This window comes from Nicotiana tabacum, chromosome 20 (genome assembly GCF_000715075.1).
Source record: "Nicotiana tabacum cultivar K326 chromosome 20, ASM71507v2, whole genome shotgun sequence".
NCBI classification, from domain to species: Eukaryota; Viridiplantae; Streptophyta; class Magnoliopsida; order Solanales; family Solanaceae; genus Nicotiana; species Nicotiana tabacum.
The window spans coordinates 22,255,153-22,399,331 of record NC_134099.1 but is presented as its reverse complement, the minus strand read 5'-3'; the positions used below and the strand labels follow the sequence as shown (position 1 = coordinate 22,399,331).

At 38.8% G+C, this 144,179-nt stretch overlaps 6 protein-coding genes across 25 annotated transcripts; 3 read left to right on the top strand and 3 right to left on the bottom strand.

The window, feature by feature from the left end:
- Nucleotides 1-21,823: 21,823 nt before the first annotated feature.
- Nucleotides 21,824-23,496, top strand: LOC107781532 (NAC domain-containing protein 1). Its single transcript, XM_016602248.2, has 3 exons — nt 21,824-22,188; nt 22,295-22,575; nt 22,686-23,496. Exons 1-3 carry the CDS (start codon nt 22,023-22,025, stop codon nt 23,112-23,114), a joined length of 876 nt encoding a protein of 291 aa, XP_016457734.1. The 5' UTR covers nt 21,824-22,022; the 3' UTR covers nt 23,115-23,496.
- A 42,529-nt stretch (nt 23,497-66,025) lies between these two features.
- Nucleotides 66,026-69,582, bottom strand: LOC142174286 (uncharacterized). The gene is made up of 4 exons (XM_075240073.1): nt 68,739-69,582; nt 68,391-68,487; nt 67,140-67,718; nt 66,026-66,683 (listed from the first exon to the last, which is right to left on the bottom strand). Exons 1-4 carry the CDS (start codon nt 69,580-69,582, stop codon nt 66,026-66,028), a joined length of 2,178 nt encoding a protein of 725 aa, XP_075096174.1.
- An 8,095-nt stretch (nt 69,583-77,677) lies between these two features.
- LOC107831039 (photosynthetic NDH subunit of lumenal location 2, chloroplastic) lies at nt 77,678-78,835 on the top strand. 2 transcript variants are annotated; one of them, XM_016658761.2, is made up of 3 exons: nt 77,678-78,199; nt 78,269-78,335; nt 78,424-78,835. In XM_016658761.2, the coding sequence occupies exons 1-3, from the start codon at nt 77,853-77,855 to the stop codon at nt 78,520-78,522; spliced, it is 513 nt and encodes a 170-aa protein (XP_016514247.1). In that variant the 5' UTR covers nt 77,678-77,852; the 3' UTR covers nt 78,523-78,835. The 2 variants fall into 2 exon arrangements, with proteins under 2 accessions (XP_016514247.1, XP_016514240.1); XM_016658754.2 differs by having other exon boundaries at nt 77,678-78,335.
- A 234-nt stretch (nt 78,836-79,069) lies between these two features.
- On the bottom strand, nt 79,070-80,318 carry LOC107831031 (casparian strip membrane protein 2-like). Its single transcript, XM_016658745.2, has 3 exons — nt 80,044-80,318; nt 79,568-79,691; nt 79,070-79,459 (listed from the first exon to the last, which is right to left on the bottom strand). The coding sequence occupies exons 1-3, from the start codon at nt 80,256-80,258 to the stop codon at nt 79,244-79,246; spliced, it is 555 nt and encodes a 184-aa protein (XP_016514231.1). The 5' UTR covers nt 80,259-80,318; the 3' UTR covers nt 79,070-79,243.
- A 6,822-nt stretch (nt 80,319-87,140) lies between these two features.
- Nucleotides 87,141-91,278, top strand: LOC107831104 (uncharacterized). 4 transcript variants are annotated; one of them, XM_016658840.2, is made up of 7 exons: nt 87,141-87,247; nt 89,059-89,214; nt 89,853-89,912; nt 90,035-90,082; nt 90,179-90,232; nt 90,682-90,745; nt 90,842-91,278. In XM_016658840.2, exons 2-7 carry the CDS (start codon nt 89,074-89,076, stop codon nt 90,916-90,918), a joined length of 444 nt encoding a protein of 147 aa, XP_016514326.1. In that variant the 5' UTR covers nt 87,141-87,247; nt 89,059-89,073; the 3' UTR covers nt 90,919-91,278. The 4 variants fall into 4 exon arrangements, with proteins under 4 accessions (XP_016514326.1, XP_016514320.1, XP_075096080.1 ...); XM_016658834.2 differs by having other exon boundaries at nt 87,143-87,247; nt 89,059-89,217; XM_075239979.1 differs by lacking the exon at nt 87,141-87,247 and adding an exon at nt 87,276-87,348 and having other exon boundaries at nt 89,059-89,217.
- A 1,336-nt stretch (nt 91,279-92,614) lies between these two features.
- On the bottom strand, nt 92,615-99,631 carry LOC107831051 (RNA-binding KH domain-containing protein RCF3-like). 16 transcript variants are annotated; one of them, XR_001658282.2, is made up of 10 exons: nt 99,447-99,631; nt 97,833-98,436; nt 95,350-95,745; nt 94,998-95,252; nt 94,579-94,836; nt 94,332-94,396; nt 94,148-94,211; nt 93,529-93,582; nt 93,181-93,227; nt 92,615-93,075 (listed from the first exon to the last, which is right to left on the bottom strand). XR_001658282.2 is itself a non-coding variant. In XM_016658777.2 (8 exons), the coding sequence occupies exons 2-7, from the start codon at nt 98,409-98,411 to the stop codon at nt 94,163-94,165; spliced, it is 1,602 nt and encodes a 533-aa protein (XP_016514263.2). In that variant the 5' UTR covers nt 98,412-98,436; nt 99,447-99,631; the 3' UTR covers nt 92,615-93,582; nt 94,148-94,162. The 16 variants fall into 16 exon arrangements, 4 of the variants coding, with proteins under 4 accessions (XP_016514263.2, XP_016514281.2, XP_016514256.2 ...); XR_001658283.2 differs by having other exon boundaries at nt 93,194-93,227; XR_012703551.1 differs by lacking the exon at nt 93,529-93,582 and adding an exon at nt 93,362-93,471 and having other exon boundaries at nt 93,181-93,257.
- Nucleotides 99,632-144,179: the final 44,548 nt, after the last annotated feature.

Here is a 144,179-nt window from a genome sequence, read left to right as displayed (position 1 = left end):
GTGGCTAGATGCAGGGGTGGTTTATCCTATTTCTGACAGTTCGTAGACCACTCCGGTGCAATGTGTGCCGAAGAAGGGTGGTATGACCATGGTGACCAATGACAACAATGAGCTCATTCCCACTAGAACGGTCACCGGGTGGAGAGTTTGTATCGAGGCTCCCTCCCCCTACTTCTGTTAAAAAGGGTGAGGAGTTTCCTTGGGCACCCGGGTTTCTACCGGAGGTTCATAAAGGATTTTTCTAAAGTGGTACATCCATTGTACAAGTTGCTAGAGTAAGATGCAAAGTTCTTGTTCGATGAGAGTTGTATGCAAGCATTCGAGCTTCTTAAGCTCAAGTTGACTTCTACCCCTATTATTACCGCACCAAATTGGAGCTTGCCTTTTGAGCTCATGTGTAATGCTAGTGACATTGCGGTTGGGTCTGTTTTGGGCCAAAGAATCAACAAGATGTTTCATCCGGTGTACTACGTAAGCAAGACCATGAATGAGGCTCAAAGAAACTATACAGACACCGAAAAAGAATTGTTGGCTATTGTGTTTGCTATGGAAAAGTTTCAACCTTACATTATGGGGGCCAAAGTTATAGTGCACACCGATCACGCCGCTCTTAGGTATTTGAAGACCAATAAGGACTCCAAGGCAATATTGATGAGATGGGTGCTACTTCTTCAAGAGTTTGATCTAGAAATTGTTGACCGAAAGGGTAGTGAGAATCAAGTGGCAGACCACTTGTACCATTTGGAAGAGGAGGGGAGGCCTTGTGACGACCTTGAGATCAATGATTCATTTCCCGACGAACAACTCCTTGCAGTGTCAATGAAGGATATGCCATGGTTTGCCGATGTCACCAATTACCTTGTGACCAGAATAATCCCGTGTGAGCTCTCTTCTAACCAAAGGAAGAAGCTCAAGCGAGATAGTTTGGATTTCTATTGGGATGAGCCATACTTGTTCAAGATTTGCACGGATGGTGTGATTCGTAGATGTGTCCCAGAGAAAGAACAATTAAGTATCCTAGAGGCTTGCCATTCTTCACTCTATGGTGGCCATCATGGCAGGGCGAGAACGACTTCTAAAGTGCTTAGTTGCGGATATTATTGGCCCACCTTGTTCAAAGATACAGGAGATTTGGTGAAGAGATGTGATGAGTGCCAAAGAGCCGGCGGAATTTCTAAAAGGGATGAGATGCCCCTCAATACAATTCTCGAAGTGGATATTTTTGATGTTTGGGGCATCGATTTCATGGGTCCTTTTGTGAGCTCTTGTGGGAATACTTACATTCTCGTGGTAGTGTACTATGTCTCAAAATGGGTTGAAGTCGTGGCTTTTCCCAACAATGAAGCCCGGAGTGTTGTGGCATTTTTGAAAAAGAGTATCTTCACAAGGTTTGGCACTCCTCGTGCTCTCATTAATGTTGGGGGGTCTCATTTTTGCAACAAGGCTTTCGACACATTGCTTTCTAAGTACGATGTCAATCATAAGGTCTCGACCCCCTATCATACTCAAGCTAGTGGCCAAGCGGAAGTCTCCAACAGAGAAATTAAGAGTATCTTGTCTAAAACTGTAAATGCTAATAGGACTGATTGGCCGAAAAAGTTGGATGACGCTCTTTGGGCTTATCGGACAGCTTACAAAACTCTGATTGGTATGTCACCGTATCAGTTGGTGTTTGGTAAAGATTGTCATCTTACGGTGGAATTAGAGCACAATGTCTTGTGGGATTTTAGGAAGTTGAACTTAGAATGGGATGTTGCGGCAAATCTGCGGGTTGAACAACTTAATGAGCTTGATGAGTTTAGATTCCATGTCTACTCCAGCTCGTCCTTGTACAAGGACAAAATGAAGTACCTTCATGACAAATATGCTCGGGGCAAGGAGTTCAAGGTTGGAGATATGGTTCTCTTGTTCAATTCCCGGTTACGTCTATTTTCGGGTAAGCTCAAGTCAAAGTGGAGTGGGCCGTTTGAAGTTGTGTTCGTGACCCCATTTGGTGCTCTTGATCTAAGGAACAAGAATGGTGAAGTATTCAGAGTCAATAGACATCGAGTCAAGCATTATCTTGGGAAATTTGATGATAGCCATGTGGTGGCACATCTCCATCTAAAGTGATGTGCTGGTAACATGCGTCGTGCCGCGACGTTAAATCAGGCACTACTTGGGAGGCAACCCATGTTATTTTCCTTTTTGTTGTTTTCTGTGTTTTCTTGGTAGCGTAGGTTTGATTTTTGAGCTAACTGATTGTGAGATGTTGTAGGGATTGAGTTGATGCAGTGCAAAATAGTTTGAAAAAAGAGTTGAACAGTCTCTGAAGATTGCCAGTGCGATCGCGGTTGCTTTTGTGCGGTCCGCACTGGTGATGGTCAAAAGTGGTGCTCTCTGAAGTTTGCCACCGCGGCCGTATTCCATTTAGTGCGGTTCGCGGTGGACCTCCGCGGCCGCAGTCTGTTTCTCACGGTCCGCGGAGGTTGCCTCCTCAAGCTTCATTTTAACAAACCCAGCGTGGTCCGCGGTCGGTTTTGTACTACCGCGCTGGTAGGTAAGGCTTGGTCCCATGATTTTCTATAAATAGATCCCACAGGTCACTATTTACCCTTTTCAAACCTTTTACACTCAGGGACATAATAGTACTGTTCATAACCTCTTTTTGACCGTGATTCTTGCTTGAGATACTAATTACATTTCATCTTCTCATCTGGTAATGTTTTACTCAGTCCTTGTGCATTCACTTGATTAATTTTGTTTTATTTTTTAGCTCATAACTTCTTTTTCTTCTCGTTAGTTTTGTCTTATTTATTTAATTGTTAGCTTAGGGTAGTTTTAAAAGCTGAGTTCGTGTGCTAGATATGCATAATGGTTGGGCAAATGAGTAGGGAAAAAGTAGGTGAACAAATTTGAACAATTGTAAAAAAACATGAAACCCTAACTTAGTGCCTGTGCAAAATACTCTCCGCGGCCCGCGGTCACCTTTGTGCGGCCTGCGGTGCCCTGATGCGGTCCGCATTACCATTTTGCGCGGACCACGGTGCCCAAGTGATTAAAATTGAACCTATGCCTAGCGCGGCCGCATTGCACTTTATGCGGTCCGCGCTGGCCTACCGCAGCCGCGGTGCTACTTTGTGCGGGCCGCGGTGGTTGGATTGAGAGAAGTGGTGTTATAGTCCTTACATCAGTGCGGACCGCAGTCGTTTTTATGCCGTTCGCGGTGCCCCAACGCGGCCACACTACTTTTTGTGCGGGTCGCGGTGGGGAGAATCAGAGAGATGTTGTTCAGGGCCTTGTCCCAATACGAAATGCGGTCGCCTTTTTGCGGTCTGCGGTGCCCCCAGTTCGGCCGCACTCCTATTTGTGCGGGTCGCGGTGCCATGTTCTGCAACTGTTTCTGCAACATTTAATCTGATGTCTGCAATTCAATTTCAAGACTTGTTTCACTGCCTGTGCTGATACTAACCATGTTAGATGTGTATGCTTGCAGATAATGGTCAAACAATGAGGTAAAGGTGCCAAACAACCCAACCGAGGTAATTCCTCCCGGGGAGGGAAGCAACGGATGATAAAACTCACTCCCCAGGCTAGACAAAACATAAAGGATATGAGGAAAGCAATCAAAGCAGCTGATAGAGCCCTTGACACCTCGGGGAGTGAGTACGAGCCCTCCGGGAGATCTCTTCAGATTTAGTCCCTTTATACATCCCATATCCGGAGAATGCCATACATAGAGACACTCCCCCATCTTCCCCCGATGTTCGAGCCTTAATCAACATTTCTTTTGGGTCGTTTGAGGGCTCAGCGGCAGGTAGTGGGGATGAATACTCTACCTCTCCTACAACATCAATATCTGGAGAGGGTGCTAGAGGTGATGAGGGAGATGGGGAGTTACCGGGGGGTGGTGTGCCTCAGGTTGGGGGTGTTGACCGGACTAGAAATCCTGTTGTTTGGGAAGATAGATTCATCAGTCAGGTGGCATTCCACAAGTTTAGGGAATGGTGGTCGGCACAAAAGTTGATTCTTGAGAGGAGCTTCATTGACAAAGACCTCCTACCCCTACACCCCAATGTACATAGACAGTTTCAAGCTCGAGTGGGTTGGGAGTTCTTTAAAGATAATTATGTGAAGGCGAATGGGCATATGGTCAAGGAGTTCTATAGCAATGTGGCCCACATCTTTAAGGTCACTAAGGTGACCAAAGTGAGAAACAAAAATGTGGTATTTACCGAGAAGGAAATAAATGAATACCTGGGGTTCAATGATGAAGATGAGTCCCTTTATAATGAAAAGTTGGCAATGGGCAAGGAGGTTCGTCTGTGGTTAGCTTCATATCTGACAATCCCGTACAGTTCCAGAGTGGTTGCAAGTAGGGGCCAAAATACTTCGGAGAACCTTTAACTTTGAGGCTAGAGGGTGGTTGACTTTTGTGTGCAGTCGGCTCGACCCCACTACCCATGATCAGACTATTTCACTCGTCCGAGCGGTTCTTGTTGCTTATATTATGGCAGGATATCCTATCAACGTAGGCAATGTGATGTACCGCGTCATTTCTACAGTGGGGGCTGAGCATGACCGGAACTATCCTTTTCCCAGCACCCTCACTAGGTATTTCCGGGACCTGGAGGTGGAGAAGAGACCTTTTGACGTCAAGGTCAAACATGTGGCTCCGTTTTCATGGTACAATTTGAATGGGTCAGACAACCCCAAGGATAAAAATTACAAGCTGCCTGCTTCTGCCCCAACCGGCCAGCCTGAAGAGCCGGTTGCGGTAGAGTCCTCCACTGAGCCTACTTCCAGAGTTGCTGACATGCCTCCTGGACCTTCCACTACTGCCGGTCCCTTACTTCAGCTGGCCCGAGGATTCCATCTTCCCGGGCCCATCCTATCACCGCCCACCAGTTGAGCCAGACAGCTTGAACAACTGGATGGCGACTGCTTCATCCAAGTTGTCCACCTTGACTTCTACTATTGTGGCTCAGTCGGCACCACAGCCAGTGCAGGCACCCCAGTCTATCGAGGATTCACTTAAGGAGATTCTTGCCAACCAACAAAAGATCCTCGATTCTCAGGCTGCCTTGGCTAAGGCGGTGGATTCACATGGCAAGGCCCCAAAGGAGCTTGCCAGGGAGCACAAGAAGCTGCTCAAAACACGGGCTTCCAAGGAGTCTGTGAAGGCGCTGAGGGAGGATATTGACAAACTGAAAGCAGACCAGCTGCCTTTAGACTTGCTATTCGAGGATCCAGCCCCAGCAGTAGCACTAGTAGCAGAGCCACAGCAGGAGCAGACACATGAGCTTCCAAAGAAGAAGAGGAAGCTCCCTAGTGTAGATGAGGCGATCATCCAGTTGGAGGACCCACCGGAGGCTTCCTCCAGTCAGCCACAGGATGTTCCTGATATTCAGCTCGTACAGGTCCAGGCCCCAGTCCCAGCAACTGAGCAGCAGGAAACCGGAAACCAATATGAGGTTCCTGTACATACAGAGGACCCGGGGACCACTCATGTTCCTATGCATACAGACGAGGCTTAGGAAGCTCCTATATCCTTTCATATTGATTTTTTGATGCTTATTTGTTTAGTTGATATTGGGGACAATGCCAGCTTTTATTGTGAGGGTGCGCCCTACTTTTTTTTAATCCGGATGATTGTATATATTAGTTGACATAGTTTATATTTTTGTTGATTTTTTATTTGGTTTGTATATAACTTTACATTTAGTTACTTTTATCGCACTTTTTATCTTCTCTTTGGTGTGTATATAAAGTTACATTTTTGTATATATATTCATCCCCCATTGTATATTCTAATCCCCTATTGTAAATATTCATTCTATTTTCTATTTTCGTACAAAGTTTTCATTTTTAGCTTAGTAGATAGGCTCGCAGCCTTTTTTGTTTCGGTTTTGGTGCTTTTAATAAGCCCTTGGTTTTCTTAATGCCAAGGTTCTTTCCAAGGGTGGAGTATTGTGCGAACTGGGTGGCTCTTCCCGATGATGGATGGTATGACAACATTCTTAAGGGCTTGAGTCCGTTTTTGATTTTTCTTTTATTTTTAGTAGTTTATAGTTAAAGGTACCTCAAGCAAAGCTTCACTTGGGCCTAACACATTTGCCTTTGATCCCATGGTCATAGACAAGTGGTTGTGTTTAGGATGGTGAAAGTAGTGACCTTGAGACTCTTGTTGACCAAACAAACATCATGTGGTCTTTCGGGACTATTGTGCGCTCAATCGTGTCTAAGGTTGTTGTGGACCCCCGACTCTATGTCTTAAGCAATCCTTGAGTGTGTGTGGTGAGAAATCGAATTGTGAGTCCAAGTCCCGGGCTAATGGTCTAGAACTTGCCCTAAATATTTGTTGAGGCAAAATTTTGAGTGAATTTGAGAAGTATTATAGGCTCTCCTTGATCCAAACAATAGTCGAACAATTCCATAGGCTTACCAATGATATAATCCCTAGCTAACCCTTTTGAGCCTTAAACCTTTTTTTCTTTTAAGAACCAATTCTACAAGCCTATGCCCGTTCTAAATTATACCCTCTCTCGACACCCAAATCGTCCCTTAAGAAATGGCAAAAGTCTAAGTTTGGGGGGGGAGAGACAAGAATGGAAACAAAGTGATAAAAGGTACAAAAGCAAAAGGAAAGGAAGGCGGTGAAAAAGAAAGAAAAGAAAAAGACAAAAAGAAAGCCCAATGTGCAAAGAATAAAATGGGATTCAAGAAAAACAAAAATGAAAAAGGTGTGGAAAAAGTAAAAAAAGAAGAAATGCTTTGAATTGCATAAGAAAGAGTGACAATGTGTGTCTCTAACCCCTTGAAAAGAAGTGAAATACTCAAAGATTCAAAGAGAATTGTGCCAGAATGAATCAAAAGAAGTGCTTAAGGGAAGATGGAACCCATATAGACTAACAACTTTTCCTACCCTGAGCCAAAAACCTTCACATTGACTCCACGAAAGCCCTATATGATCTTGAGTTGGATGACGCTCGCATTAGTGGATACTTACATGAGGGTCAAGCATATGGTACTTAGAGCCGAACTTGTGACCTTTCCTTGAGAGAGACGAGTGAATCTCCATTAACCTTGGTTTGCGTGCTTCTACTCTAAAAGGTGAGGTTTGCTTAGGGAGAGTTGAAGATGTGTGAGTTTGAGTTCCATAGCGACCAAAGTAATTGAGAGAGTTATTTGATGTAATGATTCAATTCTTGATGCTCTTGCGTCACACTTGATCCATAGTTTTTCAAAGTTTAAATTTTGTTAATGATCCATTCGTATTGAGGGCAATTGTTAGTCCCAATTGATGCTTGTTGAAGTTACTTTAGGACAACTGGAATTACTTGAATTTTCCTTTAAGGGGTGGGTCTTATTTTGTTTGCTTGAGGACAAGCAAAGGTTTAAGTTTGGGGGAGTTGATAAGTTAGGATTTTACCATGTTTTATGCCCCCACCTGCCAATGCTTTGATCATATATTGTTACAAAATAGTCCTAAAAGGCTCACAAGTTGCGCTTGATTGCAGGTTTGATCGACAAAGTGACGAAACGTCAAAGATCGGCTCAAAAAGGAGTGAAACCTGCTCAAGTATCAAGGACCAAGAAATTTAAGAAAAGAAGGCCTAGTGCGGACCGCGCAAAGTGGAATGCGGCCGCACTAGGTGGTTCAGAGAGTTGGTGAATCAGGCTAGAAGAAGCGCGGCCGCGGTACACATCTCGCGGTCCGCGATGAAGGCTCCGCGGCCGCACTACTCTTTTGTGCGGTCTGTGGTCATGGGATTCAAAGAGATGAAAGTTTGCAAAGTCAGAGCCATGCGGTCCACGGTCGTGATTGCGCGAACCACGCCATCTCCCTCCACGGCCGCGGTCCATTCTACGCGGTCCGCGGAGTCCAAGTTCAGAGAAGCAAGTCAAAGTCAAAGAGCCCAGTACGGCCGCGATCCATTTAGTGCGGCCCGCACTGACCTCGCAGGGGTATTTTTGTCCAATTTTTCCAGCCTAGTATAAATAGAATATTTTACCATTTTTTAGGAAGGCGGAGAGATCAGACAAGGGATGCGCTCGTGAGAACGAATTTTTTAGCCATTTTTGGCACTTTTACTTTACATTTACAATAGATTCTTGTATTTTAATTTTGGCAATTAATTAATATGCTTAGTTCTTCATCAATTTCTGTATTTTATTCTTCAAGCATGAGTAGCTAAACTCATTAGCTAGGGTTGTGGCTCAACCCTAGTGTGGGTAATTGATGGGTGTTGCCATCTAATGTTATATTGACTATGGGTGTTTGCTATTTGGGTTGATTTTATGTTTTAATCTAGAATTGGTGGTTGCAAACACTGATTCAAGCTTTGTGAGTTTAACTCTTCTTGAGAAAGAGAGTCTATGACCCCAAAATTGACCCAACAAGGAATTGAGATGGACTCATGAGAAATGATAGTCCCAATTAACGGGTTAAACCTCGAGAGAGTAATTACCCTACTTGAACCCTAGATGCTTGGTCTAATTTGCCTACCCATTTGGTCTCGAGAGAGTTAATTGGGCAAAGTCACTTTCTCTACCGAGAGGTGTGAGAGTGGATAAAATTGTGCAACGGTTATAGCATAAGCCACAATTATGTCAATCGAACCTTAGTAACATCTACCCATCAATTAGCCACCTAGGTAGTGTCACGACCCTAGGGCCCTTCTTCCCATTAGATACAACTTAGCAATATTCTCGTAGCATAACTTAGTCTTAATCAATAGTTTTATAAAAATAGTTATAATTCGAAAACCCAAAAATGTTTGAAGTGACATTAGGAGTACAAAAACATCTCTAGGCTAGATAGAAAATCCAACTCCACTACTAGCTCCCTGAGGAAATCGATCTCTGAGTCTTGGGTTCTCTCTTTCCTTGTAGGAACTATTCTAGTGAGTCCTTCTATGGTGAACAAAAAGATGAACCCTACAGCAAATAACATGGGTGTTTTGTATTGTATCGAACCCCCCCACATGGTAGCGATCCAACTAAAGATTTTGATTCCAGTGGGGATAGCTATGATCATGGTAGCTGCGGTGAAGTAGGCATGGGTATCAACGTCTAAGATCACAGTAAACATATGATGAGCCCAAACAAGAAATCCAAGAACACCTATATTGATCATGGCATAAACCATGCCTAGATACCCGAAAATCGGTTTTCCCAAAAAAGTAGAAACGATATGACTTATGATATCGGATCCAGGCAGAATGGGAATATACACCTCTGGATGACCGAAGAACCAAAAGAGATACTGGTATAATATGGGGTCTACCCCTCTAGCGGGATAAAAAAAGGTTGTATTAAAGTTTTGATCGGTTAATAACATGGTAATTGCCCCTGCCAGTACCGGAAGTGATAATAAAAGTGGGAATACTGTCACTAGAACGGACCACACAAATAGAGGTGATCTATGAATAGTCATTCCAGGTCCACGCATGTTGAAGATAGTTGTTATAAAATTAATAGAACCTAAAATGGATGAAACACCAGATAGATGAAGACTAGAAATTGCTAAATCAACTGCTCCTCCAGAATGGCTGGTAATACCACTTAAGGGCGGATAGACCGTCCACCCAGTGCCGCTACCCACTTCTACTAAGGCTGAGCTTAATAGGAGCAAGAGACTTGGAGGCAACAACCAGAATGAAATATTATTTAATCGTGGAAATGCCATGTCAGGCGCACCTATCAGAATCGGAACAGACCAATTACCAGATCCACCTATCATCGCCGGCATAACCATAAAAAAGATCATTAAAAAAGCATGAGCCGTTATTAAAACATTATAAAGTTGATGATTCCCACCAAGAATTTGATCGTCGGGTCATGCTAATTCCATACGAATCAGTACTGAGAATCATGTGCCCATCACTCCATCAATGGCACCAAAGATGAAATAAAGAGTACCTATATCCTTGTGGTTAGTGGAGAACAGCCATCAGATCGGATTTGTCATAAAATTGAGATTATTTCATTTTCTTCCTTATCAGAGAGGGGCCCGTAGGGCTTATTTATTGAAAAAGGGGGAGTGAGGGGGGAAGGAAGAATGGAAAGCCCTCACTTTATTGATGGGACATTTTGATCCCTTTTTCCTCTCATCCTCCCCTGGTTCTGGTTCAAGAAAGGGTCAGTGCAAGGATCTTATTTCGAAGCAATCTCTGGAGTTTTCCCTTATCCGAACGAGTCTTGCAAGAAAATAAGATTTCATATTGAGCTACAAATATATGCTATTGGGATGGGATGGCTCTTACTATCTCTCCCCCCTAAGAACCGCACGTGCGAGTTCCCCTGCATACGGCTCAAGTGGCGAAGGCCCTTTCCTTTGCGCTTGGTAAGCGCTTCGCTGTAGCCAAGCTTACTGCTAGCCTATCGGCTAGAGCCAAGATTCGACCGTCACTGCTCGTCGCTTCTGGCCGCCTTATTCCATCACCCGATATCCAAGTCAGCACTGGCAAAGATCTCTTGATTCCTCGCAGCCGGGCCGGCTTGGAAGCAAGCTACCTCTTGCCTATCTCACCTCCTTCCTTCAGTTGGGTGAGCCTTTGCTTTTTGGATCGTCTTCTGCCCAATGCGGTACCCCCATTTTTTAGTTCCTATTGGGTTTACCTTATTCACAGGTCGACCCCATGGTAGCAAGAAAAGGCGATCTTGTGCTATACTCCGGTGATCTCTTTCCTACCGAGACATGCAAACTCCCATGGTGTCCTAAATCACATTCCGTGAATCAAAAGGGGAAGCCTACTCATCTATCATCTCCTCTCGTAGATCGGTGCGGTTTTACGAAGCGTCTAAGCACAGTTCACTCGCGTTGATCAATCAAGAGGGTTGCGCCACTCCTTAATAAGGTTATCTGTTGTATCACTTCTTGCATTTTGTCCCACGCTTCATACCTCCTCTTTCTTCTTAAGGTAAGATAAAGGGCCAAACATGGTGGGGTAGGAGCATCCAGTCGGCAATCTTTTTGGCTTGACCAAGAAGTCTTATGTCCTCCGAGTTGCACGACGTTTTAACCGAAAGAACTTATTGTGCAATTCATGTCTTTCTGTTTTTATGACCAGAAATTCTTTCTTTATTTTCATATAAAATTATTCTTTGGACTTTTTATCAATATGAGGTGATTGTAATACAGTATATAAGACTCGTGATTCAGTCAATCCAATCTTCCGTGTGTAAGGCGGAAGGTTTTCAAAAAATGGGTGATCAAAAGATCGAATTACTATGCCTATCTTGGTGGTCATTACTTTTGGTGGTCTTTCTTTTTGGTCCTCTTCTTGTTCTATTGATCAGAAGCATCCAGCAGCACCACGCCGGTTTAGAATTTGATTCTAAGGGATAAGGCCCTCCCCCTTTTCTTTTCCTCCTGGCCGTATGTGGGCCACACTTCAGAAAGGCCAAAAAGGGGGTCTCTGACTTCCAAGCCAGAACCAACCTAAGATAGGGTTGGCTCTGACGAGTGCCATCTCTTTTGATCTGGCTCAAATACCTATTTATGGTATTCTCAGAAAGCGCAGCCTCCCTAGTAGGGTAGTTAAAAATGAGGCCGTGGATTTCTGACTTCCAAGCCAGAACCATATGGGGGGAAACCCATCCCTCACCAATGCTGCTTCTATCTTTTTTTCCAACAGCATTTGTCTCTCCAAAATACCCAAAAAGAGCGGGAGGTTCCTGGCCCCGTTCCTACCAATGAAATAGAGCGATAATCATTGTTGAAGCTCTATCCTCCTTTGGATATCAGGAAGGAGAGGTTGCGCTAATTCCATAACGAGGACCTCACATGGAATGGGTGCAACCTCGGGCTCGGGAAGGCATAGTTCTGGTTCTCTCGGAGGATAGAAATCAAGAGCGCTAGATGAGAAACCCCTTCCCACATCGCAAGCGGCTAGAAGCAGTCAAGATACTCATTTGTTGAATAAAAACTTGCCATAATCAGAAGGAAGAGAGCAGATCCCAACCCCAAAAGGTTCCTTTGGAAAAGCTCTTTCTCCCTCCTAATTATGGTAGTCGTGGTTGATTCGAGGATCTTACGCGGTGGAGCGAACTCTTCTATCATGTTGCATTTTCTCTGGCGGACCCCCTCGGTCCATTGTACTGGAACGATTCGAGAAGAACGATTAGGCTCATATTCTATCCTTTCTACAATGCCTATAGACGAAGTGCTTCATTTCAGATCAATTCTTCGCTGCAATGGCTTCGATCCACCCCCTCGGTGAAAAACCGTAATACGCCCTGAGGAATTCCTACCTGCAGACTTCCCTATACTCAAAGTGAATTGTCTAAGTGCTCTCCTTTGTCTCATTGTTTATCTCGTAATCATTCTATTCCGCCCCTAATGCTAGCTCCTACTCCTCCTCCTTCTCCTTTAGGATAGGATCCTCCTTGGTCCTTTTTGCATAACACTCTCGGCCGCCCAAGAGGACTGGCTATCTTTCTCTTTATACGCAATATCTTGAAAGGCAAAGAAAAATATCTACCTTGGCAACGTCATTGACTGATAGTTTATCTTCCGAACCGGTTAAATACCTATAACAAAAAAAGTCCAAAGCCCGCTGAAGCACTGGAAAAATGTTGAACACGATTTCTAATGCTTTTCAAAAACCATTTGCTTGCAACGCCTTGAGTGGACAGATAATTAAGGCCACTAGATCCTTCATACTCTTACTAAATTACACTTAAGACTCAACCAATCTTGAAAGTTCTGTGGACAACTGGCATACCTTGAATCTAGCCTGCAATCCTTTCGCACTTCTCTTATCAAATTTCTAGTTAGAGAGAGAGCTAACCGCTGCCAAAATGCGGCAGTTTTTCTTATATACGATAGCACCCCCTGCCCTCCTTGTTCAAGTAGTTCAAGAGTGAAAGGGCGTAGTGAAAGAAGGGAAAGATATCTTTCAAAGATATTCTACCCATAAAGGCAGTTCTCTTATATGGAAATACTAGATTGGCGAGACAAGAGAGAAAGGTTAGAAAGTAGTAAGGTGTCTTTGGGGCTTGCCTTATAGGTAGTGACTATGCCACTTACATATTGAATATATCTTACTCTCAATGGAGTCATTTCGATATGACCTAGGAACTTACAGAATACCGAACTTGGATAATCGGTAGAAGAATGATTGGCTAGATCATTTGCTTCACTGCAGAAGAACCCCTTTCTATGCTACGTTCCCAATAAAAGTTGTCATCCTTCTATCGCCTGTTAGCCACACCAGACCAAGAAAAGGCAAACTAATCAACCAAGACTCAGTCACGACCTTTGTAACCTCACGTCCACTTTCTTCCTAGAGCTTGCAGCCATTATCTTCGCTTTTCAGATATGGTGACATTTCTTGTATGGGGGGAAGTGCCAGATCTTTACGGATCATAAGAGCTTGAGGTACTTGATGACATAGAAGGAGCTGAACCTTCTCCGGGATGTCACACTTCTATTCCGGGGACGAGTATGTGTTCCTTAGGACAGTGACCTGTGCCATGATATCTTGGAGGAGGCGCATAGCTCACTTTTTTTCCTGCACCCAGGGAGCACGAAGATGTACAGGATGATCCGCCCACACTATTGGTGGAAAGGTATGAAGAGGGATGTCGCTGAGTATGTGGCTAAATGCTTAGTGTGCCAGCTGGTTAAGGCTGAGCACCAGAGACCAGCAGGACCCTTACAGCCAGTTCAGATACCACAGTGGAAGTGGGACGAGATAGCCATGGACTTTGTCTCTGGATTGCCGAAGACTGCGAGGCAACATGACGCCATTTGGGTGATTATTGATCGGCTGACCAAGTCAGCTCACTTCCTGCCGATCAGTATGACTTACTCTACGGGCAAGCTAGCCCAGATATATATTGATGAGATAGTGCGCCTACACGGGATACCATCATCCATAGTATCAGACAGAGATCCACGGTTCACTTCAGCCTTGTGGCAGAGCCTACAGAAGGCTTTGGGTAGCAGAGTGAGTCTTAGCACAGCCTTCCATCCTCAGACCGATGGCCAGTCTAAGAGGACCATCCAGACATTGGAGGCTATGCGGAGGTAATCCCTTGATTTTCGAGGTTGTTGGGACAGACATCTACCCTTGGTTACGTTCGCCTATAACAAGAGTTCTCAGGCGAGTATAGGTATGCCACCTTTTGAGGAACTCTATGGATGCAAGTGCAGGACTCCCCTATGCTGGGATGAAGTAGGGGAGAGACAGATTCTTGGGCCAGAGATTGTACAAGATACCTCTTCCTTCGGTCTGGTTAGTACATGGTTCTGTCGTTTACCTTGTGCCTATCTATTCCTTTAAGCTTATATCTTATACCATTGCAATCAGACTCATTGGATATGTTCCTCTTCTCTTCTACTATCGAGTGTCGTACTAGTGAGGAGGTGAGCTCTAAGCGTATACACATAGATAGATCTGGGTAAGCGACCATCAGCGGTATGGGTAGCAGCTACTATCAGTACGCCAGTCTAAGGCTGTTCGTAGAGGTAGGTCGTAGAGATCTATGAAGGGCTATCTTTAGCATAAATAGCATGGTTAATTATAGAATAGCGTGATGGCCGTAAGAAGATCATAAATAAGGTAAATAGTCTGGAGTGGATGTCTAGATCAGGGTGTCGGCATCACACATATAGCATGTGTGCCGTGAGTGAGAGGGTGGTCGTAGATCAGCCCTCAGCTCTTCTTTCGAAATTATCGAACATGATGACTTATCGGTTTGAGGCTTCTTTTCTTTTCAAGCTAAGTAGAAATTTCATAAGAGAAGAAAAGTTCACAGAAGGTTCTTCAATAGTATGCCCGGTTCACGAGGTTCTACCACTGCAGGGCCTAGTTGCCATTCTCCCACCACTCAAGTCGTCCAAGGGACAGGACCCCCGCACTGTAAAAAGTTTCCTTTTTATACAACTCAAGATATCTTTCTTCTGTGCATATCTCGGTTTTAATAACTTCTGGGTTTATACCAAATCGACCGTAGAGAGAGTTCATTAGTGTCTTGTAGATATATACCATAGCTGCATCATCCTTTATCTTTGCTTCTTGTCTTCTAGCGAAGATGTCTGATACAAAGCCTTCGAAAGGGCTCTTCTTTTTCTCATACAAGTAGCCCCTTAGCGGGAAAATTCTATAACCCAAGTTTCGGGCATAAAAAATTTCTTCGCTAAAATAAACGCCTACGAATTTACCTGTTGGGAAGGTTAAAGCATTATGTCTATCCTTATAGGGTAAGAAGGATTTCTCTATTGTAGAGAGGACACACTACAAAAGCCTTAATAAAGCCAACGAAGTTATCCAATTCTGTCTTTTCTAAATTATTATGCCAGACGTCCCGGCCTGGGAGCCCCGTTCTCCTGGCATCGAAAAAGTTTTCATTATAAATGGATATAAGGAGTTCACATCGTAATAGTCTAAATTTAAACCATAGGGCTTATAGACATCGGCATGTCCTCCATAATAACCACGCCAAATGAAGTGTTCTTGGTTTCGAGTTGGTATATGGATGGGCCAACTCTTTGGGTCGTAATAGTGCATACGAAAGATTGATAGAGCTAGCGATGACAACGTTATAGTATCAACAATGTCTATTTTGTACAGATTCCAATAAATCTCTTGTGCCTTCAGCATAACGCCACCTAAGAGACGAATATCTTGTTTCAAATAAGCCATCGATTGTTGACCTATCTCCGGAAGATACTCAAGTCGTAATTTCTCATAGGGAATGGTGCCTTTAGAACCTAATTTCGGGCAAAAATCCTGGGCCAAGTTATTTAGCACAGCGGGAAGGAGAAGGTAGGAATCCCTTATACGGAACAATAATTTCTTTTTTTCATTTCCACGATAGACTTTTAACTCGTACATTTTATGCTTTCTCATCACCGTTTGGAAAGAGTACTTGCCGATCTGAGAAGTAAAAGCTCTCGTTACTATAATGCCATCATATCGTGAAATGTTATGGAAATAGACCATTCGAATTTCTTTTTCATCTGATACCACAGTCGTTAATCGCTCTATAAAGTCGAGCATCATACGTTCACTATGTTTTTTGAAATTTGATATTGAGAAATCATTATCTTTACTGAAATATGTTTCAATGTAATATTCAGACTTGGAAGCAAGATCTTCACCCGGCTTATCCACTAAGAACCCCACTACGCAAGGAACATAAACATCATCGTGGAGAGCAGCCTCTATATCGGCAATAATAAATGGGCTCCTTTTTATTTTTTTTAATTGCTTTCAGTGTGGGTATATGATCGGGACGACGACTCTTCTTACCCATAGCTACCACTTCTACAGGTTCATCATTTATTGTCCCGCCATCCGTTAATTCATCACAAAGTTGCTTAAAAATTTCCTCTAGGCTAAAAGGGTGGATTGCACGGTGTTCAACCCTTTCAAAAAGATAGATTCGAACCCCTACTCGGTCTAGTTGCCCCTCTTCGTATTTTATTTCTCAGCCTTTTCACAGACGTGTTTAAAAATTTCATTATATACACGAAGCGGGGGTACTTCTGCATTATTGGCCTTTACTAAAATTGCATTTCATGCTGTAAAGTCGGCTCGTTCGTTATTTGTATGTATCATACCATAATGGATAGTGAATTTAATAGAATAAAATCCATTATTGTATGCATATTTCATTAACAGTATCATTACCGCTAATGAGATAACTTTAATTTCGACACATTTAAGGTAAGGTTTTTTAAAGTGGAATTCTGCTATTCTTATTGACTCAAATGGGCTATGATATTTTTCCTCAGCGATCAACTTGTAGAGAAATCCAGACTGGAACTATTGATGATTCTACGTTAGCTCTAAAGTAAGAAGACCACTTAAAAACCCTCATCGGATAAGAAAAGATATACCAGATAGAGCGCAACCAAGTCCATTTTTGAATGAGAAGGCTAAATCATCACCTTATTTGAGGAAGTAGCCATGGAAGATTGGGTCTGTATGGCTTCCTGGGGTCGAAAGATCTTCCTTCAGCCTTGAAAGTATGCTGCTGCTTTAGCGCGAATGAAACCATTTCTCAAAATAAAAAGGAATCCTCCTCTTGAGGTTGGTAACCTAGCCCAAAACCATGCTCATGGGAAAAAAGTATGGGGAAATTAAAAGAGACCTTGATGTCTTCGCCCTAAGCGCATGCCAGGAAACTCATTCCTCTCATGATTTCCATGACACGAATCTTACTCTAGGGATCGAAATAAAAGGTAAAATACTCCTTACTCGTAATTAAACCCACTAATCATCATATCTTTTTTACCATGTTCGATTTGCAGAATGGGGATATTCAAATCCGGTCCTTCTGACATATCTGCATCCCCATGTATAGTAAGAGCCTTTCCAACGAGGAACTTCACTATCATATAGTTGACTCGAATCGAATGCCCTCTTAGCAATAGCATCTGTAATCGCAGCTATTGAGTCTGCTGTGGGAATAAGCGCCGCAGAATAGGCAGCTATTGACTCCCTCTTAACAGCTTGCTTATGTTACAGCTATTGTGTCACTGTCCTTCTCTACTTTCTCTGCCGATACCGAAAAGGGTAACTAACCTCTTGACTAAGGGCTTGTTTTGTTTATAGAGTGAAAAAAGGAACTTGTCAACTAGACTTAGCGGAATGTCCAGGGGCAAACTGGTCGTTAAAATAGAGTCGGCGTCGGTAGCAGTTCTTGTTTAGCTGGATCAGGTCACCAATCGGTGACATAGTTTAGGAATGAATATCCGTAACTCCCATTCCAGTACATAAACTGACAAAATGGAATAAACAATCAAGACCTAACTCAAGGCTAACCCCTCCACACTCAGGGTCAGGAACGGGAAAAGGAGAATGAGTAGGACAGGCTCGAGGTCAATTCTTTCTTTTAGAAGAGATCCCACCCCTTCTTTAGCGCTTGTTCGTTCTATAAGACTTCCTTCTCGTTCTCGGTGAAGGAATCGGAGCTACTATAGAATCAGCATCTTACTCTTTAATGGCAAGCTCAGCAACGAGAAGTTTTTCTTTGCTGGAAAGCAGTCCTTCACGGATATGGGAGCTTACTACGTTGTTGTTGGTTTAGTAAGCTAAGCATTTCCATCCTTTATGATTATGAAAAAGGAATGGATAGAGAGGAAGACTCCAGGGTTTGTTTCTCTTGGTGTCAACATAGGAATGGGAGCAGTTTGAATGGATGCCTTTTTCCCTTGTTGAATCAGCCAAGTCAGTATCCTTTCTTTTATGCGGGATTGCCTGTTGATGCAAGGAATAAGGCCTGGCTTGATGCCAAGAAGAAGCTGGTGGAGGAATAACGACAGCTAAATCATCTGCTGCACAGTAGTACGTATTAGGCAAATGGGATTTTTCTTTCCTAGGCTGAGGAGCGTAGTCAGAGGTCTTTGGTGCCTGAATGCTTGGCTTAGAGCTTGAACTAGGGGCAATCCAGCAACCATTTCAACTGGATACCATCAAGAGGGCAAGAGAGGAGGAGCCGATGAAATTGTTTCGGAGTTCTTCCCCGATGACGTCTAAGCTCTCAAGGACTCGGATTAGTCAACAGGAATGAAATCTAAGAAACCTGGTAGCTCGAGCGAGGAGCAGAGCCTAGCCCTATAGTTATAGGCTATATAATATTCTATTTCCTCTGCTTTGAATAGTTAGAATCAAACTCATTGCTCATTCATTAAGAGCTCTTGTCGGTAAAGAAGATCTAGATCGAGAGAGAGAATTGGCTTCTCGAGAATCCGCTGGAGTCAGATCAGTAGGGGAGTTCACACCGGGACTTTCTTAATAGAGAAAGAACCCATACCCTGAACCGGGGAAAGGCGATAACGACCCAGGAAATGATGAAGTACGTGAATCGACCCCCTCTTCGAGTCCAGACCTTTTAGCATAAAATAAAGAATAAGGGACTGACTTCTTTCTTGACAAGGATCCTGAATAAATCGCACATACTCCAAGGACTTCACGGAATTAAGAGGCACACAGGTGGGATACCAAGAGAAATGCGGGTAAGCGACGAGGAAAATTGCCTCAACAAAACAAATTTTTATTTTCAGAAAGATCCCCACGCTGAGGGATGAACCTCGCCAAATTTATACTTCGTTATGGGCCTAAGCGTCAACTGTGATTAATATTAAATTGGGTAGATGTTGAAATTTAGTGGCTTGAATTATCCAAAAAGAGGCTAAATAGTGAGGTTGCTAGATAAGAACCACAAGCAACTCACCTACATTTTTCTCTAGTTCTTATCTTATCTAACCTCTTTTGACAAGACACCTGTCGACTTTCTAAAGTTGGAACTCCTTGCTATTTTTGGCAATTGATCATTTACATAAACTACTTTTTTTATTCCCTACCTCTCATATTAATAGTCATGATTACTAGAAATAGGTATCTCAAATTATTTATCATTTTAGAAGTTCAAAACAAAATTAATTATTTTTTTTCTTTTTTACCCTTACTAATAATTGTTCTTAAAAATAGAGATAACACATAAATAGAATAAATATTCAATGAAAAAAAATTATATCTTAGACATAAATAAAGGTAGAATAATCTAATCCCTTTTTTAATTAATATTTCTTAAAAAAAACACAAACACGACACATAATATGAGACATAATATGAGACAGAGGGAATAATAATTATTCTATTTAGAATTAAGATTAGCATCGTCTACTTAAGTTGAGAAGTCATGATAGATGTACTTGCTTTAGTAGGAAAAAGCAATGTACTCTGCTCACGTTATCCACTTTTATTTTGGTGCTTATGTAAAATAATTGGTTCTAGTTTGTAATTTGTATTATTATTAAAGTTACAAATCACTTTTTATGAAGGGTTTCTTTGTAGATGTTTTTTGAATGATGTAATAGTAGTGTAAAAACTTCATTACACTATCAGAATATATAAGTTAAACTCTTTCGGAACTACAATTTACTGTTTTTATATTTTTAAGAATATTATAGTACTACTATATATTTCAGTGTAATGTAGTTTCTTGAGTTCAAATCGGGTGACATTCTGCTAATTGTTCAGCCTATTGAATATTTCCTCTTTTCCCTATTACCGCGAATAATACAAAGGAATATATTATTACATTGATAAGAAGAAGAAGAAAAAAAAAGATGGATATGATTTCGCTTTTTTAATTTTGTATTCGCGATATTGGGTTCGCAACCCCTTATTAATTCTCTTATTGACTTTGTAATGGATATTTTGGATAGGAACTATGCAGTGGGTATTTAATTTGATGAAAGATTAATTACAAAAATGATGTGTCCTGTAATGTCTGTACCAAAATAATAATAATGCTTGAAGTTATATTTTAATTCAATGTATGTGGTTTTCTTATCCATTTATCCAAAACAGCTCGGGAAAAGCTATTCTTTTGGAGTTGTTTTCCATAGAAAGGTAATACTAGTAGGTATAAAATTGTTTGTATTAAGAAATTTAAAAGTATCTCCTTTAGAAACACATTGACTTATGTGTTTAAAGAAGTCATAGATATAATAAACCCACAAAAATACACTAATATAATACGATCAGAGACGGATTCGAAATTTAAACCCTATGTATTCAACTTTTACGGTTCGTAAAATTGAACTTATTGTATCTTTAAACTTCATAAGTTCATATCCACTATTTATTGTAAAGTTAGTGAATTTTGTAATATTAAATTATTTTTCGCATCGAAAATATTGAATTCAGATGAATGTAATACTGCAGTCTAGAATGCTACATTTACCCCTGAATACAATATCTATGTACGCCAATGAACTCCTTTTTTTTTTTTTTTTTTTGCTTTTAAAAATGTTTTAGGAAATTCAAAGAAACTTGGAGTAATTATAACAACCACATTATAAATCACGTGGGAGAATTGTTTTCTCATTTTTCACATTCTCTATGATACAATGAATCTTTCTATCGACAAGAGCACATAAGTTTGTTCCTATGATTATGGAACAGAAAAAAGAACTGGATTATTGAAAAGTCTCTTTTCTATTTTCAAGAAAGGAACTATAGAAGTAAATAGTGGACCTCTTTACGTTGGCCATGCAACTTGAAGAAGAACCATTCTCTGTATCACTATTAAGCTTTGGAAACTGGTCAAATATATAAATAGTGGAAAAACTCAACAAAAAAAAATCTAAACTCATATTTTAAAAGTAAAATAAATGCAATATTAAAAATTTACATTTCTAATCCGTGAAATTTAAATAAAAAATTGGCCCTTGTGCTATTTACCTTTTAATATTGGATCTACATATGTGGGGTTTCATCCCTATCTAGAAAAAGCTATTTGTAAAAAGAAAATAAAATATCAGAACTCAATAACATGACCAAAAAGGTCCAAAATTCGTTTGCCCAATTGTCCTCATACTCCTCAAACTCCAATCTTATTGGCCTAGGACCATAACTTTTGACTAGAAAAATGTGTAAGAATAATAGTTTGTTAAAGTTCCACAAACAAGAAAATAGAGATAAGAACTAAGGATATTCCTCTCCCCAATGCCCTTATACCACTTGGCACCCTTTTACCGGAAAAATATATTATGTAGTTAGGTAAAAAAAATTACATATATATAAATACATATTTTGGTTAGGTAAAAAAAATACATTCTTTTACTTATTTATTTATTTATATTTTAACTTTTCTAAATAAAAATTTTGACTCTGCCACTACTCCATGCCCTTCTCCAATCCCATATGTTATCCAATGAAGGAAGAAAGAAAAAATAGTGATTTTGCCTAATATATTACATCTTGCAAGCATGGCTTGTGCTATTCATACGAGGTATGCAAGTCAAAAACAACCAATCAAAAAAGGACAAAATTTAAAAACCTCCAACAATTATAAATTGGGCAGCCTTCTCCTTGCAAACATTTCAAACTCTCTCACTTCTCATTTTCCTCCTATAGAATCAAAAATTTCCCTCTCCTCCCTCTTCTTTTAATTTCCTCCACCAACCCCTCTTTTTCCCACCTAGGAACAATTATTTTTATTCCATATAAAACCATATAATTAAATACTTGCCACTTCTTTCATTTCTTTACTTGAAAAAGATTTTTTTAAATATGGTTGGGAAAATTAGCTCGGATCTTCCTCCTGGATTTAGGTTTCATCCTACTGATGAAGAATTAATCATGTATTATCTTCGATATCAAGCTACCTCGAGGCCATGTCCCGTTTCAATTATCCCCGAAGTTGATCTATACAAATTCGATCCCTGGGAATTGCCTGGTTAGTATGCAATATATACTCGAAAAATTGTTTAAAATTCGAAGAATATAATACACTTTTGAATGTTTCTTGAAATATTATGATGATTATGTTTTATGAAATGTAGAGAAAGCTGAATTTGGAGAAAATGAATGGTATTTCTTCACCCCTCGTGATAGGAAATATCCAAATGGTGTTAGGCCAAATAGAGCAGCTGTTTCAGGTTATTGGAAGGCTACAGGAACTGATAAAGCTATTTATAGTGCATCTAAATATGTTGGTGTAAAAAAAGCTCTTGTTTTTTATAAAGGAAAACCTCCAAAAGGTGTCAAGACTGATTGGATTATGCATGAATATCGTTTAAATGAATCAAGATCTCAACCTAACAAGCAAAGTGGCTCTATGAGGGTAAGACCTTTCAGTTCCAAATTAGTCGGGGTCAGTTATACGAATCGTTTGTATATATCCATTCGACGAATTACACTAATGTTTTTTTTTCCTTCTTGGATATTTTTCAGTTAGATGATTGGGTACTTTGTAGAATTTATAAGAAGAAAAATATGGGAAAAAGTATGGAGATGATGAAAGCTGAAGAAGAAGAATCAGAGGCTCAAATTGAGATTACCAATAATGATATTGAAGTTGTTGGTGCTACTACTAGTGGACCACAAACAAACAAATTGCCAAGGAATTGTTCATTGTCACATCTACTAGAATTGGATTATTTTGGGTCAATTCCACAATTGCTAGGTGACAATTCATACCATACAAGTTTTGATATTGACCAAAGTTACACGATGAATAGTGTTAATACAAATGTGGTTCATCAAATGGAGAAATCTCAGCTAGGGGAAGTGTCACACCAACATAATAGCCAAAATAATAATTATAATATCTTCTTCAACCAGCAGCCAGTTTTTGTAAATCCAGCTTTTCAATTTCAGTGACAAAAAGTTCCACAGAACTGTCGTATGGGGTACTATGAGGCCCACGACTTTCTCGATCACCTCGTTCTTCAACCATAAGTTAGTATGTGGCTAAAGTCTTTCCGATGGTAACATATATTACGCTGTAGAATGCTATTGGATGAAGCTGACAGCATGGAAATTTTCAACAATTGTAAAATATTATAGTGGAAAGTGACATTATGTGATTGGTATTATCAGCAAGAAATCTCTAGTACAGAAAAAAAGAAGGGGTGGGGGCAACAAACTGTTGTATTTGTAGAATTTAGTTTAGTTTCTCACCTTGTGTTTGGCAAAACTAATTTCCTTGTGAAATTGTAATGAATATTTTTCTGCAGTACTCTACATTTCGATTTTTTTATTATTTAACGATGACATGTCAAATTGATTTTGGATGAAGCTTGACTCTACTCTCGTAAACCTCTTTCTTCAACTTAATTTTCTTTATTTTTGCCTTCTAATTGGTAGGAAAAGGAAAGTTTTCATTGAATATTAATTTTAAAAAGTCAATTATCCTTAGATAATAACCGCGTGGAAAATTGATCAATCAAACTAGTAGATAAGCTTTCGGATAGACATGGTTAAAAGTTATGAATAAAAATAGAGGCACTTTAATAATTAAATCACAACTATTTTACTAGTTTTTTTTTTTCTTTCGTTGGGGGTAGTTGGAACTTGGAACACGTGGCTAAAATGGCTATTCCCTTATTTAAATAGTTAATATGAGAGCAGGAAAGATCTGATATATAGACAATAGTAACCTCATGATCAGTAGGATTATGAAATTAAATTGAGATTTCAAAATAAACATTACTATAGTGATTGTTGCAAGGATGATGAAAAAGATAAAATTATTAAAAGGGAGTATTATTTTTGTTTTCCGTCAGGCGTCCGATACCTTCTTGAGCTCGACTTATCCAGCTTCACATGGAGAAGTCTCACTTTTACTGTAAAATATTCTCTATCAAAAGAGACTCCATTATCAAGATATCTTTAATTAAGGATGGAAGGATACTTATCACGTCATCGCAACCTTTGCTAGTTAATAGACTTAGTACCCCTAGATGACCCCATGATTTTTTTTTCTTTTAAAAAAGAAAAAGATGACCCCAGATAATAAACTGATAATGAGTTGTTAATTCACTTGATGAAACTAAGGTTGATATAGAAATGATATGATTCTCTTGCTATGTGGAGTTCATATAAACTAAGTGGCAGATTTGTGTCTTTATGTCAATGTCCTCGATTTGAGATGTTCGTTGTGGAACATTGATTACTTTTGACGCTCAATTTTTTAACACTCTCTTATTAGGAACATATATATAATTAATCAGTCAAAATTATTGACGCCATATATACATTGATATCATAAAAATAATTTACACAATTAGTGTAATTTAACTTAATATGGCATGTTAACAGTCATTATTTTTATCAAACTATTATATATATATTTATCTGTAATAACTTTATAAGTGACACTATCAATTTATAAAACTAAATTAACTCATATAATAATTGACACTAAAATATCTTCGACATGGACGTGATTCAAGTTAAGATGATGCAAGAAAAATAAACAAAAGAACAAAGGAATAAGAAGAGCATAAACTAAAGGAAAAAGGCGATGGAAACCTTGGACAATTGACAAAGAAATGGAGGTTGTGGTGGTCTAGTGGCCCAAGGGGATTAGCTTGGTGCATGCATGGGATTTCTAAGTATTAAAATATCCCCATTTGTTCGATGCTGACATTTTTGGACTATCTTGTTAACTTAATTCTATTCAATCTTTATTGTTTCTTATTCGGTATTCGGTATTTATTTTGAAGCTCCACAAATTCAGATTCATACCGCTTTTGATGTAAAACGCTCTCTGTCAGAGATGATTCAACACTCAGAATTCGAATATGAAACTTCTAATTAAAAGTGAAAGGAGTACTTACAACTCTAATACAAGTCGACGAGCCTTGATGGTACTTAATTGCTATTCAATTTTGTTTTGCTTTTTCTTACTTTTTTAACGGCTAATGTTTGGCCGAAATTTCTCCTAGAAATGACGAAGTCTTTTTATAAAGAATTCTTGGATAAGATCGAACTTTTAGTTCAATGAATAATGTACGTGCATTTATCGTTCATTTCTAAATTTTTGTCTGAGCTGACGAAGCTCAAGATGGAGGCAAAGAGCACGTACAAGGTAAAATATATTCCATCCGGTCCAAAATAAGCGATTTTTTTGTTATTTTCACACATATTAAAAAAATACCTTTTAACATTAATTATCAATAAAATTGACCATATTAACCTTTACTATTCCTTTACATAAACACTCCTAATACATACTCCAACATTATTTACTCCAAGAGCAATGTAGGAAAAAAATAATTAATTCATTCTTGAAATATGAAAAAATCACTTATTTTGGACCACAAATAAAAGGCCAAAAAATCACTTATTTTGGACCGGAAGGAGTAAGCTAGTATTTTTACTAATGAGTTATTATTCAATTCTAGAATTACTAAGATACAATGTATTCGATCATGTTTTCTTCGTGAGCAAAAGTGAAAATAATATACGTATACACAATGTCTACGGTAAATCATTGAATATAACATATTTATTTTACCAACACTTTAGTCAGTTAATTAATTAATCAACGTGTATTTTTTGTTAGTAATCTATATTTGTAAAACAATTCTGGAGAAAATAAAATAACATAAATAGAAATGTAAATGAAATAACAAAAACCAATTCGAGTCCACTGAACAGAGTGTTTCCTTAAGGAATTTAATCTCCTCCTAGTACCAAGGTTATGGATTATTTCCTCCAAGGATATAACGAATTACACACTGGTGTAGGGGTACTTCAAACCTCAATGTTTCAGCGAACACAAAGTTCGGTAGCAAATCACACTTACTGTTGCTTTCTTTAAAGTTAAAATATGCAGAAGAAAGGAGAAGAACTCAGAAAATTCGTATGAAAATTCTGAGCAGAATAGTCTAGTATTTATAGCCAAAACTGGGCTGAAATCTGAAGAGGAGCAACTCTTCAGAATGGTTGTTTATGCAAAACGGCGACAGCATAAATGCCATAACATAAATGGCTATTTACTCAACAATAAAGAGGGAAAATTGAGTTTAATTTTCAGTTACACAACTGAAAAACAAATTGAATTTAATATTAATATTCCCCACTTGTGGGATTTTACTGGGTTGTTATTGTTGTTAATATTAATATTCTGTTATTAAAATAAATATTTAATAACATTTCTGTTAGTATTTTACTATTAACAAATAAATTTGGTCCAAAAAATTAATCAATAAGCCGAAGCCGAGCGAGCAACGACGACGACGGTGTGAAGCTTGCCTTCTTCTCAACTCTTTAAGAGCTAGAAGAAGAGCAATTGTTTATTTACCCATAAAAAATCTCTTTCTCTTCTAATATGGGACAATGTCTCTTTACCAAAGGGGAAAACTTAAATTTTCATTTCCCTCCTTTTTCCATTCACCTTATTTAACCATATCATATACTTAAAATCCCAACATTTCTTACCTCCAGAGGGAATTTCTTTAATGTCAATAAAATAAGGGGAGATCAAACTTCAAATTGTGCATGCCACTGATCCAATACTAGCCAACTCAACATTACAGCTTGTTTGTATAGTTGTTACCTGTGAACGATACTGAGTTGAAACAAAAATCAGAAAACTGTTAGAAGAATAAAGAAATATATAAAATAGTAAAGAATCAGAAATATTCCGAGTCCACAATTTTCTTGTGCGTCCTTAAGGAATTTTAACCCCCTCACACTTTGCCAAGGTAATGGATTAAATCCTCCCAGGATAAAACGGAATAAACCTTCGTGCAACAGTGGCAATACAAACTGTAGGATACCAACGAACTCAAAGAACGGAGCAAAATCACACTTACGAATTTAAGAGAGAGAGACTGCGAATTAGGATGCAGTATATTCAGAAAGATAGAAGTTCTAGAGTGTTTTTCGTATATAGAAGATGCAGCCTTGCCTCAGAACCGAAGCTGAGCGAGCGACGACGACGCGAGGGTTCATTCTCTTCAACTCCTTTTAAGAGCTTTAAGAAGTGAATCTATATATAAGCACATAAATGTGATTGTCCCTCACCAATGAGGGACAAAGTGCAAGACAAAAGTTCAGTTCTTCAAATTTTCATTTTCCCTCCATTTTATTTCCCTCCATTTCCAATTCACACTTCTTCTATTTTAAAGCCCAATGGCTTAAAGTCCAACATTACCTATATTGTATTGGATCATATTGCTACTTTAAATATAATATTTGTTAATCAGATGGTTCGGGCACATTCAGAGGAGGAGCATTGATGCACCGGTGAGGAGGTGTGAGCGACTGGCTGTAGTGGGCACGCGGAGAGGTAGAGGAAGACCTAAGAAGTATTAGGGAGAGGTGATCAGACAGGACATGGCGCGACTTAGGATTACTGAGGACATGGCCCTTGATAGGGAATTATGGAGGTCGAGCATTAAGGTTGTAGGTTAGGGGAGAGTGAATATTTCTACAGCACAATAGAGGGAGACTATCCAGTTAGGAGTTAGACTAGGAATGTCATTGGTCGTCTATTGATGCAGGGCTTTCCCTTCTAGTTGTACTATACCAGCCATCTATTTCGTATTTCGTATTTTGTATCCTGGATTTCATATTTCATATCTCTTATATATTGTTGTTGTTATTTTTATTATGCATTTTTATGGCACTAATATATCATCTCCTATTGCTTTTTTGAGCCGATGGTCTCCTGGAAACAGTCTCTCTACCCTTCGGGGTAGGGGTAAGGTCTGCGTACATATTACCCTCCCCAGACCCCACTTGTGGGATTATACTGGGTCGTTGTTGTTGTTGTTGTTGTTTTGATTGTTACTTAAATTTTATTATATTGTATTGTTAAATCCAATATTAGGTAACGATGAAAAGTACCACTTTATGTAATGACCTATTTGATTTGGCCACGTTGTTATCTTACTTTTTCTCTCATCTTGCCCTTCCTTATTATTACATAATCCTATTTTATAATAGAATATAGTTTAATACATTATAAATCGATATGTATATAACAGCCATCCATACAAGCTGTTACTGCAACTGATCTGACTACAATAATCTTTTCAGTCGCACGTGTGCCAAATATTACAGATAACTATATAAATTCAAGATATTACAGAGAGTTCATATTGTAGGTTAAAGTTAGGTGTAGATACCAAGAACGTGCCATATAATTCAAATCATAGCATTCAAATACTGTTGACTAGTTTTGTATAAAGTTCACAAGTAATTAACTCACGTCTCGACTAAAAATCATGTTTAGTGATGATAAGACTAGCACAATAACATTCACTTCGGCATGCTAGTTATACAAAAAGGGAAAGAAAACTCCCTTTTGACCTTTCCATTTTCTGATAACCTGGTGGATGAACACAACAACATGCGAATATTGCTTTTAACTCGAGAGTGTAGTGGCAATTTTAGGACGAATTTTGCAATTGAAATTTATTTATTATTTTGATTTTAACTCGAATATATACGTGTGTGTTGGAAAATATATATTATTGGGTCGGGTCTACCCATAAGGGGTGCAAGATGATCCATGAGCCCATTAATTGGTCCTCCTCCTAAACTCTACTTATAACGTATAAATACACTATTAATTATGCGTCTAGAGAAAAGAGATCTTTTTTCTAGTGTTTCTTATGGGAAACAAACGACGGCTAGGGTTAGATTCTTTGTATCTTAGAGGGTAGTAGGCTGTGAACAAAGAAAATTCATTCATAATTCCCGACGACCAGTGATAAAAGTCGTGATTGTTGCAGACTCGCTTCCGCATAAAAGAAACCTATAAGTCTCCTAATTTAGTATTTACGGATAAATACTTCAGTGTGTAAAAGAATTAAAATATATGCATCGCATTTATTCTAAATTTAATAATTATATATTTAGAATTAATTGACTCTAAATTTTAGATTCGCACATAAGTCATAACTAGCGCCGTTCAAGCAGTGAATTAAGATCAGCTGCATGATTGGCTGGTCAAATACTAATAATTTATATCTCATTCAACAATATTTTCAATGCCGTTCACGACATGCTAAAATTGCTCATCCAGCTAACGTTGAACACATTTTCACAAGACAAACTAATTTAGTAATTACCCTAAAGTCTTTGTTCCTTTTTCTTTCGTCCTTTTTTTATTGATTATTTTCTCATCACCATCCATTCATTTCTCATCTATCATTTTTTTATAAGTCCTATGATACTATGAATAGCCCCACTATTTGGCTGTAAAGGTGTGCTATGAAGCTATTAGTCTAAATCATTAGTCCAACTATGTGGGAGAAGACTTGAAATTTGTTTGGTTGTCGTTCGTGCACTACTAAAGATCTATTCTTCGGCCTAAATTCTTTTTTCTTTCTGCATGAAAAAGATTGATCTTGCTTTAGGTTGAGTAAAGTATACCAACCCACATGGAGGTTTGGCTTGGAGATGGCATTTTCAATGAGAGGCACCCTGTATTTATCTTAAAACATCATCAAATATATATATATATATATATATATATATATATAAATTATTAATTTAGAACTCAGTACCTTAAAACGATTAGAATCCTAAATCCATAAGCTTGAAATCCTAGTTCTGCCTTTGTTTTAACGTGGATTGGGAGCATTGGAAGAAACAAAGAGCTAACTTTGAGCTTACTTCCAAGAATCTAAGACATTTTAGCACTGATCGAAGTGCTCAGGCTGTCTTAGACTCAGTCTTTTAGTTTGAAGTGTGAGAAAATCTAATCCATATAAAATTTTGTAATACTTATAGTTTTCGAGATAAAAGCTACCCTGCATAACTAATACTATTACTATAATATATGTATAATTACTTAATAATTTAAATATTTGATTTTTGGTAGTATTAAACTATGCATAAGCTTATGGTGGAGTGGAGGTTAATACCGAAAACCAAATGTTGTATCACTAACTTTGGTAAAATGTACTTAGATTTATGTAAATTTATACGATACATAGAATGTAGAATTAGTAATACATGGATAAGAGTATTTAAAGCTAAAAATTAAATTTATGCCCCAATATTAGGCAATCCACGCATCATGCATCATCATATCAATCCATGTATTGCATAGTAATTCGTACATTATTAGTTACTGCATAAAAATTCATGCATTATTGTCTACCGCATGATTAAAGATTAAAAGATTCACGCATTCATTAAAGACTAAAAGATTCACGCATTATAATCCTTGTATAACACTGAAAGTGCATAATTTTTTTATATAGCTAACGTTCAACGATGGATAAATTCTCGCAATAAACTTGATAGAGTGACCAAAAAATAAAAGTAGGATGATGTCATCGGTTAAACTATAATGATAATATAAAATTATCTTCAAACCGCGTATATAACAAAGGAACTCCGAATGTATTTGGTATGACGGAATTTTCAATTTTTCCTTGTTTGCTTGGGTTAAATGTTTTGAAAAATATTTCTCTAATGAATCCAATTTCAGAAACTGACTCCTTCCTAAGAGGAGGGAAAAACTCTCTTTCAACTCTCCTCACCCCACCCCCACTCCTAAAATCTATTGTCGACGCCTCAGCCCCTACCACCCCACCCGTCATCCCTACCTTGCCAAACCCCGACCACTCCCAACCATCCCCTACCTCCGATCTTGGCCAACTCCTGCCCAACCCCCAACTGCAGCCAGGCACCCCCCCCCCCGGTTCCCCTTCACCCTCGACCCACCACCCTCTCATTCCTTCTTCGGCCCTAGACCTTGCCTTTCCCCCGCCTTCGGCCCATCGTGCCCCGTCCTTGGACCACTGACTTCAACCTCCGACCTCGAACCCCGAACCTCGACCAGGTCCCTCGACTCTCCGGCACATGACCCTCGACCCCTTATCTTGGACCTCGACTGCGGACTCTTGACCCTAGATCCAGAACCATGACCGTGGGTCCCGGCCCCGAACATTGACCCCGACTACAGATCTTGATCCCCCCCCCTCCCCCGAGCCATCCCACCCACTATGTCCTCCAAAGTGTTTGCCTAAATTATAGTATATAAATGCTCTTGGGAGATTATATTCTGTTTACTAACCAAACACAAGAAAATAAATAAAATATTATTGATTTTTCAAGAAAATATTTTTTCTTTCGTACCAAATACACCCTTAATCATGGTTAGTGATGATAAGTCTATCACACTATAACATTCACCCGTGCGTGCCAATTATACAAAAGGGGAAAGGAAACTCCCCTTTGACCATTCCATTTTTTGATAACCTGGTGACTAAGGAACACAACAACATAGGAATTACTGCTTATTACTTTTGTTAATTTGCCTCGGTGTTGCCTGGATGTTCATCCAAGTGTGGAGAAAAAAGGACGAAGAATAAAAAAGGACCAAAAACTGGCCTCTCATTTGATCAGCTGTCAAACAGTTTGTGAATTATGACCAGATGCATACATATATATCAAATATGCAGTCAACAAGTGTCTTCTTCCCAATGCCGTTCACGACATGTATATATATACTCATATTGCTCTTCCAACTATCATTGCCCACGTTATCACAAGATAAACTAATTTACTACTCAATTTGTTACATTTTAAGTGATCTTGTTAGATTGGATACGAAATTTAAGAAATAAATTACATAAAAAAATTAAAATTTATAGTTAAAAAAGTCATAACAATTATTTATAAGATTTTTCAACTTCATGGGTTTAAATATCTTTTATGTGACTAAAATCTTTTCATTAAAGATATATAAAATGAAAAATTTTAAAAATTTAAGTTAAATTATTTCTAATTTTGAAAGCAGTCATTCATTTTCAATCGAGAAGAAAATAGCAGCACATAAACTGACAAAAGGAATTATCCCAAGGTTTTTCTCTTTTCTTTTTTATGGTTTTGATAAGTTTCTCATCATTATCCATTCAATTCTCATCTCTGTCATTTTCTATAAGTCCTATGAATAGCCCCCACTAAATGGATGTAAAGGTGTAACTATAAAGCAATTAGTCTAATCATTAGTGCAAGTATGTGGAAGAAGACATATGATATTTTTGGGTGAAGTATTCCAAATATTCCTGATTGGAGGTTTGGCCTGGAGATAGCATCTTTAATGTGGATGGTGAGCTTTAGAGGAAACAAAGAAAGATAGCTAGCTTTGAGTTTACAATTCCAAGAATATAAGATATTTTAGATTAAAGTTATGTATTATTTTATACGTAATAGAATACGAATATGGGATAAGTGTATGTTACGGAAGTCAAATGTATATAGTGTGAATGAGTCATAATTAGTATATCAAAAATTATGACAGTCACCAAATAATAAATAAGACAATAAAACAACAATAAAAGGAACATCAGAATTTACGAGGTTCGGCCAATTTTGCCTACTTCCTCGGACACAACCAATATTTTATTCCACTCCAAAAATACAAGCGAAATAATACTAAAGAGAGAAGATACAAATGCCTTAAGAAAATGAGAAGGCAAATGAGAAGTGTGTTTAAATCCTAAATATTTGGCCTCCTTTTATATGAAAAACCAAATATGTCACCCACCGATGTGGGACTTTTGACATTTTCAACAAATCTCCACCTTGGCAAAATTCCACATCTTCAATTTTCTCTCCATAACAAATTTTGGTTGTTTCTTCATCTTCAATCTTCAGTGTTCAACAATGTTGATCAAATCCAAACAATGTTGAAACTTGACTGCAATCACCATTTTTGTTAGCATATCAGCAGGATTCTCCGTAATATAAATGTTCTTCACCGTGACTGCACCTTCTTCTATGATTTCTCGCACGAAATAATACCAAACATCAATGTGCTTCGTCATTGCATGATAAACTTGGTTCTTCACTAATTGAATAACACTTTGACTATCACAAAAAATTATGATACTTTTTTGTCCAATACCAAGGTCTTTTAGCAACCCCTGAAGCCAAATTGCCTCCTTCACAGCCTCTGTAATAGCCATGTACTCTGCCTCTGTTGTAGACAAAGCAACTGTTGACTGCAAAATAGACTTCCAACTAACTGGTGCCTTTGCAAAAGTAAACACATAACCAGTAATTTATCTTCGTTTGTCCAGATCACCCGCAAAATCTGAGTCACAATATCCAACTACAGATTGATTGCCTTCCTGCGCAAAAACTAACCCAACATCTACAGTATTATGAATATACCGTAGAATTCACTTCACAGCTTGCCAATGCTCCTTTCCTGGATTATGCATATATCTGCTAATAACTCCAACAGCTTGTGAAATGTCAGGTCTCGTACAGACCATTGCATATATCAAGTTACCAACAACATTTGCGTATGGTACCCTTGACATATACTCTTGTTCAGCTTCATCTTTTGGCAACATAGTAGTACTTAGCTTAAAATGGGGAGCAAGTGGAGTACTAACTGGCTTAGTATTTTCATCTATGCCAAAACGTTGTAGTACTCTCTTTAAATATTCCTTTTGAGATAAATAGAGTTTCTTTGAACGCCTATATCTTATTATCTCCATGCCAAGAATTTTCTTTGCCTCACCCAGATCCTTCATCTTGAACTCCTTCTTCAGTTGAATCTTCAACTTATCAATTTCTTCCGAATTCTTGGAAGTTATCTACATATCATCAACATATAGGAGAAGATGTACAAAGGAACCATCTTCAAGCTTGCGCAAATACACATAATGATCGTATTTGCTTCTCTTGTACCCTTGCCGCAACATAAACTTGTCAAATCGCTTGTACCATTGTCTAGAAGATTGTTTCAATCCGTACAATGATTTTTCAAGTTTGCATACCATATTTTCTTTTCCAACAACTTTGAATCCTTCTGGCTGAGTCATGTAGATTTCCTCCTCCAAGTTTCCATGTAAAAACGCAGTTTTTACATCCATCTGAACTAGTTCCAAATTCAACTGTACTACCAAAGCCAACATAATTCTAATAGAGGAATGTTTTACAACTGGAGAAAACACTTCATTGTAATCAATTCCCTCCTTTTGAGCATATCCTTTGGCCACCAATCTTGCTTTGTAGCGAACATCTACTTGGTTAGGAAATCGTTCCTTCTTTGCGTAAACCCATTTGCACCCAATTGCTTTCTTGTCCTTCGGGAGATTGGCCAATCTCCATGTATGATTTTGATGAATGGACTGTATTTCATCATTCATGGCAATCTTCCACTTGTCTTCTTCTGAACTTTGGACTGCATTTTTATAAGTGGTCGGAACAAAATCAGCTACAATTGAGGCCGCACAAACCACCGTCTCTATGAGATGAACAAGTTTCTTTATTGTCCTTTTAGGTTTACTTGTTGCAATTGACTCAAGTTGCTGATGAGGTTCTTGAGTTGGAACCTCCCTCTCAACTGGCTCTTCTTCCAGAGGATGATCTTCATTTATTTCCTCCTCTTCTTCTTGTGTAGGAAAAATAAATTTTCCCTCAAACTCCACCTGCTTAGAAGCACCCTCATCTTGTTTGGTATCTTTATTTGTTACCTTATTTATCATAGCAGATTCATCAAAGGTAATATCCCTGCTGAATATTACTTTCTTTGTCATAGGACACCATAAGCGATATCCTTTGACTCCAGAAGTAATCTAATAATGTCAAACTATGTCTAATACAAAGACACACACGGACGTAGCAAATATAATCTGAGTAATTCTGCCCAGAGTCGAACAACAGAGAATTAACCTATCAATTACTTTTGACGGATTTACTAAATTCACAGAATCAATTTTCCCCAAACTTTGTAATTCACAATTGATAATATTTCTAACAACTAAAGTCTGAAAATAATTAACAGCTGAAAATTAACTATGCTTGATGTGTAAACAGTTGGAATAAGGTCTAAGGTAATGGTTTCCCCCGTTGGTGATTTTCTTGGTTGTACGTTTCTTATAGCGATGCCTTAGTTGTCTCTATCAATCAAGAACTCTCCAGCTATCATAAATCTCTGTCAAGCAATTATAATAATTTGCTATACGCACTCTCTCAAGCTACGCTAGCTAGATTCACATTACCGTTCTTTTAGATTGCACCCGAGATATCGTTATCTCTAATCCAATCTCTAAACCCTCGGTTATGACTCTCGTCTATACTCCGGGAGTGATGTTGTTCAAACAACTACCTAAATATGCACTCTCTCTCAAGAAGATACATAATAAATAGGAACGGATAATTGAGGGCCCTTTCAACTAACCACAATCAAAACGTATATGAACAAATAGAGATTAACAACCAATTCAAACTATATTAATATAACAACCAAGTCATCCCCAACGGGTTTCACCAAAACCTTAGATTAAAGTATTTAGCTACTCATGACAACGTAAGAATAAACTACGAAAATATTCATAATGGAAAATTGCAAGAAAAATAGAAGAGAATAAGAACTATGATGTTTTGGGTGATCTCTCACACTTGTTCTTCTTGCAAAAGTAATCTCAAAATAAGCCTCTCTTTCTTGGGCGAGTTTTCTACATCTTATAAGGGCTTTACAAAAGCTTTTCTGAATTGATACTTTATCCCCTTAAATTTCTGGACTGTGAATATGCCGCCGCGGCCGCGGCGTAGACCGCGGTGGAAACCGCGGTGAGTATGCTGGGCATTTTTGTTTCCCTGTTCCTTCTCTTTTTGCTCTTTTGTATTTGGGTACATCTCCAGTGGGTGTTTTCTTCATGTTATTGCCTCTAAACACTTTTTGTTGCTTCCTCACATCTTATATTCCCTGCGAAACCAAATATTATTAATTGAAGCATTTTATTGGCAACTTACATTATAAAACAACAACAAAGCATGGGCAATTATGGTGTAAATAACAACTATATAGCCTATTATTAACACCCCACTCTTAAATTATTGCTAGTCCTCGAGCAATTCACCACACTCCATAAAAATTCATTCCCTATGTTTTTCCTTCAACGACTCACGCCATGAACATTTCACAAGAGTTACACCTAGTAGTGAACAGTTTTTACCTCAAGAATCAAGTTTTTCGTACCATGTAACATTTAACTTACTCAAACCACTCTACACAATAGTCAAGATGCACCTTTCCTTTGTGAATTATATCACACCTCCTTTTTCCTACACCCCCGGAGAGGTATAAATAAAGGGAGTTTTTCTAATTAAAGGACAATTGAAACGGGATTTATCTATTTAAAAATTTAGAGTCGCCACTTGGGAATATTTTATGGTGTCCTAAGTCACCGGTTCAAATCCCGAATTGAGAAAAAGATTGACTCAGTTTTACAGTCCGCGAACAAAGAAATCCGGGTAAGGAATTCTGTTAACCCGGGAGAAGGTGTTAGGCATTCCCGAGTTCCGTGGTTCTAGCACGGTCGCTCAATTGTTGTAATTTGCCTATTATCTGATTTTTTATACATGTTTTAACCTATGGTTCAATTTTAACTTTTTAGCCGCTTTTATTTAATTTTTAAAAAAATTCAACGTCACATAAAAAAAACGTTTTGAACCGCGTCACATAAATGCGCACCCGCAGTCCGCAACACATTTTATATAACGTTGTTAGGATTTGGATTTAGGTCACATAAATGCGCACCCGAATTTAGGAAGGTTGATTGTTGAAATAACGCGTCTAAAGAAACTATGTGTTTTTAACTTTACGAGGGCCATGAGAATTCTCTAAACGGCGCGCCTCAATTTCCAAAGAATTAAGATTCATCAAGTGATGGCCATAGGTTATATGATTCAAATATGTGAATGGCACGCCTCAAAATTATTCAACTAAAAGAATTAGGGAGATGCGTAATGAAAACTAATTTGAAATTAAATATCCCAGCCACACCCCGAAAACAGTACCCTTGTTTTAATTATGTGCCTAAAGCTTGATCACCATATTCATAAATTGTTTGTTCTTTCCTGTGCTTGAGACCAATTGTATGTGTTTAAAAACTTGCAAAACGGTTTACGTATAAAGTTAGGGAGAAACTTTAGTTAATATGAATACCGTTTGTTTTATGAAATAATCATCACTCCACCTAATGCAAACTCAACTTTGTATATCCTCTCTTAAAATGCCGAAATCAGTACTCATAAAATCTGTTCGTACTATGTACACATTTGGCATTTGCCTATTTATCAACATCACAATTTTAATCATATACAATGCACCGAAATTTTTACACAATTAAGCAATCATTACTTCAATACAGACGAGCTCATCACATGAACCAAAACCGCCTTCCACATAACTTCTACACATTTATTTCTAATCCAAGTCCTAACCATTTTGTTAATTTGTTTATGACGATTTGGTTTTAGACGAATAAAATCAGGCCAATTGTTGTCCAAACTTGTGAAAACTATTTACAACTACCAAATCTATACCTTGTAATAATGTTGATATCACTTTGTTATAAGAGACGGGCTAATTGCACTCCTAAACTAAAATAGGCAATTTATTATCAAGAAGGAAAAATAGTCTACAAATTGATTTGATAGGCAAATTCATACTACATCTACCGTGAATACACAATTGAACCTCTCTGAATATCCCAATACTTTAAACATAATGGACCTTACCAATTTACCTCTAACTTATGGTTATCACAATAGCTGTTCTCATACAAGATTACATACAAACAAAAACACTTATCTTAGCTGGAATTAAAGATGCTTGACGAAGTATCCTACTGTAGTTCCTTGATAGTCTCATACTACCATACACTTAGCTAACATGGCTTAAACACAAAAAAACTTAGTTAATGGTCAACATTCTATCAAGTTTCCTTTCTCGGCAGTTCAAAACCAGCTATAACCACAAGAGTTTCAGAGGCAAGTAAAATTACTATAGGGCTATACTGACTTCAAAGAGGCATACGACATGTCAATTAACTAAAAAAACAAAAAACTGAAACTAAACTAATAGATTTGAATGTGCAGAAGACTCATTTGGAACTCCAGCTTTCATTTCATTTCAATACAAAAACCTTGTGTGAGATAGTCTAAAAACATGTACCTGGAAGTAAAGATGAAACAGATGGGTGAGGATTTCAGCAGTAACAGCAGTAAAGTAGAATTCAGCAGCAACAAGTGACCCAATTTCAAACTCAAAAATGATATACAGCAGCCCAGAAATCAGTTTTGATCGAACAGCAAACCAGATTCAATAACCTTTCGATGAAATTGACTCACAATCAAGGAGACATTGAATAAAATGCACAATCTATCCAGACTTTTTCAACGAGAAACAGATTCAGGCCCTTTATCACACTTGATGAACCACAGATGCCTTAACAAGTTGAAATTTAAAAATCGGAATCAATGGAACCACAGATCCCAGCTGCCTCTCTGTGTATATGAATTTAGTCTCTCTCCTTTCTCTGTCCCCCATTATATACCTCATCAACCAGCCCTTTCCAGCTTCTCTTTTCTTTAAAAATGTATTCTTTAAGCTTCTGAAAATGTCTCCCATGTTCTCTTACTTTCCAGCTCTAAAAGGATATCAAGCTGACCACTGTCAGTTTCCTTTTTTATTTTTAATTCACTCCACTAACCTAGTGCTTTTAATTAATTCATTAATACAATTTCTACCCTACCACTACTTCCTAAGTTAGGTAAACAATCTCCTTTTATTGAATAATTCCCAGAGTAACCCTTTAAGTTCATAATTATTCAATTAGAATCTCTGAAAGCTATAAACATTTACATAATAGGTTTAGCATTGAAACAAGTCAGAAATAACCCCTCATATGAACAATCTGAACTGACATTAGCAAGAAACGACCATTGAAGAGCCTATTTGAGATTCGACCTTTTGACACTTTTAACATAATCATCTTAACAGGGCATCAAAACATCACGAGGATATTAATTTGCTGCCTATTAGAATTGTATAAACCCAAATTGAAAATTGAGAACCTACTGATTCAATGGCAAACTTATGAACTTAAATAACTAAAACAGAAGCTGGATACAAACCTAAAACTAGGCAGAGTGGAGAGACCAAAATCAGGGCACAATCCTCCTTTTTATTTTAGGAATTAAAATAAAAGTTAAAATGGACAGAAATGGCTGAACAAACAAATTAACATAATAGGAAGAACCTATTATAATTTCAATTCAAAGTCAGACCATTAAAATACACAAAGTAGAAAAGAAGAAAAGATAGAAATGAAATAGACATTGAAAATAAAAGAAATGCTACAGGGAAACTCACCGACTAAACTCAAAATTAAAACCTTATAACTTGATTCATACAAAACTGATACCAATCGCTTTTTTTCTATCGAGAAAGAGCGAATGGCGTCAATTTTGTAACGAATCAGCCTTCCCGAGTCGATGCATGCCACCAGTTTTGACAGTATCGAGTTGTGAGTTTTTAGAGCTTAAATTTGGATCTAATATTCGAGGAGTTCTAGAAAGATTCGAAGGAAACCATTATGGGATTTGTAAAGAGGGGGTCAAGGTGGTCATATGGTGTTAGTTTGGGGTTGATAGGGTAAACTAGGGTTCGGGTCCGATCTTCGATATGAAATTCGAGGGATTTGGCTAAGATTCGAAGGAAATGGTTTGGGGATTTGAGATGATGAGGTGAAGGAGAATAAAGGGTGTTAATTTGGGGTTGTTTGGGCCACCGGAACCGCCGTGAGGCGATTTCCAGTGGGCGAAAGAGGGCGGCGTACGGTGGTGCCTGTTCTTGGTCTCTGAAGAGACGAGCGAGGGTGTTTGGTATATTAAAATGGGGAATTAACCGGGGCCATTGGATTAGAGGGGATCGACGATCCAGATTGATCAAGGGGAAAAACGGGGTCGTTTGGTGGCTAAGTGGGTGATCCGGGTATGGGAATGGGTCGGGTTATGGAAAAGGTTTGGGACCGTTCGATCATGCTGATTCAACGGCCCAGATTAGAGCATGTCCGAACGACGTTGTTTTGGTTGAGGCTGGAGACGGACCGGGTTGGGGGAGACGGGTCTGGGCTGGTTTGGGGTGTATTTGATTTGGGCTTTGGTGGTTAAATTGAGTTTGGCCCAATTTGATTTCCTTTTCTCTTATTAATTCTTTTTCTTCCTAAATTGTCTTCAAAATTAAAACCAAAAATCCTAACTCAAATTATAAAACCAAAATTGACTTAAAATACTAATCCACTTTAAATAATATTTATCACAAGTAATTAAATACTAAAAAATAAAATAATCACACAATTTGACATTAAACACTTTAAAAATGCAAAATACGTTATTTTTTGATTCTTTCATTTTTGTAAAAATAAGTAATTTACTACTCAACTAAAAAATTATAAAATTAAATCTTAAATGCAAATGCAATCTATTTTTTTGTATTTTTCATTTATTTAAACATACAAACATGCACGAACTCATGCAAATAATGACAGAAAATACTATAAAAATCCACAAAATTGCAAACAACGGAAAAAATTATTTTATTTTGGATTTTTTGGGAGTGATTCTCATAGGGCAAAAATCACGTGCTCACAGCTGCCCCTCTTTGCCCAAAAACACAAAGAGTTATTGTGCAAAGATAAAGTGAGCGGATACGAGCGATGTTTTGCCCGTTTGAATACTCTGTGGGAAGCATTTTTGAAAGATTTGACCGAACCTCTGCTTCAAAGGTTTCCTACATATCCTTGGCTATAAAGGAATCAGGCCAATGTAGTTCGGGAAGTTTCGGTAGCTGGGACTACCATGAGCTGTGGTTTCACTGTTACTGCTGCTGCTGCTGATACTACTTGCTGACCTCCTTATTACACCATGACAAAAATGAAGAAGCTAGACTAAGCTATAATTTATGCTTTACAATGATTTATTTTCAAACTTGGTCTTGTGACTGTTGTTGCCTTGTTGATTTGTATTTCCCTCAGTTGTTCCTTTGCTGCTGACTCGAATTGTATTCTTGAGATGCTTTCCCTCTCCTTCAGGTGGGTACCTGATTGTTGAACCTTTAAACGTCTTTCTTTGACCATTGTTGCCTATCCTCTATTCTATAGGTGGGCTCCTGATTACTCGAACCTGAATTGCTTGTTCCCTTCGTTCTCCATGTGGACGCTTGATTGCTGAATCTTCCATTGCCTTTCCTTGTTCTCCAGGTGGACGCCTGATTGCTGAATCTTGAATTGCTTCTTCCCTTCGTTTTTCAGGCGAGTTCCTGATTACTTGAAATTTGAATGGTATTCCCTTGTTCTCTAGGTGGGCTCCTGATTGCTGCGCTTGAAAGTATTCCCTGCTCTCCAGGCGGGCTCCTGACTTCAAAATAGACAAACCAAGAATTTGAAAGCTAAAACTTAAATTATACTCCCTTGTTCTACAGGCGGGCTCCTGACTGTTGTGCTTGAATGTGTTCCCGTGCTTTTCAGGCGGGCTCCTGATTGCTAAACTTGAAATTTATTCCCATGCTCTCCAGGCGGGCTCCTGACTTCAAAATAGACAAAACAAAGAAAATTTTCTGCCCAAATTTGGGTATCTGGGCACATATGTAAGTGTAAAACGAACCACATTACCAAATATCAATAAGCATTTGAAAACTAGGTTTCGTTATCCGGGGGGTCCTGACAACTCTTGATAATTTTAAATCTAAGATATATCTTTTAAAGGTGTGACTTCTGCTAAGTATCGTTATTTAATGAAAACTCTCAAAGCTAGGTCCCATTGTTCAGGAGGGTCCTGGAAATTCCTAATTGAATCCTATCTAAAACATGCAAACTTTGAAATTAACTTATGTTCCTTTGGGGTACACTTATGCTAGGTCTTGTTTTTCACGATTGTTTCGATTTTTATTTTATTTTATTTTCATTTTTTTTAAACTAGGTCCCATTTTCCAGGAGGGTCCTAAGAATTTCCGACTAAATTGGGAAAATGTGGAAAAAGATGGCGTTTCTGCTTGGGGAAACGTTGAGGAAATAGAAAATCATAATCATTAATCTGGGAAAGAAGAGAATTCAGAATCTTTGTTCTCATGGGGTAATGTCCAAAGTGTATCTCAAACATACAAACTTCAAAGTTCCACTTATAATCTTCTAGGGTGCATTCATGCCAACTTCTGCTACTCATGATTATTTTGAATTTTAAACTAAGTCCTATTTTTCAGGAGGGTCCTGAGAATTTCCGCAATCAAATCTGCCTAGTACTTACTCTCTCTACGGATGATTTCCCGAAACAAATGCCATTTTTTCCCCTGTTTCAAATCAAAGAAAATTTCGTCAGTTTAAAAACGTGGTGGTTCATCGTGGAATTCTTGCTGGAGGCAGTTTTCTCTTTGCCATTCTTTGCTTCATCCAACCGCCTTGAATTGATCGAAAAGATTGTTTTGACCTTCTGACTGATCCTTAACTACAAGATCCCCAACTGCTATTCTCCCCTCCTGACCTTTCTGCTTGAAGCCGTACATCTCCTACGACATTACTGAATCGTTCCACAGTTTTAACTTTTGCTTACACCATAGGTCCTATTTTTCGTCTTTGGCATGTTCTAGCTGCATTTTGCTTTGTGCAATTCCGAAACTGGTAGTAAGCTTTGAAATTCCTTCTTACAAGGCTAAATTTGGAAGAGCTTTAGAGAAGTAAAATTAACAGCAATGAAATGCAAGGATTTTCAGAATAAAGAAAAGAATCCAAATTTGGATGACTGTTGGAGATAGGAAAAGTGACTTATTTGAGCGGAATCACCGGCACCAATGATCATGGTATGCATTTGGATTAATCAGCCCAGTCTATTCAACCAATCTCCTTTCCAATTGTTTTACTTTGTTCTCCAAGATTTCCACAACCCAATTTTACTTTCCGCCAACTTAGGGACCTTGTTCGACTTGCAGTGCCCTGAAGGGTTTTCACCGACAAACCTCTCTCATTTGTTTTCTCTCAGCTTTCGTCGCCTCATGGTGCCCACAAAGGTTTTCACCAATAAAAATCTCTCATTTTTATTTTCTCTCAGCTTTCGTCGCCTCATGGTGCCAATGAGGGTTTTTACCAATAAGACTCTCTCATTTTTTTGATTTTTCTTACTTAAACTGGAGTGTTGCCCCTGATATGAATTCTCTATACATTGCTCGACTTGGCATCTCTCGAAGACTGATCGGAAGGTCTTTCTTTGGACCGTAATGTGGGCTTTTGGATGAGGTTAGAAAAAAAAAGGGTATCAAAGGCTCAAAACAATTTTGACACGTGTTTAAAATTACAACTCTTGGAATCACATTTCTTATTACAAGTACAACTTCTGCTCCAGTTTCTTGCTTGGGTATCTTTTGATATTTTATTTGATGAGACCGAACAGTGAGGCTGCCTACGTATCCTTAAAAGGAATCAGGTCGAACGTAGTTCATGCATGAATTTCCTTGTTGTTATACTTTTTACTTCTTTTCTTTTCTCTTTTTCTTTTCTTTCTTTTTCTCTCTTTTTCGTTATTGATTCCAAAAGAGGGGTATGAAAGAAATAAATAAGGCTCAAAAGGGGGAACAAAGGGTGAAGTGTTTAGATAGCAGAACAAATTGCCTTCGTCATTCCAATCTTCGAAATAATGCCAAATACAAACAATCAACAGTTATAACAAAGAAATCATACATAATATCTTTTTACTGCATCAGAATTGATAGCCATGTCTATGCATTTTCCTTCGATATCTGTTAAACATAAAGCACCATTGGATAACACTCTGGTCACAATGAATGGCCAGTGCCAATTTGGGGCGAACTTGCCTTTTGCTTCAGCCTGGTGTGGAAGAATACGTTTTAACACCTGTTGGCCCACTTCAAACTTCCGGGGACGTACCTTTTTATTGTATGCTCTTGCCATTCTCTTTTGATATAGCTGGTCATGACACACTGCTGCCAATCTTTTTTCATCAATCAAGTTCAACTGCTCCAGACGGGTTTTGACCCACTCATTATCATCAATTTCAGCCTCAGCGACAATCCGAAGGGACGGGATTTCAACTTCCGCAGGTATCACTGCTTCAGTTCCATATACCAACAAATAAAGAGTTGCCCCTACTGAAGTACGGACAGTAGTGCGATAACCCACGGTAATTTTTCATGCCATTGCTTGGAACTTTCTACCATTTTCCGAAGTATCTTCTTTATGTTTTTGTTGGCTGCCTCAACTGCTCCATTCGCCTTGGGACGATATGGGGTAGAATTGCAGTGTGTAATCTTAAACTGTTGGCATACCTCTTCCATCAATTTACTGTTAAGATTAGCACCATTATTCGTGATGATCACCTTTGGGATTCCGAATCGACAGATGATATTTGAGTGAACAAAATCGACCACTACTTTCTTGGTCACTGATTTGAAAGTTTTGGCCTCAACCAACTTGGTGAAATAATCAATGGCTACCAGAATAAATCTATGCTCGTTGGATGCTGCTGGCTCAATTGGTCCAATGATGTCCATGCCCCAAGCAACGAAGTGCCATGGTGCCTACATCGTGTGCAATTCCGATGGTGGAGAATGAATCAAATCTCCATGTATCTGTCATTGATGACATTTGCGCACAAAACTGATACAATCTCGCTCCATGGTGAGCCAATAATAACCTGCTCGGAGAATTTTCTTTGCTAGCACATATCCACTCATATGTGGTCCACAGACTCCAGAATGTACTTCGGACATGACAGTCGTAGCTTGTCTAGCATCTATGTATCTTAACAATCCAAGGTCTGGTATTCTTTTATACAAAACTCCTCCACTTAAGAAGAATCCACTTGCCAACTATCGAATTGTTCTTTTCTAATCCCCCATGGCTTGCACTGGATATATCCCCATTCTGATATACTCCTTGATATCATGAAACCACGGTTCTCCATCAAGCTCTTCTTCAATCATGTTGCAGTAAGCATGCTGATCTCGTACTTGAATGTGCAAAGGATCGACATAGGCTTTGTCCGGATGGTGCAACATTGACGCTAGGGTAGCTAAAGCATCGACGACCTCATTATGAACTCTAGTAATATGCCTAAACTCTACTGATCAAAACCGTTGACAAAGATCATGCAAACATTGTCGGTATGGTATGAGCTTCAAATCTCGTGTCTCCCATTCTCCTTGAATTTGGTGTACCAGAAGATCCGAGTCTCCCAAGACCAAGACTTCCTGGACATCCATGTCAGCAGCTAGCCTTAAACCCAAAATGCATGCTTCGTACTCAGCCATATTGTTGGTACAATAGAAACGAAGTTGAGCTGTAACAGGATAGTGATGCCCTATTTCAGAAATAAGCACGGCTCCTATCCCCACTCCTTTCATGTTAGCAGCCCCATCGAAGAAAGGTTTCCAGCCTGGTTTTTCAATTTGCTCTAGTTCATCGATATGCATCACCTCTTCATCGGGAAAGTAAGTTTTCAATGGCTCGTACTCATCATCAACCGGATTCTCGGCCAAATGATCGGCCAATGCTTGGGCTTTCATCGTAGTCCGAGTCACATAGATTATGTCAAACTCTGTGAGCAAAATCTACCACTTCGCAAGTCTTCCTGTCGGCATTGGCTTTTGAAAGATATACTTCAATGGATCCAAGCGTGAAATGAGGTAAGTAGTGTAGGATAACAAATAATGTTTCAATTTCTGTGCCACCCAAGTTAGGGCGCAACATGTCCTTTCCAGGTGAGTGTACTTAACCTCATAAGTTATGAACTTCTTGCTAAGATAGTAGATGGCCTGTTCTTTCCTGCCGGTGACGTCATGCTGCCCCAGTACACAGCCAAATGAATTTTCCAGGACAGTCAAGTAAAGAATCAAAAGTCTCCCTAGTTCTGGTGGTACCAGCACAGGCAGGTTAGACAAGTATCCCTTTATCTCATTGAATGCTTCTTGACACACATTAGTCCACTTGATCCCAGCGTCCTTCTTCAGCAACTTGAAAATAGGCTTACAAGTTGTCGAGAGCTGAGCAATAAATCTGCTGATATAGTTCAACCTTCCTAACAGACTCATCACTTCAGTCTTGTTCCTCGGAGGGGGCAATTCTTGTATGGATTTGATCTTTGATGGGTCCAACTAGATGCCTCGCCGGCTGACTATGAATCCCAACAGTTTTCCGGATGGAACACCAAATGCACACTTGGCGGGGTTCATCTTGAGGTTGTACCTGCGAAGCCTCTGGAAGAATTTCCTCAAATCCCCGACATGGTCGGCCTGATGCTTTGATTTTATGATCATATCATCTACATATACCTTAATCTCCTTGTGTATCATATCATGAAACACAATAGTCATTGCCCTCATATAAGTTGCCCCAGCATTCTTCAAACCAAATGGCATTACCCGGTAGCAATAAGTTCCCCATGGCGTGATGAATGCCATCTTTTCTACATCTTCTTCATCCATCAGAATCTGATGATACTCGGCATAGCAATCCACAAAAGATCAAATCTCACGCTTGGCATAATTATCGATCAAAATATGGATATTGGGTAGTGGGAAGTTATCCTTTGGACTTGCTTTGTTGAGATTGCGGTAATCGACGCATACTCTGATCTTGCCATCCTTCTTCGATACAGGCACGACATTAGCCAACCAAACAGGATATCGAGTGACCCGAATAACCTTTGCATCCAACTGCTTGGTAACTTCTTCTTTAATCTTCACACTCATATCAGTTTTGAATTTCCTCCACTTTTGCTTGACGGAGGGAATGCTGGATCACTGGGCAATCTGTAGACCACTAAATCAGTGCTTAAACCCGGCATGTCGTCATATGACCACGCAAAAACATCTTTGTACTCGACGAGTATTTTGATTAACTCCTCCCGGATTTTTGGCTCTAGGTGGACACTTATTTTAGTCTCTCGGACATTGCCCGTGTCCCCTAAATTGACGGCTTCTGTGTCATTTAGGTTGGGTTTGGGTTTTTCTTCGAAGTGAATTAACTCCTTACTAATCTCTTCGAAGGATTCATCCTCATCATTGTATTCTGATTCGTAATCCCAATCTACTTCTTGAACTAATATTTCGAAATCAGATTGATTTTTAAGACTAGGTTAAGGATTCCTTATGCATACCATGTCATTAGAACCAGCGTAAAAAGAACTGTATAGAAAAGAAAAGAAAACAAAAAGGAAAACATCCGGAATGATGAAGAAAGGGAAATTGTATTTTATTGAATGATAAAAGATAACAAGGTTTGCACACTCAAACAGATTGAAAAATGAAATCCGGATTACAACCCTGGAATAATCCGTGCAAACTTAAAGGAAAATCAAAGGAAACTACCAAGACTCCTTCCGAGTAGGGAGAGGAGTAGCCTTCCAATTATTAAGCTTTGTTGTTGGCCCGACAAATTGCACTTCCGCATTGCTAGAACCTTCTCCAATTTCCACCATGTTCACACTGTCGAACAACTTCTTAAATCTTTCAATCAACTCCTTGTTAGGATTAATCACAGAACTGGGAATTGTTGTCACTGGGCGGCTCCTTGTACCGAACTTGACAAATGATCTGGAAAGACGTAGGACCGGCTTTGGAAGGACCCATGTCCTCTGTTTCAATTTCCTGGCTCTTTTTATGTCTGCGGCTGTGGGCTTGAATCCCAGACCAAATGTTCCCAAGTTTTCAGGAAGAGGCACGGGCTGTATGATGCCTTGCAGATCTGACCCCAAACCCTTTCCTGGTACAAAACCATTCTTCAGCATTTCATACGCTACCATGATTGATGCGGCAGTTATTTTCGGATTTGGGATACACTTCCCTTCTAGAACTTTCTCGACTGACATTGCGTCAAAAACTTGGTAGACCCATGGTCCCTTGTCATCTTCCACTTCAATGAATGGCATAATGGTGTTGTTGTGAGCGCACAAATTATCTTCGCCGTGCACAACTATTTCCTGTCTATCCCATTCAAACTTGACCATCTGATGTGTTAATGGTACTGCTTTAGCGGCATGAATCCACGGTCGCCCTAATAGCAAATTGTAGGAAACAGCTATATCCAGTACTTGGAATTCCATTGTGAATTCTACTGGACCTATGGTCAGTTCCAACACTATGTCCCCAACTGAGTCTTTGCCTCCGCCGTCAAATCCCCGCACATAGATACTGTTCTTATGGATCCTCTCCTCTTCTACTTTCAGCTTGCTTAGAGTGGAGAGAGGATAGATGTTCGCACTTGAACCATTGTCAACCAATACCCGGGTAACCACGGAATCCTCGCATTTCACTATAAGGTAAAGGGCTTTGTTATGCTCAGTACCTTTTACGGGCAATTCATCATCGGAAAAAGTGACTCTGTTTACTTCAAAAATCTTGCTGGCTATCTTTTCCAGATGGTTCACCGAGATCTTGTCGGGAACATGGGCCTCATTCAGGATTTTCATCAATGATCGGTGATGCTTATCTGAATGGATTAGCAATGAGAGCAATGAGATCTGAGCTGGCGTTTTCCTCAACTGCTCTACAACAGAATAGTCATGCACTTTCATTTTCCTCAAAAATTCCTCTGCCTCTTCTTTAGTTACAGCTTTCTTCACCGGCGTTGGATCATCTTTAGCTCTTCTTAACTCCTCTGGAGTAAAACACCTTCCTGAGCGAGTCAAACCTTGTGCTTCACAAACTTCTTCTTTGATTTCTTTCCCTTTGTAAATCACGGTCACCCGTTCATAATTCCAAGGAACAGCTTTGATGTTGATCACTGGAAGCTGAGTTACTGGTTTTATAATAACAGGCTCTGTGTGAGCCCCTTTCACGACCACAACAGGTTTACTTGCAACCCCTGGTACTACCACTTTAGCTTTCTCGGGTTTCACTGCAACAATGCTTGACGACCCTTTCTCGGCTACCACATCTGGCTTATTGTCTACCCCTTTCAACTGGACCATTGATTTCCCACTAGTTACCTTTTCCTTTGAGCTGGTTTCACTGTAACGGATCATCATTACCGTCTGTGAGGGATTCTTGGGATCCCCTCCTTTGTGTATTAACTCAATCATATGGGTCTCATGGTGAGCAGACAGTGAATTCTGATTGATATTTGGTGCTTCTAGGGCCTGAACCTCGATCCGATGAGTATCAATAAGCTCTTGCACAGGTGTTTTCAGTTTCCAACACTTCTCCGTATCATGCCCCAGGGCTCCTGAACAGTACTCACAACTCACCGAGTGGTCAAGATTTCTAGGAGGAGGATTTGGCATTTTAGGCTCAATTGGATTCAGCATGCCCAACTGCCTCAACCTGTGGAAAAGACTGGTATATGATTCCCCCAGTGGAGTGAAAGTCTTTTGCTTCTGTAACCTCTCATTCTTGAAGGCTTAGTTTGGTCGGAAACCCATTCCGGGGGGATTTCTGTAGGCTCTTAGGGGTGGATATGTGTTTTGTGGAGTTGGGTATGGATTTCGTGGAGCCGGCGCATGCCATTGTGCGTGTGCCGGAGTTTGGGTATAGGTTTGTGCATGATGGACGGAAAAAGAGGGATCTGGCGGTAGGTAGTAATGTTGTGGAGGGCTATATAGAGTGTGGGGGTAATTTTGGTGGTAGGGTCGTGGTTGGCTATAGTAGGGTGACGGGCCTCTAGATTCGAACCAGGCTCCGGACTCAACAGTTGTGACATCTTCTTTCTTCTTCTTCCCAAGTACACCCCCAGTGCCGCTTTGAATGGCTTGAGTGGTTGCCTTGATCGCTGAATAACTCATGATTTTGTTGGACTTAATCCCCTCCTCGACCATGCCTCCCATTTTTACAACCCTACTAAAAGACTTGCCAATTGCGGACACCAAATGACCAAAGTAAGTTGGCTCCAAAGCCTGCAAAAAGTAATCAACCATCTCGCTCTCTTTCATTGGGGGATCTACCCTTGCTGCTTGCTCCCTCTAACGGAAACCATATTCTCTAAAGCTTTCACTGTGCTTCTTCTCTAGTTTAGTCAAAGATAGTCGGTCTGGAATAATCTCAAGATTATACTGAAAGTGACAAGCGAATGCTTGTGCCAAATCATCCAATGTGTACCATCTTCCGTGATCTTGGTGGGTGTACTACTCCAATGCTGCTCCGCTCAAACTCTGACTGAAGTAAGCCATTAGTAATTCATCTTTTCCTCCGGCTCCCCTCATCTTAATGCAAAAACCTCTCAAATGAGCCACCGGATTACCGTGTTCGTTGTACAAGTCGAATTTGGGCATTTTGAACCCTGTCGGTAGGTGTACATTTGGGAATAAACACAGGTCTTTGTAAGCCACACTTACCTGACCTCCTAGCCCTCTCATATCCCTGAAGGATTGTTCTATGCTTTTCATTTTTCTGAACATCTCCTCATGTTCGGGATTTTTGGCTGGTCTCTCAGCTTCTCTCAGGAGATCAGAACGTGGATCGTAGGGGTAGGTTTTGGGAGCTTTGAAGGTGGGCTCCGGGGGATAATACTGGTTGTCCTGAGCTTGGAACACAGGTTCACTCGGGGATCTATGGAGTGCAGCTGGTGGAGATGCCACAAAGACAGGGGTGACTAAAGGAGGAGGGTATGGAATTGATTTTGGTGGTGGAACTTGTGGCATATGAGAAGTAGTGCCATGGTAGTGTTGATAAATGGAAAAACCTGGATCGGCGGCGGGATGATCCTGAGACTGAGCTAATGGTGGGGTAAAAGTCGGGTTGGCTGGGTAAGACAGTGGTGATTGCCCTTTGGACCAGGCCTAGTACATTTCGGCTATCTGTTTCTTAAGTTTGAGCATCTCCTCTTTCATTTTATTGACGTCCAACTCCTTTATCTCAACACTAGTGTCGACATCCGGGATAGACATGATTTCTGGTATTGGTCCCTTTGATCTAGTTTGGTAATGATAATGTGCTAGTATCCTCTAAATAAACTAACTGCTTGAATTCTCTGAAAAACAACAAACTTGTTAGTTTTTAGAGTTTAACACATATGCAATTACACGTTGGGATGCAATGCACCAAGGCAATTAACCATTTTCTATCATGCATTAGTTCAGTTGCATGCGTCATTCCGGCCTCTCATAATTGTGCCCCTTCTTTTAAGCTTCCATTATTCCATCCTCCTTTATTTATTTTTCACTTCCCCTTTTCCTTTTTAGTGGTGGTCGAATCCTATAGAGATTGCCTACGTATCATGTCCCCGCATGAATCAGACCGTGCGTAGTTCTATCAGATAAGTGTGAAAGTAAATAAAACATTTTTGGGATTTTCAGCTTTTATAAAACAGATGCTTTGATCACAAAGACTTAATACTAACAAATTTCAAAAGACTAACAGACTCTGATGCAAAAGACAAAATACAGACTCCGAAATTAAGCTATCATACTTTAATGAAATACAGACTAACAGAAAGAAAATATAAACCCAACATGACTTACGGACTCCGACGGAAAAGGAAATACCGACTCAAATGGAAAATCATGAGTATATCAATGCTCCTGGTGCCCGCGGGACATCATTCGGTCTCGTCGCGGGCCTATGTGCAAAATCCCTTTGAAGTCGGTCCAAGTTGTTCATTATTTGTTTAACAAAGGTCATCACCGCTGCAAAGAATGTAGTGAGTCATATCCTCACAAATGTGGCACTTCATAATGATGTAGTCTACGATGTTTCTAGTTCTCTCTCTTATGACGCCCTTTTCTTGTAACAAACGCCCAATCTGCCGGGCCCTGGCCTCCAAAGCTTGGTTGGCTGCATAATTTTGTTCCTGAAGTTGTTGCAAATCTATTTCTAACTGCGCCAATGTCGTATAACAGCGTTCCCTTTCAACCTTGAAGTCTTTTGCCTGCTTGATCATTTTGTTTTCCGTGGCGATGACCCTTTTCTTCAACCCCGCAACCTCATCGTCGTACCTTTCTCTTAATTACTTAACCAGGCATACCCGTTCATCTGCATTTTTAGCCAATTGTTTTTGAGCCCTGGCCAGTTCACTTTCTGCTTTGTTCAAATAGAAACTATAGTTACTCACTTTCTGCCTTAGGTTAGCTACGAGCTTTTCATCTCTGTTACTTTGGACTGGATTTTCTGCTGCTACTTTCAGTTTCTGAATTTGAGCTCGAAGGGCCTCATTTTCTTTGGCTAGCCTTTTCCTTTAACCCTCATCCGCCGTTGCTTGTAAGCCACTCTCGAATTGAAGGTCTTTGACTTGCTTCTCCAGCTTTCCTATTGTGGCCATGTACTCGTGTTCTTTAGCCAACCAAGCCCACGGTTCTTGCGATGCCTCGACGAATTCCTGAATGTGCGATTTTTTGGCCGGTCTTTCTGATTCGGCCCTTGTAATATTCTTCTTTCTATACCAGGCAAGGTAGGTGGGTGAGACATCGCCTTTAGATAGGTTCCGCACTCGGGTGCTTGCCGTCAAATACTGGCACTCATTCCAAATAGAACGAACTGTTTCTTCGTAAAATTGGCCGTCAGAGCTAATCTCAACTGTTTGGATACTGAGATCTTCATCTGGATGCATCACCTGACACCTTCCTAATTGTCTCATCACTCGGTAGGGAGCGTAAGGCTGAATACCTCGAAGACCCATTAGGAGGAAGTAAGGACCTGTGGCGGGTATATACACAATGTCTTCAATAGGAAGCCAACCTAGTGTCCATTCTATTTGTCCCGTAGTGATGGCGCGAAGGCGGGCTATCCATTCTCCGAACCCCTCCGGTAACTTGAACCCTGAAACCCTTGTGTTGAATTCTTCAATGCAGTTTTTCTCTGCGGATCCATAACTCATATACTGAGGGTGGTGGCACAAGTGCTCGATCATCTACATTTGTAATAGCAAATTGCATCCCTCGAAGAAGTCTGCCCCAGCTTTACAAGATGTGAGAGCTCGGTATATCTCAGACACTATCATAAGGGCGAGAGTGCTCTTGGCGTTGGTAACCAGGACCTTGATGACTCCAGCCACCCGCAAATCGATATTCCCGTCTTTTTGGGGAAATACCACAAGGCCTAAGAATGCTACCATGAAAGAGAAACGCCTATGCTCGTCCCATTTTGTTCGGTTCCCTTTTACTGCAAACCCCGCTTTCCGGATCATTGAACCCTCCTACATGCCCGTATTTCTGGTATATAAAACGTAGAGTGGAAAAAAACCCTTCCAACTCGGAATATGGGATTCCCTTGCTTATCTTTAGAAAATCCATGAATTTGTGAGAGTTAACGGCCCTTGGAGCAATCAGATACTTATGCCTCAAACCTGTAGTACTTTTCATATAACCTGCTATCTCTTCCAAGGTTGGGGTGAGTCCGGAACGTAACCAAAACCTTTATGATGTCTCCTCTAGGTCTGATCTTTAATAACCCGGTGAGACCCCCCAAATGCAGATTGACCTTATCTTGCTCTGACCTGCCCAGATCTTCCCACCACATGTGCAACTCCAAAGGGATCTTGTTCATAACTGCTATCGGCAAACTTGGACTCGTGCTCATTCTGGACATTTATTAGGGTGATTAAGAAAAAATCAAGAATCATTTGACTCGAAGACAAAATTGACACACTTTTTCTTTTCCCTTTTTTCCAAAAAATAAAATCCGGTTTTGCAAATACGGCCTTTCAGCACCTCGAAGACGAAGATGTTAAGGATGTGTTGGCTAACCGGTGAAAACCTTGAAAAATGACCACAGGCAGCTGTTTTTTGCAAAAACAACCTTCCGGTGCCCTTTTAGGGACATTCGGCTATTTCTGACAAGAATGGAATCACCCTAACTATTTTCAAATAAAAGTAAAATTTCTGTTCTTTTGGATTATTTTTGCAAAAAGGAAGTTGGACCCGATGGAGGTTGCCTACATATCTCACACCCTGTGAGAATCAAACTGGCGTAGTTCGGGCAAGTTTGACAACACAAAAACCAATTTCTTTTTGTTTTTTTTCTTAAAACAATAAAATTCTCTTTTTTCTTTTTTTTTTCTTTTTTTGTTTCAAAATTTCGGCAAAATTTCGGTATATATAGGTTTTCAAAACAGGTAATTACCTCCCTTATCCCTCACACTGCTATTTCTTTTCCAAACTCTTTTCTTTTATTCAAAAGTCGGTCAACATGCAAATCTGAAGCAAATAAATGCACAAGTAGCAAGTAGGATGCATCAGGATGGTCTTTTCATTTTTTGTACACCTGTCCTAGACAGACCCAACCCCTGTGTTGAGTCTCCAAAGTCAAAATGCACATGATGCAAACAAACGTTCCTATTAGGGATCCGGCATGAGGTATTGTTATACTAGGTTTATTTGTTCTAGACCTGGCTTACCCGAACGGACAACTCGAGCCGAGGGAGGGCTGCGTACCGGTAACCAAAAGATCATCCGGCTTTGCAACTTGTCCGAACCTCGTTCTATTTGGGATTTGACACTAACAGAAAGAAGTCACGACCAGCGTGCACTCCTCAGGAGGGAGAAGAGAGGGGTTTCGTAGCAGTTTATATATACAGTTCAGATAATATCAAAGCGGTAAAAAGCAACAATTAGCACATCAGGCCCAAACATGTAATAAAATCAGATAATAAATAAAGCTAAATAATAACAATTATTCTAAGCTCGAATTCTGAACCCTGAACCAGAGATTCTGGGTTCGGTCCCCAGCAGAGTCGCCAGAGCTATCACGCCTCCTTTTTCCTACACCCCCGGAGAAGTATAAATAAAGGGAGTTTTTCCAATTAAAGGACAATCGAAACGGAATTTATTTATTTAAAAATTCAGATTCGCCACTTGGGAATATTTTATGGTGTCCCAAGTCACCGGTTCAAATCCCGAATCGAGGAAAAGATTGACTCAGTTTTACAGTCCGCGAACAAAGAAATTCAGGTAAGGAATTCTATTAACCCGGGAGAAGGTGTTAGGCATTCCCGAGTTCCGTGGTTCTAGCACGGTCGCTCAACTGTTGTAATTTGCCACTTGGGAATAAATAAATAGGTTTTATTTATTTAAAAATTCAGATTAGCCACTTTGGAATATTTTATGGTGTCCCAAGTCACCGATTCAAATCCCGAATCGAGGAAAAGATTGACTCAGTTTTACAGTCCGCGAACAAAGAAATTCAGGTAAGGAATTCTGTTAACCCGGGAGAAGGTGTTAGGCATTCCCGAGTTCCGTGGTTCTAGCACGGTCGCTCAACTGTTGTAATTTGCCTATTATCTGATTTTTTTATACATGTTTTAACCTATGGTTCAATTTTAACTTTTTAACCGCTTTTATTTAATTTTAAAAAAAATCAACGTCACATAAAAAAGTGTTTTGAACCGCGTCACATAAATGCGCACCCGCAGTCCGCAACACATTTTATATAACGTTATTAGGATTTGGATTTAGGTCACATAAATGCGCACCCAAATTTAGGAAGGTAGATTGTTGAAATAACGCGCCTAAAGCAACTACGTGTTTTTAACTTTATGAGGGCCATGGGAATTCGCTAAACGGCGCGCCTCAAATTTCCAAAGAATTAAGATTCATCAAGTGATGGCCATAGGTTATATGATTCAAATGTGTGAATGGCACGCCTCAAAATTATTCAACTAAAGGAATTAGGGAGATGCATAATGAAAACTAATTTGAAATTAAATATCCCAACCACACCCCGAAAACAGTACCCTTATTTTAATTATGTGCCTAAATCTTGATCACCATATTCATAAATTGTTTGTTCTTTTCCTGTACTTGAGACCAATTGTATGTGTTTAAAAACTTGCAAAATGGTTTACGTATAAAGTTACAGAGAAACTTTAGTTAATATGAATACCATTTGTTTTATGAAATAACCATCACTCCACCTAATGCAAACTCAACTTTGTATATCCTCTCTTAAAATGCCGAAATCAGTACTCATAAAATCTGTTCGTACTATGTACACGTTTGGCATTTGCCTATTTATCAGCATCACAATTTTAATCATATACAATGCACCGAAATTTTTACACAATTAAGCAATCATTACTTCAATACAGACGAGCTCATCACATGAACCAAAACCTCCTTCCACATAACTTCTACACATTTATTTCTAATCCAAGTCCTAACCATTTTGTTAATTTGTTTATGACGATTTGGTTTTAGACGAATAAAATCAGGCCAATTGTTGTCCAAACTTGTGAAAACTATTTACAACTACCAAATCTATACCTTGTAATAATGTTGACATCGCTTTGTTATAAGAGATGGGCTAATTGCACTCCTAAACTAAAATAGGCAATTTATTATCAAGAAGGAGAAATAGTCTACAAATTGATTTGATAGGCAAATTCACACTACATCTACTGTGAATACACAATTGAACCTCTCCGAATATCCCAATACCTTAAACATAATGGACCTTACCAATTTACCTCTAACTTATGGTTATCACAATAGTTGTTCTCATACAAGATTACATACAAACAAAAATACTTATCTCAGCTGGAATTAAAGATGCTTGACGAAGTATCCTATTGTAGTTCCTTGATAGTCCCATACTACCATACACTTAGCTAGCATGGCTTAAACACAAAAAAAACTTACTTAATGGTCAACATTCTATCAAGTTTCCTTTCTCAGCAGTTCAAAACCAGCTATAACCACAAAAGTTTCAGAGGCAAGTAAAATTACTATAGGGTTATACTGACTTCAAAGAGGCAAGCTGACTAATAGCTCCCATATTAAGCATACGACATGTCAATTAATTAAAAAAACAAAAAACTGAAACTAAACTAATAGATTTGAATGTGCAGAAGACTCATTTGGAACTCCAGCTTTCATTTCATTTCAATACCAAAACCTTGTGTGAGATAGTCTAAAAACATGTACCTGGAAGTAAAGATGAAACATATGGGTGAGGATTTCAGCAGTAACAGCAGTAAAGTAGAATTCAGCAGTAACAAGTGACCCAATTTCAAATTCAAAAAATGATATACAGCAGCCCAGAAATTAGTTTTGATCGAACAGCAAACCAGATTCAATAATCTTTCGATGAAATTGACTCAAAATCAAGGAGACAGTGAATAAAATGCAGAATCTGCCCAGACTTTTTCAACGAGAAACATATTCATGCCCTTTATCACACTTGATGAACCATAGATGCCTTAACAAGTTGAAATTTTAAAATCGGAATCAATGGAACCACAGATCCCAGCTACCTCTCTGTGTATATGAATTTTTAGTCCCCTTTCTCTGAGGTTTTTCCCCCATTATATACCTCATCAACCAGCCCTTTCCAGCTTCTCTTTTCTTTAAAAATATATTCTTTCAGCTTCTGAAAATGTCTCCCATGTTCTCTTACTTTCTAGCTCTAAAAGGATATCAAGCTGACCACTGTCAGTTTCCTTTTTTATTTTTAATTCACTCCACTAACCTAGTGCTTTTAATTAATTTATTAATGCAATTTCTACCCTACCACTACTTCCTAAGTTAGGTAAACAATCTCCTTTTATTGAATAATTCCCAGACTAACCCTTTAAGTTCATAATTATTCAATTAGAATCTCTGAAAGCTATAAACATTTACAGAATGGCTAGGCAACAAAACCAAAAGGCATCAGTTTCTGAAACCTAAATAGGTTTAGCATTGAAACAGAGTCAGAAATAACCCCTCATATGAACAATCTGAACTGACATTAGCAAGAAACAACCATTGAAGAGCCTATTTGAGATTCGACCTTTTGACACTTTTAACACAATCATCTTAATAGGGCATCAAAACATCACGAGGATATTAATATGCCGCCTATTAGAATAGTATAAACCCAAATTGAAAATTGAGAACCTGCTGATTCAATGGCAAACTTACGAACTTAAATAACTATAACAGAAGCTAGATACAAACCTAAAAGTAGACAGAGTGGAGAGACCAAAATCAGGGCACAATCCTCCTTTTTATTTTAGGAATTAAAATAAAAGTTAAAATGGACAGAAATGACTGAACAAACAAATTAACCTAATAGGAAGAACTTATTATAATTTCAATTCAAAGTCAGACCATTAAAATACACAAAGTAGAAAAGAAGAAGAGATAGAGATGAAATAGACATTGACAACAACAACAACAATAACAACCCAGTATAATCTCACTTAGTAGGGTCTGGGGAGGGTAGTGTGTACGCAGACCTTATCCCTACCCTAGGGTAGAGAGACTGTTTCCAAATAGACCCCCGACATCCTTCCCTCTAAGAACTTCCCACCTTGCTCTTGGGGAGACTCGAACTCACAACCTCTCAGTTGGAAGTGGGGGTTGCTTACCATCAGAGCAACCCCTCTTGTCTAAATAAAAGACATTGAAAATAAAAGAAATGCTACAGGGAAACTCACCGACTAAACTCGAAATTAAAACCTTATAACTTGATTCATACAAAACTGATACCAATCGCTTTTTTCTGTCGAGAAAGAGCGAATGGCATCAATTTTGTAACGAATCAGCCTTCTCGAGTCGATGCATGCCACCAGTTTTGACAGTATCGAGTTGTGAGTTTTTAGAGCTTAAATTTGGATCTAATATTCGAGGAGTTCTAGAAAGATTCGAAGGAAACCATTCTGGGATTTGTAAAGAGGGGGTCAATGTGGTCATATGGTATTAGTTTGGGGTTGATTGGGTAAACTAGGGTTCTGGTCCGATCTTTGATCTGAAATTCGAGGGATTTAGCTATGATTAGAAGGCAATGGTTTGGGGATTTAAGATGATGAGGTGAAGGAGAATCAAGGGTGTTAATTTGGGGTTGTTTGGGCCACCGGAACCGTCGTGAGACAATTTCCGGTGGGCGGAAGAGGGCGGCGTGCAGTGGTGCCTGTTCTTGGTCTCTGAAGAGACGAGTGGGGGGTGTTTGGTATATTAAAATGGGGAATTAACCGGGGCCGTTGGATTAAAGGGGATCGACGATCCAGATTGATCAAGGGGAAAAACGGGGTCGTTTGGTAGCTAAGTGGGTGATCCGAGTATGGGAATGGGTCGGGTTGTGGGAAAGGTTTGGGACCGTTCGATCAGGCTGATTCAATGGTCCAGATTAGAGCATGTCCAAACGACGTCGTTTTGACTGAGGCTGGAGACGGACCGGGTTGGGGTAGACGGGTCTGGGCTAGTTTGGGGTGTATTTGATTTGGGCTTTGGTGGTTAAATTGAGTTTGGCCCAATTTGATTTCCTTTTCTCTTATTAATTTTTTTTCTTCCTAAATTGTCTTCAAAATTAAAACCAAAAATCCTAACTCAAATTATAAAACCAAAATTGACTTAAAATACTAATCCACTTTAAATAATATTTATCACAAGTAATTAAATACTAAAAAAATAGAATAATCACACAATTTGACATTAAACACTTTAAAAATGCCAAATACGTTATTTTTTTATTCTTTCATTTTTGTAAAAATAAGTAATTTACTACTCAACTAAAAAATTATAAAATTAAATCCTAAATGCAAATACAATCTATTTTTTGTATTTTTCATTTATTTAAACATACAAACATGCACGAACTCATGCAAATAATGACAGAAAATACTATAAAAATCCACAAAATTGCAAACAACGGAAAAAATTATTTTAATTTGGATTTTTTGGGAGTGATTCTCATAAGGCAAAAATCACGTGCTCACAAATCACATGCCCTAACATCACACAAGAGAGTAGTTCCATATATATAATGATAGTGATAACAATTAGGAACTCAAATAGACAGAATTCGCTCACTCTCCAAAAAGAACATTCACATGCCACAAAGATGCACCATAGGCTTGCCCCTAGTGTAGTACTCGACTAATCGAGCCCCACTCAGTCTAAGATTAATAGGACTTTATTTGGTTGCAATGTAGGCTAAGGGACGGGTAGGATACATTTGGATATAGTGACTAACCTCCCTAAGCACTTTTAATACAATTACGTTGAATTTAAAAATCATCATTTTGTAATCCAACACTCCACCACATTTATTTAAACATCCCCATACATTAGGTGCAATTTGCACAAGCTACCACTTATTAATCATTACAAAATATATGAACTTTTTTTTTTCGTGGTGCTTTTCTTTTTACGCTTCACATTCTGCACCTTTTCTCTATTTCCATGGTTCCACTTCAAAAACCAAACCACCACCCCACACTTTTGTTTTTACATAATCTCAACACCAATTTAGTGCTTAGTGAGAGGGAGGAAAATTGATTCAAACAGCAGGCTATTCAAACAAGTGGTTAAGGTTCACATCGTGGTTGACAAAGAAACAGGCTTATAGGCTCAACGGGGTTAACTAAGATGTAATGCATTCAGGTGGGTTCACTTTATATGTCTGGCTCAACAAAGAAATGCCTATATCATTTCTAAAACCGAATGAAGCTACTATTTCGCTTTGCAAACACACAGGGCAAGTTCTAGGCATCAAATGTATAGCATGGAATACAATGATACTCACACCCACATGGCACATGACTCACTCCGGATTAGTTTATCAAAACATTCTCTTTTGAGTGTTCAAGTTAGGTACTAACATACAATTTTTAAGGCACTTAAACAAGATTCAACCCTTGAAGCTAAGCGCTACACTATAGCGTCTATCGTGTTCGGGTGTAAGAACGCTAAGGTTTTTTTTCCTTCAATTTTAAGCTCGTCACTCATTAATCCTAACCTAAAACAAAAAAATCTACCTATACCCGGTTCAAGCTAAACCTTTGAAAAAGAACCGTGGCCCAAAGAAAAATCAAGGGGGAGTTACTACACTACCTAAGAAATAAAAAAAATCTTTTTGGTGTTTTTTATAGACTAGCTTCCCTCAAGAAAATTGTCTAAAGAATCCGTCATTAGGAAGAGTCTTTATATTTCAAATTTTTTTTTCTTCCTCGACTTAGTCCCTCAAGAACCCCGCCGAAAGCGATCCATCGTCGGGCCAAGTCACTTCTATTTTCACTTCCTAAAAAAACTGCTACTCTATTTCTAAAGTCACTAACACAAAACAAAACCAAGAATAACAAATAGATAATATTCACAAGTACAACATACAACAAAGTCCCCCACCCCACACTTAAAATTAAGACATGTCCCCATGGCTTGACAATATAAAAAGCAGTGAGGTAAAGAAACTTCCCTGAAGGGTCACTCTTGATCTGAAACTGTGTCTGGGTTCACGTTGCAGGCGCGACCCAGCGCTCTCAACCAACCCATGAATTTCTTTTCCGACTTCACCTATCGGTCAGCCACAGCATCCATGCGGTACCTCAAGTCAGTGATGGAGGTCCACAGTCCAGTCATTTCCCGCTCCAAAGCATCTATCTGAGTGCTCCGGCGTGGCTGTGACGATCCTGCCTCGTCCCCTATAGGAGGGGTTGTGATCTCAGTAGCTTCAGCAGCATCAGAATCATCCTCAGACTCAGACTCATCAGACGAGTCATCATTGCGTCGTACTGGCTTTGGTCCCTCTTGCCCAATTTTTCTTGCCTGGAAAAGGGTTTTTATAGGTAATTTCCCATCAACTCGAGAGTTCTCGGGAACATTAGCAAGGCGGAATATACGGGTGACAAGCGAAGGGAAGTAGTGGCATTTGCTTAGTTCGGGCGATCGGATGAACATTTCTTCAGAGAGGACTCGGGCGACATCAAACCCTTGGTGAGTCATGAAGCAGTAGATCATAGCGGCCCGTGGCCCATTTACATCGGTGGTATTGCTGGATGGTAGCAACCGAGTGGTGATGACAGTGAGCCAACATTTAGCCTCCCAAGTAAGAGACTTGGAATGCAAAGTCGTCGGTTGTGCTACCCATTTGGGCTGTTTGCCAGGTATACAGATGACCTCTAGAATTCTATCCCAGTCAACCATCGGGTGACTAGCCATGATGTAATGATCATCACTCGTGAATGCAGGGAGGCGATACACCCTACGGATGACCTCTATAGCATCATTAACCGGGGTGTTGCGCACAGTCACAACCTTGTCCTCGTGTTCTGGTAGGTTTGCATAGAACTCCCTTACTAGCTGAATATTGGCTTCCTCGGGAGCCTCAAAGAAGATGTCCAGTTGACACCTCCGTAGCTCATCAAACATATTGGGGCATTCCTTCACCAAAGCCTTCTTGTCGATATGGACCTCATGGAGTAACTTCTTGGCAAGTTTCTGATTGTACCGTGCCTCTGCTTCTGCAGAAATGAACCGAGTGCTATCAAACCGTGGTGCACTGGTTTGGCCCCTAGCTCGTGAGGAGACTCCTGGGCCACTAGCAGAATGCCCGGTGTGTTACACCCTATGTTTTTGTATGTTAGAGTATCCGTAAGTCAATTGATGTAAGCTCAGAAATGAGTAAAACTTTGAAAGTACGTAAAGTAAGTTAATCCTTTTATAATGGAGGTTACAAATCTTTATGATCATGAATAACGAGTACCAAAAGGGTTGGAAAGCTTAGGCGCTAAATGAATTAAAGAAAATAAGTTTCGTCGAATGTCGACAAGTTTGGAATGTTATAACCTATACTTTTGGGGTTATAAAAGGGTGATTAACATGATGATGAGGTTATGTTATGAGTTAGTTTAGTCGTATGATATTCGTGTGATATGTTTTTAAGTCAAGCAAGTTGTTGAAAAAAAGTTGGAAAAGGTCATCACAAGTTACATTCAAGAATGAGTTGAAACTTAGGTTAATTGTAGCTGAGCTTTTCTCACAACATACTTTGAATCAAGGGATGATCTACATATGAAATTGAAGATCTATGAATCTAGTTTTCAACTCATTAAATCGTTTATCAATACAATCTCGGAGTATAGAGATATTCGCATTTTTGCGAGACCGCGCAGCTAGTAGGTGACAAGTAGGTGCATCACCTACTTGCCAAAAAGAGAGGCCTCAACTAAGTCGGTCAAGAGGGGACTTTTAAGGTATTATAAACGCAGTTATTTCACCTATATTTCAGACCAAGAAAACCTAATTGAACCCCTGCAACTCCTCCCCAAAAATCTCACACAAACCCTAGGGTATTTCGGGTGTTACGACGCGATTCTAGTGCTGAAAAGTCCGGACAGCTTGCTAGTTTCTCTTTCTCCTTCTTGTAGCCATGTTGAGGAACTTATTTTTGATGAAAAAGGACAAGGTTTCGTGGGTTATACTTAGTACAAGGTAAGTTTATGCTTCTCCTTCCATTATCTATGCGTTTGCGAGTTGTAACTCAATCATAAAGAATAGACCTAGCTAGTATCGAAAGAGTGGTATGTTGTTTGTTCTTGTGTAATGGTTGGATGGTTGTAAACTTATTTCTAAGTTGAATTCATGGCTGGTTTATTGGATAAGAGGTATAATGATGTACTTTTGGTTGTATTTCCCAATTTGAAAGAAAAGACAAGTCGAAACGTGTTTAAGTAAACTGAAAAATTATTTTTGAGTTGATGAACTTGTGGGAATATTTTTGGGCTGTTTCGTGTTGGTATTGGGTTGTCTCTTTTACTAATATTTTTATGGAGTTGAGAGGAGGAAGGTTGTGGAGAAACACCACATAATGACAAGGTTGTTTGTTGGTCGTTCGTCGTAACATTTTCGGGTTGGTTGACACTATTATGGTTGTCGTGTTGTGTATGAAGTGATAGGGGTATGTTGGGCTGTTTGTGATTGTTTTGACTAGTGTGAAGTCATATATATAGGGGAGGTTCTGTCCATTTCATTGTAAAATAGGTTGTGGTCGATACATAATAGTTACGACGCTTAAACGATAACGAGAGTGTCATTTCTCTTATTGTAGACTAAGGAGCCGTGAAATTGCATAGCTTGAGGTTGGGAAGAATATACAAGGTATGTTAAGGCACTTACTTCTTTCTATTGGCATGATCTAAAGTGACATGAACATAAACGGTATGCTAATTCATAACGGATCTACTCCTAGAAACTAAGGTTGTCCATGTTGTTCTTTCCTTATAAAGTTATTCTGAACAAGTGTGTATGATCCTTAAATCCCACTAAGGTTCATATTGATGGTAGGGATGTCCATAATGTTCATCGAAGGTGCAATGACCTTACATCACTTCGAAAGGGTTAGAACGTGATTCCATGAGTCGAGCATGCATTATATATATGTATCTATTTTACTCTACCGAGCCGCGCTATAGTCGGCCGGGTATGGAACCTATTGTACAACCACTGATCAGTTGGGTTTACCGAGCTCCACGTGGCCGGGTACGATTCTACCGAGCCTTATGATGGCTGGGTACGTTTTTACCGAGTCCTCTTTGAGGCCGGGTACGATATGATGATGATGATGATGCCCACAGAGGCGAATGTTTTTAAAAAGTTCATGTATATATATGTATTATGCATTTCATGTCAGTAGCCCCCAGAGGCACTTAGATGTTACAGGTTGTATCTCATCTATCTATCTTTACATTACTATTCTTGTTTATGCTTTCCTGCCTTACATACTCGGTACTTTATTCGTACTGACATCCCTTTTGCTTGGGGATGCTGCGTGTCATGCCCGCAGGTCCCGATTGATAGGTTGACAGTCCTCCTAGTAGGCTATTAGCTCAGCGAAGGTGTTGGTGCACTCCACTTGCTCCGGAGTTGCCTAGTTGGTCAGTATGCTTTGGATATATATTGATTGGTATGGCGGGGCCCTGTCCCGATCTTTATGATTTTATGTACTCTTAGAGGCTTGTAGACAGATGTCAGGCGTAGGGATACTTGTATGGCCTTGTCGGCCTATGTTTTGAGTTTACATCGGCCTATGTTTTGAGTTTACAAATGGTCATGTTGGCCTTATAGGCCCGTATGTCACATATATAAGTTTGTATATCATTTTGGGTCTTCATATGTTGAGTATTCCCTTATGTTTTATTCTTGTTATCTCATGATCGGTTTTCTGTCTCATTTACTCATGATAGTATGATAAGAAAGATATGTTACGTTGGTACTCGGTTGAGTAAAGCACCGGGTGCCCGTCGCGGCCCTCTGATTCGGGTCGTGACACGGTGTTTCGTCTATTACGGGTTGAACTCATAACACCTGTCAAAATAGAGAAACACGTATTAGGATGAGCCTAAAATGTGTGACTATGGGTGATTACTCAGACTTCACCACAACCATGTCACAACATCTCCTTATATCACCATTGAGGCAATTTCTCAAACACATTGTGGGCAAGGCATTTTCTTCATGTTCATGGCCCCAAGGGAATCAAGAAAACTTCCCAATTTAGCTATCTACTACACCCACACATTCCACACTTTTTGTTAACCATCACCTACCAACAACACCATTCCAAACATTCAAAACACAGCCCCTTCACTAGACATATGCTAAAAACGAAATTACACTAAAAAGAACAAGAAGAACTAAACAAAATAAAATCCTATCACTAACACTACATTAGAACAACATTAACTAGCATAATGCAACAAAAACAAAGAAAAAATAGAAAGAAAAGAGAAGGGGGTCGGAATCATACCTTAGGGGAAAACGATGGGAGTGATTGTGAAGGAGGAAGAAGAAGAAGAAGAGAGTATGAAAGGGAGGGTTAGGGTTTAGAGAGAGAGAGGGATTAGGGGACTTTATGGGGGAAAGTTACGTTTGATTTAGAGGAAGGGGGGCGGGGGTGTGTTTTTATTTTCAATTTGAAGGGAAGAAGAAGAAAAAATATTGAAGAAAATGAAAAGAAAAAAAATATATATACCGTCTGGTACCCGACCGCGGTTGTGTCCGCGGTGCGCGCCGCGGTTTGGGACAGAGTCTCCCGCGGTTGACACCGCGGTCTGAGCCACGGTCGCAGAGGAAATGCAATGCTTCAGTGATTTTCGCGGTCAGCACCGCGGTCGATGCCGCGGCCGCGGTGACTTTACATCGCCAGGCAGTGTCTCCTGCGGTCGCGGCTGGAAACTTTTTTTTTTATAAACACAAAGTTACATACTACACTTACAACACATTCGTGGGTTGCCTCCCACGCAGCGCCTGATTTAACGTCGCGACACGACGCAAATGGTTGAGCCTTCACTCCTCATTCGTGTACTGGGGTTCTTTAAAATTGATCACCACTGTATTCCATTTTCTTCAACTGTTCCAAGGTAATGTTTCAACTTTTGCCCATTTACTGAGAACTTGTTTGTCCCATCTTCTGACTCAATCTCAACAGCTCCACTTGCGAACATTTGCACCACTCTAAATGGTCCTGACCATCGGGACTTTAACTTACCCGGAAACAATCTCAGCCTTGAATTATACAATAATACCTTGTCACCGGGTTTGAAATTTCTGTCCATAATGTGCTTATCATGCATCTTCTTCATTCTTTCCTTGTAGAGCCTCATGCTTTCAAAGGCTTGATATCTAAATTCTTCCAGCTCATGCAACTCTGTTAGTCGATTTTGTCCAACTGCTTCGGGATCCATGTTCAATGGTTTCAGTGCCCACCAAGCTCGATGTTCTAGCTCCACAAGCAGGTGACAAGCCTTCCCAAATACCAACTTGTACGGTGACATACCTATTGGTGTTTTGAACGCAGTCCTATAGGCCCATAGTGCGTCATCAAGCTTCTTTGCCCAATCAGTTCGTGTGGCATTCACCGTCTTGGTTAGTACACTTTTTAGCTCTCTGTTGGACACTTCAACCTGCCCACTGGTTTGCGGATGGTAAGGGGTAGATACCTTGAGGCGTACATCATACTTTGCAAGCAATTTCTCGAAGGCTCTGTTACAAAAGTGAGTGCCTCCATCACTGATGATTGCTCTTGGTATCCCAAATCGGGTGAATATATTCTTTTTCACAAAACCTATCACCACTCTTGCATTATTAGTGGGCAACGCTGCAGCTTCCACCCATTTAGACACGTAATCCACAGTAACAAGTATGTATTTATTGCCAAATGAGCTGACGAAGGGGCCCATGAAGTCAATCCCCCAAACATCAAACACCTCTACCTCTTGAATCGGGTTCATGGGCATCTCATGGCGACGGGAAATGTTCCCGGTTCGCTGACATTCATCGCAGCCCTTCACCCATATGTGTGCATATCTAAACACTGTTGGCCAAAAGAACCCGGCCTCTAGCACTTTTGCAGCTGTCCTGGCTCCTCTAAAATGTCATCCATATGCTGATGCGTGACAAGCCTGCAAAATAGAAGATTGTTCTATCTCGGGGACACACCTCCCGATCATATTATCAACACAGATTCTAAACAAATAAGGCTCGTCCCAATAATACATGCGGCAATCACGATAAAACATTTTCTTTTGGACAGATGAAAGGTCATAGGGAACAATACCGCAGGCCAGGTAGTTTGCAAAATCTGTATACCATGGTGCATCCTCAAGAGTGGCTGCGAGCAGCTGCTCGTCTGGAAAGGTTTCCAGGATCTCTTCGACCTCGACTGATTTTTCAGATCCTTCAAGTCGTGATAGATGATCAACGACTTGCTTTTCTATGCCCTTACGGTCACGAATTTCGAGGTCGAATTCTTGCAACAGTAGCACCCAATGAATCAGGTGCGGCTTAGACTCCTTTTTCTCAATTAGGTACTTGAGTGTTGTATGGTCAGTGTATACAATTACCTTGGAACCAATCAGATATGATCGGAACTTGTCAAACGCAAACACCACCGCCAATATCTCCTTCTTCGTCACTGTGCAATTGAGCTGTGCACCGCTTAGCGTTCTACTTGCATAGTAAATCGAGTGCATCATCTTATCTTTTCTCTGCCTCAAGACTGCTCCTATAGCATAGTCGCTGGCATCACACATGAGCTCAAATGGTTGCTCCCAGTTGGGTGCAACAATGATGGGTGCAGTGATCAATCTCTTCTTCAGTTCCTCAAATGCCAACCTGCAATCATTAGAAAACACAAAGGCCTGATCCTTTTCAAGGAGTTTGCATAATAGGTTAGCAATTTTGGAAAAATCTTTTATGAAACGCCGATAGAACCCAGCGTGTCCAAGAAAACTTCTCACCGCCTTGACTGAAGTGGGCGTTGGTAACTTCTCAATCACGTCAACCTTAGCATGGTCGACCTAAATTCCTTTACTGGACACTCGATGCCCCAGGACTATACCTTCTTGTACCATAAAATGGCACTTCTCCCAGTTTAACACTAGGTTTGTCTCCACACATCTTTTAAGCACTCTCCTTAAGTTGTGAAGACAGTCTTCAAATGAATCTCCCACCACGGAGAAATCATCCATAAAGACCTCCATAATATCCTCCACCATGTCTGTGAAGATGGCTAACATGCACCGTTGAAAAGTCACGGGTGCATTGCAAAGCCCAAAAGGAATTCTCCGAAAGGAAAAGATGCCATACGGACAGGTGAAGGACGTTTTCTCTCTATCTTCGGGGGCTATTGATATCTGATTGTACCCCGAATATCCATCCAAGAAACAGAAGTGCGATCGCCCAGCCAACCTGTCTAACATTTGGTCAATGAAAGGTAAGGGGAAATGGTCCTTCTGGTTGGCTGTGTTCAATTTCCTGTAATCCATGCAGATACGCCACCCTGTGACTGTACGAGTTGAGATCAAATCATTGTTCTCATTTTTACAACAGTCATTCTCCCCTTTTTCGGCACACATTGGACAGGGCTGACCCAATTACTATCAGAGATGGGCAAGATGATTCCTGCATCTAACCATTTGATTACTTCTTTATTTACAACCTCTTTCATGTTTGGGTTCAGCCTTCGTTGGTGTTCCCTGGAAGGTCTGTGCCCCTCTTCCAGGAGAATCTTATGCATACAGAAGGCTGGGTTGATACCCTTTATGTCTGCCATGGTCCAGCCAATGGCAGTCTTGTTTTCCTGCAGTACCTGTACAAGCCGTTCTACCTGCACATCTAATAAACCGGATGATATGATAACAGTCAAGGTCGAATCAGGGCCTAAGAACACATACCTGAGGTGATCTGGGAGTGGCTTCAGTTCCAACTTGGGTGGTTCCTCTATTGATGGCTTTGCTGAAGGAGTGGCCCTTTTTTCTAGCTCAAGGGACTCGAACTGAGGTTCCCTTGACCAAAATCCTCGGCCTTCCAGTGCCATGACCCATTCAGCTAACCCTTCACCATCCATTTCTTCTAAATTCGTCAGACATGCCTCCAATGGATCTTTTACAGTTAGGGTCATATCATCTTCTTGCAGGATTACATCCACTGCTTCCACTAGAGAGCAATTAGCATATTCACTGGGTCTCCTCATAGATTGTTGAACATTGAATATGACTTCTTCATCGTTCAATCTCATTTTTAATTCCCCAGTTTCACAGTCGATCAGTTCTCTCCCCGTGGCTAAAAATGGTCTCCCTAAAATAAGGGGTATCTCCTCATCCACCTGACAATCCAAGATAACAAAGTCTGCAGGGAACACTAATTTCCCCACTTGTACCAACACATCATCAAGAATACCAGTGGGCCTCTTCACTGTGCGGTCAGCCAGCTGTAGCAGCATCGAAGTTGGCCTAGCTCTACCAATGCCCAGTTTGGTGTACACAGCCAGCGGCATCAGATTTATGCTGGCTCCCAAATCGCACAACGCCTTTGCAAAGGCATAACTTTCAATTGTACATGGAATAGTGAAGCTACCTAGGTCCGACATCTTTTGAGCCATCGGTTTTGCCACCACTGCGCTGCAGGTTTGTGTCAAACTTACAATGTATAGATCCTAAAAATCAAACTTTCGTGACATTAGATCTTTCATCATCTTAGCATAACCGGACATCTCCCTCAAGGTATCCATCAAAGGAATATTCAACTGAATTTGACGCAGCATCTCCATGAACTTTTTATATTGGTCTGCCTTCTTTTGTTTAACCAGTCTCTGAGGGAAGGCTGCAGGTATCACCCTTTGTGCATTGCTTGCTAGCTTCTCTCTGCTAGAATTTTCTAGCACAAGAGGTGCCACCTGTTCTGCAACTTGCTCATTCATATTTTCTTTGCCTTTTTCCTACTGACTCTACTCAACCACCAATTCAGTAAGTTCTGTTGGTTCCTCTACCTCTAATTGAACTGGAGTGGCTGGTGTAGTGTCCTTGCTGGCTTGTGCAATTTTCTGCTCTCTGTCTAAATCTCTCCCATTCCGGAGACTTACTGCCATCAGCTGATTCGGATTTTGGTCCTTGGGGTTTATGTTTGTGCTGCGGGCAAAGTTCCCTGAGGACGGTTGTTCAAAGCCATGGACAGCTGACCCAGCTACGTTTCAATATTCTTTATGGTTGAATCATGCACTGCCAATTTTTCCTGCACTTTATTATTTGTCCCAATGAGTTGCTGAAGCATACCCCTGATTTCTACCATGTTGTTATCTTGCTGCTGGGGGGGTGGTTGGTATGTCAATTGTTGTTGATTTTGCTGTGGATAGCCCTGTGGTTTCTGATATGGTACTGGCACCAATTGGTTTTGAGGGTGCATACCACAGGCTGTTGCATATTAGGCATGTACTGCTGATTTTGCTGCGGTCTCCACTGCTGTGCTCCTTGCCTCTGACCCCCATAGTTGTTGACATAATTCATATCTTCCCTTGCCCCTTGATTTCACCTTCTCCGCTCCATGAACACACATAAGACTGATTAATACAAGGTGTACACAGTCCCCCATTTGTTGTATCAACAATGTGCACCTGTTTTGTACCCATCTCATCAATCTTCTTTGTCAATATGCTCATCTGGGTCATGAGTGTGGCCATGTTCTCTGCATGCGAATTATTTGGGTCAAGAGGAACTGAATGCACTATGGGTGCCAGTGTTGTACCTCTAGTCATCCACCCCGAATTTTGTGACATCTTATCGAGAAGGATTTTGCACTCAGTGAATGTTTTACTTAAAAATGCACCTCCAACTGACGCATCCACATTTGCTTTCAAATTGTCAGCTAGCCCCATGTAGAATCTCTGGCCGAGCATCTGATCTGGAATGCCATGGTGAGGACACTTCACTAACATCCCTTTAAATCTTTCTCAAGTTTCTTGCAAGGACTCAGAGGGCTGCTGCCTAAACTGCAATATGTGATCAATCTGTTTTGGAGTCTTGTTAGGCGGATAGAACTTGTTCAGGAACTGCTTGACTAATTCCTCCCAGGTGGTAATAGAGTTGATAGGGAGCGAATTTAGCCAAGTCTGAGCTTCCCCGGTTACCGAGAATGGAAACAGTAGCAGCTTGATAGCTTCCGGAGTCGCATTTGGCTGCCTTTGGGTCATACAAATTGACAGAAAAATTTTCAAGTGTTGTTGCGGGTCTTCAATGTGTGACCCGGAGAACAGTCCTTTATTCTGCAGTAGATACAGCATGTTGTTGGTGATTTGGAATGTCTCCGCTTGAATTGCGGGCATAGCTATGGCAGTGGCCAGATTATCAGTTGTGGGTTGTGCCCAGTCATAAAGTGCAGCTTCGGGCACAAGAGGTGCCACCCCTCTGACATTTAAGTCAGTTGGCTCATTCCTAACGTTTCCATTGACGTAATCTACGTCACCCATGTCAAATTTGAGTTGGTGTGATTGTTGAGATTGTTGAAGTCTTTTGTTGGCACGGTTCAATGCCCTGAATGTTTTCTCGGGGTCTGAGAGTCCTTCTATCAGTTCTCCAGTCCTCGAAGAACTTCTAGGCATACACCTGCTTTCCACAAGAATTCAAACGTTAGAATTTCAATGAAACGATTGGGTATAGAGAAAACTGACTACACTTAGAATTTTTGTACTTCTCTCAATTGTAATTGATAACACCATTAATTCCCCGGCAACAGTGCCAAAATTAAATAACGCCAAACTATGCATTATACAAAGACACACACGGATGTAGCAAATATAATCTGAGTAATTCTGCCCAGAGTCGAACCACAGAGAATTAACCTATCAATTACTTTTGACGGATTTACTAAATTCACAGAATCAATTTTCCCCAAACTTTGTAATTCACAATTGATGATATTTCTAACAACTAAAGTTTGAAAATAATTAACAGCTGAAAATTAACTATGCTTGATGTGTAAATAGTTGGAATAAGGTCTAAGGTAATGGTTTCCCCCGTTGGTAATTTCCTTGGTTGTACATTTCTTATAGTGATGCCTTAGTTGTCTCTATCAATCAAGAACTCTCCGCTCTCAAGCAATTATGATAATTTACTAGACGCACTCTCTCAAGCTACGCTAGCTAGATTCACATTACCGTTCTTTTAGATTGCACCCGAGGTATCGTTATCTCTAATCCAATCTCTAAACCCTAGGTTATGACTCTCGTCTATACTCCGGGAGTGATGTTATTCAAACAACTACCTAAATATGCACTCTCTCTCAAGAAGATACATAATAAATAGGAACGGATAATTGATGGCCCTTTCAACTAACCACAATCAAAACTTAGAGAAGAAATAGAGATTAACAACCAATTCAAACTATATTAATATAACAACCAAGTCATCCCCAACGGGTTTCACCACAACCTTAGATTAAAGTATTTAGCTACCCATGACAACGTAAGAATAAACTACGAAAATATTCATAATGGAAAATTGCAAGAAAAATAGAAGAGAATAAGAACTATGATGTTTTGGGTGATCTCTCACACTTGTTCTTCTTGCAAAAGTAATCTCAAAATAAGCCTCTCTTTCTTGGGCGAGTTTCCTACATCTTATAAGGGTTTTACAAAAGCTTTCCCGAATTGACACTTTGGCCCCTTAAATTTCTGGACTGTGAATATGCCGTCGTGGCCGCAGCGCTGACCGCGGAGAACACTGGCTCTAACCGAGGCGCGGACCGCGGTGGCAACCGCGGTGAGTATGCTGGGCCTTTTTGTCTCCGTGTTCCTTCTCTTTTTGCTCTTTTGTGTTTGGGTACTTCTCCGGTGGGTGTTTTCTTCACGTTATTGCCTCTAAACACTTCATGTTGCTTTCTCACATCTTATATTCCCTGCGAAACCAAATAGCATTAATTGAAGCATTTTATTGGCAACTTACATTATAAAACAACAACAAAGCATGGGCAATTATGGTGTAAATAACAACTATATATCCTATTATCATAATCCCCACACTTAAATTAGCCTTCTTTGCCCTTGGATCCAATTTTGACTCTGTCACATGATAATATGTTGTTGAGCCAAATACGTGCAAAGAGTCATAATCTACAACAGGCTTTCCATACCATTTTTCAAATGGTGTCTTGCCATCAATAGCAGCAGATGGTATGCGATTATTGAGGTGTCATGCATATGTAAATGCCTCAGCCCAAAATTCTTTGTCCAAGCCAGCATTGGACAACATACACCGTACCTTCTCCAGCAAGGTCCAGTACGTTCTACCACTTCATTATGTTGTGGTGTATGTTTGATAGTGAAGTGTCAGACGATGCCATCATTTTCACAGACCTTATTAAAATGATCATTTTTGTATTCACCTCCATTATCTGTGCGAATACACTTGATCCTCCTACCTGTTTGATTCTCCACCATCGTCTTTCATTTGAGAAAAATTCCCAACACTTCATCTTTGCTCTTCATTGTATACACCCACGCTCTTCGGGAAAAATCATCAACAAAGGTTACAAAATAGTGCTTCCCACCCAATGAAGGTGTTTTGGAAGGACCCCAAACATCAGAGTGTACATAATCCAAAATGCTTTGAGTATTATGGATCGATGTACCAAATTGAACCCTTGTCTGTTTCCCTTTGACACAATGCTCGAAAAACTCCAAGTTGCAAACCTTTACTCCTTTTAACAATCCTTGATCTGATAGAGTTTTCCGGAATTTTCCTCCAGCATGTCCCAAGCGCATGTGCCATAGCCTGGTTGATTCTGCCTTTTTTCGTCACTGGATGTCACTGTCGCTGTCCCAATAACTGTACTACCGTGATAACGGTACATGTTATTGTTTTTCCGATTGGCCTTCATTACCATTAGTGCACCAGAGCATACTCTCATCACTCCATTTTCTGCAATGATTTTGAACCCTTTTGATTCTAGGGCTCCCACAGAGATGAGATTCTTCTTCAAATCCGGTACATATCGAACATTTGTTAATATTATGATCATTCCATCATGGTTCCTTAATCATATTGAACCAATTCCATATGAGCTAAGAGGGATGTTATCCGCTGTGTGGATGACTCCATATTCTCCTTCTTGAAAATCCACGAACAAGTCCCTGTTGGGACACATATGATAGCTACAAATCGAGTCCATCAACCACATGTCTGATGATGTTGATGGCTCTGTTGTAACTAATGAGAAGTCTGAATCATCACAATCAGCTATATTTGAATCCATAATGGCCTTTCCATTGTTATGTTTGGTCTTATTCTTCAACTTTGGATAGTCTTTCTTCCAGTGCCCTTTTTCTCGACAAAAGGCACATTCATTTTTGTTGGGTCTAGATCTTGACTTGGATCTTCCCTTCTTTGTCCTGGTTTGATTTTGAGGGCGACCCCTCACAACCAGTACTTCTCCTTCTCCGTCCTTTTGTTTTTCTCCCTTTCTTTGTTCATAGCTGTACAAAGCCGAACAAACTTCTCTGAGAGAAATTTCGTCATTCCCATGGAGTAGAGTAGTTTCAAGGTGCTCGTACTCATTAGGAAGTGACCCCAACAACATCAAGGCCAAGTCACCATCATCAAAAGTTGCATCCATATTTTGCAAATCTGTGACCAACTTATTGAAACTGGTAATATGTTCATTCATTGTGGTACCAGAAAATAGGTGAAGGGAAACAGTCTTTTCTTCATGTATAATTTATTTTGACTGTTTTTCTTCAAAAATTATCCTCCAGTGCTTTCCATAATTTACTTGCAGAAGTTTCCTTTGTGTATGGATATTTTTGCTCTCTAGCAAGGTAGGATCGAATGGTACCGCAAGCAACACGGTTGATAATTCTCCAAACTTCTTCTCCAATAACATCAGGTCTTTTTTCTTCAATGTCTTGCTAGCTCTTGTTGAAAAAGGACATCTAGAACCTCGCCTTGCCACATCCCAAAATGTCCTAACCCGTCAAAAATTTCTACCGCAAATTTCCCATTTGACACAATTCTTGTCATAAGCGAAGATGCCAATAATGACGTATTGTTGATACTTGATGTAGATTCTTCTTGTTTATTATCTCTCATCTTTGACACAAATATTATTTAATAGCTGACGACACAAATCAAGATTATTTCCTTTCTGGTGTGGAAGATCATACTAAGCTGCAACCACAGAGCATACTCAGACAGAACCTTGACTCAGTTACCAAGATAAATCTTTTTTGATTTGGAAGATCAGACTATGCTGCAACCACAGAGCATACTTAGACAGTACCTTGGCTCTGATATCAATTGTTGCGGAAGCCAAATGTATATAGTGTGAATGAGTCACAACTACTATACCAAAAATTATGACAGCCACCAAATAATAAATAAGACAATAAAGCAGCAATAAAAGGAACACCAGAATTTACAATGTTCAGCCAATTTTGCCTACTTCCTCGGACACAACTAATATTTTATTCCACTCCAAAAATACTAGCGAAATAATACTAAAGAGAGAAGATACAAATGCCTTAAGAAAATGAGAAGGCAAATAAGAGGTGTGTTTAAATCCTAAACATTAGGCCTCCTTTTATATGGAAAAAATCCCAACCAAATATGTCACCCACCGATGTGGGACTTTTGACATTTTCAACAAATCTCCACCTTGGCAAAATTCTACATCTTCAATTTTCTCTTCATAACAAATTTTGGTTGTGTCTTCATCTTCAATCTTCAGTGTTCAACAATGTTGATCAAATCCAAACAATGTTGAAACTTGACCGCAGTCACCACTTTTGTCAGCATATCAGCAGGATTCTCCGTAGTATGAATTTTCTTCACCGTGACTCCACCTTCTTCTATGATTTCTCGCACGAAATGATACCGAACATCAATATGCTTCGTCCTTGCATGATAAACTTGGTTCTTCGCTAATTGAATAGCACTTTGACTATCACAAAAAATTGTGATACTTTTTTGTTCAAATACCAAGCTCTTTTTTAGCAACTCCTGAAGTCAAATTGCCTCCTTCACAGCCTCTCTAATAGTCATGTACTCTACCTACATCAACAGTGTAAATGTATTAAGAATACGTATAAGAGTATCTAAAGCTAAAAATGACACAGATTAGTCAATCCCTACATCAACCTGTATATAATGATTATTCATCACAAAGCAATTCTTGCATTATTATTCATCGCATAACATTTCTCGCATTATGATTCACCTCATAAAGTTTCTTGCTTAAAATCCTCGCATATTAGATTGTAAACCAAAATACCTCTAACAATATTCTAAGTCAAGCATACATATTTCCTTAAGGGAGCTTTACGCAAGTAGCCGGCTAGATTCACTGTTTAATTTTTCTAATAAATATACGTAGATTATACATAGAATTGTTACAAATCTATACTATATTAAAAGCACGAAGTCCCTTAGCGAAATGTCGTTCGCCTTTTTTATCCTTTAATAATAAATTTTATATTAGACAAAATCGTAATTTGGTTATTTTCCTAATATTTAGAACTTTAAAACTAACTAAAATTTTAAATATTAAGTCTTTCCTTCTTTGAATTATGTTAGAATTGTCCTAATATTAATGAATTTAAAGTAGATATAGAATCATTACATTTCTTTTCCTTATGTATCAACACGGCAACTTCCATGAAAATATGTTCATATTCATTCTTCTTATTAGGGAACTTATAATTCTAACTAGATGTTTCCATATATTGTTACTATTAAAAGTAAGAGATTTTCTACCTAATTAAATATTACTCTAATTATTAAATGTGTTTAAATATTACACAAATTGATAACAGAATAATATATGGTTTGAGTAGGAGAAAACTTTGAAATAATTTGCATCTTTTAGGAACTTATATTTTTTTAGCGTGTTTCCCATCTTAATGAGTATTTTTTTGTAAGAAACTTACATGTCTTTTAAAAAATTATGTCTGAGTAATAAAATAAATTGTGTCTGAAATTATTGAATATTGATCCCATATAGCTAACTCAATAAAAGAAAAAAGTTTGTTCATGAAAGTCCTCAGTCATTATTCAATATATACATCTTAAATTATATTCTGATCTATAATTTTATCAGTTCAATTTCACAAGTTATCATACTTTCTTTTTATTTTCAGTGAAAACACATAGCCCTGGAAGATTTAAAAAAAATTAATTTTTTTTTCAAAAACTATTCTCAAATTCATTTGAGAAGACATAAACACGATATAGACTAAATATATATTTTGATTTAATATACAACTACTTTTTGTATGCAATTATTAAAAGACATTGCTCTATTGAATATACTATGTTAATATTTATAATTTTTACGAACTTATATTTTTTCTTTGATAAAGTTTAATAACTCAAACACATTATTTAATAATATTTATATAATTTTAAAAATTGTATTCTTATTGATATAGGTACAAGCGTAAAACGCGTACCCTAAAACTAGTATATATATACCAACTATTTTTAGTTTAAGTGGTTAGGTGGACAGCTATTTATGTTAATTCTTCTCAAGAAGTATACATGTTTGTAGGCCATTAGCTACTAGGCTACAAAATGAGGCTAGTGTTCTTGGTTGGTTTCAAAGTAAACAGGCCAGCCCAGAATTAACAATTCCATTCCAAAATGGGTCGATTATTAACTACTACTAGACTTCACAACTCTTGAGAATTTGACCCAACACAAGTCTGTTGGAGGAAAAGAACATTCTTCAAAAACAAATAAAGAGGATAAAGAAACGCCAAGTCACCAAAAGCTAAGGTCCATTTTGGATTCAGAGGAAGCAATTATTATCCAACCAAAAATACTTACCCAAAACTCAGCTATGGACATTACATTTCAAAGCAACACTCTTTAACTTGGTAACACAAACATGAGCACCTTTACAAATCCTGCAACTTTGTTACATCCAAAAATCACCATAACCAAAAATCATCACACAAAATACAACACATTACCCAAAATCCAAGCAAATTTATCAGCTGATGAAGAAAAATTCTCGTGCAGGCGAAAACTTGTCACGACAATTCTAGCCACTTCATTGACACTAGGCCTACAATCAACCCCATTAGCATTGGCTGAAAATTGGGGCGTTCGATCATTTTTAAGGGAACATTTTTTCGAGCCCGGATTATCCCCTGAAGATGCAGTGGCACGAATTCGTCAAACAGCAGATGGACTACATAGCATTAAGGAAATGTTGGAAACCATGTCATGGAGGTATGTCTTGTTTTACATTCGTCTTAAATCAGCTTATCTTAAGCAGGATATGAAGAATGCCTTATCCAGGGTGCCTGAAAGCCGAAAAGAGGCTTTTGTTAAAACTGCCAATGAGTTGACTGATAACATGGCTGAGGTACTGTCCTATTTCCTTATCATAGAAAAATTTCAAGATTTTTAAGTCTGGTATGAGTATTTATATGTATTTTCCTCTCTTTTTTCAGTTTGACTACTATATTCGAACTCCAAAGGTATACGAATCTCGTGTATTCTATGAGAAGACACTGAAATCAATTGATGAATTGGTGGCATTACTTGCATAATATCAAGAGTTTGCACATCAAAGGTGAGTGAATGGTACGAAAATCGCGTTGGTTTAGCAAATGTAACGAGTCTGCTTCAGTAAGTGGTGAAGAAATATCGAAATTATCTACAATAGCAGTTGAAATAGTCTCATTTCATGTTCATTATTTTGTTCAAAAAGAAAAATGAAAAGGTTCTTATTGGCTTTCTTCAATTAGCAAATTGAAGCCTATGAGTATATAATTTTGATGGCCATTTCTGAAACCATCTATATTGTAAATAACAGTTTCTGCTTATTGAAATGTGGATTGTTCTTAAGATTTTGAAGATGAATACTCATGTTAACATAGGCGAATCCAGGATTTAAATTTTGTGGGTTCAACTTTTAAGATTTCTTTAACATTGAATCCACTATCTTTTTAAAGTTCGAGTTTATATCTACTATTTTTGTAATTTTAATAAATTTTTACCCCACGTCGAAAGTTATGAGTTCAGTTGAACCCGTTGCTAACACACTTCCTCCGCCCCTGCTCCTGTATATTTCCAAGTATTACAAAACATAACAGAAAACAGGAAATCTTTTCATTTTTGAATATTCATGTGGATAAATGGCAATCTAGATACAAGTTTCATGTTGTGAAAAATACAATGAAAAGCAACTAATGAAAATTCAAAACACAATACACACAAACAGAAACACAAAGGCTAGCAATTGCAAGTGTAGCCAGTTTTTTTAACAATTTAGCGCCTGGATAACGCGATAGCTGACAAAATAATAAGGAGAACCAGCAACGCCATTGCACCAAAAGATCCAATGAGCGATCCAGCAGAACGCTGGCAGAAATCTGTATACTGTTGACATATAGAAAACCAGTTAGTTGAAGTATTCCCATTATGTGCTAAATACACAATCGCGGCTGCTGCTGATGCTCCAGATGTGATAAAAACCAGCATTATCTTCAAAAATTTCAAAGTACAAAACATATCAGCACAATTTCATAGGCTTGCAATAAATGTAAATATGAAGTAACTATATATTTATATAGTAAAAATTAAATACATTACCGCGTCTAAAAAGATGAGCAAAACTCTGCTCTTTCCTGCTCTTCTTCTAATAATGTGAAAGATAGAAACAGAAATAGAAAGAGCAAGATATCCACAAGCTATAGCATTCACAGTAACAAAAAACCTTTACCACAAAACAAAAATAATGAGTTAGTTAACATTTCAATACAATCTAACAACAACAACAATAACAACCACCCAGTATAATCCCACCAGTAGGGTCAGGGGTGGGTAGTGTATAGTGTGTACGCATACCTTACCCCTACCTTGGGGTAGAGAGGCTGTTTCTGATAGACCTTTGGCATCCCTCCCTCCAAGAACTCCCCACCTTGCTCTTGGGGTGACTCGAACTCACAACCTCTTAGTTGGAAGTGGAGGGTGCTCACCAGAGCAACCCACTCTTGTCAAATACAATCTAACAACAAAGATTAATTTTTTTTTTTTTTTTTTGAAGTAATATGTTGGGATTTGCTTACTTAAACGCGTCGATATCATCATATTGAGCCTCAAAATTTACAATCTGTGTACTAAAGGAAAGTGCTTGATCTGCAGTACCCATTGCAACAGCACTTCCTAAGGTTCCAACAAGTGCAGCAATACGTAAAATGAGATCAAATACTGAGATTCCTCTGTTAACTCCATGAACTTTGGCTTTTGATGCTTCTCCAGCTTCAATTGATGTTGCCTTCATTTTTAATTTCAATTTTAACTCAAATCAAATTTACTGTTGTGATTTGTATGTTAAGCCTGTTGTGACATAAGTGTAACCGTGTATTTATACTAATTTGGGAACCAAAACATGCAGCAAATTTACCATTAAGAACTACTTAGAGTGGATGTTAGGTAATGGTGACATATAATTAATTGTTCATTTGCTTATCTAATCAATCAAATTTAAGGTACAAGTATATGGTTAAGATTTGCATTTGACTTTTTATTACCTGCTCTACTTTCTCCATAACTTGTACTTTAAATTTATTAATGCAGAAACTGCTACATTCTTTCTCCAATTTTTTTTTTTCCAAAAAATTTTGCAAGCCCACTTATGATCATTTGTGTCACGCACACTAAGTCATATGTAGGAATGACAAATGGTGCGGGGCGGTTGCGGCGCAAACCCGCGAAGATTTCAACCCGCCCCGCAAAGCAAAATTTGTTGTTTTTAACCGCCCCGCACCCGCACCCCTCCATTACCCTCCCTAGTCATATGATAATTTACTAATAATAATCTATGGTCCTAATTAACCATAATGATTTATTTTTTTTTGGCCAATGCTCGTAGATTATTAGGTTGTTAAGGCCAATGCTTTAGGTAGAGGAAAGGTGAGTTCTCCATAGCTTTGAGTTTATTCCAAGTGGTTTTTTGGATTAGGCATAAAGTTGTACTTGAACATAAGAATACTAGAAATGTGAGAATCAAGTACGATGTATATTCTTTATAATACGAGAAAGTTTAGTGATTGATAATCCTAGGCTTACTATTTAATTAACGATGAGAAAGAAAGCAAAGAAAGAGTTCATGGAGTAGGTTAAATCTAACTAATTTCTAGTTGTTAATCTTTTGTTTTCATTTCTTTTTCTTAGGCTGCCTTTGATTCGTTGGCATTATGATTTATGCACTCGTACACAAATTTATTTCGCTACTATGTTACACAGATTCCTTTATCGGCACATATCAGAATTCAGATACAAGTATATATTTGCAAGTATTCTGTACGAGTACGTCAAGTTCTTTTGCTAAATCATAGTGTGTATTTTGAAGGATTCACAACATGCTCTTATCACGCCCATCTAATAATACAAGTATGTCAAGGTAAATGAAGGATCCACGTAGGGGTGGTAAACAGGCGAGTCCGATCGGACATGGGTGGGTCAATGACGGATAATATAAAAAGAGATAAATTATTTTCGGCCCGCCTCATATTTAATACAGAGAAAAAACGGGTTAGCCGGCGGATAATATGGATAAACATATTATTCATGGCTTCTTGAATATGATCACTTTTGGGAGAATTCCTAGTCTCCCAAACTTGAGTAACTCCCAATTAGGGCAAGTGCACAGATAGCCATTCTCAAGGATGCTATTTAGAGAATGCCAGTATTTATTTTTGTCCTGAAATTTTAAATTAAAAATCGTAACTTCAGGACAATTCATGACATTTTTGTCTTGAAAAATTGAATTGAAAAAGTGAAATTCAGGAAGCACTTGCTAATTCTTAAATAATGGCCCTTTAGCACAGTGGCTACCTGGTGTCATTTCTAACTCCCAATTTGATGTTGTACAAATGTAAAAGTTAAACTTATTAGTTATCCATTGGTTATCCATTTTCTAAGTAGATAATATGGTTATTATCCATATTTAACCCGTTTTTAAAAAGATAATTATCCAACCAATTTTGTAATGGATATAGATGAATAACCAATTTTATAATGGATAATATGAGTGAATAACTGTTTTCTTTTAACCATTTTACCACCCCTAGATCCACGTAACATAACTTAACTCTACCATGCTCTCTAATATATGCAATATCGTGGATGGATTGAGAGGGTAAAGAAAAAGAAAAACTCTCTGCACCCAAAGGCTTATACTAGTAAGGAAATTTTAATTGGTAATACTTTCACCCAAATAGATTTACAAATAAGCTGAAAACTGTGCATATAATATTTTAGTTTATTCCGCATCAACCAGAGTAGCCAATTGGACCAAGCCCGGTTCAGTTATTCCACCAAAAGTGTATATAATTAGTTTCACTTCGAATATCCCAAAGCAAATTAGGTTCAACATATTCTCTTGCCTGCAACACCTTTCTCCAAGTGTGAGATTGCCGGGCCTTGAATTCGAGTGTAGAATCTTTTGGTAAGGAGTACATTTACCTCTTTAGTCGGCCAATAAAATTCAGATACTGAAATCTTTAAAAAATATACTGATCTACACCCAATTTCAAGATGAAAAGGATATACATTTGCCCCTTGCTAGAATTTTCATTAAACCTAATTATTAGCAAGAGGTCTAGAACGCTTTGAATGTGATCAAGAATGATGCAATGAGCAAGAAAATGAAAGGTAGCAACCAAATATACAAATAAAGAAAGGAGATCTTATGACATATGAAATTATATATTTATGAAGCCACACATGATTAGAAACATGTGATATGAGTCAAGATAATAAGACTCCTTACCTACCAAGTACGTACATGTTTGTGAGCTAGTCATGGTCGGGGCATTTCATTTATATTCACTTTTTGGGTCACGTTTTAACTTGTGTCCGCTTTGCCAAAAAAAATTGCAAACGTATTCACTTTTTTGCGTAATTTCAGCATACGGGGCTGAAGTAACAAAGGCAATCACGCAAAACTTCAGCATTCTAGTAGACGAGCCTGAAGTAGCAAGTTTGCTGAACCAAATGTGCTGAAGTTTTTGTTTGTAATTGTTAAACTTAAGCATAGTAGCTGATATTTTGTTCTCTATTTGCTGAAGTTTTTGTTTGTAATTGCACTAAATAAGCTGAAGTTTTTTTGTCATGAATTCATTAGTTTTGTCAATTAAGCTTTTTCACAAACTTCAGCAGAAGATGCTGAAGTTATTTAGTTCATTTATAAAAATTTTAGCACTAAATAAGCTAAAGTTTTTTTTGTCCTGGATCATCTTTTTCAAAAACTTCAGCAGAAGATGCTGAAGTTATTTAGTTCATTTATAAAAATTTCAGCACTAAATAAGCTGAAGTCTTTTTGTCCTGGATAAGTTTTTTCAAAAACTTTAGCAGAAGATGCTGAAGTTATTTAGTTCATTTGTAAAAACTTCAGCACTAAAAGTTGAAGTTTTTTTTGTCCAGCATTCATTAATTTTGTCATAAAGCCTTTTCAAAAACTTCAGCAGAAGATGCTGAAGTTATTTAGTTCATTTGTAAAAACTTCAGCACTATATAAGCTGAAATTTTTGAAAAGGCTTTCTAACATACTAGATAAATAATCAGATTGCCAACAGTATCTAAATCATAAATTTTGGAAACAATAAGCGTGAAAAGAACAGAATTATCATTGTCTACTAACTTACGTACGTGGAAATATTTACAAATTATTGTTTACTAACTCACGTAATTATTTATAATTTATTTTTAAATAATCTGATAAACATATTTATGGCAATCATCCCATGAACTGAAGTTTCATAGCAGCACCAACAACAACAGAAGGAAGAAGGAGGAGAAGGAGGGGGAGGAGGAGGAGGGGCTGAAGTTGTTTAAAAAGTGAGTACAAGTAAAAAAAAAAAAATGGGTATAGGTTAAATGAGGGCGACCAAATAGGGCATCCCGTGCAATTTTTACGTCATGGTCAAGGGCGGATTTAGGTAAAAATAGCACGGGCTAGCCAGTTTTCGGATTGGTCATTGAAAAATAGTCAGCGTTTGCAAAGTCATTAGAAAATAGCCACTATTTTGCTACAACACGGAAAGCTCCAGCATAATATACTAGAGATTGGTGCACCTGTGTATGAACTTCCAGTATAATATACTGGAGATTGGAGCACTTGTGTATGAACTTCCAGCATATTATGTTGGACCAGTATATTATGCCGGAAGTCCAGTATATGATACTCGAACTCCAGTATATCATACTGGAAGTCAAGTAAATTATACTAGAACTCTAGTATATTATGCTGAAATTTTTTTTTCGAATTTTAAACAGTGTTTTCGTTCAGATTTATCTTTACATGAAAAATGGCTAAATTTCGATTACTTTAAAACTGTGGCTATTTTTCAATTACCACTTATAAATCTGGCTATTTTTTAATTTCAGCCGGATTTAAGGGCAGAAGTGTTGGGTTTTTTAAGCTTGGTTTAGCTTAAAAGATGGTGAATGGAAAATGGAGGAAAAATGAAATATTTGAGTTTCCCTCCTTGACAAAGGGATATTGTCCCATATTGGAGGACGAAAAGACTTTTGATAGGTATATATACAATTGCTCTTCTTCTAGCTCTTAAAAAGTTAAGAAGAAGACAAGTCTCGCACCGTCGTCCTCGTCGCTCATCTTCGGCTTCGGTCAAATCGATTGATTGATTAATTTTTCAGACCAAATTTATTTGTTAATATTAAGATTAACGTAATATTATTTTAATCCAAATTAGCCATTTTTGTAACGGTAAATTAATTTTCCCCCGCGTTTTGATTTCCTGTTTTGTTTTACGTAAGTAGCCATTTATGTGATAGTCGTTCTTACGCAAACAGTCACAACAGTCACTCTGAAGAGTTGCACCTCTTCATTTAAACCCAACCTGCTGGCTATAAATAGCAGACCATTCCCTCAGATTTTCCTTACGAAATTTCTGAATTCTCATCTTCCTTTCTGCATTGTTTTCTTACAAAACAAACAACGTAAGTGTGATTTGCTGCCGCCATTTGTGTTCGTTGAAACACTGGGGTTTGAAGTACCGCTATACCAATGTATAATCCATTCTATCCTGGGGTGAAATAATCCACAACCTTAGATACTAGGAGGGGATTAAGTTTCTTAAGGAAACATAGTGAATTCAGCGGGCTCGGATTAAATTCTGTTTCTTCTACATTTTCGTTTATATGTTATTTTTCTTCTCCGGAATTATTTTGCGAATACAGTATACTAACAAGAAGGGGTTCACCCGAACCTCCTCCGCCGAAAAATTACATTGTGAAGATTAGACAAAACCTATTTTTTACCTTTATATATTATATTTTGAATCCCCTTGATATAGCCCAAAAGCATAGCTTAATGGGTACGTGGGTTCAAAACCTTTATAAGGTCGATGGTTCAATTCTTAGTAGCAACAATCTTTTTTAACTTTTTTTATTTTTTGAATGTCGTTAGCGAAAATCCTGTCTCCACCACGTCATGGTCACTATTACAGAGTCAGTTGGTTTATGTTTCTCGTGTAAAAACAAACTACTTGTATCAAATAAATTATCCTTTTAAAACATTAAACTCTATCAGAGATAGAGATGGACACTGAATCATCTTATTTTCAGAAATTATTAGAAAGTACTTCGTGTTTTCAAGGTCTATGTTTGTATATTACTCAATATTTTTCCGTTTAATTTTGATATAAAACAATATTTTACTAATTATTCAAACATAATTAATGTTGTGATCAAGGATACAAAAGGATAATCTTGTCTGAATGGTTTTTAAAGTCTCGGAGTTTGTAGGAACATTTTGATGAATCATTGGATATCAAGGATGAGTTAGTGCCAAAATTTCGTAACAAATAATAACAATTACGTCCCCCTGCCTAAAGATTGTAAGAAACAAAATGAATACTCCAATATTTTAATTTCAAAATACGTTGTAGAACATCTTAAAAGATAAAAAGCATTGTGATCTCTTCATGTACAAGGTAAGTTTTGTCTATCCAGGAAAACTTGTGAACAATTTGTACCAAACTTATGACTTACACAACATAACTTGTGAAAGTTTAATTTTACATTCTTCACCCGCTTGTGAAAGTTATGATCCGTGATGCTATTTTTTATAATTTTTTTACAGTTAAAATAGCACGGGCTAGCCAGTTTTCGGACTGGTCATTCAAAAATAGTCAACGTTTGTAAAGTCATTGAAAAATAGCCATTATTTTGGTGCAATACGGAAAGTTCCAGCATAATATATTGGAGATCGGTATACCTGTGTATGAACTTCCAGCATATTATGTTGGAACTCCAACACGCGGAAAGTTCCAGTATAATACTAGAGATTGGAGCATCGGTGCTCCAATCTCCAGTATATTATGCTGGACCGGTATATTATACTACAGTTCCAGTATAAATATTTTGGAACTCATGTATATTATATTGAAGTATTTTTTCGGATTTTGAACAGTATTTTCGTTCAGATTTATCATTACATGAAAAGTGGATAAATTTCGATTACTTTTGAAACTATGACTATTTTTGAATGACCACTTGTAAATTTGGCTATTTTTGAATTTCTCCAAAATGGGAATAAAATTTAAACAACAGCCTTAATGATCCTATTCATGCAAATCCTCCCATTTTGCGGGCGTAGTGCACCAGTAGCCACTTTTAAAACAGTAGTTTTGGATATATCCATAATTTACAATATAATTATAATTAAAGATTAGCCAATTCACCAAAACTTCGGGACTAAGTATTCTGAATTTTTGTATCTTGAATTTTTGAGCTGCTAATTTGGAATTCAGGACTTAGTGTCCTAAATTCTTGAGCTGCTAATGTACAATTCAGGATTAAGTGTCCTGAATTTTTGAGCTGCTAATTTAAAATTTAGGACATAAAGATTCGAATTTTTGGACACAATTTTTGAACTTCAGGACACGATATCCTGAAATTTGGACTTTGAGGTTTAAATCCCAGGACGCCGGTCTTGAAGTTTGAGAGAATTGGCTAATCTTTAAATATATTATAAATTGTGAATATATTTTAAACAACATGCTTAAAAGTGGTGTCATTTCTACCATTTTAGCGGATCTCAATAATTGGGCTATGAGCAGCAATTTGGGCTCCAAGAAACAACCCGAGCCCAAAACAGATGTCAATAGAAGAAGGCCATATTCTCCTGTGGAATGAGGACGCAACCTTTTTTCCATATTCCAGTTTATTTGCTGTCTTCTTTCTGTTCCATATTTCTGGTAAAACTCATCGGTTTCCACCCACCTTCACTTCAGATTCCAGGTACGTTTCTTTTACTTCTTCTCCTTATTCTCTTTATTCTTTTCCCATATCAAGAAACTGATTTTCTCGGTTCCATGCTTTCTATTTTATTTTCTTTAAAGGTGGCAATATTCAATATGTATTGCTTATTGGGTTTCTATCGAGATTGAATTTTTCTTTTTTGTGTATTTTAATCTCATGATTAAGTTATCATTTGATAATCTGCTTTTCTGTCATGGGTTAAATTGGGATTTTAGTAATGACTCAAATTTGACTATGAAAAATTGAAATGATTGATTTGGTGCTTAAATTGATGTGGATTACTGAATCTATGCATTACATTTCATGTTTCTTGAACTGGCAATTTATAACATAGTTTTCCCCTTCTTTTGCTTCTCTTGCATGTTTATTAGCTTGGCTCCTTGATATAGTATAATCTGTGTAAATTGATATCTTGAAAAAAGAAAAAAACTGATAAATAAGCTTGAAATCGTGAAATTTATAATCAATTCAGCTGTGTAAAACTGTTGTTTTTGTATGGTATCTGGCCAACGTATCAAACTAGAAACTGACATGTAGACTAATAGGAATATCTAAATTATTTCCGTCTTAATTTGTTTTTCTTCCTTTTTCTCTGAAAGAACTCTTTCTTTTCTTGGTCATGAGCAGTGATTCAACTCTTCAGTTTATTGTGTATTGATTAAGTCGATTGGATATCCATTGATGTTGGATTTAAGTATGTACACTGGTGGCCCCTAGGGCTTTGGTGTAGCGGTAAGAGCGCAACGCGTGATGTGTGGGTTAGGCACGTCAAGGGCCTTGCAGACATAAGTGTGGTATGTAAGTGGAGAAGGGTAGGGGGAGGGGGGAGGGTCCATTATCCATTGTAATTTGATCTGGGTGCCACTAGCCCTCGATCTTTTCTAAATTATCCCCTGAAAAAAGAAGAAGTTTGTAGACTCAAGCACCCAAGAGTGCGACTTAGTGGTCAATGAAGTGAGTTGAGAACATGAGCTCTCAGGTTTAAATCCCAACGGAGGCAAAAAAACGTTAGGTGATTTCTTTCCATTTGTCCAAACTTTGGTGGACAAAATTTACCTTTGGTGGTGGGAGGTAGTAGGTATCCGGCGGAATTAGACGAGGTGCGCACAAGCTGGCACGGACACCACGTGCCACCACAGTTAAAAAAACAAAAAGTTTGTAGAATGAAATTGGTTTATGTAATCTATGATCCTTTAAGCATTTATGTAGAGCTACCACAGTATGTGGTATCTTGGAAGAACACGCAACATGGGTGTGTTAGCCATAAATTCGATTAAAGATCAAAAGCGTTTATACGGAGCTTTATGTTATCCAGGGTAGTGGATTGGTATGTACAACTGTTGGTTTTGCATTTGTTACCTCGGACTACATATGCTTTTAGATTCTTTTGTTCTTGATCCTTTAAGAGCATTTATATTGAGCTTTATGTTATCCTGGCACTATGTTGTCGACTTTTGGTTTTGCATTTGTTACCTAAGATTTCATATACAATGATTCTTGATTTATTGATTTTACATTCATTTATTTGTTAATGCTTACCTCTGTTTACTGTCATTTTCTGATTTGTGGAACAATCGAAACTTTTTGCATTCAGTTTAGATTTATTTAAGAGAATACCTTGAATTTCAAAATTTAACTGGAAGATGCCCAATATTTTGGCTTTGCTTGTCATGGAATCCATTAAAATGCTTCAAGCAAAGAGTTCTCGATCCAGAAGAGCAGCGAGCAGCTGTGTCTGCTTGACTTAGCTATGGCCTATGGGTGATAATAAACCAGTTATATTTTTGCAGAGACAAGTGTGCAATATGTCAAACCCAAGCGCAGATGAAAGTGTGAAGGAACCAAACGTTATTAATGATCATCCTAAAGGTGAAGAAAATGATGACCTTGCAGAAGATCCAAAGGGTTCAGAAGTAGAAGAAAGCCAAGTTCCATCTCAAGAGGAGGTGGTACATATTGGCATTTGCGGTTTCTACACTTAATTGGTTCCATTTGCTCAAAGCTTTTACAATACTAATCAATACTGAAGCTTATGTTAAAGCGACAGCGATTAGGGAATACAAGTTTGCACCAAAAGTTTTTTGTTAAAAAAAATCTCTGTCTACTTTGTTCTTTCATTTGCAGCTCAGAGCTTTTATAATACTAGTCAATCATGAAGCATACATTAAAATGATAGGGATAAAGTATATTTTTGCACCGAAAGTTTTTCTAGACTGATCCCTATTTATTTCCAGTATTTGGAGCTCAAACCATTTAAAATGCCAGCCACTGATGCAGCATATTTTAAAGTGATATAGGATGGAGGAATACATTTTTGCATCCGAATATCTTTTGGAACAATCCCCATATATTATGTTTCTTTTTCCAGTGCCATAAAACCGTGTGAATGAAATTGTGTTCATAAGACTAGTATCCATCTATAAGCCTATAAGGGTATTTGAGGAAGATTCTGTAGGTCATGAACGGTTTAGGAAAGTGACTTCGAAATTTGATTAACTGCAAAAATGTTGAAACATTTACAGTACTTCCGTCAACTTTTCCTTAAGATTCGGGGCATAAATCCTTTCCTTGTTAATATATCCAGGAGGAACTGAAGAAAAAGTATGGTGGCTTGGTGAAAAAGAAACCTCCATTGATATCTAAGGTGATTATTTTAAGTTTTAGTTCAACTTTTGGTATCTCAAATTCTTTCTTCTTTGTATTTTAAGTTTTTCTTCAATATTTGTCCTAATTGAATTCTCTATCAACCTGTTTTACATTTTCAAGGACCATGAACGTGCTTTCTTCGATTCTGCTGACTGGGCATTAGGAAAGGTACACAGCTCTAGCCTAACTTTTGGCTATTCAATCTTTAGCTAAAGCTCAATGCTGAAGTTTGATCGTCTTATACCATGTTCTTTTCGTTTGCAGCAAGGAGGACAGAAGCCCAAAACGCCTGCTGAGGCACTTCGCCCAAAATTGGAGGTGCGTTACCCTGTTACTCTGGAAATACATTCCCAATTTCATTGTTGGTTTGAATACACACTTGGTTTTTTTTCTGCCTTTGTCATTTTTTAGAGTTTAGATTCGTTAGATTACAACTTAGACTGGAATTAAACAAACCAATGGTCAACTCACTCCAAAACTTTTGTATCTAGCCTTGAGAAACGATGTGTTGACGAGCATTTGATTTCCTGACTATTTGTTTCAGTAGGAGAAGTTGTATCTTCTTTATATATTCGAACTAAATCCTGAAGTAGACATAGATAAGGAAGTTAAATCCAACCACAAGATGGCTACAGAAACTTGTCTTATAGATAGCAACAGAAAAAAATGACAAATACAAACACACCCTGCTCCAAGTTGCTGCATGCTCAATTTGTATTCGACTAATCACAAAAAGATTGCATTACTTATGTATTCTTTGATAACAGCCTACGCCACACCAGCAACTTCGTACTCGGCTCTCAGCTTCTTCTCTGACAGATGCCGGTGAAAGTATGTACATAAAATCCATTTCCTGTATTGCATTCTTACTGGAACTAAACTCGAGTCCTTTGTCTCTTTCCTTCTCCGTTTAAAATCTGGCTGCAGATGGTAGCAACAACGGCTCTGACCAGCTAGATGACCAGAGCGGAACATCAGCAGCCGATGGTGAGAATAATTCTTAGAATCAGAAGCACCAAAGCCGAGACATTTGGAGCAGCCTCATCATAGATTCCTGCTGAACTAACTGAAAGTGGTGTTGTAAATCTGGCTAGATACTTAATAGAGGTAAAAAAGAAGGAAAGAAAGAATAAATGCTCTCATGGCAAAATTTTGTACTGAGTTTTAGAGTTGTGGTCCTATACTAAGCTGATTTGCTTGCATAAAATTCAGAAAACTACGTGCAAGTTCTTTTCACAAGAATGATCATTTCTCATCTGCCTATGCTATTCTCAAAATGGTGATGTATTATACTTTTTGGTGGCAAAACTCTAGATCATCATGGTAATGAATGTTGAGACCATACATATTTTTTTTTGGCAGTATTAATGTTTCACTTTTCAGTACATTATACTGCACTTCATACTTACGACAAAGCCAGGAATTTCCCAAGGTGTTCAAACTTGAAAGAAGTAAAATAAAAAATCTCCGACAAAAAGTATTTAATATATGTTATATACCTCTAAAACCTAATATTTTACCTATATATACGTAATATAATTTTTCAATCTTTTTAGACATGTAGCTTCGCCCCGGTTTACGATCTCGTGCCTACTGCTACATATTTTGCCAACATCTTTTAACCCAAAAGAGTGTATGTTCCTGTGACCCTAGAACTTGTTGCTAGTGACAGAAGGTTCTATCAGCTTAAAAAAGGTAACATAATCTGAAACACCTGATTTTTTATTTGCTTGCCTCAAAGCTCAAACAAATGGCTGAAACTCAAGACAATTGTGTCTCCAAACGATCAAGGCACAATTGATCGCAATATGGTTATTACTTTCTAGAAGCCTTAGCTGCTTGTAAATGCGCCAAAGAAAATTCACATTTCTTTGAAAACTAGACAGAAACTTTTTGCAGCTCTCTTCTTTTTTCTTTTTTGTTATGGCGAGCTGTCTCATCAATTTGAGTAGTCATTAGTTCCAGATATGGGTGGCAAACGGACGGGTCGGATCGGATATGGGACGGGACTAAACCGAATAATGCAAAAAAACGGATAATTTATCCAACCCATATTTAACACGGATAAAAAATGGATTAACCGGCGGATAATATGGTTATCCATATTATCCATGGCTTCTTGAATATGATCACTTTTGGAAGAATCTCTAGTCTCCAAAACTTGAGAAACCCCCAATTTAAAGTTTCAAAATGCAAAAGTTAAACTTATTAGTTATCCATTGGTTATCCAGTTTCTAAGTGGATAATATAGTTCTTATCCATATTTGACCCATTTTTAAAATGTTCATTATACAACTCATTTTTAATGGATAATATGGGTGGATAATTGTTTTCTTTTATCCATTTGCCACCACCAGAGACAGAACAATCAATTGCTGCATGCTTGTGTGCTAGCAGACTTTTCACCAATTTGAGATAGGGTGAAACATCACATCTTTGTGGCAAAAATGCACACACTGCTCTACCAAGCAGATCGTCCCAGATAGAATTTTAACACCACATGCAAACAACAAACTAATAATAATTTTCTTATTGGGGCATGAATTCCAGAAAACATAAGAAATAAGGTCCGCTTTGAAATTACAGGGTAGAGTTCTAAATTAGCACCGGGAAGCAAAAAGAAGGCAACAAATAAATCCATATCATACAACAAACCCCGTTTTTCGCCACACACAATCCATGCTCCCAGAGAATAAATAATAGCTAATGAAAGAATACACTTTAGACATGAAATCCCAGTTATTCTAATAGCTGTAAAGCCACCACAACCCAGATATGAGCTTCATATAAAGCCCTAAAAAGGCAAAAAGAAATAGTTGGTAATACATGCGATATGGTTCCATATCATAACTTACACTGGTCTAATCAAAATGTCCTGTTCTTTCATCAAAAGAAATATCCCTTTGTTGTAATGGGCTAAGACGCCTCTCTTGCTAGTATAAGGTGGCGTTAACTGGCTAAGCACGATACCACCGGCTTCTTTTCTCCTCAAATATTTGACATTTGTATGTGTATGTTTTCTACCAAAAATCTTAAAATCTGTCTCACGTTGAATTCTTGCTCTCTCTAGTTTCCAGATCAATGAAAAAATTAGCAATTGCAAGAGAGAAAATTACTTACCTTATAGGAATTTAGCATGAGAACTAAATTATCTATCGATCCTGCAGAATAAATTACACAAAATAATCAGACATGAAATTGTGATGAACATCATCATTTCCTTCAGGCCAAAGGAGCAAAAATATTAACAAGATAAAGACACACACACTTATCACATACATGTCTGAAAGCATATTCACGCCTACTCACCAACCTGAAAAGGAATAAAAAGTACCTTTTTACCCTGGAGAAGCAAGATAAGAAAATTAACACAGCTTCGATAGAAATCTGCCTTCTCAGAACATATTATAACATGCAAAGTTGAACATGAATTTTGAGCATAATTACCTATAGATTGATCTCTTAAAAGCTCTTAGATACGTGTAAGCAACTAATAAGGGCTTCATTCACAAGGATTGAACCCAACAGTGGGAATCATGCCAAACTACGCGAGATTACTACAAGCAAAAGCAGACAAGGGATTCATAAGTATGAGATGACTGATTACATTTTACCTCCTGAAATGCGGAAACCTGACTTTCTTGAACTTTGGTTCAATAATTGAAAAGCTGTCAAGAAAACATGAAAAATTTGATGCAAGAGAAAATGATAGAATGTTCAATCCTGTAGCAAAACTGGTCAATAGTAAAAAAAAAAATGATACCACCACTTCACAAAAGTTTTACAAAACACAAAACAAACAAAAAAATAAAGGAGAACTATCATGACTTAGTCTGCTACACAGATCCACTAAAGCAGAGGTATTATTGGATACAAGGCCTTCAATGGCCAAGAAGCATCGTTTCATACAATATCTGTGCTGGTAACACCTAAGAACAGAAATACTAAGGAACGGATGGCCATAAGTTACTCTATCTTGTTCGTCTGGTCTTCTGTTCTTAGGCTGGATGCATCATCAAAAGGGGCAATAGGCTGGAATCAGGCATCGAAGATTGTAGCTGTTTAAATGGCAAGTGGGAAAAGGCAAAGTAAAGAAAGAGTATTAGTGACAGCACAGGCTTCAGGCTAGTTGACGTTAGCAATAGGAAGATGTGCTTGAGGTTATAGTGAAGTACAGATAGAGAATCCAATTGACTATGAATGAGACAGAAAAAAAAGGAGAAAATTATGTACCTCCATGTGCTCAACCTAGTATCCATAAGATTTACCATAGGCAGAAGAGTTATGGTTGGAAACCCTGGTAAAACTAAAAAAAGTAAATAACAAAAGCTTTTTATAGAAAGTGAAAGATGCTGTAACAACTATAGGCAGGAAAGATATCTTGGATGCCAAAGCATGTAATCAAAGAATGCTTTACCCTGCACTACTAGATCGCCCAGAGGAATAAACGCCATATGGTGCATAACCACCTCCACCACCAACCTGAAAAGATGAATTTAGATCTACTAATCCAACATATTTTGCTATACAAAGATAACACCAAATAGATAGAAATACAGAAAATCATCAATGAAAATAAGAACAGAACAAGATAATCTGACGTGTATCTGTAAAAATGAGATAAAGCCAAACTAACTTCTTAAAGATGAACACTGAGGATTTACCTGTGAACCGCCATAACTATCACTTGGAGACGAATCATTATAATCATGTCCACCAGAATATGATGAATAACCATGCCGACGTGATTTATTATCACGGTTTGCATATCTTGAACCATCTGACATGCTTGGAGACAAGGGGAGGTAAGAAACGGGAGGAGAAAATGCAGCAAAACTTCCCTCCATCTCAAATATATTGGCCCTCAACCGCATAAGTACTTGTAATAACGCATTGCCAGCAACATTAACATCTCCAGTTATCTGGAGGAGAAAAAATAACATGACATAACAATTTCTGCATCACAAGCACACCCTAACCAAACATCACCCCCGACCTAGGAACTCTTTTGAGGTAAACAAAGCAAGGGTTTTTTTAAAAATTACCAAAAAGAAGGAAAAAAAAAAAAGAAAAACCCATTTACCTGCACCATCTCGTCATCTTCAGATGCCACTTTAGGAAGATTTTCCTTTGAAAGAATGCGGATGCTCGCCCTTGTGGTATTTCGCATCTCATTGACAATGGAACCACCTTTACCAATTAGGCATCCAACTCGTGAGCTAGGTACAAGCAGGCGAGTCGTCAGAATAGCATCACCAGAATCTTTTTCAGTTTTCTCACTACTTCTTGGTTGCAAGCGCATTGTTGCGTCAATGGTTGGGGATTGATCTTCATATGCCTGAGATCACAATTGGATAAGCAACAAACGCTGCTGACAGGCATGCTCAGTCCTAGCCATCAAATAATTAATTTAATAACTACAAACTGTGGCTCACCTCCTTAGCTGATACAAATATAATGCAATCATCTCCTTCAGCTGCAGCACTATCGACTTTAATAGATGCACCTGATTCCTGTCTTAGCTGTTTGATAATGCTTCCACCTTTGCCAATTACAGCTCCTATATTTTCAGTTGGACAAACCAAACGAACTGCAAACTCTTTTACAGAAGCAGATCGACTTCTACCATCACTTTTGTAACTCCCATAAGGACCCATCAATGATGTCATGCCCATGACTTGGGGACCCGCATGAGGATTAACAAGTCCAGCACCAGACCTATATATGCTGGGCGACGACAGCAATTGATGTTGGGACCGTGATGGATTATCACGGAGACGCGCTGCTACTTGATAAAGTGCTTTTTTAACAACTGCACCTTCTCCAGTTATCTGAAAATAAAAGAAGTATCTCTTAACACATCATTTACGTATTTGTATAACCAGAAATAAGCATCAGATTAAGTTTGACAGCATATTCTGACATTTGCAAATAAATACTTGAATACAGCAGTTGCTCATTCAACAATCGGTTCTAAGTTGATTTCTGTCATTATTCCTCTTAGTGTTTTTACTTTTTAGTACCATTGATATATGGATGCCCCACAATTACAAAAATGGACATAGCTAGCAGACAATAAAACAGCTATTAAACAACCAAACTAATCATGTTTAAGGTTCTGCTCTTCCCCTGCTATACTTCTTACCAACCAACTACCCTCAATCCCAAACTAGACAATTGATACACGAATCCTTTATAACCATTCCACTCTATGGACTCATTTTACTCGATTATAATTCCATAAACTTCCCATTTGTAACTCAACAGCGGAACCCTGTTTAGTTCTTTTTTGAGAATGATCTTTTAAGGCAAATTAGGAGTTTTCTAAAGCTCACACTAAACACTAACATGCAATCCGTAAGCAGACTAAAAAGGACTCTTCGCAGACAGTAGACTCTTTCTTCTTCTTTTTTTTTCTTTTTTAATAAGGCAGCAGACATAATACAAATATAACAGCATGACATCTTAACTAGTTGTATCACCTATATGGATTCTTTGCTACATTATGTTTTCTTCTTAGCTAAATCTGCATTAAGTCTAAAAGTTTCAAATCATTTAAAACAACTTACACCTCTGTGATTTAGGTCTATGTCACTCCCTTTAAGAACCTTCAATCATCAAAAATGAAAGTGATGCACCTATAGATCGATGCATCTACGTGAGACATGAACAAACTATCCTGGATGAAACTCTCATTTTATCCTCTATATGTGCTACTTGTGTTCCCTATCAAAAATAGAAAACTAAGTCCCGAACAATCTAAAATGTGGTGGACGTTCCACCACATATAAACCCAATTTAGGTTTAATAGCAAATTCCAACAAAGGACGACCATACTTGATCTCTCTATCTCTTTCAATGTAGATGCCATAAGGCGGACCTTGGAAAGTTTTAGAACAAGTAAGAGGACTCCAGGACTGGTATGATCCCTTATTTGATTAGAAAGCGCAGAACTCTCAGCCCACTATAAAAAGAAAAAGCTAGGCCTCAGTAATCCTCTATGTTTGCCATTTAAACCTAATGTTATTTTATTTTATTTTAAGAAATGGTGAGAAATGAACCTATGTTATTTGAACCCTCCGTCGGTCGTAGAAAAATTAAGAAGACTGTTGTCCCCAACCTATCTGAAATACCGTGGATGTTCCACATAAGGGCATCTCCATCCTTAAGCACTAATTTTTACACCAAAATGGCATAAACCCCAAAATGCTGGAAATTAAACTCCAACCCATTACACTATTTTTTACACCAAAAAAGAATATCCTTTTTATACATTATTTTTTACACCAAATTTGGTGTGTGAATAGTGTTACACCAAATTTGGATATTCTTTTTTGGTGTAAAAAATAGCGTAATAGGTTGGAGTTCATTTCCACCATTTTTGGTGTAAAAAATAGTGCTTAAGGTTGGAGATGCCCTAACCAAACATAAATCTAAAGAGCTCAAAATAAATTAAAAACTGAGGAAATCCAGAATCTTTGTGGGGGAGAGTGGGAATAGCATGTGTATAAGCCGGTTGACAAGCTTGACCAGGCAACCAGCTAGCAGACAAACATTCTCTTCATCTTTTTTTCACGTATAAGCAGTCCTCTTCATTGCTACAGACCACGGCTGGAAAATCAAAACCTTGTTTCTAGCTACTATTATATATTGTGAATCCATTTTTATTAATACATAAATAAGCAATTATCCATCCATTGAGTATTATCTCGCCATAGATCAGAACACCTGATATTCTTATAGATAACCAAATCAATTATGATTAAGGAAAGTGCTCACATTCAAAATGCCGATGAAATTACTTCAAGTAAAGTAAAACCATACATGCCCTAAATATTTCAGTTCTCTGCAGTACATGCACAACGTAAATGCTTATAGTGATCTTAGAAAAATTAATAGATGAGACAGAACTTTGTACCTGGATAAGTTCATCGGAGCTTAAGGCACAAGGTGGCAAGTGCTCACTGCTTAAGACCCGAATTTGTGCGCCTGTTTCACTGCGCATATTCTGGATTACTTGTCCACCTTTCCCTATCACACAACCTATTTGATCTGATGGGACAAGCATTCTTATTGTAATCTGCTGAGGATCATCTAGGTCTTCTTCCATACGCAGTTCTTCAGCAAAGACTCGGTCATGCACCTTCAATAGAGCATCTTGAGCAGGTGAAATCAGGTCACCAGTATCTTCATAGACATTAGTTTCTTCACTCAAGCTATAAATAGTTACCACACGCTCCTCACATCCAGGTATAGTCTCACTAATCCTAATCTTTGAATTAGTTTCAGTCCTCAATTGTTTTGCAATGTCCCCACCAACTCCAATGATACTTCCAATTTTTCCTGTGGGGCACAAATAACGGAATACAGTATCCTCTGGTCCAATGGAATTTGATTCTTTTTCATCAGTTGGATTCCTTCTCTTACTTCCGTCATTCCTAGTATAGTCAGATTCCGATTGCATTCTCTTCCCAAAGTTATTCCTCTGGCCTGCCATGTCAAGATGAGCTGAATATGTCACCCTACAAACCAAATACTCTATATCAACTGGGATCAATCTAACAATCCTTATGAAACTAATGGAAACAAACTAACAACTCATGAATTGTTACCATATCGAACTTCATAAGGTGGAACATACAGAAAGCATAACATGGAAATGAAAGCGCAATTCAAAGAGATGCAGGTTGATGTCATATGCAAATGTCAATTTCCCAATGAACCTATATTGCTTTACTCAATGACCTAAGGACCAAATAAAAGCTTTTACCAACCGACTAAGCAAGTTACAAAACAAACTCAGAGAAAATTTCCAGGTTTTATCAACCTTACAAACATAAATGCAATAAGCAATTTTCACTCACTCAAGACTTCTAGTTTTCTGTAAACTTACAGATGCAAAACCACCCCCACCCCCAAAAAAGTAACTTGCAATTGACGAAGCAACAAGTTGCAAACTCACATACAAGATTCATGCTTGAAATCGAAGACCCTCTTACAGCAATAAAATATCTAGCACTATATAATTTCCAATTATGGCAATCAACTTTAACAAAAAATCCATACACAATCAATTTTCAGTCACAGCATGATTTTTCTCTTCTTTACACGTACCCTTTAAGAAACCACAAATAAACTCACATAAAGAATTCATGATTGAAATTGAATACTGAGTTTTTTTGTTTTGTTTTTTTTTTTTTTTTGGGGGGGGGGGGGGGGCGGGGGCGGGAATCTCTAGCACTCCATAATTTCCTTCGAAGAAACCAACTTTACAAGAAAACCCAAACCCAGAAGCAATTTCCACTCGCCCAAAAATCTCTTCTCTTCATTAAAATTATCAATAAACCAACAAAAAAAAAGTACTCCTATTTAAGAAAATTAATACATTCAACGATTAAAAAGGGCAAAAACATGAAATCAGCTTTTTATCAAAATACACTAGGTGCAAGATTCAAGAACTGGATAAAATAACTGATCTTGTTAATGGATAAAAAAACACAAAGAAGTAATGAAAATGGAGCAAGTAAATTACAGTGTTTTGGGGGAAAATGAAGTCTTTCTGGTGTTGCTTTAGACTTCACGAGCAGGATAACATAAGTATAACACCAGTAGAGGCACTTCGTTGTGATCTATAAAGAACCAAAAAACTGCAGAAAATATCAGAACAAATATTGCCAAATGGAGGACGTTTTTAGGGTTTGCATGTAAGAACTGTCAATTACTGAAATATCCAACCGAGCATATATAGTCCGGCCTTATAAAAGACCTATAACCTTGTTAAAATAACGTAACTAACCCTAACGAGGCCTATCCTATGACTTTTGTGTAGGGGTAATTAAGTAAAGATAAGAGAATATAAATCAAACGAGTTAAACGATATTAATCAATTTGGAATTCAAAAACAAATATTAGAAGATTAAGATTCTAAACAAGAAAATTTTAAATTACACCAGAGGAACGGTAATCAATACATCATGATTTGTTACTTAATATTGTTGGAATACTTTGTGGTTTGCTACGCAAGATGCTAGAACTAATTTAATTTCAATATAAATAACAGAATGTATTTGAAACTTAGGGTTTTAGATGTTAATTACATGTTACCTTATATCCATTTCTATAATTACAAGCCCCATGGAAACATTTAATGTGTTTCTATTTTTACACTTAAGATATAAAATATATTTTTTCACATATTAATTAATTTGGTACTGTTCAAAAAATATATATTTTTATAAAATGAAAAATCTACCCTAATTTTTCGATATGATTATAGATTTATATAAAAACCTATAATTTTATTAAAAGAAACCTAATAATCAATTCAGTATGATCTAGTTGATTTTTAAAGATCTGTTGACACTCTTACTTCTATGTGTATTGTCCTTGTGCAATAATAATATTAATCTTTTTATATTCTTTTAATTTTATCAAATATCTCAAAAAATATGACCTAATATATAATACCTTAGAGAAGACAATGGAGAAGAAAAAATAAGAGATAATTACTAACAAATGCATATATAGAGATTTTATATATGTATTTGTGCTAGTGAATATGTTAACTTGAATGTGTGGGTTTTACATTTGAGATGATATATATGTATAACATAATGATGATTAAAAGTGTTAAATGACAGATTATATATAAAGAGTATAGATTATCTCAACATGCATGCAAATCTAGTTAAGGTTGTAATCGCAATACAAATTAATTAAAGTAGATTAGTAATTGGGGATTTGTAAGGGCAAGTGGCTTTGTCTACTTTCTAATGAGTAGATTATTAAAGTAGAAATGAGTATAAATGTTATTATTGAATTTCTAATTTTAGAGAATCTTCTTTTTGTCTTAAATGATGAGTTATTAATATTTGGATGAAATTAGTTCAATTGAGCAGAATTAATATAAAAATTTCATCAAATTAACTTCAGTTCAGTTATATTAATGCATTGAAACTTCATAATAATACATCACTAATATTTCTTATAGAATTTGCAATTATGTTATGATTTTCAGTACAATATTTAGTTCATAATAATACATCACTAATCTTTCTTACAGGATATGTTTTTAGTACAATATTTAGTTCAAAAGTAAATGGACACAATAATGTTGTAAATCAAGTAGCTAGTTTGGAATCATCATTATCAGTTTGATGAATTATGTTATTTTAGGGTTACACCGTAACACAAAAAGAAAGTGAATTGTGTTTCATCCGATTTTTACAAATTAAAGAACTAAGTTATTTGATATACCCAAAAGACACAAACAACTAGTAAATATTGAACACAAAGGACACAACGATTTTTACATGAAAACCCTCATTGTTGAAGGGAGTAAAAATCATGACCTACCCTGATAGAATTTGCCTTTAAACTTCACTAATTTCAAAGAGCGATTTTAGATTACAACTCGATAACTCACGAGACTAACTCTAGCACCCTAACCCTAAATTCAACTCAATCATAGTGACCCATTTCTAAATTAACTCTAGCATGGAAATGGAATAAAAATTTACAATATTTTTGTGTTAACCTATGATTATACTTCTCAAAAGCAAATAGGTTATAATTCGAGAACAATAGGCTCAACCTAACAACTAAAAAACTAGGCAGTTTCGGAAATAGGTTCTTTACTTGAGGAGTTAAAATCCTTTGAAAGCACCTTCTTTCAGTGATTGTTGTTGCCAAGAGTAAATACTTCACTTGTGTGAATACTATTGGTTGTATACGGCTGCAAGAAGTCTCTTTATTTAGGTATAAGGGTGGCCGAAATTTTTCTCCAATTAATGCTCCAAAACCTAGAATAACTTGGTTAACGAAATCTTCTGTTAATTTAATTTACTCTTTATTTTTACCTCCTCAACCTTTTTTTTTTTCCATGCAAATTATTCCTTATTTGTTGAAACCCTTTTATCACATGAATTGCTCCAGCTAAGATCTTTTTTTATATACATGAACTAATTTTTTTCTCGAATACAACCTGCACGCATATTCTATCTTCTCACACTTGATCAGCATTCAATGTTATTCATCAAGAACCTGATTTTTCTGGCACCTGCATATCATATATGCGCACCAATTTAGTAATATAGTATCTTGTCCATAAAATCAATTTCTTTCAATATAGTTGATCATAGTTTGTCAATCATTAAAACACAACCATAATAGAATATGCTCAACTCAATAAATTTTTTCCTTTTTATGATGACAAATTCATATGCATCTCATCTAACATTACTCAATTTATTTGTTGTCTTCAGCCTAATAACTAGCTTTACTATCAACAATCTTCTTCAAATTATTCATGGTTGCACATATATAAGGGACTAGATTTCCATTCAATGCAACTCTATAGATGACTAAGCATATGGCATTTTAATTCCAGCAAAAAAGATAAACTTTCAACATTATCCCTTTTTGGCATCATCGAAAATGTAAAGCATCAGTTAAAAATGAGAATTAAGCAATATCAAACTCATGGCCACTTGGGCTATATTAACATGTACATATTAAAATCTCAAGCGTTTAATCTAGGAATTAGACAGGGACACCCACGAGGACGAAGTACTAGATTCTTTGCTGGAAGAAGACTTTTCACTATGAGCCCTAAGAGCCTATCAAAATGTGCAGTAGCAATAACCTGCTCTTTTTTCATCTCTTCTTTCAGCTGCCTATTTTCCTCTTTCAAGGAAGCACCTTCAGCACACAGTTTCTCCATCCCTTATTTGGTAGCAACCAATTCTGCCAATAAATTTGTGACTATGTTTTTACTTTTTATACTCAATGGTATCTAAATGTAGTCATAATCTCTCAAGGTCTCTTCATCAAGCATGTGCTCCTTTGTCCACTTCTTTGGTTCTTACTAATGGACCTTAAAATATTCAACCACCCTAGTCAACAAGAAACTCATATGGCAAAGCATGTGTGCCTCGTACTTGATTAGTTGTCATATATTTGATAATTATAGAGGAAAAGTTAAGGATACTATTTTGGTCAAACACTTTCATTATTGTAAAATATAGGTAAGTAGCCTCATTCTTATTTTAGAGCGAGATAGCACACACTTATTTACAAATTCGAATAGGAGCTTGTGAATCGATTTTATTTTATTTTTACCTAGCTTCCTTGGTTTCAACTTCCCATTTCCCTATATATTCTTCGAGGTCAAATATACATCATCCTCTTCCTCCCCTAATTTGAGCTATTCTCGTTGAACATATGTATCAAACTCATTCACGTGCACCCTCAAGAATTCTTCTACGAACGCAGCATTAAGAACCAAGTCCATTCCTCTCACCTTAGTAATCATTGTACCTTCCTTAAGCAATTTAAAATTCTTATAGAAATGCAATATTGCTTTGCCATATATCATAGGGAGTGGGCATAGAAACAAGTGCGTCCACTTTTGGCACTCAAGCTTCTCCAACAGTTCTTTCATTCTTAATATCTCAGAAGTAGCAAGGTCTATCACCCTTCAATATCACCAGGCCACTGAACCAGCGCACTTTGCCTACAACAATAATATTTTTCTTAGTTTTCTTCTGATGTTTGGAGTTGATTCTTTTGACCTGTGAGTCCACTTCTTCTTTTTTACAAGTCCTCTTTTTTGGTGTGGTTGAAGATAATCCGTCCTTTTTTTCCCTTTTCTTTGAAGAGTAATCTCTTCATCTTCCTCTTCTTCCTCACTGACCAAGTTAACTTATTCTACCTCAGACCTATTCCTCAACTACAACTCGTGTCGTTCCTTTCTCTTTTTCTTATTCTCCTCTAAAGTTTTCTCAAAGTAGTCATATAAGCAACGACAACTCTAACATCACTACTCGATTTTTCCCTATTTTCTCCTTCTCCTTCTCACCTTTCATCGTCCCCCCTCCCCCCGCCAATCAGATTCCTCCACTATTTGACTTGTATGTTCATATTTTTCACTTTATTTATTAAAGTAAATGACTAGTCCGTTAATAATTTTTGTGTTTCTTGAGTGAGGTTTTGGTTTGACTCAATTGAGTTGGTGAGGCAAAAAGGGGCGTTGACTGTTTGAGTGATTTCAGACTCCAAGAAATTAGATGTGGGAAAATTTATGAGGCCGACATTATTAAGATTTTTAGATTTCTTAGAGAGAATTGGGGTTTGGAGTTGTTTGCTTTTGTTTCTAATTCGGAGATTCGTAGAGAGATAGGAGATTATGGAAGGTAATTAAGAGTAGGAATTTAAATAAGTGACAGTTTGAGTCCTAATCAGTCAAGGCAATAACTTCTAATCCAATTCAAAGTGGGAAATAATAACGCCCAATGTTCAAATTTTTGTCACGATCCAGAACTTAGCCTGCTGTGATGGTACCTAATTTGGTACTATGCAAACCGACACTTCAAAATATTTCTAACACTTTTAAATGAAAAATAAGCTTAAATAGTTTAAATAATCAAAGTTCTCATAAATTGGATAGAAAACCAAAACTCAACGGAAGTCCCCAAAATCAGGGTGTCACTGAGTATATGAGCATCTATGCAACACAAGTATGAAAATATTATCTATGAAAAAATGGAACTAAATACATAAAGTTGAAAGTTAGGGAAAGGGAGTCAAGGTGTGTGAACGTCGGGCAACTACCTTGAAATATAGTAGTGATCAAGCTGCGCAAAGAATCAACACCCACCGTGTCTAAAAATACCTGGATCTACACACGAAGTTTAGGGTGTAGCGTGAGTACTACCAACTCAGTAAGTAACAAGACTAAATAATGGACTGAAAGTAGTGACGAGCTTCACAGGTACAGTTCAAATACAGAAATTACATATAGGAAGATTGGCATGCTTTCAAGTTCGACAATTAAGGCCAAAACAGTTAATTCATATCAAGTCCAATTGAAATAGGATATAATATCTCTCAAAAATTACATGACAGTGATGTATGCCAGTCGAAGTACAATAGTAATGAAATCAAGTGCATAATCTCAGAGCAACAGTTACTGAGTCCTCCCATTCACTCCAACCTCACATTCACTCATTTCTCCTAGTCGTTCAGCACTCGCGCTCAATACTCGATACTCGCACTCAGTAGGTACCTTCGCTCACTGGGGGTTGTACAGACTCTGAAGGGGCTCCTTCAGCACAAGCGTTATAATAAGCCAATCATGGCATAAATAAGTAAAACATGTTGCGACGTGCAGCCTGATCTCATAAATATCCTCACAATTAGGCCCTTGGCCTCACTCAGTCATCACTCTCCCCAGTCTCTCGGGCTCTCAATAATCATGATATTCAGCCAAAATAGCAATGATATAATGTATCAATAAAGAATAATAGAGACTGAGATATAATATACAAGTAAAACTGTGATTGAGTACAAAACAACAATTTAGTTGATAATTCAACATGTAACACGACCTCTATGGGTCCATACAGTACCAAAACATAGCCTAAAAATTATTTCTAACATGATTTGCAGCTCAATTTCGATATCACATGGAGAATATACGGATAACAATAAATTATTCAACTATACAATTTCATCGAATTGACCAAGTCACAATTCCTACGGTGCACGCCCATACGCCCGTCACCTAGCATGTGCATCACCTCAACACCAATCACATGACACGTAGTATGTGGCTCTATACCCTCATAACCAAATTTAGAACTGTTACTTACCTCAAGCCGTGCAAATCTCTACTCCAACACACCTTTGACTTGCGAAACGGCCTCTGAATGCCTCGAATCTAGTCACAAACAATTCGATACAATCAACACGAGCGAAAGGAATCAATTCCATAAGAAAATACTAAGCTCTTAATCAAAAGTCATATCACCTCAAAAGTTCGCCCACGACTCATAATCGGGTAAAAGTCACAAAATCCGAACACTCATTTGACCTCGAGTCCACCCATACCAAAATTACTCAAATCCGATACCAAAATCTCGATCAAAACCTCAAAATTCGACCTAAGAACTTTCCCCCATTTTTCCAATTTTCCACCCTAAATCACTAATTTAATGATGAAATCAAAGACATAATCATGAAAATTAACCAAAACTAGGTATGAATCACTTATCCCAATCACCCACTTGAAAATCTCTCCAAGAATCGCCTTCCACCGAGCTCTCAAAATCAATTTTGTGTTATGAAATCAAACCCTCATTTTTGAAATTTAACATTGCTGCCCAGTTATCCTTCATCACGAACGCGATCGTCTTCCCGTGTTCGCGTAGCAAAAAATAGTTTGCCTCTCTAACTTACCTTATGAGAATGCGGAGACCTCCACGTGAACGCCAACCCTTGCTTCTTCCAACGCGATCGCGTTCCTCTTCACGCGATCGCGGAAGAACAAATGCATGACCCCAGCTCCTGCCTCCTATACCCTACGCGAACGCGACCTTAGCCAGGCGTTCGCGAATCACAGCATCCCACAACTACGCGATCACAACCTCCTTCTCGCGAACGCGTAGAACAAAGTCCTCCACTGCTAGCTAAGCCTACGTGATCGCGGACCTTCCCACACGATCGCGTATAAGGAAACTAGATCAAAGACACCAGAAAACTTCAGCCTATCCCCAAGTCCAAAAATTGATCGTTAACCATCTAAAACTCACCCAAGGCCCCCGAGACCTCAACCAAATATACCATCAAGTCCTAAAACATCATACAAACTTAGTCGAACCCTCAAATCATATCAAACAATGCTAAAACCACAAATTGCGCATAGATTCAAGCCTAATAAACATTTGGACTTCTAACTTCTATATTAGATCCCAAAACCTATCAAATCACGTCTCATTGACCTCAAATTTTGCACACAAATCATAAATGACACTACAGACCTACTCCAACTCCCGGAACCCCAATCTGAGCTCGGTAACCACAAAGTCCACTCTCAGTCAAACTTCTAAATTTTCAATTTTTGCCATTTTAAGCCTAGTTCCACTACGGACCTCCAAATCACAATCCGAACACTCCTAAGTCCAAAACCACCAACGGAGCTCACGGAACCATCAAAACTCCATTCCTGAGGTGTTTACACACAAGTCAACATCTGATCAACCTTTTCTACTTAAACTTTCAACCTTGAGACTAAATGTCTAAACTCATCCTGAAACCTCTCCGAACTTGAACCAACTACCCCGGCAAGTTACATAACAACCGTAAAGCATAAAAGAAGCAATAAATGGGGCCGAGGATACAACTCTCAAAACGACCGGCCGGGTTGTTATAATTTTAAATGAGGTAATTCTAATCGGCTTTAATTGGGCAGTAGAGACGTGTCTAGAATAGTTTTAGGAACCTGATCTATTTAATTATGCATGAAAAAAAATCATGATTATGGGATATGATCAAGTCACTCGGAACCTGATTTTCATGATGCGAAAATTTAACAGTTTGTTATAAAGGAGGTAATGCCACGACCCAAAATCCGACTAGCCGTGATGGCACCTAACCTCACCCGTTAGGATAACAATAATCCAATTTAATTAATATGTAACTGACTCTAATACACTCACCAAGGATTGGTAGTACAAATCATGAGCTTCTAAGATTAGAGTTTACAAAGCTGGTATGAAATAAATGCATCATGTGTTTGAAATATACATAAACAGATTAAAAATTCCAAAGCTACCCAAAACAAAAGGCATCTAAGTCTGGATTGCAGGTACATCTTTAATGCTTGCTGCCGCCATGCACAACAACATCGGTATCTGAGATCTGCACGCAATGTGCATAAGTGTAGTGCGAGTACAACCGACCATATATACTCAATGAGTAACAAATCTAACCTTAGATTAAAAGTAGTGACGAGCTGGAACATGGTCGGGTCCAACGCCAGTAGCCAACAACAATTCATAACAATATAGAGCATATAAATAAGGAAGTAACTTAGAGATAAAATGCTCAGCTTTTTCACAATTTTTCGAAAATAGTTTCGCTTTTCAAGAATATCAGTGAAAACCCAAATCTCTTACCGAAGTTGTCAAAAAATATGAACAGATTGGGCGAGAAAGTTAGATGATGCACTTTGGGCGTATCAAACCGCTTTCAAAACTCCAATTGGCATGTCACCATACAATTTGGTATTTGGGAAGGCGTGTCATTTACTAGTAGAGTTGGAGCATAAAGCTTGGTGGGCGTTAAGACGGTTGAATCTTGATAGTAAAGCTGCAGGAACAAGTAGAGTGACAGAGTTGTACGAGCTTGGCGAGTTCAGATATCATGCTTTTGAGAGCACAAGATTATATAAGGAGAGAATGAAGATGATACATGATAGGAATATTATTGAACGGAATTTTAAACTTGGAGATACAGTATTGCTATACAATTCACGTTTGAGGTTATTTCCGGGTAAATTGAAATCACGATGGTCAGGGCCTTTTCGTGTGGTTGCAATTCACCCCACAGGTGCCGTAAAGATTGCTGCAGAAAATGACTCTCGCACATTCAGAGTCAATGGGCACATGTTGAAACATTATGTGGGCATGGATAAGGCAAAAGGGTATCAGACCCATTGAGCGTATGCCTGAATACGAGAAGTATGCCTGAATACGAGATCGGCCCTCTGTTTCTGTTTACGCTAATCTACACCTTGAGCGTATGCCTGAATCGAGAAATATCAATTTCTAGCTGAAGTGAGACCGACATACAATCATTAAGCAAGTGAGGCTCTAATTCCATCACGAACCGGTGAACTCGATCCTCCATCTTAGATACAATAGTGGGAGAATACCTGGCCAACAAATCAAACTGAAGACTGTACTCCCGAACACTCAGGTTACCCTGTTGAAGGGTCAAGAACCTATCAACTCTGGCTCGCCTAAGCTCTGGTGGCAGATAATGACGAAGAAAAGCTTCTGTAAACTCTTGCCATACTGCTGGAGGGGCATCCTCACCTCTAGATAATTCCCAAGATTCGTACCAAGTAACTGTAATATCTCGGAGTCTATAGGAAGCTAGATCAACTGACTCAGTCGTAGTGGCCTTCATTACCCTTAACGTCCTCTGCACACTATCAATAAATACTTAAGGGTCCTCGTTTGGATGTGCTCTAGTGAATACTGGAGGGTCTAAATTAATGAAGTCACGAACCATCGCACTGACGGACCTATCTGAATAACCAATACCTATTTCCTGATGCCGAGCCTGTGCGGCTACTAATCGGGTCAATAACTGAATAACATTTCTCATCTCCTGACCTGGTGTATCTGGCTGAGGTGCTGAATGTACAGGGGCAGGCGCTGGAGCTGGTGCCCCTCAGAGCTCTTCTGGAAAAGGGTGGAGTATGTGAAGTCTGAGATGGAACCTCACCATGAGACTCTCCCCCATCCCTGGTAACTCGTGGCACTCGACTAGTAGACTCACCAGCCACGGACTTTCCTTTCTGGGTGGTCATACTCTTTGGAGGTGTCACACCTCCTTTTTTACTACACCCCGAGAGGGTGTATAAGGGAAGTTTGACCAATTAAAGTGACAATTGAAACGGGATTATTTATTTATTAAATTCAGAGTCACCAGTTGGGAGATTTGTGGTGTCCCAAGTCACCGGTTTAAATCCCGAATCGAGAAAATTTGACTCTGTATTACATTCCACGAACACAAAAATCCGGGTAAGGAGTTCTGTTAACCCGGGAGAAGGTGTTAGCCATTCCCGAGTTCCGTGGTTCTAGCACGGTCGCTTAACTGTTACAATTGGCATATTATCTGATTTTAGTACATGTTTTAGCCTATGGTTCGATTTTAACTTTATAGCCGCTTCTATTCATTTTTAGGAAGTTTGCAACGTCATTTAAAATATGTCTTGAACCACGTCACATAAATGCACCCATAGTCCGCAACACATTATATAACATTGTTGAGATTTGGATTTGGGTCACATAAATGCGCACCCGAGTTTAGGAAGGTAAATTATTAAACTAACGTGCCTAAAGCAACTACGCGGTATTAACTTTGTGAGGGCCATGGAAATTTGCTAAATGGCACACCTCAAATTCTAAGATTAAGTTGAAAATTAATACGAAGGCCACGCAGTCATCATTCTTGTTCAACATGGCGTGCCTCAAATTGTTCTTCTTCAAAGGTCTCTAAACTAACTAATGTTTCTCTAAATAGCTTACAAGAGATTTGTTAACTTATTTAAAACAAATGGGTCTAGTTCAGCCCCCCAAAATAAACTGACGGTCCAATTGACAATAGGTTGCCCAGTCCGGGCCCCAACATGAGCCCAACAACTTGCAGAACCTCAAAAGCTGCTGATGATATTGATGGACTTGAGATGAAATCCAAATGACTGGTGCTGGGACTCAAGATCGAGTCCCTGCAAAGGCAGGAAACATCAATGTAGATAATAATTATTGATACAATGAAGCATGTGTGGACGTCCAGTTGGCCTTCCGATTCAATAACTACTAGTATAGCCATTTTGAAAACCCAAGATTAAGCAAAAATTAAGTAATCACATTCAACTTAGATTTTTAAGCCATCTTCAAAACATACAATTTCATGTTGTTTGAGGCAGAAGGAAATAATAAGCAAAGAAATTGTTGGGCCTGAGGCACAAGCCCAAGCATCAACAATCAATCCCTTTCTCTGTAAGAACAAAGTTCATACTCTAAAATCTTTCAGAATTAAAGTGTCAAGCTAAAAAAATAGATGTCATAGCCATAACATCCCTCTAGTTTTTAAATGAAACTTGTATTAGACTAACATATTCAACTACTAATGAGACTTTGAATTTTCTAACTAACCCTTGAATTTCTTAAAAAAGAAATCTGTTTTTAGATTTTTTCGCCACATTTCTTTTTTAATTCTGTAGGATCGAGGTGGCTGCAAATATTTCAGATGGCATGATGATGAAATGTTCGACCAAGCTAAGTGTCATGACCCAAAATTCTAACCCGGTCGTGATTGCGCCTCTCGTGAGGACAAGGCCAGCCAATCAACAAAACAGTACATCTCTTTATAATTACTTAGCAGGAATAAGTCTAAATCATGGGCAATATAATCTTAAATGCGAAATAAACGTGATAGAACAAGGAAAACCCTCCCAACTCAGCCCGAAATCGGGGTGTCACAAGTCATGAGCTATTACAGAGTTTACTAATATTTTACAAAGTCTAGAATTATCATAAATAACAAAGATAAGGGAGAAAATGGGGCTGCGGACGTCAACAGCTACATAAGCGGTTTTGGAAAGAAAAGATTGATTGAAGAAAACATTACTTTTAAGAATACATCACATCGTATAAATAAAGAAAAAGGTCCTAGGTTTAAATACAATATGGATCACCTTGGTACAATACCCAGCAATCATTCTCACACGAGATATTAGCGCACCGGTCATCATATCCATATTCTACCCTTCCCACCCCGTCAAGGTATTAAACGCGATTAGTCTCGTTTACTTATTGCATGTTAATACCCGTCCCGACCTATCAGTCCCGGGGTATTAGGACTTCTAATCCTAAAAGGGAGGGGGGGAGAAAAGGGATAGAGGCATATATGGAGTTTCAAAAGGATAAAAAGACTAGGGCGTCAATCAAAACAAGTAGCAAGTAATGGGGAATAAACAAACATACAAAGGCTTCACATAACCCCTTTGAATCACATAGCAACTAGTTTAGCATGACTTGCACGTACTGATTTGGTCTTTAAAAAATTAAACAGCGGACAGATTGGTTCAACACGTAGATTTGGATAAAAAGTCTACATTAGGCAGCCCGGATCCAATTGTCAACAGTTGAGGTATTTTAAACAAGTTACCGATTAAGCACCTAATGCAGAAGAGTTTAAGACAGAAGCTTGAAAATTGTAGGAATTCAGAGATGACTTGAAAAATCAGCAGAATTGTTTAAGTAGAAGTACGGTGAAATTGTAAAGTAGAGTTTTCAGAAGTAAGAATGCTTTTAAAAGAAGAGTGAGTTTGAAACCTGTTTTGAAAGAGAGCTTCATGAGACGAATAAAAATTCAGGCAGAGAGTTGAAAATGTTTTAAAAAAAAAGAAAATGCAAGTTTAGGAAAATTGCAGACAGGTTTGGACGAGCTTTGTTTGAAATCGCTGAAGCCAATGGCCTGGTTATCACTTACGCAGATTTAGGCGAGTCTGAAACCCGATAGGCCGGATATCTATACCTTGACTCGTTAAAGAGTTGGTAAATAGATGAATGTTTAATTACCCTATAGTTTGCCTAACGCATATGCATTTCCTATAGGCATGGTTTCTATATGCAATTGATTACATGAATGTTAGAATCCTATAGGCAGGATCTCTAGTGATTTGCAATATGATTAAACGTTAAACCCTATAGGCATGGTATCTAGGTGACTGAATTAGGAACATTAAACAAACCTATAAGCAGGATTTCTAGTAAAATTTAAAGAAAAAAAGACCTATAGGCATGATCTCTACCCTTTGATTTATGCAGGCAACATAAACCCCTCCCACACCCTTTACTAATATTTTCCCCGAGTTTTCTTTTACAAAACTGGAAGGAAAAGACTAAAAATAAATACATCAAAACTACAGACAGATCCGAGGAAGCCCAATGCAACCTTAATGTCCAACACATGTGTTTCACCAAATCCAGATTCCAGTTCCAAGGCCTTCTCCTTACTCAAAATGTTTTCAAAGTTCCAAGGAGTCTTAAGAACTACAGGCAATGCTTAACACTTTGAGTAATTATAATAGCAACAGAGTAGTGCAATGTGGAAATGCCAGCCCTCAGGCATCCAAGTTCAGAGGGAGCTCAAGGGTCCCAAAGCATGGCTTACCAAAGGGGGGCAGAACTTAAGGAACTAGGAGTAAGTGTAAAGTGAGGGGAGTTGAGGGAATCAGAGCAAAGGGTGGTCATACCCAGCCATGAGTATAGGCTGGCACATCCCTGACCCTTTACTTGATCCAAACAAATAAAGAGCAGACTTTTTAAAGCCAGACTTGAGCCTGGATGGTGATTAGGACACTACCAGACTCTAGTCAAGGCTCAGCACATAAAGGGGGAAGAAGGGAATGAGACTGATTTGAGTAAGGTTCAAGAGAACCTGGTCCCAGGTCATGGATAGCAATGGGATGCTACCCTAACCTAGAACGGTACTCACACATAAGGGGTCAAAGGGAAAGGGTTCACATGGAAAGCATGTATAGAAAAACATCAAGGAAGGACAAGGAAGCATAACAGAACTTAAAGGTGCAGAAACATGAAGAAAGAACATAACAAACTAAAGTATAGCTACAGAATGCAGGAAAGCACAATACAATATATAGTGAGGGATATGTGAAAGGGAGAAGTAAACACATAGTTTTGGAGAATGTTATTTAACTTATGGAGACATACCAGTTGCAACTTTCAAACAGCAGAACAAACAAAGCAAGAAAATAGCCAGAGAGTCCACTCAAGCCTCAACAAACACTTGAGAAAAGCAAGCAAGATTCTATAGTCTAGCCTTGGCTTTCAGCCGACTAGACACAACAGTAGTACTAATAGTGGTAAAGAGAAGAGAGCTTTTAGTGTGTGTGTGTTTTTGAACTCTATTGTTCGTGTGTTTAAAGAAAAATAGCAGGGTATTTATAGTTCAAAAACCAGGCAAGTAAGCAAGGCAAAGAATAATTCAGTATCAATTAGAATCAATCAGGAGAAGGGGATTCCTTTAATTAAGGAGTCCAAATTTGAACGGTAAAAGGGCAGAGTTTTATTTAAGGAAAGAAAATCAAGTAACACATTGGGCAATGAAGGGTAAATACATAAGGGAAGTTTAAAAATACACGGTTAGGTAAATAAGGTAAGAAGTAAATCAACTAGTACATAGTAAATCAAGGAATCAAGGATTCGAAATCAATAATGAACCAAGTCAGAAAAAGGTCCAAATTAGACAAAGAAAGAATCAAACAAGCTCACATAATGGTAGTCTGAAATCAATCCCCAAAATTAGGGTTATTTTGAGAGGGAAAGGTCTGACTATAAAAAGTGCATAGCTTTAAACATGTGAGGCTAGAATTAAACAAACAGAGTGGTCATGCAATCAAGAGTAGAAGAACATAGCTAGAAGAGAGTGTCAGATAGCATGAGAGAAATCAGAAGGTCTTGCAAAGCTTAGCAAGAATCAGAGAACATGAGACGAACTTAGAAATTAGGGTTTTTGAAATCAAACTAGTTTAGACACATGAAGCAAAACAATCGCACACAAGTGTTTTGAAAACCCCCAAAATCTAGGGTTTCCTCCATAGATTAAATGTAAAGATGAAAGCGTAGAAAATCAGGCAAAGTAAACACAGAAAATTCAAGGAACATAAACATTTCATGGAATCATAATGAAAGAAAACACAGTAAAGGAAATCACTAGCAAACCCTAGGAGGAAATACAGTAAAAGAAAAATACATAGAAAACATAGTGAAAATGCTTAGGAGTTACAGCAAAGCAAAATACAGTAAGAAATTACAGTAGAACAAGTAAAAATCAAGGAAACCCTAGGTTCGAGAAGACGAACAGTTTTGAAAGCAAAAACTTGAAATGATGTAAGAAATACTTTAAAAACCTCAGAATTAGTACGAATCTAAAGTAGATCTAGAGAGAAACAAGAAAACCTCGAAATGGCATAGGGTTTCAGAGATACCCTAGAAAATGAGAAAGGCCTGGAAAAGGGGATGGTCCGAGTCGAGATGGACTCATAAGGCTAAGACACGCTAGAGATGAGCCGGAGATGGCCGGAGAAGGTGATGGGAGCTCATCGGAGAGGCGAGGAGGTGGAAGGTTCCATAGAGAGTGAGAGATAGAGAGATAGAGACGAGTGGGTGAATGAGAGGGGATTGGGGGGGTCGTTAGGTTAAAAAAGGAAAGGGCAAACGGGGGCCGTTGATTAAAACAATCAACGGCCACGATTTTAAAATGGGATCCGAGCAGGTTCATTTAATTGGGTCTGGGTCGGGTAGAAATAAAATTGGGTTGGGAATTGGGGCTTAGAATTAGGCTGCAATTGAAATCAAAAAGAGGCTAAAATTGAAATAGCCATTTTTCCCTTTTGAATTTATAAAAATAGTAAAAGATGTTAAAAATCAAATTAAAAATACTGGGTTGATAAAGAATATGTAGGTATTAATTTAAAAATATTAGGATTGATTTTGTAATAAAAATTGCTATTAAATCTAGAAGTAGGCTATAATTGCAATTTCATGCAATTTTAGTTTAAAAATACCAAATGGACTTGTAAAATTATGAAAAAATCATGTAAATTATATTTTGACGTAAATGTGAGAGTGAAATAAATTATTTACCAAAATGGCAAGTTTTGGGAATAATTAATGGATTTTATAGTGCACAATAGGCCATAAATTGGTCTTAAAAATTATTAAAAATGCCAAAATCTTTTGGGGTGCTCATATATGCACACATATGCTATTTTGAAAATATATAGGGAAAAATTGGGTATCAACAACTGCCTCTCTTTATCCGAAGAGGATGAAAGAGTTGTCGGGTAAAGACAAGATGGCCAATTTTGACCGGATCGGTGATTGAAAAGAGTTTTGACCGAGCCCTGGATTTTGAGCTGCCTACATATCTCTGGTTTTACATAAATTAGGCCATATGTAGTTCAGGAACCATTGACAGAGTATGTCGATGGAGATTCGAAAAGATGGATGAAATGATTAGATTTGAAAAGGTGTTTGGAGTCGAATAGGCTACGGAGGACCGGAGCGGGATCGCTCCTACTGAGACGGCCGTTTGCTAGCCGGTGTACCTGCAAATGAGCAAAGCGGCGTATATTGTGCATAATTAAAACATGATGCAAGTTCCCGTTGGACCATGAATGTTGTCTTCGGACGGTTAGGATGTCGTCCTCGGACTATGATGTCCTGGGCCATGAAGAACATAAAAGTAAAGATTCACAGGCCATGAAATGGTGTTCTCGGGCTATGTAGATGGTGCCTCCGAACTATGACGCCTTTGAATAAGTTGGCGATTTTTCAGCCCATGAGAAGGTGGCAATCTTTCAGCCGAATAAATGCAAAGAGTGGCGATCTTTCAGCCAAAGCGAGAATTTAAATGCAGGTGGCGATATTTCAGCCGAAGTGAGAGATTGAATGCAGGTGGCGATATTTCAGCTGTTCGAAAAAATAAAGTGGCGATATTTCAGCCAAAGCGCGATGGAGACAATGCTTAGTCTCGGAAGGCAGATAGGTAGCCTTATGCAGGATGGAGGTAGAGCTTAACCTCGGAAGGCAGAAGATAGCCTTATGTACTGCAGGAAATGCAAATGGAGATAGAGCTTAGTCTCGGAAGGCAGATAAGTAGCCTTATGCAGGTGATGATGGAGGTAGAGCTTAACCTCGGAAGGCAAAAAAGTAGCCTTATGCAAAATGCAGATGGAGACAGAGCTTAGTCTCGAAAGGCAGAATAGTAGCCTTATGCAATGCAAAGATATGCAGATGGAGGTAGAGCTTAACCTCGGAGGGCAGATAAGGTAGCCTTATGCAAAATGCAGATGAAGACAGAGCTTAGTCTCGAAAGGAAGAATAGTAGCCTTATGCAGGATGGAGGTAGAGCTTAACCTCGAAAGGCAGATAAGTAGCCTTATGCAAGAATGCAGATGCAGACAGAGCTTAGTCTCGAAAGGCAGATAAGTAGCCTTATGCAGTGCAGGAATGTAAAGGAGCAAATAGTAGTAATTTTCTTAGCTGATAGGCGGTTGCGATATCATGACTGCTGGGGAATGTTGGGTGTAGATAGTAGACCTTTGTGAGTTGGGTGATTGTTTCGAGGGTTTCGACTTTGAAGAGTGAATGTGTTTTGCCTTACGATCTGAGTTCCTGCATCCAAAGAAAAATCGTGAGTTCTGTAGAGGGGGAAGGCTAGTTCGTATCCCTTGGCTCCTGACGTTACGTATCATTGGGGTAGCATTGCTAAACGATGGTGATGCAAATGATGTTTATGCATGATTCAGTAAATGTAATGTAAGTATATATATTTTGAAAAAAATGATTTTATTTTGGATGAACCAACAACTGCAACGTGGTTCAAGATACGGCAACCTTGCTCGATTCCAGAATTTTGAGGGTCCTCCTCAAAATTCTGCCCCAGTTCACTGGGCTGGCGTTGCTGACGGCTGTGCTGAATAACTGAAAGTAGATTGATTCCAGAATTTTGAGGGTCCTCCTCAAAATTCTGCCCCAGTTTACTGGGTTGATGTTTTATGCGAAAGCCGACAAACTGACTTCGGAATTTTGAGGATCCTCCTCAAAATTCTGCCCCAGTTCCAATAGCGAGGAAAATGGAATTTTTTATTAAAATGTGACCGAACCCATAGGGCTGCCTACGTATCCCCTCTTAAACGGGAATCAAGTCAGGCGTAGTTCAAATTACATCATAAAGAAAAGCATACGATCAAATGTAGTATCTCTTTACTACGTTTGAGTTGATCGGCTTCGGCCAGACTTCTCCATCCATTTCTGCAAGAATAAGGGCTCATCCGGTTAGAACTCGGTGAACCATGTATGGACCCTGCCAATTGGGAGAGAATTTCCCTTTGGCTTCGTCTTGATGTGGAAATATTTTCTTCAACACCAGCTGTCCTGGTGTAAACTTCCTTGGTTTAACTCTCTTGTTGAAGGCTCTGGACACTCTGTTATGGTATAACTGACCGTGACAGACTGCATTCATCCTCTTTCCATCTATGAGGGCTAACTGCTCGTAGCGACCTTTTACCCATTCTGCGTCATTTAACTCGGCTTCTTGTATGATACTTAATGATGGAATTTCTACCTCAGCGGGAATGACTGCCTCTGTACCATAAACCAACATGTAGGGAGTTGCCCCGGTTGATTACGGACTGTGGTACGATAACCCAATAAGGCGAATGATAACTTCTCATGCCATTGTTTGTGCCTCTCGATCATCTTCCTTAGTATCTTCTTGATGTTTTTGTTGGCCACTTCTACGTCTCCATTCATCTGCGGTCTATAAGCCGTAGAGTTCTTGTGTCTGATCTTGAAAGTCTCACACATTGTTTTCATTAGGTCGCTGTTAAGATTGGAACCATTGTCGGTAATGATTGACTCTGGAATTCCGAACCGACAAACAATACGGTCACGGACGAAATCTCCTACCACCTTCTTGGTAACTGCTTTGTATGATGCTGCTTCAACCCATTTAGTAAAATAATCAATTGCTACCAAGATGAACCTGTGCCCGTTTGACGCGGTAGGCTCGATTGGACCGATAACATCCATTTCCCAAGCGGCGAACGACCATGGTGAGCTTGTTGCATTAAGTTTGTTTGGAGGCACTTTTATCATATCTGCATGTATCTGACAGCGATGGCACTTTCGGACATACTGGATGCAGTCTGTTTCCATAGTCATCCAGAAATATCCTGCTCGGAGTATCTTCTTTGCTAAAACAAAACCATTCATGTGCGGTCCGCAGGTCCCTGAATGTACTTCCTCCAATAACTTGGTTGCTTCCCTTGCATCGACACACCTTAGTAAACCCAAACCAGGAGTCCTCCTGTACAGGATTCCTCCTCTGTGAAAGAAATTATTGGATAGTCTCCGAAGCGTGCGTTTCTGGGTAGCATTGGCAAGCTCTGGATATTCTCCTGTGGTCAAATACTCTTTGATGTCGTGGAACCATGGTTTCCCGTCGGCTTCTTCCTCAACATGAGCACAATAAGCTGGTTGGTCATGAATATTGACCTGGATGGGGTCAATGAAATTTGTATCTAGATGCTGAATCATAGATGACAAAGTGGCAAGTGCATCAGCGAACTCATTCTGTACCCTGGGAACATGCTGGAATTCTGTCTTTCTGAACCTCTTTCTCAATTCCTGTATGTGATGCAGATAAGGGAGTATCTTGGGATTCTTGGTTGCCCATTCTTCTCGAACCTGATGTATGAGTAGGTCCGAGTCTCCGATAACTAGTAACTCTTGAATGTTCATATCAATGGCCAGTTTAATCCCTAGAATGCAGGCTTCATATTCGGCCATGTTGTTGGTGCATGGGAACCTGAGCTTGGTGGATATCGGGTAATGCTGACCGGTTTATGATACCAGGACTGCTCCTATGCCAACTCCTTTGAAATTTGCAGCTCCGTCGAAAAACAACCTCCAACCATCATAGGATTTTGCAATATCTTCTCCTATGAAAGATACCTCTTCATCGGGAAAATACGTTTTTAGGGGCTCGTATTCTCCGTCTATGGGATTCTCAGCGAGATGGTCCGCCAAGGCTTGCCCTTTAATTGCTTTTTGGGTCACGTAAACAATGTCGAATTCACTTGGCAGGATCTGCCACTTGGCGAGCTTGCCAGTGGGTATGGGCTTCTGGAAGATATACTTTAGAGGGTCCATTCTGGATATGAGATAAGTAGTGTAAGCACATAAGTAATGCCTCAACTTCTGCGCAACCCAAGTCAGAGCACAACAAGTGCGTTCTAAAAGAGAATACCGGGCCTCGTACGGTGTGAACTTATTACTGAGATAGTAGATGGCTTGCTCCTTTCTCCTTGTTTCATCATGTTGCCCCAAAACACAACCAAATGCTCCATCCAACACTACGAGATAGAGCAATAGGGGTCTTCCTGGCTCAGGTGGAACCAAGACCGGTGGCGTTGATAGGTATTCCTTGATTCTGTCAAAAGCTTTCTGACAGTCATCAGTCCATTTGGTAGCAGCATCCTTCTTCAACATTTTGAAGATAGGTTCATAAATGAACGTGGATTGAGCTATGAACCGGCTGATATAGTTGAGTCTTCTTAGGAAACTCATCACATCCTTCTTGTTCTTTGGCGGCGGCAATTCTTGGATAGCTTTGACCTTTGATGGATCCAATTCTATTCCTCGACAACTCACGATAAAACCCAATAATTTTCCAGTAGGAACCCCGAATGCACACTTGGCGGGATTCAGTTTCAAATTGTACCTTCTTAACCTGTTGAAGAACTTTCGCAAGTCTTCCATATGATCTGCAGCTTTCCTGAATTTGATGATGACGTCATCCACACACACCTCGATCTCTTTGTGTATCATGTCATGAAAGATGGTAGTCATGGCTCTCATGTAGGTAGCACCAGCATTTTTCAATCCAAACGGCATCATTCTATAGAAGTACATCCCTCATGGCGTGATAAACGCCGTTTTCTCTGCATCTTCTTCATCCATCCATATCTGATGGTACCCAGCGAAACAATCAATGAATGACTGCAGCTCATGCTTGGCGCAGTTGTCGATCAAGATGTGTATATTCGGCAAAGGAAAGTCGTCTTTAGGACTGGCCCGGTTGAGATCCCGGTAGTCAACACAGACTCTAACCTTCCCATCCTTCTTTGGTACCAGCACGATATTAGCTAACCATGTCGGATATTCTACCACCCTGAGAACCCTGGCTTTGACTTGCTTAGTAACTTCTTCTTTAATCTTCAAACTCATGTCTGGCTTGAACTTCCTGAGCTTCTGCTTTACCGGCGGACATGTAGGATCTGTTGGCAACTTGTGAGCTACAATGGATGTGCTGAGACCAGTCATATCATCATATGACCAGGCGAAGATGTCTTCATACTCTTTTAAGAACTCTGTGTATTCTTTCTTTTCTGACGGCGACAAGTGCACTCTAATACGTGTTTCCTTGACATTCTCAGTATCACCCAAATTAATGACCTTGGTCTCATCTATATTAGACTTAGGCCTATTCTCAAAGTTTTCGACCTCTCTGACAACCTCTTCTAGTATATCATCCTCTTCTGAATCTATATCCGTTTGTTGCATTGCCTCGTTGCAAGTCACAGTTATTGGTTCATCATCAAGATATGTAAGAGTAATGCTGTGTAAAATAAAGTAAATGATAGAGAAAAGTAATAAGAGTGCAATATATAATGAATTTGAAATGCTTTGATTGAAATTCATAATCGTTCGAGACATCAGAGCTCTTTTGGAAAGTAAAGACAATGCAGAAAGGAAAAGCAATTAAGAAAATAAAGATGCGATGCATGATGCTCGTTCAGCCTTGCTACCCCGAAGATGTCCGGACACTGGTGGTCCTGACCGACCAATTGGTGAGGCGTTCCCCTCGGTTCACGGCTTGAATGGAAGGGCCTTCCTCCCCTTCCTCCTCGAAGATAACACAACAATCCATATCATCTTCCAGAAACAGGTTCTTTATTGCTACTAGTGCCTCGTCTTCCTCTGATCCGTACAAAGTGTCGGCTGGCTGAAAAGTCTGCTCCAACTGAGGTATAGGGTGCTCCAGCGGATAGTATGGTCCGCGCCATGGAGGTGACCAGTGGTTGAACTCCTCCCAAGTGTACTCATACCCTAGGCCAAAAGTGGTACCGTGCTTCTTCAGCTTGATAGGTTTGGTGATACCCTGCAGGTTCTTGCCAAGTCCTTTTCCGGGTTCATACCCGCTCCAATTCAGGATGCTTTCGATCTTGTTATCCCACCACTTGTCTTTGTCTACAGCATTGACCCGCTCGATGTGGTGGTACGTTTCTCCTCCTATCCTTCTTCTGCCTCCGATCATCGGAATGGTTTGGCGACTGTATATAGGGTTGCTACCGTCGCCATGAATGATTACTTCCTGATGATTCCATTCAAATTTTATAGCTTGATGCAAAGTTGATGCTACAGCCCCAACGGCGTGGATCCAGGGTCATCCCAGCAACAAATTGTAGGATGCTGGTACGCCAATGACTTGGAACTCAACATCAAACCAGGCGGGTCCCATCTGTAGGCATAGGCTAATTTCTCCATTGGTGGACCTCTGAGATCCATCAAAAGCTTTGACACTGATAGCCCCGTCTTTGACCTCGTGCAATCCCTTACCCAATGTCCTGAGAGTTATCAATGGACAAATGTTGAGGTTGGATCCCCCGTCGACTAAAATCTTGGTGATAAAGTGATCCTCGCATTGCGCAGTGATGTGCAATGCTTTGTTGTGACCAAGCCCTTCTGGTGGTAATTCGTCCTCGTGGAAGGTGATCTTGTGGCTTTCCAGTACCTGCCCCACCATGTTTGCCATTTCGCCTCCTGTTATGTTGCTGGGAACATAAGCTTCACTCAGTATTTTCATTAAGGCATTTTTATGTGCCTCAGAGTTTTGCAGAAGAGCCAGAATAGAAATTTGTGCTGGCGTTTTGTTCAGTTGCTCGACGACAGAGTACTCTTTGTCTTGTACCTTCCTCCAAAGGTCATCGGGTCCGGTTTCAACAACTCGCCCGGAGGCTTGCTTGCTAGACTCAGCCAAGTGCTTCGGGGTGTATACCCTGCCTGTCCTAGTCATGCCCTGTGCGGCAATTGCTTCCCCGGTATATGTCTTTCCTTTCCTTCTAGCCTCAGCGGTGTAATTCCAAGGTATAGCATTTGTCTTGAACGGGGTCACGTCTGTCATGGAGACCGGAATAGGCACCTTGGGAGGTAACACAGTAACTTCGACAGGTGTAGGCGCCTTTAGAATTCCGAACTCAACCTCAATCAGTTTTGGCGCCTTTGCGGAAGGTGCTTCAAACTCGAGCGGTATGGACACATTTACCACATCGCCCTTAGAGGGCTGAATCTGAACAACAATGGGATTGAGAGTAACTGATGGCTTCTTAGGTTCGTCTCCTTCAACTATCAAACTGATTGACCCCTTGGGGTCCCAATCATCTTCAATCTCGATCATATGGATGCCTCCACCCTTGTGGTCAGGCAGGGGGTTGTTGAGGACATTAGGAGCGGGCTCCTTTGCTATAATGATCTTGTTGTCAATCAGGTTCTGAATCTTGTCTTTCAACGAGCGACACTCGTCGATGGTATGACCCTTCATCCCGGAATGGTATGCGCAAGTCTTGTTTGGGTTGATCCATTGGGAAGGATTTTCTAGAGTTACGGCTGGAATAGGGGTAACGTAACCGGCTACTTTGAGTTTTTCATATAATTGGTCAATTGGCTCGGCTATGGCGGTATATTGTCTGGGAGGTTTACGGTCGAAGTTTAGTCTAGGTCGGGGAAAGTTTTGGCGGGTAGGAGGTGATGGGTAGTGAGAAGGTTGGGAGTTGTATGCTTGGTATACGAGTGTGGGTTGAGAATATCTGGGTGAAGTGGATTGATTCGTAGGTGGTGGAGGTGATTGGTAAGCAGGTGGTGGAATTTGGTAAGTGGGTGATGGTGCTTGGTAGTTTAGGGTAGGTTGATATGTGAGTGAAGCTGAGGGATAGGTTTGGTACTTCATAGGGGAATTGTTCCTTTGCGCAACCATTACGGAATTTACATCCTTTTTCTTCGACGAGCCACCAGACCATACCATTTTTGATGCCTTCTTCAATCCTTTCTCCTAACTTGATGATGTCGGAGAACTTTTGGCCCTCTATCAGTATGAGCCTCTCGTAGTATTGCGGATCCTGAGCACGGATGGAAAACCTGTTCATTTGTTCTTCCTCCAAGGCCGGTCTGACCTTAGTAGCTTCTGACCTCCAACGAGTAGCATATTCGCGAAAGGTCTCTGTGGGCTTCTTCTTGAGATTCTGGATATAGAACATATCTGGTGCGTTCTCAGTGTTGAACCTAAACCGGTACATAAAGTCAGACGCCATGTTCACCCAACTAGTCCATTTCTTTGCATCCTGGCTAATATACCATGATAAAGCATCACCCTTCAAACTCCTCATGAACAGCTTCATGCGGATTTTTTCGTCCCTTCCGACTCCTACCAACTTGTCACAATACATTCTCAAGTGGACCCTGGGATCACCTGTACCATCGAACATCTCGAACTTGGGGGGTTTGTACCCCTCCGGGAGCTCAACATCTGGCTGAACACAGAGATCTTCGTAATTCAACCCTTCGACACCTTTGTTACCTTCGAAACCTTGAACCCGGCTATTCAACTTCTTGATCTCAGCGACCAAATTCTGAATGAGGGAACTCTTGTCATCTGACTTGGCTGCACTTGTGATTGACTAACTGTAGTGCGGTATAGTGTCCCCAAAGATAGGAGTGTTATGGTCTTTTATGGTGTTTTGTGGTGCAGGAACGAGCAGTTGAGTATTATGAGTGGGTTGCATCGGAGGTTGTGGGGTGTTTTGTAGAGGTGCGGGGTTCTGGGTGTTAACATCAGGAGCGGCAAGAGTGATTGACAGGCTTGCCAGGTTTCTAACTTGATCCAATTCCTCTCAGAATCTTAGCAAAGTTTGCTCCAGATGAGCAGCAGTCTCCTTGGTGATTGCAGCATTTTGAGAAGTTTCCTCAAGTTCCTTTCTAGCGCTTGCATCTCCCATTTTGCCTTTGTTCCTGTTTCTGGTAGGACTCAGAGTAGGAGGAGGTGGAGGACCCTTGGATCTTGTTGAGTATGCTGATGGTGCCAGAATGCACGAACTAACCTTTGGGGAGGGGAATAAAAAATAAAAGAAAAACAAAAGGTAAGAAGTTAGTGCGGGTTATAAGAAGAAAATGTTGCAATTTTTAAACACATTGTGCAAGAATATAAATCGCGTTCTAATTTGGGTGCCTCGTTGTGCCTGAGGTAGGCCTAGCGACACATTAACTTGGAGAACTTATAATGCTAAATGCCTCATTTTATTGATAGAAATAAGACGAATCCCAAAACGACACTAAAATAGTGGAAAGTAAAAATGTCACTAATGGCTATTGGCCTTATTACATTAAAAGCGAAAAGAAAGACTCCTAACTACTTGGCCCCAGAAGGACCTTCTTCAGGTTGAATGTTCTCGCTGATCAAGTCCTCCAGCTCACGCAGATTTTCCATTAAAAATGCTATCGCCATACGTTCTCCTTTGCCTTCCTCAACATTTTGACAGTCGATGACTCTTTTCCTCACTTTCCCTTCCAATTCCAGCAAGTTGTACTCCAGGTATTCTATCTTCTTACTAGCCTTGGTGACTCTCTCCTTCCACTCGTTGATTTGGTTGCTCGATGGGAGGTTTCTCCACCAAGTCTGCAAGAGTGAAGGCATGTTTACCATACCGAAGTTAGGAACCTTGTCATTCATTTTCTGCAAAACAAAAGGGTTAAGACCTCACCCCCACCGGACTCGACTGTTTAATACCAATAATCAGCATAAAAAGCATTTAGTTCTCCAAATAAATGCACAGAACATGTAGGTGTCCGTTTGGGTTTTAGGGAAACCCGATGGACTTTGGACAAGGCTATCTTAATGAGTCATTATGCAGACAACATAACTGACTCGGCTAGGTTTGACCATGATGCATGCACAGTTAAACAGAGTAAGGTTTCTATTGGGGTATTAGACAGGTACCCTTGAGCGGACAACTCAAGAGGGAAAGGCACGGAACCGTCGACTGCACCACTGATCGACTGGTTTTACCGCAAATATGCCTTTGCCACATTTAGGGGATTTATAATATCGGAAGGGCGCAACCACTCATTATAAGCGTTGCTATAGAATTTGTTTTGGCACGAGTGGAATATGATGTTGAGGAATGCAGTTATAATAATGAGACAAATTGCAAGTATTTTCACGTTCATAAAGTAAAGATTACAATAAATGCTCTAAAATTATAACAGAATTGAAATAATAAGGCAGTAAAAGAAAAAATTAAAAGGAAAGAAAAACATGAAGAGCCAAGTTAGTATTTTGATGAAATAATAAAAGACAGAAGGTAAATGCAATTAAGGAAGCAATAAAGTCACAAAAGCACGTAATGGTAAAAGCCTTAAAGGTTTCCCCAGCAGAGTCGTCATGCTGTTGACGCCCCCTTTTTCTAAGGCGAAATCGGGTTTTACGACATTATGGACAAAACAACTCTTATTCCCTTTCGAGAATTGGGTTTGGAAGTTGAAGAGTCGTCACCTAATGATTATAGTGCATTAGGACACTTTAAGAAGGGTTTGAGATGAAGAGACCAGAGATTAGGGTAAGGGCTTGAGATTATCTCGAGGGAAAGGTGTTAGGCACCCCTCAAGATCCACTAGTGTGGTTCCCGGCCGTACTTAGTTGTGACTTTAAGAAGAGTAGAAGTAACAGACAATGTTTGCACATAAGGAATACAAATAAGTTGAAAGTTTTGAAAGAAAAAAGAGAGAAAAAGACATAAGTGGTTTTGGAAAGAAAAGATTGATTGAAGAAAATATTACTTTTAAGAATACATCACATCGTATAAATAAAGAAAAAGGTCCAAGGTTTAAATACAATATGGATCACCTTGGTACAATACCCAACAATCATTCTCACACGAGATATTAGCGCACCGGTCATCATATCCATATTCTACCCTTCCCACCCCATCAAGGTATTAAACATGATTAGTCTCGTTTACTTATTGCATGCTAATACCCGTCCCGACCTATCAGTCCCGGGGTATTAGGACTTCTAATCCTAAAAGGGGGGGGGGAGAAAAGGGATAGAGGCATATATGGAGTTTCAAAAGGATAAAAAGACTAGGGCGTCAATCAAAACAAGTAGCAAGTAATGGGGAATAAACAAACATACAAAGGCTTCACATAACCCCTTTGAATCACATAGCAACTAGTTTAGCATGACTTGCACGTACTGATTTGGCCTTTAAAAAATTAAACAACGGACAGATTGGTTCAACATGGTATCTAGGTGACTGAATTAGGAACATTAAACAAACCTATAGGCAGGATTTCTAGTAAAATTTAAAGCACAAAAGACCTATAGGCATGATCTCTACCCTTTGATTTATGCAGGCAACACAAACCCCTCCCACACCCTTTACTGATATTTTCCCCGAGTTTTCTTTTACAGAACTGGAAGGAAAAGACTAAAAATAAATACATCAAAACTACAGACAGATCCGAGAAAGCCCAATGCAACCTTAATGTATAACACATGTGTTTCACCAAATCCAGATTCCAATTCCAAGGCCTTCTCCTTACTCAGAATGTTTTCAAAGTTCCAAGGAGTCTTAAAAACTCCAGGCAATGCTTAACACTCTGAGTAATTATAATAGCAACAGAGTAGTGCAGTGTGGAAATGCCAGCCCTCAGGCATCCAAGTTCAGATGGAGCTCAAGGGTCCCAAAGCATGGCTTACCAAAGGGGGGCAGAACTTAAGGAACTAGGAGTAAGTGTAAAGTGAGGGGAGTTGAGGGAATCAGAGCAAAGGGTGGTCATACCCAGCCATGAGTATAGGCTGGCACATCCCTGACCCTTTACTTGATCCAAACAAATAAAGAGCAGACTTTTTAAAGTCAGACTTGAGCCTGGATGGTGATTAGGACACTACCAGACTCTAGTCAAGGCTCAGCACATAAAGGGGGAAGAAGGGAATGGGACTGATTTGAGTAAGGTTCAAGAGAACTTGGTCCCAGGTCATGGATAGCAATGGGATGCTACCCTAACCTAGAACAGTACTCACACATAAGGGGTCAAAGGGAAAGGGTTCACATGGAAAACATGTATAGAAAAACATCAAGGAAGGACAAGGAAGCATAACAGAACTTAAAGGTGCAGAAACATGAAGAAAGAAAATAACAAACTAAAGTATAGCTACGGAATGCAGGAAAGCACAATACAAATATATAGTGAGGGACATGTGAAAGGGAGAAGTAAACACATAGTTTTGGAGAATGTTATTTAACTTATGGAGACATACCAGTTGCAACTTTCAAATAGCAGAACAAATAAAGCAAGAAAACAACCAGAGAGTCCACTCAAGCCTCAGCAAACACTTGAGAAAAGCAAGCAAGATTCTATAGTCTAGCCTTGGCTTTCAGCCGACTAGACACAGCAGTAGTACTAATAGTGGTAAAGAGAAGAGAGCTTTTAGTGTGTGTGTGTTTTTGAACTCTATTGTTCGTGTGTTTAAAGAAAAAAGAGCAGGGTATTTATAGTTTAAAAATCAGGCAAGTAAGCAAGGCAAAGAATAATTCAGTATCAATTAGAATCAATCAGGAGAAGGGGATTCCTTTAATTAAGGAGTCCAAATTTGAACGGTAAAAGGGCAGAGTTTTATTTAAGGAAAGAAAATCAAGTAACACATTGGGCAATGAAGGGTAAATACATAAGGGAAGTTTAAAAATACACGGTTAGGTAAATAAGGTAAGAAGTAAATCAACTAGTACATAGTAAATCAAGGAATCAAGGATTCGAAATCAATAATGAACCAAGTCAGAAAAAGGTCCAAATTAGACAAAGAAAGAATCAAACAAGCTCACATAATGGTAGTCTGAAATCAATCCCCAAAATTAGGGTTATTTCGAGAGGGAAAGGTCTGACTATAAAGAGTGCATAGCTTTAAACATGCGAGGCTGGAATTAAACAAACAGAGTGGTCATGCAATCAAGAGTAGAAGAACATAGCTAGAAGAGAGTGTCAGATAGCATGAGAGAAATCAGAAGGTCTTGCAAAGCTTAGCAAGAATCAGAGAACATGAGACGAACTTAGAAATTAGGGTTTTTGAAATCAAACTAGTTTAGACACAAGAAGCAAAACAATCACACACAAGTGTTTTGAAAACCCCCAAAATCTAGGGTTTCCTCCATAGATTAAATGTAAAGACGAAAGTGTAGAAAATCAGGCAAAGTAAACTCAGATAATCCAAGGAACATAAACATTTCATGGAATCATAATGAAAGAAAACACAGTAAAGGAAATCACTAGCAAACCCTAGGAGGAAATACAGTAAAAGAAAAATACATAGAAACCATAGTGAAAACACTTAGGAGTTACAACAAAGCAAAATACGGTAAGAAATCACAGTAGAACAAGTAAAAATCAAGGAAACCCTAGGTTCGAGAAGACGAACAGTTTTGAAAGCAAAAACTTGAAATGATGTAAGAAATACTTTAAAAACCTCAGAAATAGCACAGATCTAAAGTAGATCTAGAGAGAAACAAGAAAACCTCGAAATGGCATTGGGTTTCAAAGAAACCCTAGAAAATGAGAAAGGCCTGGAAAAGGGGATGGTCTGAGTCGAGATGGACTCATAAGGCTAAGACACGCCGGAGATGAGCCGGAGATGGCCGGAGAAGGTGAAGGGAGCTCATCAGAGAGGCGAGGAGGTGGAAGGTTCCAGAGAGAGTGAGAGATAGATAGATAGAGATGAGTGGGTGAATGAGAGGGGATTGGGGGGTCGTTAGGTTAAAAAGGGAAAGGGCAAACGGGGGCCGTTGATTAAAACAATCAACGACCACAATTTTAAAATGGGATCCGGGCGGGTTCGTTTAATTGGGTCTGGGTTGGGTAGAAATGAAATTGGGTTGGGAATTGGGGCTTAGAATTAGGATGTAATTGAAATCAAAAGGTGGCTAAAATTGAAATAGCCATTTTCCCTTTTGAATTTATAAAAATAGTAAAAGATGTTAAAAATCAAATTAAAAATACTGGGTTGATAAACAATATGTAGGTATTAATCTAAAAATATTAGGATTGATTTTGTAATAAAAATTGCTATTAAATCTTGAAGTAGGCTATAATTGCAATTTCATGCAATTTTAGTTTAAAAATACCAAATGGACTTGTAAAATTATGCAAAAATCATGTAAATTATATTTTGACGTAAATGTGAGAGTGAAATAAATTATTCACCAAAATGGCAAGTTTTGGGAATAATTAATGGATTTTATAGTGCACAATAGGCCATAAATTGGTCTTAAAAATTATTAAAAATGCAAAATCTTTTGGGGTGCTCATATATGCACACATATGCTATTTTGAAAATATATAGGAAAAAATTGGGCATCAACAATCAGCCCCTCGGGCTCACTCCCAACTCACCACACACAAGCAACGTCCTCTTGGGCCCACTCCCAACTCACCTGGGTACCCTGCGCTCACTGGGGGTGTGTACAGACTCCGGAGGGGCTCCTACAGCCCAATCGTAATATCAATAGGCCTGAAAGCCTTCACACATCACACACGAGGCCTGAAAGCCTCCTTATATAACACTCGAGGCCTGAAAGCCTCCTCATATCACTCAACATATCCTCACGTATGGCCCTCGACCTTAATCAGTCCAGAAAATAATCATAAGCCTCTTGGGCATCAGTAAAACAATAGTGCTCAGCTCAACAGCATTATAAATATCATTAAATCTCGAGTTAAGTATAAATGTAGTTGAGTTCACAAAATAATATAATTCAATTGGACTGAGTTCAAATAATATTTCAATTCGTGAGGAAAATAGTGATGTAAATTCACAAAAGATTTCAGATAATTTGCACGAAGCCCAAATATGGCAATAAGCCCAATCATAAAGAAAAAATAATAAATCTTTATCAATTACGCGGTAAAAATATCAACTAGGATGGACCAAGTCACAATCCCCAATAGTAAATGACCCCGCGCTCGTCATACAACGCGTGTCTCATCTCAACATAGCAGTATGTTGTGCAATCCGGGGTTTCAAACCCTCAGTGCATCATTTAAAACCATTACTCACCTCAAGACGGTCCAACGTCTACTCCGCTATGCCCTTGCCTCTCGAATTTACCTCTTCGCGAGTCGAATCTGGTCAAAACCACAACGAATACATTACAATAGGCTAAGGGAATATAACCCAATCGAAAAGACTCGAAAAAGATCGAAATTCACGAAATTCGCAAAACCCGAGTCCCGGGCCCACTTCTCAAAAAATTACGAAAGTCATATCACCGGAATCCTCGTCTCGCCACGAGTCCGTACATATAAAATTTACCAAAATCGGAGTTCAAATGACCGCTCAAATCTTCAAATCTTATTTTCAAATCCCTAGGCCTAAATCTTCAATTTACTCCTCAAAAACATGTAACCTAGTCGGATTATTCGATGATAATTCAATATTATGGAGTAGAAATAATCACAAGTGACTTACCTCAAGATTTCCCAAGATTTCTTGCTAAAAATCGCCCAAAATCCGAGCTTGGAAGTCAAAAAAAATGACCAAACTCGGACTGCTGGACATTAAATCTGTCCAGAAATTTTCGGTACTGTTCACGCGGGGCACTGTTCATGCGCGTGAGATCACTGTTCATTGTTCACCCGCGCGGTTACTGTTCACGCGCGGGTACTGTTCACTGCTGCAGAAAATACAACAGCTTTTAAGAAATTTGCAGCACAACCATTTTTCACTAAAATGGCTCTAACTCCATCATACGAACTCAGAATTAGACGATTCTTGTTCCTATGAGTCACAAATAATAATACGAATACAAAACTTCAATCGAAACGCAATTCGGAGCTCGTTTGCCCAGTTCAATACCCATTTCGCTCGTTAAACAATTAACTCACATTTCACGTCAAAAACCCAATCGCGACTTGATGAAATTAAACCAAAATTTTCAGATCAGTCCTATAATTCATGATTTAAATTCTGGAAGTCTTGAAATCAAATTTGGGTCTCTATAACAAAAAATGAATTTTTAGATCATTACATGCTTATGCTCAAAACGGTAAAAATCTTCCAAAAACTCTTCTAAAACTTATCCGAGCCTCATGGGATCCCAACAAAGTATACTAACAAGTCCCATAATATGACACAAATTTAGTTGTTCCTTCGAATCACCAAAAACAACGCAATAATATTAAATTCACCTCAGATTCAAGCCTATGAACTTTGAAACTTCTAACTTTCACATCTGATGCCGAAACACATCAAAACTAGTCTGAATGACCTCAAATTTTGCAGACAAGTCCAAAATGACATAACGAAGCTACAACAACTCTCGGAATTCCATTCCGACCCTCGGTCAAAATCTCACCTATCAACCGGAAATCGCCAAAATACTAACTTCGCCAATTCAAGCTTAATTCTAGACCGGTCATCACAAAAATATTCCGGACACACTCCTAAGTCCCAAATCACCTAACGAAGCTATCCGAACCATACAATTCACATTTCGAGTACTCTAACACATAAGTCAATATCCGGTTGACTTTTCCAACTTAAGCTTCCTTAAAAGAGACTAAGTGTCTCAAACCTTACCAAAATCATTCCGGAATGACTTCAAATTTTGCACACAAGTCACATTCGACATTACGGACTTGCCCCATCTTTCGGAACCGCATCCTGACCCCGATATCAAAATTTACACTTCCGGTCGAATTTTCTCAAAAGCCTTCAAATTTCTATATTTAGCCAAATGACTTCAAAATGACATCCGGACATCCGAATTCACTTCCGATCGCGCTCCCAACTCCAGAATCACCATACGGAGCTATTCCCAAACTCGGAATCCCAAACGGACATCTATAACACTGAAATGTCTTCCAACCCAAATTTATGCAATTCTTCTAAAATACTAACTTTCACAATATACGCCGAAATGCTCACGGGTTATCCAAAACCAAATCCGGACATACGCCCAAGTCCGAAATCATCATACGAACATGCTGGAACTTTCAGATCCCAATTCCGAGGTTGTTTACTCAAAATTCCAATCTTAGCCATTTTCTTCAACTTAAGATTGTCGCAATGAAAAGTTTCTTTCCAATTTGACTCTGAATTTTCCCGAAATTCAACTCTGACCATATGTACAAGTCAATATAACTGAAATGAAGCTGTTCATGACTTCCAACTGCTGAACGACGCGCTAGAGCTCAAAACGACCGGCCGGGTCATTACATTCTCCCCCACTTAAATAGACGTTCGTCCTCGAACGTTCCAAGAACTGCTCTTAAGTTATCTGAAATCACTGTTTAACACGTCGTGCACCTGCCCGTGCTACCACAACTCATATGGACACATTAGTTTGATCAAATCTGCAGATATCCTCTTTTATCCATACAATAAGCTCAGAACCCAATTCCAACACCTGAAATTCTCTGCCAGACCTGTTCCCTGTATATAAACACTGTATCAACTACCACACGAGGTACCAGAACACGACTGCGTACCTTTGTTGAATTAGCACCATGCATTGCATAATTCACCATCTAACCACAATGACACTCCATGAACCTTAATAGCCAAAATTCCATGACTCTGATGCTCCCAATGCATATGATGATATACCTATACATTCTGTTATAATGTTGACGATACAACCACAATGGAGGAGATGTGCAGAAATTTCTAACCAATTGCAGAGTTAACCAAACATTAATTCTCTCCTTTTTGACTAAAATCATCACCTCATTACTACCCAAATACTGGTAACTGCCCTGTAATATACCTCACATAATCCCACTACAATGGTCCCCGATACCAATAGTCTCCGCCTCACCTAGTACGAGCTGCTCAGACAACCAATCACCACAGACAATGACCAACGGTCTCACATGATGCAAAAATGCGCCAATAGGCCATAATGCGAACAAGATACATAAGGAAATGATTCAGGAATGGACTGCTCAACTCACACAACTAATATGGACTTTTCCCCAAAGAATAGGAATTTATCAAGTCGTTTCACAGCACACATGGCACAATCACAATATTACATAAGTTGACAAACACGGAACAACATATGATATTCCAACACCCCTCCTTGAGGAGCGCTATACTAAAATGAACACATCTGACTCACATGAAGCCCATAATCCTATTTAAATCCATTCACCCACTTCAGGTCGATTCTGCTCGAACTGAACTAGGCTGATAGCCTTTCCTGGACCCGTAATAAGTCATTTCTTCTCATAACATGAAAGAACTACCACCATAGCCGGGACAACACCCCATAATCCAAAACCAAATGAACCGAACGACTTCATATAGATCTTAGATATTCTTCCAACATTTCAACTTTCTTAAGTCCCCAAAATTTGACTAACTCCTAGATTTTTCAAATATTTCGGCAGAGTCTCCCTTGTAATTGGGCCTATCCACCTGTCAAAGTAACACCAAAACAACTCCTAACGGCATGTTCACAACCCAACAAGTACCACAAGTATATCAATAACACTAATATCCGCATTACAAGCCCGACATTATCACAATGATATTTTGACATGAAACGCATCATTTGTATGATAATAACCACATTTCTGGTCTTAATAGTTGTTAATAAATAATTCCATCATTATCAATAAATCTCATATTAACCACCAGCTCATTTCGAATTTTCACAATACTGACAACAGAATGTGAGGCATGAAGACCTCATTATTACTTACTCAGATTAATGAGTCACATTTAACGCCACCTGGGAACTCATCTCATAAGCTAAAACTCAATGTTTACAGTACGAAAATGGCTGAATATGAACATAAAATATACAAGAATTATCAATTCAACCTAACTAGCATGACTCCCTTTTAATATTATCGTACGAATTAAACTTTACAAAGGAAAACTTTAAACTCATAATTATTTACCACAAGGACCTCGTCCTTACATAACCTCCACCGCGGCTTGCAGTCCGGTTTAAATATTTCACATTGTGCCAACTGCAGTTTTCAATTTCCTTTCTTTCTTCTTCTCAATAAATTTCGTAAATATTTTTTTTTCATAGCACATAACGAACCCTCATACCGATAGGGCATATAATTCATAAAAAAGTTGGAATCAATTATTCTGAAACACATTAAACCCATTGTAGTGAATAATAAACATTACTTTAACCTTACTCCAAATCCTTGGAGCCCAATTTCTAACATCCAGAATTCTTTTCAAGACCTGAATCTCACATACACACACTGTATGAGTCCGAACAAACTGTGTCAAGCCATAACAATAACCCTAGATATAATCGCATAACATACTACACTACTCGTATACTCGCAACACCATTCTCGATCACCATAACCACTTAAACCAACCAAGTACCAGTAGGAAACCCCACATTAAACAGAACCTCGCTCCAAAACCTTCGTACCCCATCAATAATGAAGAAATATACAGGAACTCACAATACACAACACGTTCCCCATACCTATAGAAAGTATCTATTTTAAACCATGGTAGAAACCATCAAGAACACTTGGAAATCCACTTTCTCCTAATCAAGCTATCAGAACTAAATTCCTCTAATTCAACCAGGCCACGCAGGTCATCAAACTCAGAAATATTGCCATATTACTACAACTAGTTCAACAAAAATTCTTCACAAGCTTAGGTAACACAGACCGTAAAATACCTTAATTCCACTACTAAGATCACCTTCATTCTTGTGACAATCAACTCAAATTTCTCAATTAGAGTCAAATTCAAATCTCAACACATACACCCTGTTAGTAGAAAAGAAACTCTCTACTCAACAATATAAGGAACACACCTACTTTGCTTCCAATTAACATTTTTGTATACCTTCCACCGTCATACACATTACACAATCACTTAGTCTTCCTGGGTCTAAACTCATACTGTAACATAAAATTTACTTCACTCCAAACAGGAGACTTGAAAAGATTCTTCACGCCTATAACTCGGAGCTACACCTCTAATCACAATGGAAATCATACACTTAATAGTTCACCTATCATCCAATAGATCTTCCTCGACACTTCCAAGTCATATAGAAACATCTCGCAGTACTAATATACCCATCACATTGCTACCCAACCGTCATTCCCACTAATAGGGGCAATACCGGACATATAAGTTCAAAACACTTGCTCACACAATCAGCACCTTGGTGCTCAAGCCGTAGGAAAAGATCCAGCCTCAAGTCCTTCAGACTGGCCCAACATCAACTCATAGAGATCACGTCTCGCCCTTCAATCAGGGAATCACAAGCCATCAAGGCACATCTGATACTGAGCGCTCATACGCACGTACGAATGCATGGAAGGAATTTCAAAAGTTTCTTTTCAAGATGAATCAAGGACTCATGATAAGAATTCAAGAATGTGAAGTTTTCCTAAAGGTTCTGCAGCCTCTCGAGGATAAATACAGACGTCTCCGTACCGATCCGCGAGACTCTACTAAACCGGCTCATGACTCGCGAGACCAATTAACCTAGGCTCTAATACCAACTTGTCACGACCCAAAATCCCAACCCGGTCGTGATGGCGCCTCTCGTGAGGACAAGGCCAGCCAATCAACAAAACAATACATCTCTTTATAATTACTTAGCAGGAATAAGTCTAAATCATGGGCAATATAATCTTAAATGCGAAATAAACATGATAGAACAAGGAAAACCCTCCCAACTCAGCCCGAAATAGGGGTGTCACAAGTCATGAGCTACTACAGAGTTTACTAATATTTTACAAAGTCTGGAATTATCATAAATAACAAAGATAAGGGAGAAAACGGGGCTGCGGACGTCAACAGCTACCTCGTTACCCCTAGTCACCGCCTGGTCTGGAAAGAATCAGCGCTCAGGAGCGAACTCAGCTCTGCCTGTATCTGCACACATAGTGCAAGGAGTAATGTGAGTACTCCGACCCAGTGAGTAATAAAAATAAATAACGACTGAAAACATGAAATCTCATAACGGCACAATATAGCGCTATCCCAAGCAGTAAAATCAGTTATACAGTAAAATAGTGAGTATCAGATAATTCTTCTTTTAAAACAGTAAAGACAAATAATTTCCACAGTAAGGATAAATCAAAAGCTTGCCCCTCGGGCTCAATATGTAAATCTGAGTATAGTATCAGCCCTTCGGGCTCACTCCCAACTCACCAGCACACAACATCAGCCCCTCGGGCTCACTCCCAACTCACCACACACAAGCAACAGCCTCTCGAGCCCACTCCCAACTCACCTGGGTACCTGCGCTCACTGGGAGTGTGTATAGACTCCGGCGGGGCTCCTACAGCCCAAGCGCAATATCAATAGGCCTGAAAGCCTTCACACATCACACACGAGGCCTGAAAGCCTCCTCATATAACACTCGAGGCCTGAAATCCTCCTCACATCACTCAACATATCCTCACGTATGGCCCTCGGCCTCAATCAGTCCAGAAAATAATCATAAACCTCTTGGGCATCAGTAAAACAATAGTGCTCAGCTCAACAGCATTATAAATATCATTAAATCTCGAGTTAAGTATAAATGTAGCTGAGTTCACAAAATAATATAATTCAATTGGACTGAATTCAAATAATATTTCAATTCGTGAGGAAAATAGTGATATAAATTCACAAAAGATTTCAGATAATAGGCACGAAGCCCAAATATGGCAATAAGCCCAATCATAAAGAAAAAAAACAATAAATCTTTATCAATTACGCGGTAAAAATATCAACTGGGATGGACCAAGTCATAATCCCCAATAGTAAATGACCCGGCGCTCGTCATACAATGCGTGTCTCATCTCAACATAGCAGTATGTTGTGCAATCCGGGGTTTCAAACCCTCAGTGCATCATTTAAAACCATTATTCACCTCAAGACGGTCCAACGTCTACTCCGCTATGCCCTTGCCTCTCGAATTTACCTCTTTGCGCGTCGAATCTGGTCAAAACCACAACGAATACATTACAATAGGCTAAGGGAATATAACCCAATCGAAAAGACTCGAAAAAGATCGAAATTCACGAAATTCGCAAAACCCGAGCCCCGAGCCCACTTCTCGAAAAATTACGAAAGTCACATAACCGGATTCCTCGTCTCGCCACGAGTCCGTACATATAAAATTTACCAAAATCGGAGTTCAAATGGCCCCTCAAATCCTCAAATCTTATTTTCAAATCCCTAGGCCTAAATCTTCAATTTACTCCTCAAAAACATGTAATCTTGTCGGATTATTCGATGATAATCCAATATTATGGAGTAGAAATAATCACAAGTGACTTACCTCAAGATTTCCCAAGATTTCTTGCTAAAAGTCGCCCAAAATCCAAGCTTGGAAGTCAAAACAAAATGACCAAACTCGGACTGCTGGACAATAAATCTGTCCAGAAATTTTCGGTACTGTTCACGCGGGGAGACTGTTCATGCGTGTGAGGTCACTGTTCATTGTTCACCCGCGCGGTTACTGTTCACACACGGGTACTGTTCACTGCTGCAGAAAATACATCAGCTTTTAAGAAATTTGCAGCACAACCATTTTTCACTAAAATGGATCTAACTCCATCATACGAACTCAGAATTAGACGATTCTTGTTCCTATGAGTCAAAAATAATAATACGAACACAACCCTTCAATCGAAACTCAATTCGAAGCTCGTTTGCCCAGTTCAATACCCATTTCACTCGTTAAACAATTAACTCACATTTCACGTCAAAAACCCAATCGCGACTTGATGAAATTAAACCAAAATTTCCAGATCAGTCCTATAATTCATGATTTAAATTCTGGAAGTATCGAAGTCAAATTTGGATCTCTATAACTAAAAATGAACCTTTAGATCATTACATGCTTATGCTCAAAACGGTAAAAATCTTCCAAAAACTCTTCCAAAACTTATCCGAGCCTCATGGGATCCCAACAAAGTATACTAACAAGTCCTTTAATATGACACAAATTTAGTTGTTCCTTCGAATCACCAAAAACAACGCAAAAATACTATATTCACCTCGGATTCAAGCCTATGAACTTTGAAACTTCTAACTTTCACATCCGATGCCGAAACACGTCAAAACTAGTCCGAATGACCTCAAATTTTGCAGACAAGTCCAAAATGACATAACAAAGCTACAGCAACTCTCGGAATTCCATTCCAACCCTCGGATCAAAATCTCACCTATCAACCGGAAATCGCCAAAATACTAACTTCGCCAATTCAAGCTTAATTCTACACCGGTCATCACAAAAATATTCTGGACACACTCCTAAGCCCCAAATCACCTAACGAAGCTATCCGAACCATACAATTCACATTTCGAGTGCTCTAACACATAAGTCAATATCCGGTTGACTTTTCCAACTTAAGCTTCCTTAAAAGAGACTAAGTGTCTCAAACCTTACCAAAATCATTCCGGAATGACTTCAAATTTTGCACACAAGTCACATTCGACATTACAGACTTGCCCCATCTTTCGGAACCGCATTCTGACCCCGATATCAAAATTTCCACTTCCGGTCGAATTTTCTCAAAAGCCTTCAAATTTCTATATTTAGCCAAATGACTTCAAAATGACCTCTGGACATCCGAATTCACTTCCGATCGCGCTCCCAACTCCAGAATCACCATACTGAGCTATTCCCAGACTCGGAATCCCAAACGGACATCTATAACACTGAAATGCCTTCCAACCCAAATTTATGCAATTCTTCTAAAATACTAACTTTCACAATATACGCCTAAATGCTCACGGGTTATCCAAAACCAAATCCGGACATACGCCCAAGTCCGAAATCATCATACGAACATGCTGGAACTTTCAGATCCCAATTCCGAGGTCGTTTACTCAAAATTCCAATCATAGCCATTTTCTTCAACTTAAGGTTGTCGCAATGAAAAGTTTCTTTCCAATTTGACTCCGAATTTTCCCGAAATTCAACTCTGACCATACGTACAAGTTAATATACCTGAAATGAAGTTGTTCATGACTTCCAACTGCTGAACGATGCGCTAGATCTCAAAACAACCGGTCGGGTCGTTACAATTAGCAACCTGAATACACACAAGTCCTATTCTAGATCCGCAACATAGCAGGCTTGAAAGCCTTAGATGACACCATTTAAAGGTTTAAAAAACGGTCCCTGAAACAACAGTGCTCAAACACACTCAAATCCGATACTTAAAACAGAACAAATGATATGAGCAATAATAAACTGAATTGCACAGTAGTTATTGTCACACCTCCTTTTTCAGCTACACCCCCTCTAAGGGACGTAAAGGGAGTTTTTTCAATTAAAGGACAATCGAAACGGGATTTTATTTAAAGATTTAGAATCGCCACTTGGGAGATTTGTGGTGTCCCATGTCACCGGTTGAATCCCGAATTGAGGAAAAGAATGACTATGTTTAACAGTCTGCGCACCAGAAATCCGGATAAGGAATTCTGTTAACCCGGGAGAAGGTGTTAGGCATTTCCGAGTTCCGTGGTTCTAGCACGGCCGCTCTACTGCATATTCGGCTTAATTATCTAATTTTTTTTACAATTATGAACCTATGTGCAAATTTTAACTGTTCACCGCTTTTGTTATTATTTATTCAAAAAATTGCAACATCGTGAGAATGCATCTCGAATTGTGCCACATAAATGTACCCGCCATTTTCGATACGTTCCAACTTCGTTGAGATTTGGATTTAGGTCACATAAATGTGCACCCGAGTTTAGGAAGATAACAATATTAAATACGCGCCTAAAGCGACTAACGCAGGGTTATTTTGAAAAATAGTTGTGAAGTTCGCTAGGCGGCCGATCCCGAGTTCTAAGTAATTAATACATACCATATTTGAGGGCCCCACAATCTAGATGCTTTATTTGGCGAGACTCATCTCATTCATTATTTAAAGGGCAAACCGAAGAGCAACTATGATTCTCTACTTTATTTATCTCTAAATTGAAAGAAAGAGTCCTAGTTAATTATGTGCTGAATTACGTTGGACTATGAATTGAATTCTTCCAGCCAAGTCTGAATAATGAATTTGCTTGTACATGATTGCAGCAACCCGTCATTTCGGCCACCAGCGTTTGGGCTCACAGTCATGGATTAGTTCTTAGAGCCCAACGTTCTTTTAACCTCCCCTAGGAGACCTTACTGTGGGTTGGAAAACTTTGGGCTTGTTTGCCACGCATTCAAGCCCAAACTCCACAGTCCCAGAATTTTCAAAATTTAACCAAACGAACTTACAATAATGCCTCGATCCTTTCCTTCAATATGCAATTAGTGGGAGAATTATAATAAATCAATATCGAAGCTAGAAGAGATGCAACTTCTGAACTATAACTGCATGATATCCAGTCTAGAGTTATTGACACTACACGATGAAGTATAAACCATTTCTACTATCTATTATATATGGAATTACTGATACGAACATAGACATTCTTCCTAACCTTTTAAGCTCCACCATATTCCAGTTTTAATGCTTTATAGAACAGGGCGCCATACTTGGATTATACTAACATTGAACTAACACTAAAGTCGTTTCTATTGAAAAGAATAGGTATAGGTTATCAGTCCATATATACAGTATCTCAAGTATTCAATCGACTTCACCTACCACAAATATTCAGATAAGAAAGAAAGGGCAACATGGTTCATAGAATACACTACTTGTGCTAGGATGAAAGAGACTAAACTAACTACTTTTACATTTATGCTACTGGACTCCAAAACAAGTTGTTATTGAAGACTGAAGGCCAAAGATCATTCATTCATCAGGCTCATGCAATTACAACTTTTACATATTTCTGCATCTCATCTTCTATGGATTCAAGGGATACCTGGTATTGGAAACAAAAGAAGAGGAAGATGAGAAACAGCAGAGGCAGTAGTACGAGCAACACAACAACAACAGTTCAACAACAACAGTTGGGAATTCCAAACAGCTACCGACACAGCCGAGAAAGTTTGCAAAAGACCAAACAACAACAAACAATAACACCACAAACAAGTCCAACCAAACGTATATTAAACCCGAAACTGAACCAGTAGACCACTGAACCACTTAAGCAATCAAAGGAAATCAGATTCAATGTTCAGAGTTCGAGTTACTCCTACAAATGCAATGACAAAAACAGGATCTTTCTTTTTTTTTCTTTTTAAAACTCTCCATCTCTCAAAAAAATCCCCCAAGCTCTCCAAAAATTAATCTCTCCCCCTTTTTCAGTCCTAATCCCCCTCTTATACCGACCTGTCCTCTCTTTTTAAACTTACTGCACGACCCCCTTTCCCACTAAAAATCTGCCTTTTTCACTTAAAACCCACTAAGGAAAGCTTTTCCTTATTTTCAGCCCCCATTCCCTCTTGTTCCCCAGTACCTTTATTAATTTAAGGACATTTAATATCCCACTAACAAGTCACTAACACTAAAATATTACTCTAACTGTTCCATTCCCAAATCACCCCTGAAACCCCTTAATATTACTGCCCCTAATAATCTATTCATCCGTATTAAAACCTTTTAACTCTAAAATCTGTTCAAACTAACAATGATTTAAAACTAAATCTGACTAATAGCTATAACCAATTCTCCTAACAGCTGAATGACTAAGGTTGAGTTCCAACTGAAACAAAATGAACTGAATTTAAATCAAAACCAAACTAACATAACACAGAACTCAACAGAATCATAAAAACTGAAATTGAAACTGAACCAAAAATGAACATGAATGCAGGTAACATGAATGCAGGTTCATTGTCAGCCTATTGACAATGCCCTGAAGCTAAGTGTCCACAGATCAAGCATACACAACAACCATTTAACGAACTTATTGGTTTACAAACAAGAACAAATTAATCGACGAAAACTAATTAACCGATTTCCAACAACAATTGACATCAATCAATCCGAAATAGATAATCAGGCAATTCAAGCAGCATTGACAAGAATAGGGATTTGTAATAAAACTTAACTAATCGACGAAACTTATTTGAATCGATTACACAGCCTATAATTATACACAACAAAGAACAGAAACAAATTCGACCAAATAAAAAGGTCTGAGGGAGAAGAACAAAATAATCGACAAAACTAAAAAATTAATATAACAATACTAAACACATAAACAGACATTTAAAACATCAGAAATAGAATAAAAGAAAAAAAAGAAAAATACCTTAAATGGAACAAAGAACAGACGGACTTGAATCAACTCGTACTTGAACTTTTTTGAGGTCAAACGGACCTTAATCGAGTATTCTCAACTGAGAACACTTCGACTAAGGTCAGTTAAACACCTAAAACCTTTTAAACTTCGGACAGAAACCAGTTTTGGTTTTTCTAGGATTTTTACGTTTCGATTTAGGGTTCGAGTGTTTCTAGCCAGATTCGAACTAAACCAACGGTGGTTTGGCGACGAGGGAGGTCATGGACATGTCCGATATGAGTTTGGGACTGGTTGGGGTAGATCTATGTCCTGCTCGAATCTTCGATTGAAGATTCGAGAAGTTGGAGGTTGATTCGAGGCAAACAATCAACAGATCTGTAACGAAGGTGGTCAGAGGGTGCCTTGGTGTGAGTTTGGGACTGGTTGGGGTGGGTTTCAAGTTTTGCTCGAATCTTCGATTGAATATTCGAGAAGCTGTAGGTTGATTCGAGCAAAACGGGTGAGGGATTTGGATTGGGGGTGGTTAGGAGGTTCAGGGGTGTTATTTTGGTGGCCGGCGGCGTCGTTGCCGCCGGGTTTTAGGCGAAGGAATGCCATGCGGCTAGGGTTTGGGGGAAGGGCTTCGTCTCTGAGAGACGATGATGAACAGGGGTTTGGACTGGGGGTGGGGGTGGGTATGAGGTTTCATTTATATAGTGGGGGGGGGGTGGTTTGATCTTGGCCGTTCGATCAAGAGAGATCGAGGGTCCAGATCAGTTCACTTAACTCAAACGGTGTCGTTTGGAGTAGTACAGGGGCAGTCCGGGTATTGGAGTGACGGGTCGGGGGTCGGGTTTGGTCAAGGCTTTGGGACCGTTTGATCATTTGAGATCAACGGTCCAGATTGAGACGCCTGAAACGGCGTCGTTTGGTTGAGGCTGGAGACAGACTGAATTGGACCGGTAATGGGCTGGATCAGGTGTGGGTTTGGACGAGTTTGTGTTTGGGCTGGGGATTTTTGGCCCAGATCTTGTGTCTCTCTTTTATTAATTCTCCCTTTATTTTTTTCCTATTTCTTTTATTTATTTATTTTTCATTCATTTTGATTTCTAAATTATTTTCTAAAATCATAAACCAAGTTAACTTACTAAAAATACTAATTATCTTTTAATAACATTTATCACATACAATTAAATGCTCATTAACAATAAAATCATACAATTCAACATTAAATGCTAAAAAATGCAAAATACATATTTTTTATGATTTTCATTTTCTTAAAACAAATCATTGGTTAATTAATCCTAAATTTTAAATGCAAATGCAACACATATATTTTTTGTATTTTTTCAGTAGTAAAAATAGAATAAACATACACAGACAAATACAAATAAATCACAAGCAACACACAACTATTTTATTTTGAATTTTTGTGGGAGTAGTTCTTGTAGGGCAAAAATCACGTGCTCACAGCTGCCCCTCTTTGTCCGGAAACATGAAGAGTTTCCGGGCAAAGATAAAGTGAGCGGATACGAGCGATTTTTGCCCGTTCGGCTACTCTGTGTGAAGCATTTTTTGAAAGATTTGACCGAACCTCTGCTTCAAAGGTTTCCTACATATCCCTGGCTAAAAGGGAATCAGGTCAATGTAGTTAGGGAAGTTTTGGTAGCTGGGACTACCATGGGACTGTGATGTTGCTGTTACTGCTGTTGCATGCTGTTACCACTGCTTTTCGACCTCCTTATTACACCATTGCTAGAAAGAAAACAAAAGCTAGACTAAACTAATGATTACAGAATCTTATCTATCTTCGACTTGCTCTTGGAATGTATACCTCCATTCTGCAGACGGGCTCCTGACTCCTTCA

Coding starts and splice junctions, on each gene's coding strand:
- LOC107781532 (XM_016602248.2), top strand. CDS start 22,023: ATGGTTGGGAAAATTAGCTCGGATCTTCCTCCTGGATTTAGGTTTCAT. Junction 22,189..22,294: donor CGATCCCTGGGAATTGCCTG/GTTAGTATGCAA, acceptor TATGAAATGTAG/AGAAAGCTGAATTTGGAGAA. Junction 22,576..22,685: donor AGCAAAGTGGCTCTATGAGG/GTAAGACCTTTC, acceptor GATATTTTTCAG/TTAGATGATTGGGTACTTTG.
- LOC142174286 (XM_075240073.1), bottom strand. CDS start 69,582: ATGGCTCAAAAGATGTCGGACCTAGGTAGCTTCACTATTCCATGTACA. Junction 67,719..68,390: donor ATTGACCAAATGTTAGACAG/GTTGGCTGGGCG, acceptor GTGTGATGCCAG/CGACTATGCTATAGGAGCAG. Junction 66,684..67,139: donor GTTGATAATATGATCGGGAG/GTGTGTCCCCGA, acceptor CTTTTGTAACAG/AGCCTTCGAGAAATTGCTTG.
- LOC107831039 (XM_016658754.2), top strand. CDS start 77,853: ATGAGCACCTTTACAAATCCTGCAACTTTGTTACATCCAAAAATCACC. Junction 78,336..78,423: donor TGACTGATAACATGGCTGAG/GTACTGTCCTAT, acceptor CTCTTTTTTCAG/TTTGACTACTATATTCGAAC.
- LOC107831104 (XM_075239979.1), top strand. CDS start 87,322: ATGCTTTCTATTTTATTTTCTTTAAAG. Junction 87,349..89,058: donor CTATTTTATTTTCTTTAAAG/GTGGCAATATTC, acceptor ATATTTTTGCAG/AGACAAGTGTGCAATATGTC. Junction 89,218..89,852: donor TTCCATCTCAAGAGGAGGTG/GTACATATTGGC, acceptor TAATATATCCAG/GAGGAACTGAAGAAAAAGTA.
- LOC107831031 (XM_016658745.2), bottom strand. CDS start 80,258: ATGAAGGCAACATCAATTGAAGCTGGAGAAGCATCAAAAGCCAAAGTT. Junction 79,692..80,043: donor GATGATATCGACGCGTTTAA/GTAAGCAAATCC, acceptor TTTGTGGTAAAG/GTTTTTTGTTACTGTGAATG. Junction 79,460..79,567: donor TGCTCATCTTTTTAGACGCG/GTAATGTATTTA, acceptor AAATTTTTGAAG/ATAATGCTGGTTTTTATCAC.
- LOC107831051 (XM_016658777.2), bottom strand. CDS start 98,411: ATGGCAGGCCAGAGGAATAACTTTGGGAAGAGAATGCAATCGGAATCT. Junction 95,746..97,832: donor GCTCCGATGAACTTATCCAG/GTACAAAGTTCT, acceptor TTTTATTTTCAG/ATAACTGGAGAAGGTGCAGT. Junction 94,212..94,331: donor GGGCGATCTAGTAGTGCAGG/GTAAAGCATTCT, acceptor TAGTTTTACCAG/GGTTTCCAACCATAACTCTT.